This window comes from Squalius cephalus, assembly GCF_949319135.1.
Source record: "Squalius cephalus genome assembly, chromosome: 5".
NCBI lineage: Eukaryota > Metazoa > Chordata > Actinopteri > Cypriniformes > Leuciscidae > Squalius > Squalius cephalus.
In genome coordinates this window covers 47,530,235-47,662,698 of record NC_137126.1, presented here as the reverse complement: position 1 = coordinate 47,662,698, position 132,464 = coordinate 47,530,235, and the positions used below count along the sequence as shown (strand labels likewise).

At 39.1% G+C, this 132,464-nt stretch overlaps 5 protein-coding genes and 2 long non-coding RNA genes across 8 annotated transcripts; 4 read left to right on the top strand and 3 right to left on the bottom strand.

Annotated features, from left to right (window-relative positions):
* The first annotated feature begins 10,811 nt into the window (after positions 1 to 10,811).
* LOC307158861 (cystatin-A5-like) lies at positions 10,812 to 12,059 on the top strand. Its single transcript, XM_079871826.1, has 3 exons — positions 10,812 to 10,987; positions 11,244 to 11,345; positions 11,790 to 12,059. Exons 1-3 carry the CDS (start codon positions 10,907 to 10,909, stop codon positions 11,943 to 11,945), a joined length of 339 nt encoding a protein of 112 aa, XP_079727952.1. The 5' UTR covers positions 10,812 to 10,906; the 3' UTR covers positions 11,946 to 12,059.
* Positions 12,060 to 26,550: 14,491 nt separating this feature from the next.
* On the bottom strand, positions 26,551 to 28,777 carry cst14b.1 (cystatin 14b, tandem duplicate 1). Its single transcript, XM_079871827.1, has 3 exons — positions 28,354 to 28,777; positions 27,072 to 27,173; positions 26,551 to 26,982 (listed from the first exon to the last, which is right to left on the bottom strand). The coding sequence occupies exons 1-3, from the start codon at positions 28,429 to 28,431 to the stop codon at positions 26,857 to 26,859; spliced, it is 306 nt and encodes a 101-aa protein (XP_079727953.1). The 5' UTR covers positions 28,432 to 28,777; the 3' UTR covers positions 26,551 to 26,856.
* An 8-nt stretch (positions 28,778 to 28,785) lies between these two features.
* LOC307158859 (thiosulfate:glutathione sulfurtransferase) lies at positions 28,786 to 127,909 on the top strand. 2 transcript variants are annotated; one of them, XM_079871824.1, is made up of 4 exons: positions 28,786 to 29,583; positions 32,926 to 33,048; positions 33,146 to 33,308; positions 39,066 to 39,325. In XM_079871824.1, exons 1-4 carry the CDS (start codon positions 29,430 to 29,432, stop codon positions 39,118 to 39,120), a joined length of 495 nt encoding a protein of 164 aa, XP_079727950.1. In that variant the 5' UTR covers positions 28,786 to 29,429; the 3' UTR covers positions 39,121 to 39,325. The 2 variants fall into 2 exon arrangements, with proteins under 2 accessions (XP_079727950.1, XP_079727949.1); XM_079871823.1 differs by lacking the exon at positions 39,066 to 39,325 and adding an exon at positions 127,720 to 127,909 and having other exon boundaries at positions 29,255 to 29,583.
* On the top strand, positions 43,526 to 45,223 carry LOC307158863 (cystatin-B-like). The gene is made up of 3 exons (XM_079871828.1): positions 43,526 to 43,664; positions 44,602 to 44,703; positions 44,793 to 45,223. The coding sequence occupies exons 1-3, from the start codon at positions 43,587 to 43,589 to the stop codon at positions 44,916 to 44,918; spliced, it is 306 nt and encodes a 101-aa protein (XP_079727954.1). The 5' UTR covers positions 43,526 to 43,586; the 3' UTR covers positions 44,919 to 45,223.
* Positions 52,472 to 64,258, bottom strand: LOC307158860 (cystatin-B-like). The gene is made up of 4 exons (XM_079871825.1): positions 64,150 to 64,258; positions 53,558 to 53,653; positions 53,155 to 53,256; positions 52,472 to 52,717 (listed from the first exon to the last, which is right to left on the bottom strand). Exons 1-4 carry the CDS (start codon positions 64,192 to 64,194, stop codon positions 52,598 to 52,600), a joined length of 363 nt encoding a protein of 120 aa, XP_079727951.1. The 5' UTR covers positions 64,195 to 64,258; the 3' UTR covers positions 52,472 to 52,597.
* On the top strand, positions 109,834 to 111,399 carry LOC307158865. Its single transcript, XR_013821289.1, has 3 exons — positions 109,834 to 109,939; positions 110,599 to 110,700; positions 111,334 to 111,399. It is a non-coding gene; the product is annotated as an uncharacterized lncRNA (long non-coding RNA).
* LOC307159627 lies at positions 114,018 to 116,684 on the bottom strand. The gene is made up of 5 exons (XR_013821422.1): positions 116,608 to 116,684; positions 115,847 to 115,948; positions 115,058 to 115,161; positions 114,793 to 114,908; positions 114,018 to 114,176 (listed from the first exon to the last, which is right to left on the bottom strand). It is a non-coding gene; the product is annotated as an uncharacterized lncRNA (long non-coding RNA).
* Positions 127,910 to 132,464: the final 4,555 nt, after the last annotated feature.

Genomic DNA, 132,464 nt, shown 5'->3' with positions numbered 1-132,464 from the left:
ATTTCTGCTTGAGTCTTTAGAACCGTCCTGTAGCCTTTCCAGATTACCAAAGGAAAGGTCAGATGTTAGTAGTCTGCATGAGACTGGCTCCTGCCTACATGCATGCATATATATCACAGTCCACTGACACACAATGAAAGCCAGAGTGCTCACTTCCCACAACCTCGAGACTATTACTCTGGTGCCAGTACATGTATGTTAGCTCTTTAAAATGAACTATAGAGAAAGAACAACATACCAGATTTGTTCACTAACTTGTTTCAACAATCATTTAGCCTACCATGGTCATTTGCCAGCATTGACAACTGACAAGTTAAAAGCTGTCAATGATGTTTGCATTGCAATATTTGACTGTAGTTAAAATTGACGGTTGTTTTCGTCAGCTATGGCTTTTTAGATCCAGCATTCTGCCTGATTTGAAATTATAGCATTTATTTGAATTAATTATCGAGAGAGAGAGAGAGAGAGAGAGAGAGAGATGCATGTGTGAATTAGCCTATATCCGCCTGTGCACCGTATCTCTCTATAATAATAATAATATTTATAAAATAAACATTTAGGTTATTAACAATTTTTTTGACATCTTAACAGTTAAATTTTTGCAGTGCTAAACACATGCAACGGTTGATCAAACTGTCCTCCTCCGAAAAACGAGCCCATATGTCGTTTGTACATGCAGTGTATTACGACCTACAGTTACGTTTTAAAATTAAGCGCCCTCTTTAAACTCTTGTCAACTAGTCTCTCCCCTGTGAAGGCCTCCTTCCCTTCACCTCTGTACAGATAAAACATTGTCAAGATGATTCCGGTTCGCGTGGATGTGCGGAAGCGACAAGAAATTCTGTATTTTTTAAGGCCAGACAAGTAAATTGTTGAGGTCAATTTGTAAAGAAAGACAACACGCCTGCGCACATATATATTCAAACGCGCATACCTATAGACTAAATACATAATATGCATTTGTGCGCTGTCACCGTTTTTTACAGATTCGCGTTTTTGAAGTTTGTGCGGAGATGATAATGTTTCTCAAACTTTTTCAACGCTTGCATCTTGCAACCTATTTTCAAGGTTTGTGTTCTCGTGCTCCAAACACTGTTGTTGTGCAAATGAACAGGCAGGAGCGCATTAAGGGTTCCCTTTCAGTCGAGAACATCAGACGTAGTCGACGTCGACTGAATGGGATCACGCTAGGGAGCCTGTCATCTTCGAGCATGTTAGAACGAGCCAATGCGTGCATTGGCGCGCGTGAGTTGCATCACGCGCTCCGCCCCGCGAGGCGGGTATAAATACAGAAGCGGATGCACGCACCACCTGTCTTTCGCTTCGGAGCCGATCGTTCTTTATGTCGAAGTCTCTGAAGAGTGTTGTTATACTACAACGAGCGAGGGTGTCGGTGCTTCTTCAGGAAGTCTCTCCCTGGCTGGTGTTTCTACAGCACGAGCAGCGGTGGTCGCGAGCTCTCTGAGCTCTCAACTGCTGTTCTAACAGCATCACATTTTGTGTTTGTTGGTCTGACGGCCGGTTGAGGGTGAACAGAGTGATTGCTTCACTGGTACAGGCTGCACCAGGCTGTGATCATTCCCCTGTGTGCTCTAGCACTGGTGAGAGGTTTCTCACTTCCTGAAAGAGCAACACGGGTGCGTTTGCGTCTTTTTCAAGATGTCATTCCGCCCGTGCGTTTCTGGATGTGGTTGTTCCCTGTCCCCTTCTGACGGTCACAATTGCTGCATCACGTGTTTGGGTTTACAGCACGCTGAGGCAGCTTTTGTGGACGGTTCATGTTCCCATTGCGGGAATATGACTGTCTTGGGTGTTAAGATCGAGACTCGCCTTCGTCCGCGAAGGTGCAGTCACCATTACCACGCCCCACCCCAGGGTGCCGTGTGGGATGGGTGATCGGAGAACAGTGTTGGAGTTTCTTCCCAGTATCTATTCCCTGTGGGCTCCTCACTCCTCCGTCACACCGATGCCGTTGGAGCCCCCCGTTGAGAGCACTGGTCCCTCTATGGACTGACCAGATGTCTCACTCGAGGCTCCCCCAGGGGACAGGATGCCGATTGCAGCATCAGAGGGTGAGCTGACCTTTGGAGATGACGACTCGGCTGCGTTATCCCCTTTGAGGAGTGTAACATTGCCCGAGCCAGATCCTCAGTTGTCAGCTATGCTCAAACAGGCCGCCAAGGATGTCGGGCTCGAGTGGAACCCTCCAGCGTGTCCTGCTCAGTCTCGGTTGGATGATTGGTATCTCGGGGCAGGCCGTGCTGGTTCTCAGCCCACCGCCCCAGTGCCCTTCTTTCCCGAATTGCATGGAGAGATTACTAGTCAAGTCAAGTCAAGTCAAGTCAAGTCAAGTCAAGTTTATTTATATAGCGCTTTTCACAACATAGGTTGTATCAAAGCAGCTTCACAGTATTAAATTAAAACAATACATCAATGTTTGTTTCTAGTGGAACGTCCACGTTTAGTAATGCTGATCAATAGTATCGTTGATTGATTAATTAAATTAAATATCCCCAAATATCCCCAACTGAGCAAGCCAAAGGCAACAGTGGCAAGGAACCGAAAAACTCCATCAGGTGAAAAAAAAAACCTTGGGAGAACCCAGGCTCAGTTGGGGGCCAGTTCTCCTCTGGCGTTTATGAACTAGAGGTCGGATTTAACTGTAAGATTAAAAGTATTACATGAATGCCTGGCTGAAGAGATGCGTCTTTAATCTAGTTTTAAACTGGGAGAGCGAGTCTGAGCAACGAACAGTATCAGGAAGACTATTCCAGAGTTTTGGAGCTAAATGTGAAAATGCTCTCCCTCCTTTGGATGATCTGGATATCCTAGGTATGACCAAAAGCCTCGAATTTAGTGATCTTAAAGAGTGCGATGGATTATAGGGCGATAGAAGACCGGTTAAATAAACTGGAGCTAAGCCGTTTAGGGCTTTATAAGTCAGTAGCAATACTTTGTAATTAATACGGAACTTTATAGGTAACCAATGTAGTGATGATAAAATTGGTGTTATATGATCATATTTTCGTGATCTAGTAAGAACTCTAGCGGCGGCATTTTGGACTAACTGTAGCTTGTTTATTGAGGTTGCAGGACAACCAGAATGGTTGCATGAACTAACTTTTCTGCGTCAGAAACTGATAGCATGTTACGTAGCTTAGCAATGTTTCTAAGGTGGAAAAAGGCTGTTCTTGTAACATATGAAATATGATTTTCAAAAGACAGGTTGCAGTCTAATATAACACCCAGGTCTTTTACTGTAGAGGATAAAGTAACACTGTGAGAGGTTTTGTGGGTGGTTTTTTGAACCGATGATTAGTACCTTTGCGCAAAAATTGAGAAAAAAAAAGTAAAATTGCGCGTCATCCAATCTTTTATATCTTTAACACACTCTGTCAATTTGGATAATTTAGCGTTTTCATCTGGCTGTGATGAAATATAGAGCGTACTAGGTCATGGATGGCACGTTTTACTGCCAGAAGCGGCCTGGAGAGATTTTCCCCGGAGTGGAGCGGTCTGTCGCAGCTCACCTGTGCCCGGTGGCCGCTGTGTCCTGGACGGAAGATCCTCGTTTTCCCCCTTAGGCCTGTGAGCGCTCGTCTGTTCTTACGGACAGAGCGTACAGAGCCTGTGGGCAAGCCGCTTTCTCTTTGCATGCCTTGGCGTTGCTTCAGGTCTACCAGGCCAAAGCACTCATGGACATGCATGAGGGTAGTCTAGGCCGTGCGCTCACCAGTGAGCGTCACACCGCAACTGACTTGGCTCTTCGGAGCACAAGTGTTGCGGCCTGCGCGATCGGCCTAGCGATGTCCACCCTGGTGGTCCAGGAGAGCCATCGTTGGCTCGACCTGGTGGATTTAACGGATGTGGACAAGGTTTGGTTCCTGGACTCCCCAATTTCCCAGGTTGGGCTGTTCGGCAATCGGACACATCCTGCCCTGGTGGCCCGCTGCTGCCATCACCCCGCCGCCGGTGGCAGTCCCTCCGCCTGCTCACCGCCGAGGGCGTCCCCCTGCTGCCGCTTCCGCCCCCGCTGGCCTACAGCAGCAGCCTTCACCCAGGCCTCAGCGCAGAGCGAGCCGCAGGCAGGCCACCCAGCCTGTATCAGTCACTGCCAAGCCAGGTGGCAAGTGTAAGACTAAGCGTCCCTGATACAGGCCGCCTGGGGATGAGGGAACGAGCTCTTCAGATGGTTACCGTTCCACCGCTGGCTCTCCGGAGTCCAGCGGTACCCCAATTGTCACAAGAGCAAATTCCTCTGTTCCTGGGCCCCAAGAGGGTCAGACTGGCGGTGTGCAGTGAGCCTTATTACACAGCTACTGTGCAAAGTCAGGGAGAAAGAGGAGCAGGTCTTGCTAGTTGCCCCTTATTGGCCCAACCAGACCTGGTTCCCTGAACTCACACTCCTCTCGACAGCCCCTCCCTGGCCCATTTGTCTGAGAGAGGACCTCCTCTCTCAGGGACGGGGCACCATATGGCACCCGCGTCCAGATCTCTGGGGACTCCATGTCTGGTCCATGGACGGGACGCGGAGGTTCTAGGTGGTCTACCACAGTCAGTCGTAGACACCATCACTTCTGTGAGAGGACCCTCTACGAGGCATGCTTACGCCTTGAAGTGGAACCTATTCGTTGAATGGTGTTCTTCTCACCGAGAAGACCCCCGAAATTGCTCGATCCACGCCGTGCTCTCTTTCCTGCAAGGGGGGTGCAGGTGTCAGTCCTCACCATATTCAGTCATTTCCAGTCATTTGCTCATTCTAGGAGCTATAAAAACGTATGAGATATAACGTATCTATGAGATATCTATGGATAGATGAGATGGCCATTTTCATTCCTCATTCCCAACAGGACTGGTTTGCCTGGCTCGCTCCATTAAAACAAGAAATGTTTATTGACCCCATGTTTAAATACTCTTGTCGTTTAAACATATACATTAAGACAGGAACTGAGACATTTAGACTAAGATTAAGAGAAATATGCAGAGAAAGGCAGAATTTTGGGTGCAAGTTTTACGGACTGAGAGGAAGGCGGCAATTAGAAAAAGCTGTAGCCTATCTTCAATAGCAAGCTTTATTAATATATGAATTCCTATATACATGATTACATGCTGCCAGTATTGTTGTAAGCAGTTTAAAGGCCTCTTCACACCAAGGATGAGTCCACACTGCAGCTATTTAACATATAACGACACAGAGGAACAATATCGTTGGAATCACTCTGAGAAATGTTTTTTTTTTTTTTCAGCTGACGAACAATAAAAACCTTGACAGCCAGTCAGAATCTACTCAACTTTAAAAAGCTTAAAGGAGAACTCCGGTCAATTTTAACATTGAGCTCATTTTTTTGTACATTTGGAGTGCTGTCAATACAGAGAACAACGACAAAAATCGGTGTTGCCTACACCGAGTTATTCTATTTTTAAAATTTGCACCCTGTTGACTTCAATGGGGCAAGTACTAAACCTGCTTTTAGCCTCTTAACATCCTTGATGTGTCATTACAAGTGCACAGAAAATGTGAGTGATTCCTTCTGAGTGAACACGAGTGAGTCTGACTGCAGTAGATGTGAAAGAAATGTATAAAAATGATGTTATTTAAGCCAGCGCAAATACCTTTGTTTACATCCTGTTTTTCGGTTGAAGTCCAAAGTAGTCGATTGCAGAGTTCACACGCATAGGTTTAATACCTATGATCACGCGCGTGAACTCGGCAATTGACTACTTTGGACTTCAACCGAAAAACATAACATCATTTTTATACATTTCTTTCACATCTACTGCAGTCAGACTCACTCGTGTTCACTCAGAAGGAATCACTCACATTTTCTGTGCACTTGTAATGACACATCAAGGATGTTAAGAGGCTAAAAGCAGGTTTAGTACTTGCCCCATTGAAGTCAACAGGGTGCAAATTTTAAAAATAGAATAACTCGGTGTAGGCAACACCGATTTTTGTCGTTGTTCTCTGTATTGACAGCACTCCAAATGTACAAAAAAATGAGCTCAATGTTAAAATTGACCGGAGTTCTCCTTTAAGCACTTAATGGTAGACAACATAACCACAGCGCCCGTGTAGCCAATTTGGGCGTGCATGTCTCCCTCGCTATGAATCGGCTACCCCTCTGCGTTGTGTTGTGTTGAATAAAGACTGGAGTCAAATCTGCTGTTCAGTGGTTCTTTATCCAGAGGCATAATCTGCATAGGTTGGAAAATGCAGTAATAAATCGATGTATTTAATCAATATAATCAGCCTGCTCCTCACTCTGCTCAGACCTCCCGCGGACTGAAGCGAGTTCACAATATGCAGACAAACTAATTTTACAATAATAAAGTAATATAAAAAAATCAGATACAATATTGCTATATATAGAAAATGTCTTTTATAGAAAACCTCACATGCAATCAACAGTAAATTAATTTCAAAGAATTATATCAAAAATATCCATTGATAATGAGTTTGTATTGCATCACACTCTTATTCAAATCGATCTCATATAATGGACCTCTTCAATCACCCACATTTCCAGCATTTGATATAAACACATAACCAATTAAATTTCAAACACACATGAAAAATAAATAAAAACAGATCAAAGTGCATAACTATACCTGCATAAGTAGGAAAATGCAGTTATAGTGAGGGCCAGGCGGAGGCACTGATCATGTAAGTGTTCATTACTGAGGGTGCTCCTGTATTTGTTTTTCACCATATTCATGGTTGAAAAGGCAGACTCACAACAGTATGTTGAGGGAAACATGGTGAGAATTTGAAGGGCCATCTTCTGCAAGAAAGGGACACCTGCTGCAAGGACCATCTTAGTCCAGAAGGTGGTAGGGTCACAGAGAGACTCCTGCAGTGCAAGGTTTTCCTGAAGCTCAATTAGCTCTGATTGAAGAGAAGCAGTACTAGCCCATGGGCAGATTTTCAGGGCTTCAGTTGAAAATTCTGCGATGTTTTTGACAAGAAATGGATTTTCCATGCATAGTAAGACTTGTTTTCCCACAGGGAAATCTCCAGAGCGAGTTCGGAAATTTTCATTCAGCTTGTCCAGGAATTCAGCATGATTGTGATGATGATGTGTTCCTGCTGTTTGATTCAAAAGCTTTGGGAAGTGAAGCAGGTCCTGCTGTAAGTCACACTTGAACAGCTCCAGTTTCTTCTGAAAGGCACAGACAGCTGATGTGAGGCTACATACTGTGTTATTTTTGCCCTGGAGCTTCATGTTCAGATCATTGAGATGGGAGGTAATGTCAGATAGAAATGCAACAATTTCCATTTTTTTCTTCATTCTGCATAAATTCCATGAATTGTTTTGCTTTTGCACTCTTCTGATCCAACAGAAAGGTTTCCAACTCTTTCCGTAATGCCCAAAAGCGCTCCAGTACCTTGCCTTTACTAAGGTCTATATCTTTCAGGCCGACTTCTGCAAGTATCTTCCCAAAATCCTCACAGTTGTCTTTGGTACAACCCACTTCTTGATCACTTTTTTCAACCCGACTGGAGTTCTGGGAAACTGTAAAATCTTCAGCAGCCACAAAGGGTGATACATCAGCCAACTTGCAGTTTCTCTTCAAAGTCACAGGGTGATCAGAAAGATTCACTATCTTCATGGAGACATAAATGTCACCCCACATGGGTGTAACCACCCGACCAACCAGAATGTTTCGAAGAGTTTCTGACATTTTAGTGCTTGTCTGCGATCTGCTAACACACAGGAGCTCTTGAAGCTCCTCCCTCTTTGCCAGGAGCAGCAGCTCATTTGCATTTAAAGGGACACACAACAAACAATGCGTTTTTACAGACCCTCAAAAAGGGACATCTTTAACATGCTGTAAAAAATTATCTGTGGTGTATTTTGAGTTAACACTTTTACATACACACTCTGGGGACAACAGAGAGAGGCGTTATACCACCCCTTTAACATACAACGTCACACTGCATTCACTCAGTTAAAAGTCTTTACTCTGGTAAAACCATGTTAAGTGCTGTAGTTACTGTGCTTTAACTACAAATAGTAGACAGTAAAACAGTTACTGTGGTAAAAGCATGGTAAGTTACTGTGCTTTAACTACAAATACCACAGGACTACTGTGTTAAAACCATGGTATGTTTTGTGGTACTGTGCTTTACACAGATACCTACAAATACCACAGTTAAACTATGGTTACTTAGGTAAAACCATTGTGTTGTGTTACTGTGCTTTACAAATAGTAAGCTACACAGTGAAACTAATAAAAGCATGTAAAATCATGGTAAATGTTGTTACTGTGTTTTAACTACAAATACAACATTACAACTACAGTAACTGTGGTAAAAGCATGGTCAGTTTGGTGTTACTTTGCTTTAACTACAAAAGTACACAATAAAATACATCTACTGTGGTAAAGACATGGTAAGTATTGTGTTACTGTGCTTTAACAACAATAGTACACAATAAAACCACAGTTACTGTGGTAAAAAGCATTCCAAGTGTTGTGGTTACCGTGGTTATCTACAGTTACGGTGGAAGATGCATGGTATGGGATGCGGTTACTGTGCTTTTACTACACATGACATGGCGTAGCGACAGTTACTATGGTAAAACACAGTAAATGTGTGGACTTTTTACATGATTCCTTTCCCACTACAGGCGAATTTCAAATGAATATCACAATGAAAACTAACTGTATAACGCTGACGTCCGTTTGAATGATTTGAACGTCACACAGCTTGAAATACAAATAACGATTTGAAACACGACATAATTTCAGTCATAAACACGGGACTATACGAGACGGATGGAAACCCTACCTGTACGTGTGTTGAAGTCAACAAAAATCCATATCTTTTTATAGCAATAAACCACTTTGAATAGCTGGGAGAGTTTAACGTAAACTGGTAGCAGGTAGATAAAAAACCCACAATGCATTGAGGCAAAAGTTTATGTTGCATTTCTCCATATCTCCAGCTGCCGGTAGGGGCGCCAATTTAGGGAACGCTCTTATGTTTCGTATTTGAAGGTAGTGACAAATGACCTAAATGGTCGTATGGGTTGGAGGACTTGTTGGGAATCACAGTTTGACCTGGAATAATGGGAGGGGAATACTTTGGGTTCGGGCCAAAGTATTCCCAAAATACGCATAATCTTTACTCAGTTTAATATGATGTAAGTGTGAACTCATGAAGTCACTATTGGTAGCGCAGGGACGCAATGTGCAACAGTGACCTCCGAGATGACTCCAGCTTATGAAAAATGCACAGAGACAGGAACAGACTCCACAGGAGACGCAGCACAAGACCAGGGAGACTCGAACACAACCAGGAACAAAGCAAGGTAACACCAAATGATCTGACAAGTTCAGGTCAAATAGCACAGGCATTAAATAGCAGGGCTGATTAACCTCAGCTGGCGTTGAGTAGTTCATCAGCAGCAATCAACAGACACACACACACACACACTGAGAGAATGAGTTAGTAAACCCATGATTCAGCTAAAGATCTTGCACAGCTTGCATATCACACCTTATACATTCAGTTCATTCTCCACTCTTCTTCAAATGCAAGGTACAGGAGATTACACCTGTTGTTTGTGGGACTGTCACATAATTAAAGCCTTTTAGTCCAAAGTTGTCATTGAACTGAACAAAGGTTGGTCATGCCTTTGTGTCATCCCGTTTGGATTACTGTAATGTATTGTATCTGGGTGTGAGTCAGGCCTCTCTCTCTTGTTCAGAACTCCGCTGCTAGACTTTTAATGGGTACTGAGAAGAGAGAGCGTATTACTCCTGTGTTAATCAAACTACATTGGTTACCCATACGATACAGAATTCATTACAAAGTGTTGTTGTATGTTTTTAAGGCTCTGCATGGCTTAGCACCAGAGTATGCTACTGATTGAATAATCAGTTGCTGTAAATCCAGTAGATCTCTGCGCTCAAATGATCAATTGCTCCTGATGGTTCTGCGATCCCGTTTAAAATGTAAAGGAGATCGGGCGTTCCCTTGCAGCTCCTAGGCTCTGGAATGACCTTCCTCTGTCTGTAAAATCCTCTCCTTCATTGGGTGTTTTTCAGATTGCGCTTAAAACATATTTATTTTCTTTAGCATTTGAAAATGCTTTGTATGACATATGTTTGCATTGTTTTTATGTTTTTGGTTTTTATTTTCTCTTTTATATTTTTCTGTACAGAACTTGTGGTGTTAAAAGTGCTCTATAAATAAAGTTGAGTTGAGGAGAATTGAGTCAGATATTCCTTGTAAATTAAAACGCGAAGACTTTTTCACTTGTTAATTATTAGGAAAAATATTTTGATGTCTTGGATTAGTGATAAATAACCCTCTCAAAATGTTAGCATAAAATGATGCATTTTGTTCTGTATTTTTTATTTTTTGTTAGTTCAATTGTATTTTTCATTTATTTATACCTATTTATATTGTGTTGTCATACTTGATTTTGTTATTATTTATTGTTATTCATATAAAAATATATTTCTAAATATTTTTAAATATATTTTAAAAAAGAAAATATTTTGAGCAATGTTATTTACTCTAAATATTGTTAGTAAATTAATTTTAAAAATAATAGTAATAATTGTATTACTTTTTTAATGATCTGGTTGAAGATTGGGACAAAATGTTCCTAATTGTATTTAAAACAAAAACTTATTCACAAATAATTTAATACGTTGTGCAATAAATGTCAAAACGTATTGTTTTGTTTTTCTGAAAAGTGAAAAAAAACAACAACAAAAAACCCAGTTTTTCTTCGGAATATTACACAACACCCCAAAGTAAAACTCCGCCTATTCATTCATTCATTCTGATGTCATGAGATTTTGGCAGCATAAATAGTGGAACAGAATCAATCTGTGAGACAGACTGCCTGATAATACAGTTTATTTCATCCAGACTTTGATCACCAGCACAATGACTTCAGAAACGGCAACACTTGGAGGATGGAGCACAGTGAAGCCTGTCACTAAAGAGGTGAAGGAAATCTGCCTTAAGGTAGGAGACAGAAAATCACTAGTAAATGTTTTTGTTAAAACACAGCCTAGTAAAATGATCTATTTCGGTGCTGTGAAATGTGTTGGAGAAATATTAGTTGTTATTTTCAAAAGAACTGTTTTACTTTTCACTCAAAGTCACAAAACATTCTACATGAGTTTTCTGATATCTGAATGATAGATGTAACTCCCTAGAGACCTTTTTATAATAATAATAATAATATAGATTAATATAAAATGTGCATTTGTTTATTCAGGAGAAGACAGAGATCGAGAAGAAGGCTGCAATCAATTTTAAAGATTACATTCCTTTACTCTATAAGAGTCAGACTGTGAACGGAACAAACTATCTGGTCAAGGTAAATTAGTGTTTTGTTTTGATTTATAGATTTTTGAGTTTGATGTTTTCATCACTGAACTCTTCCAAGGCACAATTTGTATTTCCATTTAGCATTATCAACAAGCCAACTGTGGCAGTGTGTCCTAAAGGGTGCGATGTGTCCAGTAATTTGTCCATCCTCTCTGAAAGTTAAAATGCATCAAGTCACTGTATAAAGTTTCTCTGGATTTGTAGCCTATAAGAGAAAACTCTTCTCAACTTTGTAGCGTTGCTGGACATTCAAATCTAGTCGGCAACGGTCACTGTAGCAGAACTCCCAGAGATTTGTGTGCTGTCATGGAAAATGAATGCGTTTTGGTCGCTATCAATGTGAACAGAGTTTTACATGGAAGAGATCAATTATAAAATACATGTGGATTTCTCTCTCTCTCTCTCTCTCTCTCTCTCTCTCTCTCTCTCTCAGCTGGACGTCTGTCAAGAGAATGGCACACTAGAAGATAAGTGCGTTCATGCGATTATACATCAAGCTCTCCCCTGCAATGGAGGGAAACTGACTGTGACTGGAGTCCAGTACCCTAAAACCATCAGTGACCCTCTGGTCCCCTTTAAAAACTTCTAACCGCACGCAGAAAATAGTCTGATCTAATAACAGACACACAATGAGCTGCCATACTGTATAGAGGAACTATTGAAAACTGTTTCATTCCTCAATATTAAACTCAATATTCAAACCAAAATTGCCTGTGTCAGTGTGTTTATATGAACAACACCAAATTCACTTTACTTTACTAAAATTGTTTTATGCTGAAATAATACACAAAAAACTGTTTGTTTTAAAAATCCTCATTCCAAATCTTTAAAAACAAAAAGTAAAATAAAATAATGTAAAATGACATTAATTTTTACATTTTTAAGATTTAATAGGCATGACTTTTTAAAGGGGGAAAAAAAGAAATCTCTTTTTACAGTGAATCGTGAATGACGTTCATTTTTTATTTATTTTTATTTTAAGGCTGCATTGACTGTCTAAACGAATGTAATTTTAAACATTTCTCAGACTGATAAACAGATTATTAGATTAGACATATTAGATTGTATTATATGAACCGAAATCTTGTTCATCCCAACCTCACGTCATTCCAAACCTGTACAGATCTATATAATGACATTATATAAATCAGTGGTATAACCATAAAAATATGACGCTATTAAATTGAATTGAACGCTAATAAATTGAAGCTGGTTCGGGTGTTGGGGTTGAAGCTAAAGTTTGCAGGACAGTGGCCCTCCAGCAGCAGGATTGGACACCCCTTAAATATATGTCATATTTGTTCTGGAGGTGTCAGGGCTTCACCAGATCTCCACCCACTCGTTCACTCTTCCCTGATTACTGATTCACCTCACCTGCACCTCATCATCATCAGCTCCCTATATAACACCACTTCACCATCAGTTCACTGTCTAGTAAAGAAGAAACATTGGAAATAGGAGGAAGGATGTTATAATTTCAAGAATACGCATTGGCCATTGTTTATTAAATCAAAGTATGGTCAGGATTGGGAAACACCAGACTGGGTATTGTGACAAATGTGGTTCGGAAAATATGGAAACAGTAGAACATGTATTATTAAAATGTGAGGCTTATGCAAGAGAAAGATTTAAATTATTTTAAGCATTTAAAAGAAATGGAAATGGAAGTTTTTTCTATCCAAGCATTATTAGGTAATGGCCCAAATCAATTTAAAATATATGAAGAAGTATTTCATTTCTTAAAAGACACTCATTTAAGTAACAGGATTTAGGTCACTACTACCATAACGTTATCCACACTCCAATCCAGTAGGTGGCGGGAATGCACCATTTAAGTTTGGTTTGCAAACCATCATTAAACTTGATAAGAAGTAGTTCACTGTCTAGTCTCGTCTTTACCAAGACACGCAAGACTCACTCCCAAGACTTACCTGATCTACTTACCTGCAATACTCATCTTCAGTCTGTGTTCCTGTTTACCATCTGCCATCACCTCTGATCTCCTTCATCTTCCGTTCTCCAGCCTGGTCTACCTCCATCTGCAAAAGACATTCAGTTATTTCTCCAGCTAAGTTCTATATTCATTTCCACATTGCCATTATCAACTCAACTATAGGGGTAGACTGAGTACATTTGAGACACTTTTTGCGTTTTGATTTTTCACACAAAAATAGATACTGAAAAGAAGTGAATTGCCACATGACATTAGCCTGGTTCTCATAGGCGTTGATTTCGGGGGGGGACGCGTACCCACCAGATTTCGTCATGAGTCATTTTGTACCCACCACTTTTAACTTCCGTCCATATTAATTTGACTTTTGGTTCGATTTTTTTGACCGTTTTAAGTGGTTGTGAGGAGCAATATGAGAGAGAAATTTGGTAATCATTGTCTGACCCAACAAAAAAACATTATAATATTCATTTTATTTTATTTTCCGTGTTTGCATTTATGAGGGAAAAAACAACGTGTCAGTTCTCGGTTACGGACGTGAGCGCTCTGAAAGCGGCACTAAAAGACTGCTTTAAAACTTTCACAGAGACCTCAAACAGAACAGCTGCCTTTCTTTAAAGTGAATTTAGTTTTGTATTAATTATATCTTAATTTTAATCAATGTTTCATGAACCAATTGCCTGGATTTAATAAATAAGAAGTAAATATAGCAGAATCACGACATGGAGGCGCCGGCGAGTGAACTGGAGTTCGTCTCATAAATGAACCGAAACTCAGCGTATAATGCACATTCACATTCACAGCGTATTTAGACACATTTAGACGCATTCATAATCATTACTTTTATCAGTTCTTTGTGGCAAGCTTTATCTGTGCGGTTGTGCGCTTGAGTGCGGCTATATTACGTAAGCTCATTATCCTGTAGGCTATATAAGTAATTAAATTAATATAAAGGGGCGATTTGTCCACGAATGACTTAAATGAACAACTAGCCTACTACTCGACTAGGAAAAAAACTTTAGTCGGAAGCAGCCCTTATATTCCACATATTTTCGAACCAGACAACATGACATCTGGGTTGAGCGAGCGACCCTACGGAATGAACGAGCGGAGCGGAATATTCAGAAATGCGTTCTCCACTCACGAGCTCTGATCGGAAAACCCGAACCTCACTGTCTGCTGAACTTGCGCAGAAACATCAAAATATTACCAGCTTTTTAAAATGGTTTTTAAAACTAAACACTATTTTAGCACAAATTATGAGCTTATTGGCGATTTTTTTTTATAATTATTAACAAAATTAGAATATAGTAAAAGTAAAAGAATATAGGTTTTTTTTTTGTGAAAGTTTTGGGTGGGCCTGTTGAAAAGTGGGGCCGTGCCTGAGCTACAGGACATCGTCTTTCAAAACATAACCTGCGCGAAAGAGAGAAAAAAAATGAATGCGTCATTGTACCCAGCACTTCTGAAAATGCACTTCCGAATGCGTCTCTGTCCCCAGCACATTTCAAACCAAACTGACGCCCATGCTGGTTCTACCAGACTCTCGTACATTTCATTTGTACAGAGAGTCTGGCCTCTCTCCATTGACAAGCGTTAACTTCCTTGTAGGCGGGTACTCTGTTGAAGTTTAAAACTATTGGATCTGCCCAGAGTCACTCTGGATATGCCATAACCAATCGCTAACCTTTGGTCGTGACGTAACCCTACAACTCAAACTAGCGCACGACCTCAACGTCATCGTTCTCAGCCACTCCTTCTGTTCACTGATTGGACCGCCAAAAAAAAAATGATTGGAGAAAACAATATTTATTAATAATACTCAGTTTAAATATCACAAATATCACATTTTCATTTGCGTCCTATGCTGGCTAATTACGACGTTTAACCTGTTATCATAACACTGAACAACTAAACAGTGTGTTTCCTAATAGAGCTCTATCGGGGGTACAGTTGGTACACGTGTGTCTCAACTATCCCCCGCTGGCCACCTCGCACATTTCTCTAGATTTTGCAATTACCTTGCATGACACAATACCATGAAATATGCCAGTTTTTAGGGCACAGAATAACGTTTGTGGTGATACCAGTTACGTTTAACAGTCACATAAGAATAATAAGCTATTCATTGTGGAGAGTGCATGGTGAAGTGAACGTCATACCTTAGAAAAAAAACTTTTCCCGATTTCTTCGGATCAGAGATGCGTCCTTTGTTCAAATTTCCCACGATCAAAGAGGACACTAATACTCATGTGCACAGCAAAAATCACAACTTGTGCTTGCTGCGAACGCAAGTTATTTAAAGGTATAGTGGAGGATTTTTTTCTTCCGGGTGGATCATCTAGACTATTGGTCCTCCTAATTGTCAATCATTCTGGTGATATGTTTACGTAAGGCCGTCGTACGTGCTCGTCCCTTAGTTTTCGCTTTCTGCGCATGCGCACTTTCAGGTGTTTATGTGTGGTGGGCTAGAGCTACGGTTTCAGCCATTCATTGAAGCTCGCCGTTTCACCGGGTCCTTTGAAAATGTCTGAGGATCGCAAGAGAAAAAGTTTGTACGAACTGTATGAGAAGAAGAGAAAGGCGTCAGAAGAGAGAAACAAGATCAGAGTGTTTTTGGGAGATTGTTTCACACGATGGCGTGCGCTGAAAACACAGGTTGGGTTTCCCACTGATGCCTCAGTCGCGAAGTTTCTACTCGACAGGTAAAGTTTGGCATGCTATTTGGAGAAAAAGTGCAAATCTTCTTTTGGAAAGTAATCTTGTATATGCGATGCCGACAGCAACTTGTAAACAGAGCATGCACGAGGAGAACCTCGCACACGTTTAATAGGCGTTCCCTCTCGGGAGCAGGTAGAGTGTTGCGCATGTGCATTTTTTCAAAAAGTGGAGAGGGCGGTTCTTATCTAAAATTCTGAAAGATCCTCCACTATACATTTAAGGTGTCTCAACTGTGTCTATGTCTCAACTAGTCTGTACACAGTCTACCCTACATCTGATGGTTCTGTGCTTCTGTTCTAAATAAAACTACTGTTTATTCTACTTACCTGTCTGATTCATCTCTAAACCTGACAGGAGGATTAGGTAAGGACTGTATTTGTGCTGAACAGGAGGATTCGTATCCGCACTGGTGTGTCGACAAGAGAGATTAGAGACTGTCCTTGTCATTTGTACATGCAGCGTATTACGCCCTAAAGTTACGTTTTAAAATTAAGCGCCCTCTAGCAGTCTTATAAATAATGACAGTCTCGTTTATCGGGTGTGTCATCATCAAATGACATTTGACTGTCGCTACCATAGACTGTAAAAAATATGGACAAAGCGTCTGTGACGTCACCCATAGACTTTCTGAAGAACGGTTTTGAGGCCGTTTATGGGGGGTATGGGCGGCACCATCTTTGAAAATCTTATAGCAGAGCAACCCATTTTATGTATGATATTTCAATACAAATGTTCAAAAAGGATACAGAGGTGGTATGTGTTGTGTCAGATCATGGCAGAGACGTCAAATTTCAGGAATTCCACTTGGCGCAGCCTATGCTCGTTATCAGCTGTCAATCAAGCTCATACATTTTATATCTAAATACGATCTAAACTAACGAGTTAGAAAAAAATTCACCCCCCTCACAGTTGTCAGGCACTCGGAACCTATCGAAAAATACAATAAAAGTCCATGGGACCAACCTGTAAAAACATGAATTTATGCTGTGAAAACGGACATTTTAACATGGGGGTCTAAGGACATTTGCTCCCTTTTGGGACCTGCCCCTAGCGGATTTTCGATGTATTGCAGTTTTTCGCACTTCCGGGTAGGCTTCATTTTTCAGATTAGAATGTTGCCGCTTGGTCGCTACCAATTAAAAAATGCGATGGGCGGAAGGAGTTACCCTGAACATCTTAATCCAGGTGTGTTTTGTTTTATTTTATTTAAAGATCATTTTAATTTATTGTTGTGATTGTCGGCAATTCATGTGTAAGTAGCCTAAGTGTAGTTTGATGTTTTCTATACAAATTAGTTGCGAATGCCACTGAATGAATGTGATTTTACCACAGTAACTGTAACATTCGCTCGATCATGTGAGTAAAAGCCCAGTGCCCACAACGCTTACCATATTTTTATTAGTAACTAGTTTTACTGTGGAATTTGTAGTTGTTGTGGTTGTTAACCAGTTCTTCATTTTTATCTGTTGTCGTAATACTGTTGAAAAGTCATGCTTGTGCGCATACCCTGAGGGGTGCCATATTGTGTGGCTATTGAAGTTTAAAACAGTAAACAAGTAGCATTTTGCCAAAGCACTGTTTGTGTGTCTTTTTCTGAACATAACAGTAGTTAAATAAGAGTAACACAACAAAAATGCTTTTAACACTGTGGTTTTACAGTGGTATTTGTAGGTAAAACACAGTAGCAACATTTACCATGCTTTTACCACAGAAACTGTGGTTTCACTGTGTAGCTTACTATTTGTAAAGCACAGTAACACAACACTTACAATGGTTTAACCAGAGTAACCATAATTTTACTGTAGTTGAAACGGTAACATTAAGCACTTGTTAACAGTAACAACATGCACTTGCCATGGTTTTACCACAATAATCTCAGCACTTGCCATTTTTAAATGTACAGCATTAAATGTGCCTTGAACATTTTCTTAAGCATTGATCAACTTGTCTTCATTAAACCATATGAACAAATCATGTTCCTTCTTCTTTCTCTTTTTTTTCTTGTATTTTTTTCACAAATCTAATGTCTACTGTTTTGCTTATTCTGCCAGATCTAGTCATCAACAGGCCCATTTGTGTGTTTGGTGGCTGAGACAAAGTTGTCCCAGTATCCACTGTAGACTCAAGCTGCTGTTCATGTGATTGTTCCTTTTGAACCAGAGATTGGCTTCCTCCTGCAGATGCAGGGATGAACTGCTAATGACGGCGGTTGCGGCCTTGATGTGTCTCAATGACGAAAGATCGAGGAGTTGTACTCTCGCCTGTGACCACAGCAGCTGTTCCCCGGGTCTTTTGGTGGTCCAACTTCGTAAGCACGGCATCACCAGACCTCAATGATGGCAAGGGTCTAACTCCATGGTCTAACTCTTTTGCTTTTCCATGGAATCTTTTCCTCTTACATCATCCAGATTTGGCCATTGAGGCTGAAGATTTGTTTCAAGCATCGGAAAGTGTTGTTTTAATCTTCCTGATTCCGCACTTCCGCACTCACAAACTGACAACCATTGTCTGAAACAACTTCCTCAGGGCAGCCAAATCTAGCAAATAGTGCTCTCAGTTTCAACACTACTTCTGAGGTGTTGATCATTGGGCATGTGAAGGATTTCAAGAAATCGAGAAAAATAGTCTGACACAACAAGGTAAGTATGCTTGTTATACTCACACAGATCAATAGCTAGCCTTTTCCAAGGCCTGTCCGGAAAGGGAGTCGAGATGAGAGGCTCCTTTAGCTGTGTCTGCTTTATCTTAAGGCATGTCATACAGGATTGTACCTTTTATTTGATTTCAGAGGAGATGCCTGGCCACCACACAGATGTATTGGCCCACTCTCTACACTTTGTCAGACCTTGAAGTCCATCATGTATTCAGTTTAGAATATCTGCTCTCAAAACATCTGGAATCAACATTTGACTTCCTCTTGTCTCAGACAGCTCATTCTTGAAAGGGGAAAAACTGTCGAACTGCCACTGGATCCTTGTCTGCGTAAGTCGGCCATCCTGACTGGATATATTTCAGTACAGTTTGTAGGTTGTTGTCGGCCTTTGTAGCAGCCCTAATGGCTTCGAGTTTTGGTGGGCTTACGGGCATGCCTTCAGTAACAGCCGCAACGTAACACTCTACATCAGAGTGTATGTTGAGGTAATTTCCCCTGCATGCTAGTGGGCTTCATGATAAGGTATCAGTCTCCAGCAATGTTTTCCCTGGAGCATGTTCTGCAGTCAGTTTAAATCTCATAAGCCTCATAAGTAGTCTCTGACATCGCAACATCCTTCTCGTTCATAAGATGCACTAATGGTTTGTGATCTGTCACTAACTTAAAGTTTTCAAGGTCAATCAGATACTTTTTCAAATTTTTCACAAGCCCAGATGCTTGCCAGACATTCTTTCTCAATCTGGGCATATCTGGACTGTATAACACCACCTATGCCATAACTGCTAGCATCAGCTGGAACAGCGGTAGGTAGAGCCACATTGTAGAAATTCAAACCTGGAGAAGAAGAAAGATGTCTCTTATGCGCTGGAATGCCGCCTCCTGAGGACAGGCCCAAGTCCATTCGGTTGTTGACCTCAACAGTTCATACAGTGGTTTTCCTTCAGTAGAAAGATTAGGAATGTACTTGCCCAGGTAATTAAACATACCAAGTACACGTTTTAGCTCCTGAACATTACGAGAAGGTGAGAGCTCACGGACTGCTCTGACCTTCTCAGGATCGGGCCCTCACACCAATTTTATCGATCAAGTGACCAAGGAAGTGAAGTTGCTGTTGTCTCGGTAGACACTTTTCTCGGTTTAACTTCAACTCAGCAGACTCAGTTCTCTCGAATACCTTGGTAAGCCTTTGGTCATGCTGTGTTCCATGGTGTCTCCATACACCAATATATCGTCCGTATACACTGATACTCCTTCAAGCCCTTGTAGAGTTTCCGTCATCATTCGACAAAATATTTCTGGGGCACTGGAGATGCCAAAAGGAAGACGTTATACCTTTTGAATGGTGTTATGAACGTGGTAAGTTTGCTGCTTTCTGGATGTAATGGTATCTGCCAAAAGCCTGAGGCAGCATCCAAAGATGAGAAGACTGTTGCACCACTTAGCTTTGCAATTATCTCCTGATCTCTGCTGTTGGAAGAACATACCTTTCTCTTTTTACAGCTTCATTCAACTTTTTCAGATCTACGCAGATGCTTTCCTTGCCGTTCCCCTTTGGTACTGGCACCATGGGTGCACAGGAGCCTGTGGGGTCTGTCACTTGCTCAACGACCCCATTCTCTTCCATTGACAGGGCTCCAGACTAACTTTTCCACTGGTTGCACTGGTGCTACCAACTTTCTCAGTTGGTCGCACCAGCATATGATTTGGTCGCACCTTTTTTTTTTTTGCTACATGCCATGGGATTAATCAATGCATGCTGATGAATAGTGGTCTTAATCTGCATACCCTAGTTTTGCACTGATGTAAAAAGACTAACAGTGACACAAGACCTCATGTTAGCAAAATGTTTCAATCTTTTAACTCTCTCAAAAAAAAAAAAAAAAACGATTAAAAAGACATGTATGTTCTTTAATGTTTGATTATTTTTACTGTCTTCACATAGGGATGGGAATTGATAAGATTTTATCAATAATAATGCCACTGACGATTCTGATTATCGATCCGATTCTTTAACGATTCTCTTATCGCTTCTTGATAGCACTGTGTGGAAAAATGTAGTCATATGCTTTTCAAAAAAACAAGTGGTTTTATTTATTTTAAAGCTTAAGCTTGAGTAAGCAAACTGTACTTTTTATGTAATTTATGTAATAAATAGAACCTTATTGTAAAGTGTTACTGATTAGTTATACACCGATTCAGACGTCTCCTGAGTTCACTGTTGGAAAGATCAGTTGTTTTAACCATTCATTAAATGAATCGGTTCAAAGGAGTCATTCGTTCGCGAATTGGACGTGTCATGCGCGTTGTGTGATTATTCCAGCAGTTAGGACATGGACATCCAAGATTTCCGTCAACACAGAAAATATTTCATCACTGGATAGTTTTTTTCGTTTAATTACAGTGTTGTTTTATGTCAGCTTAATGCCCGGAACGCTTTTCAGAGAAGATAAGGCAAATTATTTAGCACAATTCACACCCAGCGGTAATTCAGGAAAAAAAATCTCCGAATGCTCTGCATGAAACTTTGGTCTTCCGACCACCGTGTCGATTTATTTTGATTAATATGTGCGAGGGAGAAGAGAGCAAGACAGCGCTTAGTTTGGAGACGGTGAAGTCTTGTTTACACTTTCGCCTGGCTCCGAAGAGAGAGAGAGAGAGAGAGAGAGAGAGAGTGCGCGCGCGCGACCGGGGCTCTCACTCTGCTCGTTCTTTCAGTTAAACATGCGCCCTGTCACAAGCGCGGCAGATCATCTACATTACTCACAAATACTCACAAACTCACGATCAAATAAGACTTTGGCGGGACAAAAATTCACTTTGGCGGGCGCTAAAACAAGATCAGTGCAGGAAAATTCATGCGTGAATTTAACCGAGTAGTACATGACCATGCACTCGCACAAATGCGACCACATAAAATTTTAACTCGGACAATCTCAAAAAATGGTCGCAGTCTGGAACCCTGATTGAGCCTTGTAGCTCCTCGTTTACCTTTTGCATGAGGCGCAGGGGAACTCTGCGTGCCGTATGCACCGCATATGGCTGAAAGTTTTCCTTCAGTTGGATTTTAATGAGTTCCGTCTTAAGAGTTCAATGTTCACCAAATGCATTGTGAACTTCCTCAATGCGTTTAACCAGTACCACTGAGGATGCAGTGGCTCGGCTTAGCAAATCATTCACATTTTGTCGATGGATGACATACACTGGGAATGTGTACACACTTCCTTTATATGTGGTAGGCCTACTGCCTAAAACTTTCCCATGCACTCTAATCCAGGCTCCAGGACTACACAGTGAAACATTTGACAGCTCCAGCATTCTCTTGGGATTTAACATACTGAATGTTTCTTCACACATGATGTTTGCATCTGCACTAGTATCAATTTTACATTTAACATGGTGTCATTCAAGTTGAAATTTGCACAGTCCACTGCTCATCATTTCTCTGTGAATTTAAAACTGCACCCAGGAAATATGGCGTTTGTGCAACAGTTTCAGTCACTTCTCTCACTGATTTGCTGTGTATCAAAATATCAAAATATATCAAAAGCCGATCTCGCATGGAGTGAGTTGTGGTTGAGGACCAGCAACTCATTTGACACTCATTTGATGCATGTTCAATTAGACATCGGTGAAAAACGGCATTAAGGGGCTGCTCACACAGAATGTGTTTTTCCCGTCCACTCTGCTACTTTTCCATTGTTTTTCTGTGTGAAAGCCATAGACTGTAAAAAATATGGACAAAGCGTCTGTGACGTCACCCATAGACTTTCTGAAGAACGGTTTTGAGGCCGTTTATGGGGGGCATGGGCGGCGCCATCTTGGAAAATCTTATAGCAGAGCAACCCATTTTATGTACGATATTTCAATACAAATTTTCAGAAAGGATACAGAGGTGGTATGATGTGTTGTGTCAGTTCATGACCGAGACGTCAAATTTCAGGAATTCCACTTGGCGCAGCCTATGCTCGTTATCAGCTGTCAATCAAGCTCATACATTTTATATTTAAATACGATCTAAACTAACGAGTTAGAGAAAAATTCACCCCCCTCACAGTTGTCAGGCACTCGGAACCTATCGAAAAATACAATAAAAGTCCATGGGACCAACCTGTAAAAACATGAATTTATGCTGTGAAAACGGACATTTTAACATGGGGGTCTATGGACATTTGCTCCCTTTTGGGACCTGCCCCTAGCGGATTTTCGACGTATTGCAGTTTTTCGCACTTCCGGGTAGGCTTCATTTTTCAGATTAGAACGTCAACGTTGCCGCCTGGTGAAAGCACTTTGTTTAACTGTTGCGTTCGCGTCTCGCGCATGGCGCAATGTTCTAAAAACACAGCGTTCAAGTTAAAATAAACTAAAATGCGCCTCGAGACCTTGCGTTTCTATGAAGGTAAAGGTAACTCGAGAGCGTGTATGTGAATTTGAGAACTTGTAGGCCTACAATAAATATTCGTACTTGTGCGCGAAAATGTACACTCACAGTTCCAATGTGAAAACCTGTAAAATAAAAATCAATAAGTAGTTATTTATTTATATAATACATATATTTATTTATTAAATAAAAATAAATGTTATTTTTTAAAATAAAAAATACAAATGCCATCCTTTCGTGGCTGTGCGATCGTCAAGCACTTCTGACACCATGTAATGATAATGAAAACACTTGTTTGAACAGAGTAGCCTACTTTATTGACTTCGTGAACCATGAACACACACACACACACACACACACACACACACACACACACACACACACACACACACACACACACACACACACACACACACACACACACACACACACACACACACACACACACACACACACACACACACACTCAATCTTAAAGGCATACACCCATTACAGCGGTTATTCCTGTTCTGCAGTAGCAATTCTTGAACCTTTTGTAACTTTAAAAAATGTTGTTATGGAGTTATTGGTATAATGGAATATTGGTTTAAAAAGTTAGAGAAGATTTTCACAAACTGATTTGGGCTGCGTTTCCCAAAAGCCTAAGTTGATCATAGAGACCATTGGTGGCAATTTTTCTACGAAATTTCTACGATGCTTTTTGGACACCAGCCCTGGTCAAACGCACACACTGCATAATAACCTTAATTTTATACAACACACAAATGAACAGGATGGAAATAAAAAGTATTTCCTAACACTCATAATTAATGCATTGTTAAATTGTGTGGTTAAATAAAGTGTGGTTATTCATGAGTTTCTGTTAGACACATGGCAGCTCATGTTCCTTTTTGTTTTATGCTTAATATGCATTTTATGGTTTCAAGCTGTGTGCCAGTTTTTTTGCCACAGTATTTTCTCTTAGAATTTGTGCAACTATAACACAAATATATTTACGCAAAGGTTTTAAAAAAATATTCATTATCTGAGACTTTCAAGAAATCATATTTTTCTTATCTTAGTCCCAAAGTACCAGGAATAACCATAGACATTTGAGGCAAACTCTAAAGGGAATGTAGTATAAATAATTTAAATCCCTTTGGCTTTAAAAAAAAAAAAAGTAATGTGATGTGTGACTAAGTGAGGTGAGGTAATTCATGTGATTAATCTTCATTCAGACATATGGCAGCTCCCGTGACTATGTTCCTGTTACTTTTATGCTTAAAGAGCATTTTATGGTTTCTATAAAGTAGCTGAATGCAAACTTTGCATAGATAAACAGTCAGAACGACAGAATGAGAGAGAACGAAATGAGAGAGAGCTGTATTGCAAAGATTTTGAATGTGATTATTATTTGAGACTAATATTCCAGCTGATATTTCAGGAAAAGACACACAAAACTATCCGTCTGTTTGCTTTGAAGAATCAAATAAAGAGTAATTAAATCTATTAATTAATTAAAACTAAATCAGATTTACACTCACCTAAAGGATTATTAGGAACACCATACTAATACTGTGTTTGACCCCCTTTTGCCTTCAGAACTGCCTTAATTCTACGTGCCATTGATTCAACAAGGTGCTGAAAGCATTCTTTAGAAATGTTGGCCCATATTGATAGGATAGCATCTTGCAGTTGATGGAGATTTGTGGGATGCACATCCAGGGCACGAAGCTCCCGTTCCACCACATCCCAAAGATGCTCTATTGGGTTGAGATCTGGTGACTGTGGGGGCCATTTTAGTACAGTGAACTCATTGTCATGTTCAAGAAACCAATTTGAAATGATTCGAGCTTTGTGACATGGTGCATTATCCTGCTGGAAGTAGCCATCAGAGGATGGGTACATGGTGGTCATAAAGGGATGGACATGGTCAGAAACAATGCTCAGGTAGGCCGTGGCATTTAAACGATGCCCAATTGGCACTAAGGGGCCTAAAGTGTGCCAAGAAAACATCCCCCACACCATTACACCACCACCACCAGCCTGCACAGTGGTAACAAGGCATGATGGATCCATGTTCTCATTCTGTTTACGCCAAATTCTGACTCTACCATCTGAATGTCTCAACAGAAATCGAGACTCATCAGACCAGGCAACATTTTTCCAGTCTTTAACTGTCCAATTTTGGTGAGCTTGTGCAAACTGTAGGCTTTTTTCCTATTTGTAGTGGAGATGAGTGGTACCCGGTGGGGTCTTCTGCTGTTGTAGCCCATCCGCCTCAAGGTTGTGCGTGTTGTGGCTTCACAAATGCTTTGCTGCATACCTCGGTTGTAACAAGTGGTTATTTCAGTCAAAGTTGCTCTTCTATCAGCTTGAATCAGTCGGCCCATTCTCCTCTGACCTCTAGCATCAACAAGGCATTTTCGCCCGCAGGACTGCCGCATACTGGATGTTTTTCCCTTTTCACACCATTCTTTGTAAACCCTAGAAATGGTTGTGCGTGAAAATCCCAGTAACTGAGCAGATTGTGAAATACTCAGACCGGCCCGTCTGGCACCAACTACCATGCCACGCTCAAAATTGCTTAAATCACCTTTCTTTCCCATTCTGACATTCAGTTTGGAGTTCAGGAGATTGTCTTGACCAGGTGATTGGTTGATTAGATAATTGCATTAAAGAGAAATTGAACAGGTGTTCCTAATAATCCTTTAGGTGAGTGTATATATTCAGACAAATTCACTGATGCATTACATGCAAACTGTTCGCTATTTAAAAAGCTTTTAACTTTTGCTCTCAGTGTCTCAAGACATATATATATATATATGTGTGTCTTGAGACACTGAGAGCAAAAGTTAAAAGCTTTTTAAATGGCGAACAGTTTCCATGTAATGCATCAGTGAATTTGACTGAGGATGAGAAACAGGATATGAGAAAAAGAGACATAACACACTCAAAACCTCCTCAGTTTGAAACAGTTTTTTCCTTTGTCTGAAGAGGTTAATGGTTGAGATTTTCAGGATGTTGATAACCAGTTTGCATATCAAAATCTAAAGAAACCTACATTACATGAACTGGTTTTAGTGGTCAGTTGGTTATGATTGGTTTGAACATTGTCATGTTGTTGTAGTTCATTTGCAAGTGCAGCTGTTCAGATTTAGTTATGATAATTGTTTTGTACAAATTTCCACCTTATCTTGAAACAGTTACTATATTTAACTGCAACAGCTCACTAGTTCTTAAATTGGTTATATTTTACTGCATACGCGATCAGATCTTAGAACAGATAACAGTTGGTTTCACATGCACTGTAAAACTTGTAGCCTATAAACTGAATTTGTAAGAATTTTCTTCAGCTAACATTTTAAAATTGTGTTCATGTAACCAGGTTAGTTTATTAATAGTAATTCATATTTGAGTTTAGTAATAATATTTAATGTAATTGCACTGTATGCTGGTGATGTTATTATTACATTCTTTTGGAGGTGTAAATGAAACAAAGACTTGAAATCTGAAATTTAATTTCCCTTTATTTTAGAAACAGCATCTTTTATAAAAAAAAAAAAAAACAGATCTGGAAAGATGACTATTCATGTACAATTATTTCACCTCGATACAACTTTTGTAAAAGTAGACAAAGATCATATAAAACACATCCAAATACAATAGGCACAGTATTGGGTTCATTTTAATGATGTACATTTGAATAAAAGTTTTGTAACAGCATTGAGTAGATCATATTTTAACCTATACAGTGTGGAAGTGTATAGTATGTGAAGAGAGGGAATGATACACTGATTGAGAAGATGCACTTGTGTTTAAAAGTATTCAATGGGATCCTGCTGAGATTTTGAGGTCTGAATCCCGTGCAGTTCTAGTTTTCCTCCGGCGTGAGGCAGTGATTTGTGAACCCTCAGATGAACGAAGTCTCCTCCTACATCCACCTGAAGAGGACGATAGGACACTTTAAATACACTTTCAGCACGTATCATTAACACAATAAGCAGGCTGGAACGTGGCACTACAAGTTTACCTTGATAAAATAGTTGGTCCCGGCCACAACCTGTGCGGTGTAAGATTTGGCAGTGAAAACGGTAAACTTCTTTCCAGCCTTATTTTCTGCAGAAGGCTTGACCTGAAGCAAAATATGCAGAAATCATATTTAATGCAAATGTGGTTCATCTAAATCTGGTCTGAAAATTTGCTTCATTTTTTTATAAAAAAAAAATATATATAATTTCCTGTTTTTTTCTCTTCTCTTCTGATCCAGACATGCTTGTGATATTCAATTCCCCCATTTATTATTATATATTCTTATGCTATTTATTAAAAAAAAAAAAAAAAAAAAGCAGTAAAAACCAACTGAAAAAGCCTCTTTCACACAGATGAATTACTGTGACACACCCATCTCATATCAACAGATTAGTAGTTCAATTGTATTTGGGTGTGATTATAGAGATTCTTATGAGTCTAGACTATGACATATAAAGTAATACATAGATTTTTGTTAACTTTGCACTATTTGCACTTTGTACTATTGTCACCTCATTTTTATAAAAAAATAATTTCTTGTTTTTTCCCCCTCTTTTGATCCATGAACATGCTCTTGACATGCTTGTGATATTCACTCTTACATTATATATTCTTATGCTACATTTGTTTAAAACAAAAAAGTAGTAAAAACCAACTGAAAAAGCCTCTTTCACACAGAGTATGAATTACCGTGACACACCCATCTCAAACCAATGGATTAGTAGTTTGTGTTCAGATGTGAATATAGAGATTCTCATGAGTTTAGACGATGACAAAGTAATACATTCATTTTTGTCAATTTTGAAGTGACGACAGAACAAAGTGCAAATAGTGCATTTTTATTAAAATATAATTTATTATTTTCCCCTTTTGATCCAGACATGCTCTTGACATGCTTGCGATATTCACATTTACATTATTATATATTCTTACATAAAAAAAGAAAAAAAGTAGTAAACTCTTTCACACAGAGTATATGATGAATTACAGTGACACATCCATCTCAAACCAACACCTACTGAAGATTAGTGATTCGTTCAGGTGCTGAAACAGTATTTATTGTGTTTGGGTGGGAATACAGAGATTCTCATGACTCTAAAGAGACTATCAGTATATAAAGTAATACATTCATTTTTGTTATGTTTTTTTTTTACATATAACAATAACGTACAAACTTCTGAATCCTAATAAATAGCTAATAATAACTAATAAATAAACATCACGTGCTTTCCCAGATCAGCTGACTTACGCCATCAAAACAAAAGTCAAAGCTCCAGTCTCACCTCATCACAGATCTTCTGCACCTCTGGAGTGGCTTTCTTCTCCTCGGAAGGCCCTCCAACAACCGTTTTGGTGGCCATTGCAACAATGTGTCGTTGATCGGTGTCGAGATGTTAAAAAGTGCGTTTAGACAGTCCAATCACTGACACTGCTACAGTATTTATGCTGCTTAGATCATATGACTATGAGCAATCATCACCAGAATATACCATGTGTTCAGAAGAGGCGGGGGGAGGATAAAAAAACAAACAATTTTAACAAATGCGGCTAAACAGTAATAATATATGATTAAATCATATACAAAGCTAATATGGTTAGTTTTTAAAGTTAAATAGATTTATGATTTATAATATTGGATCTCTCATGTTTCTTTCCTCTTTTCTTTTTAGTTTAATCTGAGGCAGGACGACTGGATGAGTACAAAACTGAGCAGGAAAAAACAATTGGGGGCGGGACTTAGTGGCCCTGGCGTTTTCTCTGATTCTAAAGTCTAATGGTATTTACAACTTTTACCATTTTAATTACACACTGTATTTTTTCCCGTTTGACTGCTATCAAAGTTACTTAGCGCAATTATTAAAGAGTAAAATATCGTCCAGACCATTGCAGAAGTAGAAATATAAGCGACAGAGTCACGTGGTATTGTGTTTCAATTCTCATCGCTTTTTTGAATGGACCGACCACAGTCGATATTGATTAGCCTACTACATAAGGATTTGTTTTATTTGCATTTAAAGGAATGGTTTTGAACAAGTTTCATTGTTATATCAGATATTGCTCATTTGAATTACTATGTTTAAACGATTATAGTGAAACATCTCCAGTAAATCACAAAACGCCCACATATTTAAAGTATTTAAATAGAGTAAGCTCTTTTTTTAGCCACTGAGCGCCACCTGGAGGAAAGCATGCTTCATGTTGCACAATAAACGCTTTCAGTGACACTCAGATCCGTGTAATCGCCTGTCATACGATGATACATGGTCAATCCAATAGGGTGCTTTAGATCTGCGCTTTTTAGACTCAATTTTATCTGTACATAAGAGCACGTATCGATCTTCTCTTAGATAAGATAGACATGAATACAGTAATGCGCGTGAGTTCAGGTGTGCGCGCTCTCGTGGCGCTCCTGCTCCTGTCTGTCTCAGCAGAAAATACAGATCAATGTGAAAGCGGAGCTGATAACTGCGATAAATGGACTGAAACATCTCACAACCAACCTCTAAATACAGGTAAAGTAGCCTATTTAGTTTTCTCTGTATCCGAGTCAATGACAAAATACTAATTATGAAAATGTCTGAGAAATGTTTAGTTTAACTAAACATAAAGTCAACTTAAACTTAAAGTCAGTCTAGTTTAGTTTGTAATCACTGGCCTGTATCCGAAACAATATCCTTTAGTGATTGAGCGTAACATCATACACAGTAGCCTAAAGCATGCGAGTTTGCACGTAGGGTCAATGACTCGTCATGGGTCAGTAATGGTGTAGTGAACAATCTTTGCAATAATAGGCTATGTCTTGATCTATGCTGCCAACATTAGAAAAAGTCATGCTTTGGTAATAATAATAATTGTGATATAACTAGAAATTATGACATAAAAAGTAACGATTATTAAGTCAAATTATGACATAAAACGCGACTTTCCAATTATTTGTATCTCATAACCTTTTAAATGTCGTAATTATAATTTACCAATGTATGATTTTTCTTTTCTTAAAAGGCAAGAAAAGGGCTTCCATAGGTATCTTTATAAGGTCAGTGATTAAAGGGACACTATGCAAGTCTGAGTGTTTTTTCTCTACGAGCTCCCCCTAGTGTCTGGTAGTATAATGCTTTCAAACACTCTGTCGTAAAAACGAACTGTTGTCCCTCCCCCCTTGCCACGAGCAACCCAGCTGATCAGCTGTCAACCTAGCTGAGCAGAGGAACCGGCTATTTCAAAACCAGTTATGTCTACCGAGGCAAGTAAAGCAATACTTTCTTTCCAACTGATGGCGATTTTTTTATTTATTGTGTTGTCATGCATACTAGTATTTTTACCGGGAACGAACGATATGAACGAGGCGAACTACTGCTTTCGTGTTTGTTTGTTTGTTTGTTTGTTTTTGGGAGAATGGGCATGAGCATAAAAAAATATATATATATCGGAGGCTAATATTTGTATAAAGTTATATTAGCAAGGTCTATAAGTTCATCTGGTAGAATGATGGTTTACCTTTGCTTGTCTAAGAAAACATCAGAACGTTTTTTCTAGCTCGATCATGATGTGCAACATTTTGCGCGTCTGATATTGCCTACTATCAGACGCGTTGACTTAGTGACATAAAATAAAAGTGTAAGTTACACAAATAAAACCGACAGAGGAACGGCCAAACAACTAAGTTACAGAAATCAAACGTGTTTGCTATGACAATGCTAACATCAAAGTTATAGTATCTAGCGTACTAGTAAGCCCCTAACAGACAGCGATCATAATAAAAACCTTTACAGACAATAGCAAACATCCTGAGGTCGCAATTACTTGAAATTTAAATATTAAACACAGTTTATTCCAAAGATACTTAACTTACAAGTGCAACAGCAGGATCAGCATCCGTTTTGCAGGCTTCTGTTTCTCTCAGTTCTCACCATTCTGAAAAAGCCGGTCCGATATATTTACTCGAGTCTGACTTCTTGCTCGGTCAGTCTCCCGTTTCCTCTTTCGTTGGTCCTCCGACAAAGATTTCCTAGCTTTCTGCTTCTTTTTTACAGGCTCAGCCTCAGCCATAACTCAATCTATCGTTGCCCTTTGCTTATAGCTAGCCCGCCGGTGCTTGAATAGGGGCGTGTACGTGTGCAGTGCCGTCAAGCAATTCGTTACATCGCGAGACCTGATATCACGCGATACTTCCTGACACCGACCCGCGTCCCAAAGTTGCAAGTGAGTTTTTTCCGCACTCGGGCACCAGGGGGGTGCGAAACCACCACCATTCAACCCGAAATACGTAATATAACCATTCCACTGACTCCGAAGCTGTTCAGTTAAGGTTAAAAAGTTACCTAGAGCACCTTTAAATCATGTTGCATTAAATATAGGCTGCATTATAGTTTGCATATTAAAGTTCATCCACTTTTCTAGGTACCTGTAAGATGTATATATATATATATATATATATATATATACAAATGCTCTGAAGTTTATACAAACACTTTAAACTATTTCAGCTGGTACATACATATTGATGGCAATATGCAAGTAATAACATGGCAATTAAAAAATGCATAAATGTTTAATTATCATGAACAATGTCTAAAAATAATAATGTTCTTTATTCCAATCTAGACGTGTTCTGGCAGGTTTGTGATATTCATATAACAACTATATCCTATTAATATGCTATGTTTATTTTTGATGAAAACAAATTGGTTGTAAAAACAAACTTAACAAGCCTGTTCCCCAGTGAGTATATTGGTTTAGTTTGATGAGTTACTGTGACACACGTGAAGATAACGGATTCAAGTCACTGAATCAGCATTTGTTGTGGGTGGACTTCCATGAGTCTACACACATTTCGATAACTGCACAGTTTATCAGGTCCGAGGGCAAAATAAGGAATTTAAGAATTGGCTCTTGGAAGACTGGGGAGAGTCACAAAATATTCATTTAAATATAAGAAAAAAAAAGTAAACAAACTTAATTTTAAAATTAAAACTATAGGTGGCCCAACCCTCTTACCAGCATTGTCATTTACATCCCTTCTCTTTAATGGTTTAAATTAGCTGAATACATTTTTTTTCCAGGACATTATTTAACACATTTACACTCATGATGGCCTGAATGATAACCATCACCACTAGAATCAAGTTTAGGATGTAAATAAAGTGGTCCTATAAAGTATTTAGAGACGACATACACTGCCTTTCAAAAGTTTTGGGTTCAGCAAGAGATTTCACTTTAATACTTTTTAAAGAAACTAATACCTTTATTCAGCAAGAAAGCATTAAATTGATGAAAAAATTGATTAAAATATTTATATTTCAAATAAATGCTGTTCTTTTGAATTTTCTATTCATCAATGATTTTATTTAATCACAGTTTAATATTAAAATGTGTTTTCAACACTGATAATAATCATATATGTTTCTTGATCATCAAATCATCATATTAGAATAATTTCTGAAGGATCATGTGACACTGAAGACTGGAGTAATGATGCTGAAAATTCAGCTTTGATCACAGGAATAAATCAAATAGAAAATACATTGCAATAATTATTTCATAATATTACTGTTTTTATTGCGTTTTGGATCAAATAAATGCAGGTTTGGTGAGCAGAAGAGGATTCTTTCAAAAAAACAAAAACAAAAAGGTACAAATCCCCAAAAAACATTTATTAGGTTTGAAATAGATATAGTTTTGGCAAGTCACTTGAACACTTAGAGCTGCTGTAGTTCATATATCTGGATTTATCCATAACCAAAATGTCAGATATCCAGTGATGAGTGTGGAATGACTGTATCGTATACAATAGATCAGACTCGATATGAATGATCAGCAGTAGATTGTCGATACTCATCCGTTGTGTGTTTCAGATGGTGTGGTGACGTACGAGCAGCTGAAGCTCATGATGTCCACTGGCAGCGTCCAGCTCGTCGATGTACGCGAGCCGGATGAGCTGGAAGCAGGTTTTATTCCAGGAGCCTCCAACGTTCCTTGTAAGTCACACAGTTCAGCTCTGCACACACACACACACACACACACACACACACACACACACACACTTTATGAGTGACAGTACTTTTGTTGATGTAGTGGGAGAGGTGGAGCAGGCCCTCAGACTGAGCCCGGATCAGTTCAGAGAGCGCTACGGCGTCACAAAGCCTCACAGAGAAGACTCAGACTTCGTGCTGTACTGTATGAGAGGGATCCGCAGCCTCACTGCGCTGGAGACCGCAAGAACTCTGGGATACACAAAGTACATGCGCACACACACACACACACACACACACACATACGTTTCCTTAGCTATCTAAATGGGGACATTCCATAGACGTAATGGTTCTTACTATACAAACTGTATATTACATTCCTTTACACTAAACCTACCCAACTTTCTGCATTTAAAAAAAAAAAAACTTTAATTACTTTATTTTTTTACACCAGATTTACAAATGAGGACGTCTCTAAAGGGAGGTTTTAGGAGATTTTGGTCACCTCTGTGTACAAATTTGTCCCCAAATATAGTTAAGTAGGCACACACACACTTTTTAAACTTGGAACAGTTTGTTGAACCTTTGGACAAAAAACAAACAAAAAACAAACCTAAAACAAACTAAAAAATAGTTTGCAAATATGAAAAGGATGCAACATTTGACAAAGCCAAAATTACTAATAAAAACGATTTTAGTTTTATTCCTCTTTCCTAAACCTAACAAAAAGAAAATACAACACACCAACCTAACTGTCTTGGGAGAAACAACTTTTTGAAACTTTTAATCAATTTCGATTCACCAAACACTGGCGACCCCTGCTGGTCAGAACAGTGTAAATGCAGCGAAAACTCAACATCTTTTAGGCTACAAAACAATTGCAGATGTTTTATTGAAGGTAATATATTAGATGCAATAATCATCATATACTATTAAATATGAAGTGTCCTTATAATATGTGTCACTTTATTGAATTGTAGGCCTTGTTTTATGGAGTTGGTTAATCAGACCAATAAGAGACCTTTAACTACAAAAAGTTCACAGAGATCCTTGAAATTTCAAAACATTTCGAAACAGAATGATGTAACGAAAGCCTCGTTTACTGAAATCATGTGACATTGGCAGTTTGATACACACTCTGAGTCACTTGTTCAAAGCAAATGATTCTCAAAGGTTTTGAAGCTTCACAAAGCACGTTTCAAAAGTGCCCCTCACTAAAATACACAAAAAAGTCCTTACTTTCCAAATCTTCAATATATACAATATATTTACAAAACTATATAAACAGCCAAGTGAACAAATTGAGAGGGCTATCTGAAATCAGTGTCAGAAAACAGGCAAAAGTCCAAATACACCAAACACAAACAATCAGTGGCCACTCACCAAATGAAGAAGTCTTTCACACAGAGTATATGATGAATTACCGTGACTTCCATCTCAAACCAACACCTACTGAAGATTAGTGATACTATGACATGTATAGTAATACATACATTTTTATTAACTTTGCATTATGTACTATGTACATAAATCTATCTTACACATTTACCCAAATTATTATACACCTGTTTAACCGAAGTAAATTTGGGTGGGTTTCTCCTTCCCCATACAATGTCACTTACGGCCCTGACGAGAACGTCGGTCTCCTCGGCTGTGAACCGCTCCTGGCAAATCCGCCGTTATAATAGCAATCCGCCATGGAACAAGCGCGCCTGCTCTTAAAGGGAATGTGAGATGACGCTCTGATTGGTTTATTTCACGTTACGCCCAAACCACACCTATGAGTAATGAAGCTACTTCAGACCAACACATTTTAGATTTGCGTCGAGTCATTTATCCCGCCGGTATAATAGCAACAGCGCCCGAGACCCGCCCACAAAGTTACTTGCGTTTCGCACTTGATACTTGAGTTTCAGATCGTTAAAATAGGACCCAGAGTATATGATGAATTACCGTGACACATCCATCTCAAACCAACACCTACTGAAGATTAGTGATTCGTTCAGGTGCTGAATCAGTATTTATTGTGTTTGGGTGGGAATACAGAGATTCTCATGAGTCTAGAGACTATGAGTACATAAAGTAATACATTCATTTTTGTTAACTTTGCACTATTGTCACTGTATATCAGGTTTAGGCAAAACTGAGAGTTTAATAATTGTCTCTTTGCAGACTATCTATTAAATTAAAGCATTCTTCCAAAATACATCACACAATGCAAGTTAATTTAATGAATTATATCAATTAAATATTAAGGTGGTTGACTGTTTATAGTTATATATTATTTTTTATTTATTTTAATATTTTATTTACATATAACAATAACGTACAAACTTCTGAATCCTAATAAAAAGCTAATAATAACTAATAAATAAACATCACATGCTTTCACACATCAGCTGACTTACGCCATCAAAACTAAAGTCAAAGCTCCAGTCTCACCTCATCACAGATCTTCTGCACCTCTGGAGTGGCTTTCTTCTCCTCGGAAGGCCCTCCAACAACCGTTCTGGTGGCCATTGCAATAATGTGTCGTTGATCGGTGTCGAGATGTTAAAAAGTGCGTTTTTATACAGTCCAAATTCGCAAAAAATGACTGACACTGCAGCAGTATTTATGCTGCTTAGATCATATGACTATGAGCCATCATCAATGTTAGACTACAAAACAATTGCAGATGTTTTATTGAAGGTAATATATTAGATGCAATAATCATCATATACTATTAAATATGAAGTGTCCTTATAATATGTGTAATTTTATTGAATTTTAGGCCTTGTTTTATGGAGTTGGTTAATCAGACCAATAAGAGACATTTAACTACAAGAAGTTCACAGAGATCATTGAAATTTCAAAACATTTCGAAACAGAATGATGTAACAAACCCTTGTTTACTGAAATCATGTGACATTGGCAGTTTGATACACACTCTGAGTCACTGGTTCAAAGCAAATGAGTCGCAAAGATTTTGAAGCTTCACAAAGCACGTTTCAGAAGTGCCCCTCACTAAAATAGACAAAAATGGGTCTTTACTTTCCAAATCTTCAATATTTACAATAGATTTACAAAACTGTATAAAAAGCGTGAGCAAATTGAGAGGACGATCTGAAATCAGTGTCAGAAAACAGGCAAAAGTCCAAACACACACAACCAGTATCTACTCACAGTCTCTACAACTCTCTTAACACAAACTCTGCCTCTAATCCAACTCTCTCTGCTCAGAACACAAGCTGTCTCTACAGGAAGTGATGACGTGCTTTTTAAAGTACTGTGCACCAATCAGGACACAGCATCAATCAGCCTGCAGGAGCCAATCAGACAACGTTACAACAAAGATAACAAAACACATAAACAAACCAACACTCATGATATAGTGAGGATATGGATCTCACACTTGAGGTGTAAAAGAACACCTGCATTTTGCAATTGCTGCTGATATTCGCATTTTTCTGCAGTTGCTGATATTTACGTGACCAAAAAGTAAGATGAAATTCTGATGCTTGTAATGTAAATCAATGAGATCCCAGTACAGCAGACTACTTACATAAAATGCATATAAATATCAGTCGTCACTCTATATCTGCCAGTAATATGTCTTAGTAAGATGATATTTAAATGCTTAGTTTTATGATCAAAGCTCTGTAGTTATAAAACACATAATTCAATTCAATGCAATACAAAGATGACTAAGAGATGAACAAATAAACCTTCCTCAAAAGCCTGATGATCATATTTGAGACTGAAAGCCCGTCTAAAAGTCCAATGGTGGTTTCCAATAATACGGGTGAAGGTTACTGCGTTCTACTGTCTTTCCTTTGCACAACACAACAAGATTAAATTAAATACGTTTTCTCATATGTATTACCTCGTTATTTCATCTGACTCCATAAATAAAAAAGTTTAAATGATATCTGAGCATCATTAAATGTGAGCGAATGTTTGATTATTCTTTTTGACTCTTTACTTATATTTTACCCCGTTCATATTAGGAAGCTATGTCGCTTTTAAAGTCCTCACGTTTAACGCAGGTCTCACGATCACAATCTCGTCAGCTTCGGTCACTAAACAGAGGTAATTGGCTATGTACCTGAGACGGTCGCATTCACGCTTACACAATCAGAGATACTTTTGTATAGCCCCCATGGTTTTTGCATACACTTGAATTTAAAGTAACGTTTACTTCAGTAGAGGTATGGCCACTACTACAGATATAAGTCGACCAACTTTACTTCTCTTATAAATGCTTTGGATTGGCCATGCTGTGATTTCTCATGTACACTTATCTAAAGTAACATTAAATTAAAACAGTGGTACGACAAACCCAAATTTAGGTTGGTTAAACAGCATTTGCTGCCCTAAACGGAAATTCCCTTCTTGTCTTTGCAAAACCAAGTACACTTGAATTACTGCCAAATATTAGTCATCACTAATCTGACGCATTTGAGGTAACATACAAGTCCGTTTAATCTACTTGGGAAAATAATCAGAATAAAATCAAATGTTTACAATTTATTGACCAGGTAATAAAACAATAATTCCAAATCCAATTCATAGAATAAAATCATTGGTCAATCATGTATAATAACAACAATTCAGAAATCGAGGAATTGTAGAAATATTTACCTGGCAACGACAACTACACACAGCGATCGTGTGGGAAGTCTCCTCGAACCTTTCGCCAATTTTCCTTATAAACCCAGATAATTCACTATGCTTACCAAATGGTGGTGTCTGTCTTTATAATTAGATTTTGGTCCCCTATTGAGGGGTTCACAACTGTGGGATCAGAATTTGTGGTTGAATGGGTTCTTGATAGCGGTGGAAGAGAATACTTATTTACTTACAGGAGGTAGTTTGAATGGAGGAGCTGGGGGAGGGCAAGGGGAACACAATATTAACTTCTTGGAGCTTTGTATTATGGCTGGGAGAATGAGACCATTTTACCAGGCGCACTGAGACATTTTAAATGATACCAAACATGTATAATTGTTATTGTACATATTTAACATTGCATAGGTTTTTAGTGAGTTTTAAGTGAGGAGGAGAAGAGGGGGAGATGATGAGACTGTGAAAGTGAGGTGTGAGCTGCACTGTGCGGATGTTGCTGTTACATATGCAAGAGAGAGTTCAAATGTTAATTCTCAGGACAGCCTTTTGTTTTCTCAAGGGTTAGTCCAGACTCACTGGCACCCGCCTTACATGACTCACATTTGAACTTGATTTTTCTGATAAATGATGAATGGATAATCAAGTAAACCTAAACTGCTACAGTGCAGTAATTGTTCACCTTCAAATATTACTAACAATATCAAAGTTATTCTTATGTTTACTTTATAAAAATCAAAGATTTCACAGCAAAAAGACCTTGTGAACCATGAGCTGAACTTTTGTACAATTATACAACTTTTTACTTTCTAAAAAGTGTAACTATCAATCAGACAACAGAAGGCATAGTAGATCGAGTACAGCAGGTTTTTCAGCAAATTTTTGATCATGTTGATATGATATTATATTTTGCAAATCAGATATGATATTATTGGGTAAATTCAAGAGTTTCCCTCAATGATTTGGTGTCCTTCATATGTCAACATTTATTTTTCCTTTGCTTTCTTTTATTTCTTTTCTTTTTATAGGTAGTAGCATCAGTTATATGACTGTTTTTTTCCATGTATAAATGGTGGTTGTATGAATATAATGCAGTTTAACAATTTTATATAAGTTTATTTTTCTTCAATTGATCATTGAAAACCTGGCTATATCAGGGAATAAAAAAAAAAAAAAAAAATCAGGCCTGGAAATGAATAAAATCAAATGAGTCATTGTAATACTGTATTTATTTAGCATATTCTTTGCTCTAAATGATTTAAATTTAAATCTAAAAATCTCGATAAATATTGCTATTAAATGATTTTTTATGATTTAAATCCTCATCCGGTAATCACAAAAACCTAAGCAAGACAAGATCATTCAGTGAATTCATCCTCACTCACTCACAAACGACCGTGTCTCTGTTTGTCTCTCAGGGCCCGTCATTACGCTGGAGGATTCATCGAGTGGATTCAGCGAGAAGGTCTGTGAGAAGAAAGAGTCAAGCATGACACTTGACAACAGAGGAATGAAGCTTATTTCAGCTCCATCAGGGACCTACAAGACTATGACAATGAATTTATACGGCACTTGACTGTTAAAGTGACAACACAGACCAAAAATGTATTCATCAAATCTCACAGATGTGTCTAATATATATTTTGCAAAGACTCAATAAATTTTGCATTGTTTATGATACACTTTGTTTGTTTTTATGCCATATGATTCCGTTCTCATCCTAGGGCGTCATATACTGACGCTTTTGACATTTCGTCTACATCCAACGCACATGGCACCCTTTAGCGTCAATATGAGACGCAGATAGATATGGGCCAGAAAGCGCCTCCTAGCGGTCTAACCCTAACCCTACCCCAGACCTAAACCTACCCATAACCGAACAAAGCTCTGTGCGTGTCATATTGACGCTAAAGGGTGCCATGTGCGTTCGATGTTGACGAAATGTCAAAAGCGTCAGTCAGTATATGACGCCCTAGGATGAGAATGCGTTGGATTTTGTCACTATAAATGGACCCAGCGACACATTAGATGATTTGTTGCTCATGATGATTTGTTGCTCCCAACTAACTGAAACAAACACTCAATTACACTATAAATTTATGATTGAGCACTGACCACATTGATGATGGTTGAAGAGTGTAATAATAGGGATTTTCTAAATAAGATAATGTGAAATTCAGTATGCTGTTTCTTAGCAAGAGCTTACATGAACTTTGTGGTTTGCAACCAATAAAAAAAAAAAAAATCACCTAATTTCAATCATTTAAAGGGGTGATGACCTGAGAAATCAAAAGTTCCTTGAGCTTTTGACATATAAGAGATCATCATACTATAATAATATCCTGTAAGTTTCAGAACTGAAAACTACCTTGTTAGTCCAATAAAAGCTTTTACTAGGGGGGACGTGTCAATGAGGGACCCTGGGTTTGTTAATGAGGCTAACTGCAGATGGGAAAAAACTGTTTTTGTGGCGAGAGGTTTTGGTCCTGATGGACCGCAGCCTCCTGCCAGAGGGGAGAGTCTGAAACAGTTTATGTCCGGGGTGGGAGGGGTCAGCTGCAATCTTTCCAACCACCCCAATAGCAAACAGAAAGTTTAAACATTTTGAAATTTAATATCAGGTCTGTCTCTGATTTATAATTTGCATCATCGATTTGTGACTGTAGCCATTCATATGTATATTACAGTATTTTCCCAAGAGTTGGCAGAGTGTTGTAGCGTATGCTATGTGTGTCTCTGTTAGACTGTCATCATGGGATGAGCATTACCATCCTGTGTGTGGAGCTATCTGGATCTGTTAGTGTGAAGATGGACAATAGTACGGTGGCCGAGAGAGCTCAACGCGCTGCAAATGAAGAAAACACATGCAAACAGAAAAAAACGCATGCAAACAGAAAAAAAACACATGCAAATAGAAAAAAAAAACACCAGCGAATAAGAAAACATCTTCATCAGTTTTACAACTCACGTGCGTCCCAATACTCACAACACAACCAAATACGGAAACGCGCTGCAATTACAGAAACGCGCTGCAAAAGTTCACAACAAAACCAAATACAGAAACGCGCTGCAAATAGGACAGAACACAACGGAAATGTTTCCGGGGAACCCAATAAGTGACGGACGGACGGACGGCTCGCGAGCTTTACCAGAGAGACGCGGGCTCTGGCTTTACCTATGCCCTACTCTCTTAAAAGGGCAGACGGCAGAGCCCTTGAATTGGGCACTTTGGAGGAAGCGGGGCACTTGTGTGCCATTATGTTGATGAAGGGAGCAACGAAAGACAACGTAATTTCCTCATTATTTTCACCTGGGATGTTCCCATGACAACGCAGCGCGTGTCCATCAGCTGAATGTTCTTACCAGAAATATAGTATTAATGCTGTTAACATAACTGTTGCAAATAAATATACATTTTATACAACAAAGTTTTTAAAATATGTGTTATATATTTGTGTGAGTGTCTCAACTTTAAAACTTGCCGTCTCATATTTGGACCTATAGCTACATTCTAACATTTCTTATGAAACTTATTATAACATAACATGACAAAATGTGTTCAATGTAACTGATGTATAGATTAATGTCTTTTCCTCGTTATTTTTCTCTATCTTTTTTTATTTATTTATTTATTTTAGTCTTCAGCTCATTGTTCTTTTTAGTATTCTTATGACATTGAACATATCGCAAATACATTTTGTATATTGTATACAAAGTTGTATGTCATAAACGTGTCATCTTTGTATGTTTTGCAAAAAAAATAAAATAATAATAATAAAAGTAGACAGCTGTAAGCTGTAAGCACGTCCTAGCCGTCCGTCCGTCACTTATTGGGTTCCCCGGAAACATTTCCGTTGTGTTCTGTTCTATTTGCAGCGCGTTTCTGTATTTGGTTTTGTTGTGAACTTTTGCAGCGCGTTTCTGTAATTGCAGCGCGTTTCCGTATTTGGTTCTGTTGTGAGTATTGGGACGCACGTGAGTTGTAAAACTGATGAAGATGTTTTCTTATTCGCTGGTGGGTTTTTTTCTATTTGCATGGGTTTTTTTCTGTTTGCATGCGTTTTTTTCTGTTTGCATGTGTTTTCTTCATTTGCAGCGCGTTGAGCTCTCTCGGCCACCGTACAATAGATCTTTAGTGAAGTGACACTTTTGGACTGAGCGAATGTTTGACTATTCTTTTTAAACCTTTTACTGAAAATAAAGTCCGTTAGAATAAAATCAAATGTTTACAATTTTAAATGTATCATGCCAATTTCATAATCATTTCAAAGATAATAGATACAAAACATCAAATGCTCTGTAATAAAGAGAGAAGATGCGAACCTTGACATTAGGAAAAACATGATGCTGAGGCTCTCTGCCACTCTCAGCATCACAGGCCAATTTAAGCTACAAATCGCCCTGAGCCTCTTGTTGCATTTCTTTACATAGCCAGACCAAGGCAGAAAACTCTTTTCAAATGTAAACATGAGTTCACAGTGGGAATTTACATGAATCACCATCCCAGACTTACTGGGGGCAGAGGTTGATTTACATGGAAACATTTGCTAACAATGGGAATTTGCATTGAGTTTACACCTTTTGAGAGCAGGAGACCATTTGCCTGGAAGACACACCCTCCTCTATGTGCGAACTATCTCTAAACTCTTAAATACCTTATTACCTTTTGGTTTACTTCTTTGGGAAATGAACCAGTCGCACTGAAACATTTCAAATGATACCAAACATGTGTAATACTGTATGATAATTATTCACAATAAACCATATAGATTCTTGGGTGAATTTTGGTGATCTCAACATGAGGGAGAAGGGATGGGGGAAGAGGGAAAGACATTTTTACTCATATTTTTATTTCTTTTAACAGTAGTGAAACTCTCTGAGAGAACAAAGGAAATTAACATTTGAAGTCACTATTGTGCACTATCGAGACTTATTATATATATATATTGTTCACTACATTTGGACATTTTTGTAATTTTATTTATTAAATGTGTAGAATACTTTCCAAACCGTTACATATAGTATTCTAAATGTTACATATAGTATTCTAAATGTTACATATAGTATTCTAAATTCAGACGTTCTTGATTCAGACGTTCATTTTATATATATATATAAAATAAACATATTAGAATAACTTCTAAAATGGAGTGAACACTGGGAAAGAAAAACCCAGAGTGGACTCAGAGCGGAGAGATTACAGAACGCTTAGAGTGCAGAGAGGAATGTGCTTTCGCTCCACTCCATTCAAACTGAAATTAAGACATTTATCACACTATTTGAGAAATGTAAGCATATTTACTGCCTTAAAATGATGAAAAGTGAATTTAAGAGATAAGGACAGGCGGGAACCCTGCAATTGACGGAAATCCGTCGTAGCGACGGAGAACTTTCCTGTGTATGTGACGTCGTGCCATGAAGCAAGTCGTGATTCTCGCAAGATTTGGCGGGGCGCCACCTCTCAAACTTGCATTGCTGGTTTTGCACTGGTATACAAATTAATTGCTTTTAATAATTATGCTAAGTAACTTTGATAGCAGTCAAACAGGAAAATTACAGTGTGTAATTAAAATGGTAAAAGTTGTAAATAGCCTACCATTGGACTTGACCTTTTCTTGAAAAAGAAAAGAGGATAGAAACATGAGAGATCCAACATTATAAATCATAAATCTATTTAATTTGAAAAACTAACCATATTAGCTGCCTGTATGATTTAATTATATATCATATTACTGTTTTAGCCGCATTTGATAAAATAGTTTTTTTTAATCCTCCCCCCGCCTCTTCTGAACACATGGTATATTCTGGTGATGATTGCTCATAATCATATGATCTAAGCAGCATAAATACTGTTGCAGTGTCAGTGATTTCTGCCAATTTGGACAGTCCGAAAAAGCACTTTTTAACATCTCGACACCGATCAACAACACATTATTGCAATGGCCACCAGTGCGGTTGTTGGAGGGCCTTCCGAGATGCATAAAGCCACTTCAGAGGTGCAGAAGATCTGTGATGAGGTGAGACTGGAGCTTTGACTTTTGCTTTGATGGCGTAAGTCAGCTGATGTGGGAAAGCATGTGATGTATATTTATTAGTTATTATTAGCTTTTTATTAGGATTCAGAAGTGTGTACGTTATTGTTAAAAAAAAATATATATCAAAAAAATATATATCAAATAAAATATAACTATAAACAGTCAAACACCTTAATATTTAATTTATATATTTCATAATATTATATTAAATTAACTTGCATTGTGTGATGTATTTTGGAAGAATGCTTTAATTTAATAGCTAGTCTGCAAAGAGACAATTATTAAACTCTCAATTTTGCCTAAACCTGATATACAGTGACAATAGTGCAAAGTTAACAAAAATGAATGTATTACTTTATATACTCATAGTCTCTAGAGTCATGTGAATCTCTGTATTCCCACCCAAACACAATAAATACTGATTCAGCACCTGAACGAATCACTAATCTTCAGTAGGTGTTGGTTTGAGATGGATGTGTCACGGTGAAAGAGTTTACTACTTTTTATTTTATTTTATGTAGCATAAGAATATATAATAATGTAAGAGTGAATATCACAAGCATGTCAAGAGCATGTCTGGATCAAAATAATAAATTATATTTTTCTATAAAAATTCACTATTTACACTTTGTTCTCGTCTCTTCAAAGTTGACAAAAATGTATGTATTACTTTGTCATCTTCTAAACTCTCTAAACATCTCTATATTCACATCTGAACCCAAACTACTAATCCATTGGTTTGAGATGGGTGTGTCACGGTAATTCATCATACACTCTGTGTGAAAGAGGTTTTCAGTTGTTTTTTATATATATATATATAAATGTAGCATAAGAATCTCTATATTCCCAGCAAATTTTCTGACCAGATTTAGATGAACCAGATTTGCATTAAATATGAATTCTGCATATTTTGCCTCAGGTCAAGCCTGCTGCAGAAAATAAGGCTGGAAAGAAGTTTACCGTTTTCACTGCCAAATATTACATCACACAGGTTGTGGCCGGGACCAACTATTTTATCAAGGTAAACTTGTTGTGCCATGTTCCAGCCTGCTTATTGTGTTAATGATACGTGCTGAAAGTGTATTTAAAGTGTCCTATCGTCCTCTTCAGGTGGATGTAGGAGGAGACTTCGTTCATCTGAAGGTTTTCAAGTCACTGCCTCACGCTGGAGGAAAACTAGAACTGGACGGGATTCAGACCTCAAAATCTCAGAAGGATCCGATTGAATGCTTTTAAACACACTGAACAAGTAATGCATCTTCTCTATCAGTGTATCATTCCCTCTCTCACATACTATACACTTCCATACTGTATAGGTTAAAATATGTGATCCACTCAATGCTGTTTCAAAACTTTTATTCAAATGTACATCATTAAAATGAACCTAATACTGTGTCTATTGTATTTGGATGAGTTTTATATGATCTTTGTTATGAGTTGTATAGAGGTGAAATAATTGCACATGAATATGAGTCATCATTCCAGATCGGTTTCTATAAAAGATGCTGTTTCTAAAATAAAGGGAAATTACATTTCACAGTTCAAGTCTTTGATTCATTTACATCTCCAAAAGAATGTCCCAGTAATAATATCACCATGCATACAAGTACACAAACTGTTTTTGTTATTGCTAAACTCTAAAATATGAATTACTTTTAAACTAACCTAGGCTGCGTTTCCAGATAACGATGGATCTTAGCACTTACGAGGATTTTGTGCGTTTCACAAAAATGCACTTAGCACGATCGTTCGCAGCTGTGCTTTAGAGCTTAAGAGTCGCTGTCCATTTGTCAAGTGCTGAAATGTCACCTTGTAGAATGGCTTGTAATTGCAGCACACGCTTGCAATTTTAAATGTTTAACCTAACTGTTTTCACCTGATGTGCATTTTCCACGAAGCCAATAATCTATAAAAGCACAAACCTACGAGTGGAGACACCAGCAAAATGGATGAACCAAAAAAAAAAAAAAAGAAAGAAAAAAACAAAACAAAACAAAAAAACCTTTTTTTTTTTTTTAAAAAAAAGAAGAGATTAAGGTAATTTTAGAGGAGGTGGAGCTATACAAACATATTATTATTATTTTCACTTACAGGTTTAAGGGAAGTCATACAAATAAACAAAAACAAAAAATCTGGGAGGATTTTGCTAGAAAACTGACTGTGACTTGGGGCATTAAAAGATCAGGGAAGGAGGTCAGGAAGAAGTGGGAGGACTTTGCCAGCTTTGCTAAAAGGAAAAGGGCTCTGCAGAGGACAACATTTAATAAAACAGGTGGTGGGACCAGTGATGGCCAACCAAGAAATGCCCAATACATGGCTAGTTTTCGTGCATGTCATTGACAGGTTTTTTTTTTTTGTTCATTCCTATTTTTCCCAGTCTTTGAAGCATATTACATCTTTTATTTATTTTTTTGTTCATTCCTTTATTTTGATTAAAATTATTAGATTAAATTATTTTATATTTTTTTGTTTTGTTTTCTGCCTTTTTATTTTATTTATACATTAATTTAACCAAAAATAATGTAATCTGCTGGTTGTCCTGCAGGTGACATCATAACTCTGTCTTCTTACGATGCACTTGGGGATTTACGATTACTCCAGAGCACTCGTAGATCTACACTCAAAAAAATAATCTGTTGAACGAACTTAATTAAATTAAGGAAAGGTTTTCCACGAAATTGAATTACATTTTCCCAACAAAATAGAATTAGTTTGAAATAATTTGTTGTAATCTTGTTGTATGAATTAAAATTAATTTAGTTATTCCTGCTAGATAAAGTTTTGTCAGGTTAACTATACATTTAGTTTTTGTCCAGCCTTAAATAACCAACATTATAATTTAGTTAATTTGACTCTATACGGTCAATTCTAATGATATACAGTACTAGCATTCAATTTGAATTATTACTTGTGCAGGTCTGTGAGCGAGGTTTACTCAGTGTATACTGAGTGCCCACAGCCTGAACACGAGGTTTAATGCACATACAGCGTAATACTGAGCCCACAGCCTAAACACAGTCGCCACTCTTCTGCATAATGGTAACCACAAAATTCAAAAACATTACAGAAAGTCCTCTAAGTTTCTAACATAACTGAACATTAAACACTAACATTAACTAACAACATCTTTCCATTTACTGAAAAACACATAAAATAACACTTTTTCCCTAAATTGACCCTCTTAATGCAGTCCCTTGCAAAGCATGCTGGGAACTACAGATCCACTGCCCAGTTAGATGTCAACAACAATGATTCATGTAGTTTTCACACAAATGAATTAGGTTGATTGAACACAATTAAATTAAGTTGTGACAATATTAAACAATCGTGTTACTTGTGCTTATTGTAATTAATTATTTTAACAAGAGGCCAAAATTCTTTTTTTGAGTGACATCCGGTTAAGACAAACGAAAAATATTCATGTTGACTCAATTAAAAAAAATTTGGTAAACCAAATTTTTTAAAAATTACATTGATTACATTTAATGAAATTAAGCTGGAATCATTTCTATGAAGGGTTGTGTTGTATATGCTCATTTTAATTAATGAAATTGAACAAAGAGCTAAAATCATTTTTTTGAGTGTACGATGATTTTTAAGTGCTACTTAAGTTACGATGCTTTTGGGAAACAGACCGTAATATTAAGATCACTGTGTGAGCGTTCCCTAATGCTGCTGCTGCTGTCCTCTGACTCTGCTATTTCATGGTGCTCATGAAATGTCAGAGGACTCCCTGAACAGAGCCATACCACCAAATTTCAATTCAGGAACATCAACTTGTTTGCAATCTATTCAATAAAAATTCTTAAATTATTTTTATTGTCTGTGTGTTCTTGACTTAACCCTCTGGGGTCCTTCGTTTAACAGTCACACTTGGGACCTTCGGGTCCAAATGGACCCGGAGGGCGGAATTAATATATATATAAAAAAAATCATAATATTTTTTTTTTTACTTGTTTTTTATAATATTTTTTCTTTTCTTTTTTGGTGTTTTGAGATAATTTTATGATTTATAATTAATATTTATGCAATAATTATGACCCATTTTTTCCCATTGAATATAATAGAATTTTTTTTTATATATATAATTTTTATTTTATTTTTATTAAAGCTGTATTTCATTTTAGAGTCAAGCCTAGGCCTCATGAAAGCAATTTTTGAAATGAGATGGGCGCCAACTGGTGGACACACTGAGCATTTTTATCACGCAATAGCACATTTTTACCACTAGTGGATTTACAGCTCTCTGTAGAAAGGCTTGCGAATCTAGTGATTTTTGCCTGAACAGATTTAGTCTGTTTTGCACTCTTGATGTTTTAGAGATTCACCCCTTCACTGTTGAGTCCTTTTTTCTGCATCCTGGCTGATTTGTAGATTGTATGCACAAAAAAAACTCTGTGTTTTCATATTTTTGACAATTTCCCATTCATTTCCTATGGGGGTCATTTTTGACCAAAGAGCAGAAGTGTGATGACCACTTAGCATGCTTGGATCATGACCTCAATATTTTTTGTGTGTTCACATACCTAATACCATAAAAGTCACCTAGTTTCGTAACATTCCGATGAAGCTGTGATTTTTAAAAATTCGAAACAGATTTTTGTAATATGAATTTATTAGTGTGTATGTGTATAAAAGTGTGTTTGTGTGTGTGGATGTGTCTGTTTTGCACTCTTGATGTTTTAGAGATTCACCCCTTCACTGTTGAGTCCTTTTTTCTGCATCCTGGCTGATTTGTAGATTGTATGCACAAAAAAAACTCTGTGTTTTCATATTTTTGACAATTTCCCATTCATTTCCTATGGGGGTCATTTTTGACCAAAGAGCAGAAGTGTGACGACAACTTAGCATGCATGGATCATGACCTCAATATTTTTTGTGTGTTCGCATACCTAATACCATAAAAGTCACCTAGTTTCGTAACATTCCGATGAAGCTGTGATTTTTAAAAATTCAAAACAGATTTTTGTAATCTGAATTTATTAGTGTGTATGTGTATAAAAGTGTGTTTGTGTGTGTGTGTGTGTGTGTGTGTGTGTGTGGATGTGTCTGTTTTGCACTCTTGATGTTTTATAGATTCACCCCTTCACTGTTGTGTGCTTTTTTTCTGGATCGTGGCTGATTTGTAGATTGTACGCACAAAAAAACTCTGTATTGTCACATTTTTGCCAATTTCCCATTCATTTCCTATGGCGGGTCCATTTGGACCCGAAGGTCCTGAGTGTGACTATTTTTTTTACAACCACTTAGACTATTCAAATCCTGTCCCCAATTTTTTTGGGTGTTCATATACCAAGTACCAACAAAGTCACCAAATTTCGGACCATTCCGATTAAGCTATGATTTTTGACATTTTTTTATTTAAATGCTTCGGGTCCGTTTGGACCCGAAGGACCCCAGAGGGATGGACCTGACAGAACTAACACAACTTTGTGATGCTGCTTGCGAATGTTCGTTAGAACGCTGCAGTGCGAGCTATTTTAAGCGGCCGCTCTCTGCTGACTCATAACAAAAGGTGTAATTTTTTTAATAGTAGCAAGATGCAACGTGCTAAGTCAGTGATTCTCAGAAATCGGAAGGTCTCCTTAATGATGTGCCCCATGCTCCATTCTTTAGTGCCTTTGGTTTGATCTATCCTGGGCTGCGTTTCCCAAAAGCATCGTAAGCCTAAGTTGATCGTAAAAACGATCGTACGACTGATCTTAATATTATGGTCTGATTCCCAAAAGCATCGTAGCTTAAGTAGCACTTGAAAATCTTCGTAGATCTACGAGTGCTCTGGAGTAATCGTACATCCCCAAGTGCATCGTAAGAAGACAGATTTATGAGGACACCTGCAGGACAACCGGCAGATTACATCTTTAACTTTATTCAAATGCAATGTGATTATAATAAGGTTTTGATTGTACTTTATTGTACACTTTATTACTCTTTTTTGTTGTTGTTGTTGGTTAAATTAATGTATAAATAAAATAATTAAAAAGGTCAGAAAACAAAACAAAAAAAATAGAAATAATTTAATCTAATAATTTTAATCAAAATTAAATGAATGAACAAAAAAAAAGAAATCCTTTAAATCTGTTAAAAATTACATTTTTGTTTCGCTCTATCTCCTCTAAAAGGACATATCATCTTTTTGAAAGGTATTTATTTATTTTTTTTAGCCATTTTGTCAGTGCCTCCGCCTGTAGGTGCTTTATATAGACTTGTCTTGTTTGCTAATCCACAACATATGCCAATTATTAGGTTAAACGTTCAGAATACGATTCCATATAAGGTTATATTTCAGCACTTCGCGAATGGACAGCGACTCTTAAGTAGCACTAAAGCACAGCTGCGAACGATCGTGCTAAGTGCATTTTTGTGAAACGCACGTGAAATGAACACGAACGTTCGTAAAGTCGCTCGCAGAAAATCCTCGTAAGTGCTAAGATCCATCGCTATCGGGAAACTCAGCCCTGGACAGAGATTTGTGGAAACACCAGACTACTCATTAATCTACTAGAAATAATGATTTCAGAATAATGCAGAATAATTCAAATATAACATTTTATTTGTCAGGTAAAAATGTATCATGCCAATTACACAAGTAAATGATTAAAAGCCAATTCAGAAATAATAAATACATGACATCAATTACTCAAAGATGACTATAAGAGTAAGCAATGCATTCCTGACAGAGACACACAGTGGTGTGTGAGTGTGTTCCTAGTATAAGACTCTGGAGAACACTGACACAGCACTGCAAGGGGTTTTTCCTGGTTACAGGTTCCCAAAGACTGCTCTGCCACTTACCCTTAAATACCCAGACCAGAACAAAAGGCTTGTACAAATATTTTTTAGAGTTGTTTTGGGTCAATTCATGTACTTCAGGGGGTAACAAATGGTTTCGGGGGAGAGGAGAGAATTATCAGATATCTTGAAGAGACATCACCCAAAGAGGAGAACAGGATTCTCCTAAGTTTTCAATCTTTCTCATAATACCAATGACTGCAATGAAATTAAGACCATTTTACCAATCGCACTGAGACACTTAAAATGATACCAAACATGAAAAGGAAAAACAAAATATTCACAAGATACACCATATGTGATATATAGACATTCTCAGTGAACTTTGGTGACTTGAATCAGGGGGAAAGGAAGGGAGGAGGGAGAGGGGGATGCATATATAAGGAAGGAGAAAAGTTTGGACAAGACAATGTCCTGTGCTCCTTCTTTGCGATATTCTGTCCAGGGTACATTTTATTGCTTTATTGCAGGGTGAGTTTTATCTCAGCTTTTTTCTTAGTAGGAAAATCAAGCTTTACACCAGAAAAATAATATCCATAATGCAATGCCATGATTTAAACACTAGATGCCTGTATGGCTCTTTAATAAATAGGTTATGGATGTATATAGCTCTAGTCTTGCTTCGAGTTTTACCTGTCATATTACAAGTGAATATTAAAGGGGTCATATAATGCCATTTGTACATTGTACAAGCTAATATGATTCTTTAGGGTCTAAATTAAATTGTAATATACTTTAATTAAAAATTCTCATTAGTATTGTAATAAAACACTAATTTTACCTGGTCAAAAACCCCTCCCCTCTGTTCTGTGTACTCCGTTTGTAACACAATAACACAGTAATAATAACACGTTGTTCATTATAAACGTGGGATTATGAATTATATTGAGAACGTCGTACATAGAAAACATGCCGTAATGTACCCTGAGTGTAAACAGACGCATTCATTGTGAAGAGTGCACCAAGCGATTTGCAAAGATTAATATAAATATTAATATAAAGGTTAATAAAACGTTACACTCACTTCTTCTTCTGGAGGTGCAGGGTACTGATCCTTTTTTCAGGAGCTTAGCAAAACCAGCTTCATACTGAACCTCGTTTGTAAAGCAGTCTGGTGTGTGAAATGATTCACGCAAACATGAAAGCATTGCTGTTGATCGTGGGGAATATTCCCTTCGAAAACAAGCTCAGCCACTGCGTCTTCAGCGGTTCGGATTTAGGAACATCAAAATGATGCTGTGTTCCTTATTACACCCAAGAACAGAACACCACAATCTCTTAGACACCATTCTGACAGTGCTCCTGTCCGCGCGGACTATGATTGACAGCTCGCTCACGAGCGAGAGCGGGTCTGTGTTGAAACACTGCTGTCAATCAACAATCATGGGAGGGGCTTGATTTCAGAGAGGGTAAAACATATAAGGAGATTAAAAAAAAAAAAACACTGGATGGATTTTTATCATTTTATGATGGTTGTGTACAGGCACTGCCAACACACATTTCAGTACAATCAACTTGTAAAAGTGCATGTACCATTATATGACCCCTTTAATGAATGCAAATGCATATTTTTAACAGTTTTTTACAAAGACTAAAATCTGTTAAAAATATGACAACTAGCATGGTTACCCCCTTCCGTCAAAATCCAAAGATGAGGGATTTGCATTCAAATCTATCGGATGACCCTCTACGGTGTCAAGCGACAAAGATTATTTTTTAGAGTGATATTGAGAAATGTTTTTCAGTGCAGTCTTAAAATAAATAAAAAAATCATTCACACTTTACAAATATTTATTTATAAAAAAGTCCTTCAGACAGTCAATTAAATCTAACAATTTGAAAAATTTGTCATTTTACATTCTTTTATTTTACATCTTGTTTTTAAAGATTTGGGATGAGGATTTTTAAAAATGTTATTTCAGCATAAAACATTTTTAGTAAAGTGAAGTAAATTTGGTGTTGTTCACATCTTCACATAAACACACAGGCACTGAGGGTTTGAATATTGAGTTTAATATTGAGGAATGAAACAGTTTTCAATAGTTCCTCTATACAGTATGGCAGCTCATTTTGTGTCTGTTTTTATATCAGACAGAATATTTTCTGCATGCGGTTAGAAGTGTTCAGAAGGGGACCAGAGGGTCACTGAGGGCTTTAGGGTACCGGGCTTCGAGCACAGTCAGTTTGCTTTGAATATCTTGAAATATCATTGCATGAATGTACATATCTTTTCCAACATACACCTGAGAGAGAGAGAGAGAGAGAGAGAGAGAGAGAGAGAAATCCACATGGATTTATATGTGATCTCTTCCATGTAAAACTCTGTTCACATTGATAGCAACCAAAACGCATTCATTTTCCATGACAGCAAGCAAATTCCCTCAAATTCTGCCAAACAGTGACCGTTGCCGTCTAGATTTGAGTGTCCAACAACACTGCAAAGAGTTGAGAAGAGTTTTCTCTTATAGGCAACAAATGCATTTTAACTTATCTTACCTTACCTTGATGCATTTTAACTTATCAGAGAGGATGGAAAAATTACTGGACACTTCACATCCGTTTAGGACACACTGCCACAGTTGGCTTGTTGAAATTAGAAACATACAAATTGTGCCTTGGAAGAGTTTCAGTGATGAAAACATCAAGCTCAAAATCCATGAAAAACAAAACACTCATTTACCTTGACCACATAGTTTGTTCCCTTCTCAACCTGAAGCCTAAAGCTTATTGGAATGTTAACAGGAAAATTGGTTCCAACCGCCTTCTCTATGTCTGGCTTCATCTGAATAAACAAACACACATTTTATATATTAATCTATATTATTATTATATATATAAAAAAGTTTATTAGTCTCTAGGTCTAGTTACGTCTATCAATCAGATATCAGAAAACTCATGTGAAATTCTTTGTGATTTTGAGTTAAAAGTAAAACAGTTCTTTTAAAAATTACAACAAATAATTTCCCTAAGACATTTTACAGCATCAAGATAGATCATTTTACAGGCAGTGAAATGTTATTTTATTACGCTTTTGCGCAAACAAAAACCTGATTTTAATATATGAGTGATTTTCTGTCTCCTACCTCAAGGCAGATCTTCTTCATATGATCAGTGACAGGCGCCTCTGTGGTCCATCCTCCAGTTCCTGATGTTGCTGCAGTCGTGCAGGTGATCAAAGCCTGGATGAAATAAACTGTATTATCAGGCAGTCTGTCTCACAGATTGATTCTGTTCCAGTATTTATGCTGCCAAAGAGACTGAATGAATAGGTGGAGTTTCACTTTGGGGTGTTGGGGTGGCCGTGGCAGAACGACACTCTCCGTGTGATAAACACCCTGGCCTGTAGCCAAACCCTCAGCCTGTAAACAGACCTTTCATTTCCCCGGGCCAATGGCTCCTAGAATGAGTGTCCACTAATATCGGCTGAGGGGCCACGTATAAAGCGCATGCAGTAACAGAGGTCTGGGCGTCCTCTGACTGCATTGGCATCTATTGCCTCGAGTTGCTTACAGTTTCCTCGCTTTGAGGCACCGCTGCTCAGCGAGCATGTACTGGTCTGAAAAGACAACATTGCGACTGTTGAGCTACATGTTGCAACTCGCCCGCCACCTCCTCTTTGGAGTCAGAAGCTTCTAAGGTCACTCATTCCACTTATTACTGCTGGCCTGCTCAATCGTGCCGCTGACAAGCCTCATGACAGCCCCTGGCCTAGAGAAACTGGCCAGCTGTTTGGAACCACTCGTCCCTCCGCCAGTTGTTTCTTCTCCGTCTGAGTGGATATCCCTCGACACAGAAAAAACCCTGGGGCCCCCACAGAAATATGTTCCCCAGTGAGCCTTCTTGCACTATGGTGCTAAAATCAGGAAGAGATGGAGCAGGTCTTGCTAGTTGCCCCTTATTAGCCCAACCAACCTCTTCTCTCGACAGCCTTCCTGACTCCTTCCTCTGAGTACATTCTCGGGGATGGGGGCATGATGGCACCCGCATCTAGACCTTGGAGAGTTCCAGGTCTGGTTCTAAAAAGAACGGGACGCGGAGGTTCTGGTTACTACCGCAAGAATTTTTATGCCATAGAGACCATCACTTCTGTGAGAGCACCCTCTCAAAAAGAGGCTCGCTCCCCTTTAGAAGTGGAACCAATTCATTGAATTGAGTCTTCTCTCCATGAGGAGATCCCGAAGGTGTTCGATCACTTCAGTGCTTCCTTTCTGCTAACGGTTGGAGTGTAGGCTGTCTCCTCCACCTCAAATTGTTGTGACCTCTGTATTGACGCACATCATGATGCAGTGGATACAAATCCGTGGGAAGTGTGACTTGATCGTCAGGTTCCTGAGGCGAGCAAGGAGACTGAATAACCGCCTTGCGTCCCCTCTTTACCCTCTTGGGACTTATCTCTGGTGCTACTGCACTGCAGAGACAAATTCTGTTTTTAAAGAAACAGTTATCCTGCTTGTTTGGTCTCTATCTAGAGGGTAGGGACCTACCCGCATTTTCAGGCAACGAATCGTGCCTGGAGTTCAGGCCGGCTAACTCATGACACCTGAGACACCGGCCTGGATATGTGCCCAAGGTTCCTACCTCTCCTACGGGACCAGGTGGAAGAAGCCAGGCCTATCACTCATATGCACTGGTGGAACCTGTGTTAGGCTGGGTCCATATGTTGTGATCCCCACTGTTATAGGCCGGAGTCATGACAGTCCATATGACATTCCATATGTTGTACTGCCGGTCATGCGCTCAGTCCATATGTGTATTCTCCACATGTCACCTCCCTTTGGGCAGGATGTGGTTTCCACAGCGTCCCTTCCTTCCATTGATATGGTACGCTTTCCCAATGGTCCTGTGGAACAGCAGTTGACTTCCCTGGCCTAAGCCTTGCCCTTCTCCGCCTAAAAATTGCAGGGGTCAGGAGGCTTTCGTCCAGGCACTGGAAGGTGGCAGCTCTAGTGGCGCTTTCCATAATAGATCCCATTCAGTCGACGTCGACTACGTCACTACGTCGAACGTGAACGACTGAAAGGGAACGTCTCAGTTGCCTGAAGGAGGGAACGGAGACGGAGTCCCTTAGCCAATATAGCTGGACCACTGCTGACTCCGAGTTACTCTCGGCTCCTCAGCGAAAAGCAACTAGTGTGTGTATCCACTTCCGTATTTATACCCGCGCCGAGGGGGCGGAGTGTGTGATGCGAATCACGCACGGCAATTACATTGGCTCGTTCAATAATACTCAAAGATGACAGGCTCCCTAGCGTGATCCGATTCAGTCGACTACGGCCTCGTTTACACTGTCAGTGAAGTCAAGTCAAGTCAAGTCATCTTCATTTATATAGCGCTTTTAACAATGTAGATTGTTTCAAAGCAGCTTTACAGAGATAAGCGTATAATTTAAGGTAACAGAGATTGTTTCGGCTTTACAGCAGAGTTAAGTTATTTCCATCTAAAGTTAGTTTTGATTGATTTGCTTCCGTCGCAATGATCATTTGTTATTAAATTAGGGGCCGCTAAGACGACACCATTCCCTCTACACAGACTTTAAACGCGAACCTGTGAGAAACACTGATGGCGTTCACATGAGCATTTAGAATGGGTTCTATAGTTATGTGCGTTTGAATATATGCAGGTTTGGAATTCCCTACAAGCCAAGCCTAAACAAAGTACTTGTCTTTCCCTATAAATTTTGATAAAGAATTTTATTTTATTTTGTTGCTTTGGGGTAGGAACGCGAAACGGATTTTCCCGACAACGCCTTATCTGTAGAGTGGTAGTGGGATCCTCCATAGGGAGAGACTAGTTGGCACTTCAGCACTGCGTTGTCATCGGTCCAGGCGAAGGTCCTTCGTCAGATCTGGATACGGCCTGGATCCGGCAGGCTGCAGGAAAACCTCGGGATAAACACAGACACTAAAATTAGCGTAGATGCCATTCTTCTCATGATGTAACGAGTACATCAGGATTTTTGGGAAGTGTTCCCGGTTCCGGCTGACCTAATCTATGCAGCCTAACATTAAATTATAGAAGTCTATAATGTATTATGTGAAAGCTAGGTCAAAGAGATGTGTCTTTAATCTGGCTTTGAACTGACAGAGTGTGTCTGCTTCCCGGACAATGGTAGGAAGACTGTTCCAGAGTTTTGGTGCTAAATAGGAAAAGGATCTACCGCCAGCAGTCGATTTTGATATTCTAGGTATTATCAACTGGCCGGAATTTTGAGATCGCAATAGACGTGACGGACTATAATGCGTTAAGAGCTCGCTCAAGTACTGCGGAGCTAAACCATTTAGTGCTTTGTAAGTGATCAGCAATATTTTAAAATTGATGCGATGTTTAATAGGGAGCCAATGCAGTTTTGACAGAACCGGGCTAATATGGTCATACTTCCTGGTTCTGGTAAGAACTCGAGCTGCTGCGTTTTGAACCAGCTGTAATTTGTTTATTAAGCGTGCAGGACAACCACCCAGTAGAGCATTACAATAATCTAGCCTTGAGGTCATGAACGCATGAACTAATTGTTCCGCATTTGTCAATGAGAGCATATGGCGTAATTTAGATATATTTTTAAGATGGAAAAATGCAGTTTTACAGATACTAGACACGTGACTTTCAAATGAAAGATTGGTATCAAAGAGCACACCCAGGTTCCTAACCGACGACGAAGACTTAACAGAGCAGCCATCGAGTGTTAGACAGTATTCTAGATTATTACGTGAGGAAGTTTTTTGTCCAATAATTAGAAACTCTGTTTTTTCAGAATTTAGAAGTAGGAAATTACAAGTCATCCAATTTTTTATATCCGCTATGCATTCCGTTAATTTTGTGAATTGATAAGTTTCGTTAGGTTTTGAAGAAATATAGAGCTGAGTATCATCGGCATAACAGTGAAAGCTAATGCCATGTTTCCTAATGATATCTCCTAAGGGTAGCATGTACAGAGTGAACAGCAACGGTCCTAGTACTGAGCCTTGTGGTACGCCATACTGAACTTGTGATCGATGAGACATCTCATCATTTACTGCTACAAACTGATAACGGTCAGATAAGTATGATTTAAACCATGCTAGTGCAATTCCCGTAATGCCAACATAATGTTCTAATCTATTTAAAAGAACGTTGTGGTCAATGGTGTCAAACGCAGCACTAAGATCGAGTAACACTAATAGAGAGATACAACCACGATCGGATGATAAGAGCAAATCATTTGTGACTCTAACGAGAGCTGTCTCGGTACTATGGTACGGTCTAAATCCTGACTGGAAATCCTCGCAGATATCATTTCTTTCAAGAAAGGAACACAGTTGTGAGGATACTGCCTTTTCTAATATCTTTGACAGAAAAGGTAGATTCGAGATCGGCCTGTAAGTGACTAATTCTGTAGGATCAAGTTGCGTTTTTTTAACAAGCGGTTTAATCATAGCCAGCTTAAAGTTTTTTGGTACGTATCCTAGAGACAAAGACGAATTAATGATATTAAGAAGAGGATCTATGACCTCTGGAAGTATTTCTTTCAGTAGCTTAGTCGGTATAGGGTCTAACATACATGTTGTAGATTTAGATGATTTAATGAGTTTAGTAAATTCTTCCTCTCCTATAGCAACGAATGAATCAAATTTTTCCTCAGGGAGACTACAATGCACTGCCTGATGCGATACTGTAGTAGACGGTTGCATAGTTATAATTTTGTCCCTGATATTATCAATCTTATAATTGAAGAAGTTCATAAAGTCATTACTGCTGTGTTGCTTGGAAACTTCTGGGCTTGAAGCTTTATCTTTCGTTAGTTTAGCCACCGTTTCAAATAAATACCTAGGATTATGTTTATTTTCTTCTAATAGGGTTGAAAAATAAGCAGATCTAGCAGCTTTTAAAGCCTCTCTGTAAGCAATAGAGCTCTCCTTCCATGAAATGCGAAATACCTCTAGTTTTGTTTTCTTCCAGTTGCGCTCCATTTTTCTAGCTGCTCTCTTAAGGGCCCGAGTGTGCTCGTTGTACCACGGCGTTGGACTATTTTCTTTAATCTTCTTTAAGTGCAACGGAGCAACTGTGTCTAAAGTGCTGGAAAAGAGAGAGTTAAACGTTTCTGTTGTAATATCTAGTTCTTCTAAGCTATCTGAGATGCTGAGATGATGAAACTGATTAGGAAGATTATTAATAAAGCAATCTTTAGTAGCAGAAGTGATAGGTCTCACATATTTGAAACACGGAGTCGGCTTTGCAGCCTTGGCTAAATGCAAATTACACGAGACTAGGTAATGATCTGAGATGTCATCGCTCTGCTGCAGAATTTCAACGGCATCAACATCTATTCCGTGTGATCATATTAGATCACTAGAGTATGATTACGACGATGAGTAGGTCCTGACACGTGTTGTCTAACTCCAATTGAATTTACAATGTCTTTAAATGCCAATCCCAATGCATCTTTTTCATTATCGATGTGTATATTAAAATCACCAACAATTAGTACTTTATCTGCAGTCAATATTAATTCTGATAGAAAGTCCGCAAATTCTTTGATAAAGTCTGTATGGTGCCCTGGTGGCCTGTATACAGTAGCCAGCACAAATCTCAAACGTGATTTATCGTTTACACTATATATTTTTACATTAAGCACCAATGCTTCAAAAGAATTATATTTAAAACTTGATTTCTTAGTGGTTTTGAAACTATTACTATAAATTACAGCAACACCACCCCCTTTGCGTTTCGGACGAGGCTCATGTTTATAACAGTAATCTTGCGGGGTTGATTCATTTAAAGTAATGTAATCGTTTGGTTTTAGCCAGGTTTCTGTCAAACACAGCACATCTAGGTTATTATCTGAAATCATATCGTTAACAACGAGTGCTTTTGAAGTAAGCGATCGAATATTCAGCAACCCAAGCTTTAGCATTTGCTCATCTGTAATATAGCTGTTTTTTATTTGTTGAACATCAATTAAATTTTTAACCTTAGATGGGTTTAAACGTTTTTTGGATTTCCAAATTCGGGGAACAGACACAGTCTCTATATGATGATAGCTAGGTGAAAGAGGCTCTATGTGATAGGATTTATCTGACCTTGGTGACGCGAGGCCGCTAGCAGACGGTCGGTTTAGCCAGTCTGTCTGCTTCCTGACCTGAGCCCCAGATTGTCATGTTTGAGCTCTAAGACTATGAGCCATATTACTAGAGAGAAGAGCAGCACCATCCCAGGAGGGATGAATACCATCTCTTTTCAACAGGTCAGGTTTGCCCCAAATTCTATATTATTAAGCGGACACCACCTAGACAGCCAACCGTTAAGCGAACATAATCTACTAACTATCTCATCACTCCTGCGAACAGGAAGGGGGCCAGAGCAAATTACAGTCCTTGACATCGTACTTGCAAGTTCACACACCTCTTTAATATTAATTTTGGTGATCTCCGACTGGCGGAGTCGAACATCATTAGTGCCGACATGAATAATGATCTTAGAGAATTTACGATTAGCATTAGCCAGCACTTTTAAATTTGCTTTGATGTCAGGCGCTCTGGCTCCCGGCAAACATGTGACTATGGTGGTTGGTGTCTCTATTTTCACGTTCCGTGTGATAGAATCGCCAATAACTAGGGCACAATCATTCTCAGTGGGTGTTTCACTGAGCGGGGCAAATCGATTTGTTATGGTAATCGGAACGGAAGAGTGGTTTTTAGATCCGCGACTAGAGCGATCCCTCACTGTCACCCATTTGCCCGGCTGCGCAGGCTCTACTTCAGCCGGAACCACGCCATGTAAAGAGTTCTCTATTCTATGCGCATCCAAAACATCTAAAGCACTAGCACTCTTACTATCCTCAATTAAAGTTTGGAGTGAAATGTGACCCAATTCCGATTTTTTGCTCATATGTGATACAGATCGGATGTATTCTATGACAGTGTAAACAGGACAAAAACGCATGCATTCGGATATTTCGAGATCGGTTTCAGGCCTCATTCATATGTGGAAATAAATCAGATATAAATCAGATATGTGCCAATGCGACTGTAATGTAAACAGGCAGATCGGATTTTCTGAGGCATTAGGCAACTTCTTCGCAGTTTAATTACGAGAGAAATCCCGACGCGCTTCTGCAAAGGGACCATCCGAAACTTTGTGTCGTCGTAGGAGAGGAATGTGGACAAACGTTGACACAACATATCAAAGGTTGGGGGCTTGCTCATCCTAAAATTTCGGACCCACTGCTTAAAGCCCGCCACAATACGCTCCCACCAGTCCTGAGATATGCACAGGCTGCACTGATTACTGCTGATTAAATTAACAGGACACTTCACCTAACCTTATTTTATTTAATTTTTATTTGATAGACTCGATTTAGTCTTTAAAGGTGCATTGCGCAAGTCTCTGAGTTTTTGCAGAACTATGCCCCCTCTGGCGGCAAGCGAAACTGCAACCAGAAGTGTGCACGCTCACGGACAAAAGTTTTCTTTTTTTTAACTTACGTGGAGTTTGCGTTGGTGTTTGAAATGAACTACAAGCCGGTCTCTTAGAATCCATCTTCTACGGAGAATGGCGGCGAATACACAAACCTGCCAGACATAGCCAGGTGAGCGTGCCGTGAACGCGCATGACGTCATGCCCAGTCTAAAATTCCGGCCCGAATCCCTCTTATTTATTTTACTTTACAGGATTATAGAGACAATCTCAGTGATCAGAGAAGGGCTCATTCAGCCCATCAGGCAATTGTTTAAGCATGTATGGGTTAGAAAATGGGTAATTTTAACATGAAAAGTTGCTTAATGCACCTTTAACGCAAAATAATAATAATAAATAAATAAAACATTTTATTTTGAAATTTGGCATTTTATTATTTTGATTAGGGTTACACACACTGACCCTGTTAAGCTGAATAGTTGAACTAAATGACATTTGAATAGCACTATAACATCATAAAAATAAAAAATAAAAGATAATCTTTTATGCCTAAGATTGTGTGTGCAAAGAATCTATTATTATATGCAAACAAAGGAGGTCATAATTTAGCAAATTGTTTGGAATAGCACAGCAACACAATCATAAGACATTCATTTCAGCTGCTCATGACAGCTGAAAAAGAAAGGCAGGCCAAAAAGGCAAGAATGCTGAAAGTAAGGGTACGATTGATCTGGCACTGATCGTTATCAGCCGATAGGAGTTAAAGCAAAAAAAAATCTTTTGACTGAAACATTTTCCTCGACCAAACCCCATTCCACAGCCTGTCACACACCCAGTTTAAGAGCAGTTTTTTCTTCTTCTTGTAATTAGGAGTATAGTGAGTACATGCTTTGCCTTCACAAATGAAATACTCAAAAAACATTTGCATTTAAAGAAAGCACTTTTCGTCCTCCTCCGCCTCATAATCATGGTGATGCTTGGCGAACTTCACATACACTCTCAGAAAAAAAGGTACAAAAGCTGTCACTGTGGCTGTACCTTTTCAAAAGGTTCACCTTTGTACCTAAAGAGTGCATTTTAGTCCCTCAAAGGTACATATTGGTACCAAAAGTGTACATATTAGTACCTAAATGGTACATATTAGAACCCTTTTGAAGGGTACTGTCCCAGTGACACCTTTTGTACCTTTTTTTCTGAGAGTGTATATTGCAGAGCTAGCATCAATCGTATTTTGCATTTGTCCATCTGTGCAAGATAATTTAACCCTTTAAACATGCATGATGTTTCAGATAGTATGGCAAGTGTAAACACATGAAACGGATTTGGGTCAAAATTGAAAGAACGTGTAAACGGACGGTCAAAAAAATCGGATATAGGCAACAAATCAGAATTGGGCATCAAGACCTGCAGTGTAAACTAGGCCTACGTCTCCGTTCCCTCCTTCAGGGAACGAGGGTTGCATACGCAACCGAGACGTTCACCCAAAAATGCAAACTCTGTCATCATTCACTCACCCGTTTAAAACCAGTACGACTTATTTTCTTCTGTGGAACAGGGAACCAGTTAAACCAATATTGGTGCCCCTTGACTCATACTGTACAGTATGTCCAAAAAACGTCTCGGTTACGTATGTAACCCTCGTTCCCTGAGTGGGAACGGAGACGTTACGTCAGTGACGACGAAATGGGGGTTTCGCATAGAAAGCCTATCCTCTTCGAGATATAGAAAACAAGCCAATGGCATTGGAAATGCCTTGGGTCTGCGAGATTTGCATGCGTAACTCCGCCCTACCTCGTGGGTATATAAGGAAGTACGCCGGCATAGCGCAGTTATGTTTTCACGTTGAGGAGCCGAGACTGAACTCAGGCGTTACCAGTGGTACAGCGGAAGTGGCAGGGAGACGTAACGTCTCCGTTCCCAGTCAGGGAACGAGGGTTACATACATAACCGAGACGTTCCCTTTCGTGGTCACTGCGAGTTACGTCAGTGACGACGAAATGGGGGTTCCCAGTATAATCACGCCACCTCGGCTGTCTTCCAGTGCCCTGCGTGAGTCTGAGGCCCCGTTTACACGTACATGGTTATTTTGAAAAACGGAGACATTTCCCTTCGTTTGCGCCCTTCGTTTACACGCAAACGGAGGATTCGCCAATGAAACCGATTCTTTCTAAAAACTCCGGCCAGAGTGGAGATTTTGAAAATCTTCGTTTGCACGTTTGCATGTAAACAGAGAAAACCGGAGTTTTAGGTAGCGACGTCACAGAATGTGACTATTTTCGGGATTCTGATTGGCTAAGGTGGGCTTGAGCTTCTCGTTACACTGTCACCTACAGGTTTGGCATGCTCTTGACAGCATATACACAGGTTCGTGTGCACAATGTTATTTTTGAAAACGAAGAGGGGTGAAATGTCCGTTTATGAAAATAGCCACCTACGTGTAAACGTAGCCTGAGATACCTGTCGTGAGACTGGCACTGACGAAGGGCTCCTACTTAACACAAGAATACCAAGGTACACTGGGAAGCATATCTCAGCGGAAATATGCAATCAGTGCCAACCCGAAGGGGGTGGACTTACAGAATACACATATGACCCGGAGGGGCTGTATATGGAGAATCTCTGGGGTATCCAGCCGCAGGTGGAATATTTCAACCCCAGGGGTGGCAAGGTGGCTTGCCAAGGGAAAGACACATGCTCAGAGAGGCCTCCAGTGGAAATACACATGTGGGGGTCGCCCAGAGGGGGAACCATGCACATGGAGGCACCTAGCCAAACGCGAAAGCTGACAGTGACATAACTCTGGCGTTGACGTCAACAGTGCTGGAGGAAACCCAGGGCTTATTAGGCTCGCCTGAGGAATATATCGCATGTATCCCATCCGTGGAGAGGAATGGCGAGCAAGTGAAGACACCTGAGCAGAATCTAGAGCAAAAAATTGTCAATCAGTTTAATTTTAATCATGGTTTAGTCTCATGGATCATGAATTTTTTAATAGACAGGCAACAGAGAGGGTTAGGATTAATGGGGTTTTATCGGACATAGTAAATATTTCTAGGGGTAAACCACAAGGATGTGTGCTCTCTCCTATTTTGTATATATATATACAAAATAGGAGAGAGCACACATCCTTGTGGTTTACCCCTAGAAATATTTACTAATATAATATACAAATGATTGTCAGAGTTTACAAATTAACAAATAATTTCCCCAACACATTTTACACCATCAAAATAAATCATTTTACAATGCTGTGTTTTAACAAAAACTGCATTACTGCATCTCCTACCTCAGTGACAGGTTCCTCTGGGGTAAATCCTCCAAGGTTTGACATTGTTGCAGTGTGCTGGTGATCAAAGCCTGGATGAAATAAATTGTATTATCAGGCAGTCTGTCTCACAGATTGATTCTGATACACTATTTATGCTGCCAAAGGGACTGAATGAATAGGCGGAGTTTCACTTTGGGGTGTTGTGTAATATTCAGTTCATGTGAAAAACTGCTACGAATGGAATGAATGGAACTAAAAATATTAGTGCACACTCCTCAAATTGTAACTTGTTTAATGGATTATTTAAATGTAATATGTAATATTCAGTTTTGTAATATAATTAATCGTCTGAGCTGTTTTACCTGATTGATTACAGGCATTCAGATAAATAAGGACACAACAGAGCAAGCAACGAGTGAATAACATATGCCAGTTTAGGATAATACAGTTTTTTACTATTTGATGTTTTTAGCTTTTTTTTTTTTTTTTTCATTTGTTAGGCTTCAAATTTAATTTGAATAGTTTGATTAGTTGTTATTACAGTATTGCAGTCTGTCAACTACAACAATGCCTGAAATAAACAACACAAATGTATCTGTGGCCTAATAAAATGTATATACGCTAGTCTGGTGAGTATTCTGTGTCATTTCTAATTTCTTGGTTATTTTATATATAGCCGGTGTTTCCCAGCCTCCACAGTCCCAGCTCAAGTTCCCTTTATAAACACCAAACTTCACGTTTTCATGATTTCTCATATTATACTGCATATCATGTAGAATTAGATTAAAGGTACAGTTCACCCAAAAATGAAAACTCTGTCATCATTTACTCACCCGTTCAAAACCAGTACGACTTCCTTTCTTCTGTGGAGCACAGAAGATGTTCTGAAGACCATTGGGAACCAGTAGAACAAAAAATGGTGCCCCTTGACTTACATTGTACAGTATGTACAAAAAACTTAATTTACATTTTTTATGTACAAAAAACATATTGACACTTAAAAAAAAAATGTTTCACAGAGGAATGAGTCACACAACTTTGAAACAACATGAGGGTGACAGAATTTTTTTTTTTTAATGAACTATCCCTTTAAAATGGATCTTTATGTATTTAGTTAGCAAAATACAGGCAAGTCTTTACTCATCAAGGCTGCATTTATTTGATCCAAAATACAGCAAAAACATTAATATTGTGAAATATTTTTACAATTTAAAATAACTGTTTTCTATTTGAATATGGGCTATTGTAAAATGTAATTTATTCCTGTGTGAATTTTCAGCATCATCAAGTCTTCAAAGAATTTATGAATAAAAATGTAAAGCAAACTTTAAAAAAAGAATCAGTATCTTCTGTCATACAGAGCATGAATGTATGGAGTAAGAAAAGAAAAAAAGCTTATTTTTTTTTTCTGTACAGAACAGATACAGTGTGTGTGCTAATCATTTGATAATGTGTTGTTGCTTAAATGTCATTATCAAATACAAATCTGGTTTGCATGATCTCTCTGTCAACAGTTTACGCCAGTCTTTGTTTACCTCCAGTATTTGTGCTAAGCTAGGCTGGCGGTGGGTGTGTCGGACAGAGTTACGGCACGCACGGAGATGAAAACGATATGTATGGACTTATCTAACTCTGGGGGATACAGTGAATAAGCTATTTTTTTTTTTGAATATGATATTTATTGACATCTGAGGTTCCATAAAGACCCTTTAACATCATGGAACCTTTCTATTCCAAAAATTTTAACGGTGGAAAAATGTTCTTTCGAATTTTAAAATGTTCTTCGCTCTAAGAAAAAAAAAAGGTTATTTTAAGAACCGTTTACAGAAAAGTTATTTGAGGAAGCAAAAATGGTTCTTCTATTCTATCACTGTAAAAAAAAAAAAAAAAAAACGTTTGGAAGCTTTATGTTTAAGAGTACAAGATATTATAATTTGAGAAACGTTTCAGATGCTTCAGAAATTATTCTAATAAGATGATTTGCTGATCAAGAAACATTTATTATTATTATCAATGTTGAAAACTTTTTTTTTTTTTTGAAATTTTTTTTTTCAGGATTCTTTGATAAATAGAAAGTTCAAAAGAACTGCATTTATCTGAAATCGTTGGGGAAAAGTAGTTTTTACTGAAAAAGCTTGTTTTGAAAGCAGAGTTCTTCTCAAAGCTGTGAGTGTTTGAGTCTCACCGTCATAATAATGTGCGGGAAAGACACTCTGAACCTTATAGCTCCATTTAATTTCATTGTCATCACTTCATTTTGTAGAAATTGCTAACACACAGATGACTATGTTCTTGTTAATGTAGAATACATAATCAATGTAAAAATGAAACAAACCGGCACAGTATTATCAGTGTGAATCATGGATGGTGATTTTTGTTTTATTTCCAGACCATTATTAGTATATTCTGGCACGTTTGATTGTGTGTGCAGGGCCCTTATGTGGGCTCACACACTGCAGTACTGTAACCTGTGATGACAACTGTGAGTTACTACGTTCTGCAGACATGCGATAGAGTTCTGATGTTCCAGCAAACAGTTGTGACAATTAAACACACAGTTTAGAGAATATTACGACTGTTTCAAAAAATGTGCCAAAAGCAATTGAGAAAACTGTAATAGTTTGGGGGAAAACAGCATTTTTTTAATGTTTTTTTTTTTAAAGGTTTTTTTTTTGACCGTCCGTTTACACGTTCTTTCAATTTTGACCCATATCCGATTCATGTGTTTACACTTGCCATACTATCTGAAACATCACGCATGTTTTTATGTTCAATTTTGATAATTTGCCCTTTAGTAGGTGTAACAGGTACAGAAAGTGTACTGTTAAATGTATGTATAATTTATTAGAATTCTCACAAAATTGTTCGTTTACATGTACCTGATATGACTGTCTAAGTGAAATGAGTAACTTTCCCTTTAATTGATGTGATGTCATGAGTCAATATAATTTCCTGTTCTATCCCCTCCTCTTCCTCTTTGCATTGGTAACGCACTGAGAGGTGAGGTTATTTTGGGCTCCTGATAATCTTCTTTAATCCTAATTTTAATTGTTGTTTTTATGCCTATATTTTCACTCTAATTTATGTATATAATATTATTTTATCTATCTGTGTGGTTATTTTTGTCATTTCACCCCGATTGAGTTATATTTTTGCATCTGTGCCTAAATGTGAAACGAGAGCACATGTGACAACTGTACATCACATTTGTTTTATAGAGCTAAAGAGAGCGAATTTCACTAAGAGGCTGATTACATGTGTTTGTATATCAGGTATGTTTATTGTTCTGTGATTTATTCCTCTTTGCATTGGTAACGCACTGAGAGAGCTAAAGAGAGCGAATTTCACTAAGAGGCTGATTACATGTGTTTGTATATCAGGAATAAAAGATCGGTGAAACTGCGAATGCTGTCTAGTTCTTCTCATATCAACCTAAACACAACGCAGACAACAGACCAGTTACACTTGGTGCCGTGACCCGGATGTCTGTGGCACGCAGTGGTGGTCTAACCGAGCAAACACGCAGTGGTGAGTCCTTCTACGATGCCGAGATTGAGTCTGCTGGGAACGCAGATGATGGGCAGAATGAGGCTGAGGAACTCTCACATGCAGACTCTGTGTCAGACATTTCCAATGTTGCTACGTGTGGTGATGTCCGCACTTCATCATGGGTGCATTCTCAGTTGTCAAATCAAGAGGAGCCAAATGCACAAGTTGCCTTGTCAGTGACTGATGATAATACTGTGGCTGTGGCTGGTGCTATCCACTCTCCTCAAACTCCTGTTTCTGCCAGTGAACCCTTTAGGCAAGATCCTGTAGCTGATTTAGATACAGATGATCGTTACACTACCAGGCTTGGTAGAGTAATTAGGCCTGTTCGTAGGCTGATTGAGTCAATGGTTCAACTTGAAACCTTACTTGGTATGGAGTCTGTATCTCCTGTTATTCATGTTTAGATCTTTTTTTTTTTTTTTTTTTTTTTTTCAATGATGAGGCAGTTTTATTCAAATACAAAAGTTAAAATCATCAATACATTAACAAGGGCTCAATATTCACATATCAAAAAGAAAAAAACAAACACTTTACAAAACTTCAAAATTAAGAAATAATAAATACACTAATACAAATACACAAGAAAGCTTAATTAGGAGGGAGATGGCCTGCTGTGACCCTCAATTCACACAACACACTTAATATCCACAGACACCCACTCTGTTGAAGTCAAGTCACTCAAGCACAGCACTCAATGTGAACCCCTTAAACAGCAGCTAAACCCCTCCTCGATACACTTCCTTCGTCAAAAGCCAGCCCCCAAAATAAAGAAATCTAAATTACAATTTGAAGAAAACCAAGAGACAAATCAAAATGAAACAAACATGCCACGGTCGGCCGCACACACACTCAGAGCAGAACAAGTCAGCGAGGAAACAGCCACGCACTCGCACACTGCGGCGAGCAATCGTCCCGGCTCGCTGTTATGCAAGTTCAAGTTCGCTCCAACGAAAAGACGACAAAACTGCTCAGGCAAGACAGCAGTGCGTTACGTCAACAGACGCGCATCTCTTCCCGCAATATAGAGGTGAAACCCTTGCTCTCGTCACTCAAATCGGAAACGTTCTCAGCGCAGCACTATACGTGTTCGCTGGCCTCAACATGCCGCCGGTTGCTCGTCAAAGAACTCAAAGCCCGGGGCAGCCTGTGCACGGCCGCACAGAGCCGAGACAGCACTTCCTACTCACTATCAAAAATTGAGAGAAGTGTTGTCAGAGATGGAGGAGAAAAACATAATCAGCAAGTCTGTCAGTGAATATGCGTCACCCTTGGTGATGGTTTGGAAAAAAGACGGTAATCTGAGGGTCTGCACTGATTTTCGTTGGCTGAATGCTAAAACCTTCAAGGACGCCCATCCTCTGCCCCATCAAGCTGACTGTCTCGCAGCCTTGGGTGGTAATGCCCTTTTCAGCACCATGGACTTAACTTCAGGATTTTACAACATACCACTCCATGAGTCTGACCGAAGATACACTGCCTTCACCACACCAATGGGCTTGTATGAATATAATCGTCTCCCTCAAGGTCTTTGCAATAGCCCAGCTTCCTTCATGCGCATGATGCTCAGCATTTTTGGAGACCTTAACTTTTCCAGTCTGCTCTGTTATCTGGACGACTTGTTGGTCTTTGCTCCTTCTGAAGAGGAGGCATTGAAGCGGCTGGAGATCGTGTTTTCTCGATTGAGAACTAGCAACCTGAAGCTAGCACCTAAAAAATGTCACTTTCTGAGAAAATCTGTAAAGTTCCTGGGCCATGTGATAGATGGTACTGGTGTTTCAGTTGATGAGGAGAAAGTTAAAGTCATCTCTGCTTTTCAGAAGGAGGACTTAATGAAGGAAAACAAAATCACACCTTCACAAAAAAAGATCAGATCGTTTCTCGGCATGGTCCTGTACTACCAATCATTCATTCCAAGTTGCTCACGCATTGCCAGACCCTTATTCAACTTAACAGCTGGCCAGAAACGCTCAGTGAAAGCTGCTGGTAGTCACAAGAAAGCAGGAATTTTTCGGGAGTTGACACCCCAGGACTGGACCCCTGACTGTGATGTAGCGTTTGAAGAGCTAAAACGGGCCCTGGTTGACAGTGTGGTGCTGGCTCATCCTGATTTTGAGCGTCCCTTTCTTCTCTGTACTGACGCCTCATTGGATGGCGTAGGAGCAGTCCTCTCTCAGATCCCTCCTGGTGAAGACAAAGCAAGACCTATAGCGTTTGCTAGCAAAGCTTTGAGCCGCAGCCAGACTAAATATCCTGCACACAGACTGGAATTCTTAGCTCTGAAGTGGGCGGTGTGCGACAAGTTCAGTCACTGGCTTAAGGGCCATGAGTTTACTGTGTGGACGGATAATAATCCGCTGACATACATTATGACCAAGCCGAAGTTGGATGCATGTGAGCAGCGCTGGGTCTCGAAACTTGCTCCATATTCTTTTGAGATCAAATACGTTCCTGGAAAACTCAATGTTGTGGCGGATGCGCTCAGTAGGAATCCATTTGTCAGGCCGGTGAGTCAGCGGCTTTTGTCCGAGCCTTATTCTGAACTGTTGCGACAAGTACACTGTGTAGAGGATGGAAATGTGCAAGAGGTGTTCCGTCTTACTTGCCAACCGCAAACATTAGGGACAGGATCACTTGATGCTGGGCTGGATACATCAATGTCTGCTGATGACGTGTCTTCCATTTTGTCCTCCTGTGGTGAATGGGAAACAGGAACTGAATGTAGAGCAACATCATTTACTGAACATCTGAACTCATTAATAAGTGGAGACGAGGAAGTGTTTCATTCTCTTTCACTGATAGACATACAAGATCACCAGCACAAAGACCCTGTCATTGCTAGAGTGTCTTATTATGTCGGCAGGAAACGCAGACCATCAAGACGTGAACGTGCCAATGATAACCAGTGTGTGCTGAGAATTCTGAAGCAGTGGGACAAACTTTGTTTGCTTAATGGAATCCTGTACAGAGCTATTAAAGACCCGCTCACCAAGCACAAAAAGTTCCAACTCGTTTTACCTGACTCCTTGAAGTCTGAGGCACTTTCGGGTGTACACGACCTGGCTGGTCATCAAGGGCAGCCCCGCACTCTGTCTTTGACCCGTCAGAGGTTTTTCTGGCTTGACATGGAGCATGATGTGCGGGATTATGTGAAAAAGTGTCCCAGGTGTGTCCTCAGCAAAACTCCAGAGCCTGCAGCGAGAGCCACTTTGGAGAGTATTAAGACCACAGCCCCACTGGAGCTCGTTTGCATCGACTTCTGGTCTGCTGAAGATCGGAACAACAAATCTGTGGATGTTTTAGTGGTCACAGATCACTTCACAAAGCTGGCGCATGCATTCCCGTGTCAAGACCAGACAGCAAAAAGAGTTGCGAAGAAACTCTGGGACAGCTTCTTCTGCGTCTATGGATTTCCACAACGCATCCATTCTGATCAGGGAGCTACCTTTGAGAGTGAGTTGATTGCTGAGCTACTTGAACTGGCTGGAGTAGACAAGTCGAGAACCACTCCGTACCACCCAATGGGGAATGGCGGTACTGAACGTTTTAACAGGACATTAGGTAATATGCTGAGGTCTCTTCCACCTAGGCCTAAGCAGAAGTGGCCACAGTTGATACAGACCATGACATTTGTGTACAACTGCACAGCACATGAAACAACAGGTTTTGCCCCTTTTTACCTAATGTTCGGAAGGGTACCAAGGCTGCCAGTCGACCTCATGTTCCGTAGTGTCCTGCAAGACAAGGCAATCTGTGACTATGACAAATATGTCAAATCTCTTGCCAGCGATCTCCAGTCTGCCATGACGTTAGCACAGAAAAACACTGTTGTGGAACAAAAACACCAGTCCAGCCAGTACAACAAGAGATCTAAAGGCCTACCTCTAGCCGTTGGTGATCAAGTGCTTGTGGCTAACAAAGGCTGTAGAGGAAAACGAAAACTCGCTGACAAATGGGAGCCAGTCATGTACACTGTTGTTGCCTCAAAACCTTCCATACATGTCTATAAGATCCGTGACAGAGCTGGTAATGAGAGAATAGTGCATCGGAATCTTCTTCTTCAAGTGAACTTCCTTCCTCTGCTTGAACCAGAAATGGCTAGTACTGATCGTGAGGTTGCTGACGTACTTGCCTGTAGTGTACCTTCACGGATGTCTGTGGCACGCAGTGGTGGTCTAACCGAGCAAACACGCAGTGGTGAGTCCTTCTACGATGCCGAGATTGAGTCTGCTGGGAACGCAGATGATGGGCAGAATGAGGCTGAGGAACTCTCACATGCAGACTCTGTGTCAGACATTTCCAATGTTGCTACGTGTGGTGATGTCCGCACTTCATCATGGGTGCATTCTCAGTTGTCAAATCAAGAGGAGCCAAATGCACAAGTTGCCTTGTCAGTGACTGATGATAATACTGTGGCTGTGGCTGGTGCTATCCACTCTCCTCAAACTCCTGTTTCTGCCAGTGAACCCTTTAGGCAAGATCCTGTAGCTGATTTAGATACAGATGATCGTTACACTACCAGGCTTGGTAGAGTAATTAGGCCTGTTCGTAGGCTGATTGAGTCAATGGTTCAACTTGAAACCTTACTTGGTATGGAGTCTGTATCTCCTGTTATTCATGTTTAGATCTTTTTTTTTTTTCCTCTTCTTTCTTCTCATCGCTGTCTCTACTTGGAGTCAAGCCTTGTGTTTTCTAATGCCTATTGGTTCTGTTTGAGTACCTGGTCTGAGATTTTTCAAAGTGTAATGGGCACTTTGGTAATGCGTACAAAATGTGTAGAAGTTTGGCCAACTTTCTTCATATTTGTATCCCTTTCATTTGGGTAGCTTTTTACGCTGTGTCTTCACTGTTTTTTTAAGTGTGGACCAAGTAATTCTAGTGACCAGTGTTTTGTTGTTATACTCTGGAAATTTTGTGTAAATTCTGAGGGGTGAGTGTAACAGGTACAGAAAGTGTACTGTTAAATGTATGTATAGTTTATTAGAATTCTCACAAAATTGTTCGTTTACATGTACCTGATATGACTGTCTAAGTGAAATGAGTAACTTTCCCTTTAATTGATGTGATGTCATGAGTCAATATAATTTCCTGTTCTATCCCCTCCTCTTCCTCTTTGCATTGGTAACGCACTGAGAGGTGAGGTTATTTTGGGCTCCTGATAATCTTCTTTAATCCTAATTTTAATTGTTGTTTTTATGCCTATATTTTCACTCTAATTTATGTATATAATATTATTTTATCTATCTGTGTGGTTATTTTTGTCATTTCACCCCGATTGAGTTATATTTTTGCATCTGTGCCTAAATGTGAAACGAGAGCACATGTGACAACTGTACATCACATTTGTTTTATAGAGCTAAAGAGAGCGAATTTCACTAAGAGGCTGATTACATGTGTTTGTATATCAGGTATGTTTATTGTTCTGTGATTTATTCCTCTTTGCATTGGTAACGCACTGAGAGAGCTAAAGAGAGCGAATTTCACTAAGAGGCTGATTACATGTGTTTGTATATCAGGAATAAAAGATCGGTGAAACTGCGAATGCTGTCTAGTTCTTCTCATATCAACCTAAACACAACGCAGACAACAGACCAGTTACATAGGCCTATTACCAAAGTGAATGAATACATCTTATATATAGGTTTTCTCGTTTTTCCAGAAAAACAAAAAAAAAAACATTTTGACATATATCTCACAAACTATGCATTTTGTGTGGGCTGCGCTTCAGTGAAGTTTCATCAGATATACAGTTAGATATTATCAGCCGTGACACTGTACAGTATGTCAACAGGCAAAGATACTGAGATACTGAAAACAGCCGCAGGAATTCTCATCAATCAACATAATCACAGGCTTACAATATATAAAAAAAATAATAATAAAAAATAAAATTTGGGACTTTATGTTTTAGGAACATTTTGTCCCAATGTGATAACATTTTAACATTTAATAACATTTTTAAGTTAAACACATTACAACTGCAGCAAACACTGCCTGAGACATAGTAAAGGGGGAACAATGAATAATAACAAAATCAAGTATGACAACACAATATAAATAGATATAAACAAATGAAAAATACAATTGAACCAACATAAAATGTACAGGAAAAAAAACGCATGTTTGTTTGGCATCCTTTTGAGAGGGTGACTTACCATTAATCCAAGACATCAACCTTTTTTCCTAATATTTAAAACGTGAAAACAATGTTGCTTTTGAGCCTGAAGTAATTCGTTTATGTAATAAATGTAGTTGATTGTAATTTTTTTAAAACTATTTTATCCTTTTTTTTATCCTTCTATCTTTCTTGCTTATTTTTTATTTTTTTTTATTTTGTGTAGTTTTGAGCATTTGAATGTATGTGTTAAGTGTTATATGTGAGGCACCATGGCAGTTTAAACTAATTGCCCCATGGGGATTAATAAAGCTCTAAACTAAACAAACTAATATGTGGCATAAATTAAATTGATTACATGAAATTAATTAAATCGAAAAATTAAATACAATTTTAACTAAATAGTTTAAATTTGCTAGACCCCATTTGGGAAATACAGATGTGCATAATAGATCAAGGTTAATATGTGGCACAAATTAAATTGATTAAATTAAATAAATAGAAAAATTAAATAAAATTAAATAGTTTACATTTGCTAGATCCCATTAGGAAGATACAGATGCATAAGTGTGTTTGTTTATATTTAATATTTCATTTTCTAAATATTTGTTCTACTTATTTCAGCATACTTTAACAAATGTCTGCACGTAAAAAACACACAGGATAACGTTTTTTATTTATTCATAAATCAATCCATCCCTCCCTCACACTCACTCAACCACCCACTCAACCTCTCTCTCACACACTCTCTCACATTCTTTCACACTCTCTCACAAACAAACATGGCATTTACTTTCAAATCTTGTTCATCATCAGCACAGTATGACAAAAATGTTTCCATGTCCTCTTTGACACTGAAATCTAAATAAAAAGTCATCCTTTGCTTCAGAGAATCCACCCTCCGGCTCCAGCACCTTCCTGCGGGCATTTTGTTGTTGATCATTGTTCATCTGCAGAAAAGCTCTGTCCCCTCCCCACAGAATAAGTCTCTGTGACTGTGTACTCAGTACCACTCTGTAAGAAGGTCTCTCACAATGATTGGCTGTTGCACCTGGTGAAGTAAATATACTGTATAGCCTATATTGGCACAAAATAATTAAACTATTTATCCAGCATGCATGAAACTGCTTGATGTATGACCACTAAAATAATTTACCTTATCAGTGTCCTCTTCAACCACAACTCTTTTGCTGAGCGACAGTTTGGTGGTGGTGGAGGATTTTGACACTGCTTTTGTCCAATACCAGCAGCCATATCACCCTGTAGCCCAAGACTGGTTGCCCAATGAAGCTAAGCAGGGCTGAGCCTGGTTAGTACCTGGATGGGAGACTCCTGAGAAAAAAACAGGTTGCTGCTGGAAGAGGTGTTAGTGAGGCCAGCAGGGGGTGCTCACCCTGTGGTCTGTGTGGGTCCTAATGCCCCAGTGTAGTGACGGGGACACTATACTGCCAAAAGAGCACCGTCCTTCGGATGAGACGTTAAACCGAGGTCCTGACTCTCTGTGGTCATTAAAAATCCCAGGATGTCCTTCGAAAAAGAGTAGGGGTGTAACCCCGGCATCCTGGCCAAATTTGCCCCTTGGCCCCTGTCCATCATGGCCTCCTAATCATCCCCATATACTGATTGGCTTCATCACTGTCTCCTCTCCACCAGTAAGCTGGTGTGTGGTGGGCGTTCTGGCGCAATATGGCTGCCGTCGCATCATCCAAGTGGATGCTGCACATTGGTGGTGGTTGAGGAGATTCCCCCATCTATGTAAAGCGCTTTGAGGTCTCAGAAAAAGCGCTATATAAATGTAACGAATTATTATTATTATTATTATTATAGTATGCAAATCTCTGTCCACGCCTTTGGAAAATATGTAAATGTATGCACTCTATTTATATAAAAACCTTTTTAGTGTCACTTTTTTAACAGTGGCTAAATGCAGCCACGATACTGAAATTTTATCTGTAGAGTCTGTCATACCCTTATAGACAAAACCTCTCCATCAGCTGAATGCACCACCACTGGCGAATCAATGGCACCTCCTCCTAAAAACACACGCGGCGACATGTTCCGCTACTCAATGTCAGTGTTTTGCGACAATGTCACATGCCAACATCCACCGGATGTGCCACTAAGCATATAAATTGTGCCATTGGCTTCTGTGCATCAGATGCCATGTCACTTCATGTTAATAATGCTACTGAAGTTGATACAAGTTGGTGATGATAATAAAGTAGTCAATATTTGAAGTGGATCAAAACCTTTCATCAAAAAGAAATTTTGAACAATACCCGGTCTTGTCTTAGGACAACTTTGATTAACATTTTTGATCCACTTCAAGTGTTGACTACTGTAAATATAACTTCTAAATCAAGGAGGTATCTATCAAAGGTGGCAAAAGTAGACACATTATTCAGTACAGATACTTGTATAGAAAAGAATCTGGTCATGGTAAATTAGTGTTTTGTTTTGATTTATGGATTTTTAGCTTGATGTTTTCATCACTGAACTATTCCAAGGCATTATTTGTATTTCCAATATCAACACGCCAACTGTGGCAGTGTGTCTCTGAAAGTTAAAATGCATCTAGTCACTGTATAAAATATATAAATATAAAGTTTCTCTGCATTTGTAGCCTATAAGAGAAAACTCTTCTCAACTTTGTAGTGTCGCTGGATACTCAAAAAATCGAGTCTACAGAACTAGCTGGAAATGTGCTTGCTGTGTCATGGAAAATTAATGCGTTTAGGTCACTATCAATACGCTGCATTAATCCATGTGGATCTCTCTCTCTCTCTCTCTCTCTCTCTCTGATATTATAACAGACACACAATTAGCTAAATAATAAACACAAAATAAACACCTCATTCCAAATCATTAAAACAAAAAGTAAAATAAAATAATGTAAAATGACATTCATTTTTCAAATTGTATGATTTAACTGACAGTCTGCGGGACTTTTTAAAGGGAACAAATCTTCTTTTTTTACAGTAAACCGTGAAGGTTGCACTGACTGTCTAAACGCATGTAATTTTAAAGTTTCTAGTATGCCTAGTAAGCCCTTGATTAGCTGGTTCGGGTATTTATTGGGGCTGAAGTTAAACTTTGCAGGACAGTGGCTCTCCAGGAGCAGGATTGGACACACGCGATATGTCATATATCTGTTCTGGAGAATTATGTAAGGACTGTAAATTTGTAATTTGTGCTGAACAGGAGGATTCATGTCAAGTCAAGTCAAGTCAAGTCATCTTCATTTATATAGCGCTTTTAACAATGTAGATTGTTTCAAAGCAGCTTTACAGAGATAAGCGTATAATTTAAGGTAACAGAGATTGTTTCGGCTTTACAGCAGAGTTAAGTTATTTCCATCTAAAGTTAGTTTTGATTGATTTGCTTCCGTCGCAATGATCATTTGTTATTAAACTAGATGTACCGCATCGCGGTACAAAATATGACCGCCGCTCAGGCCTGCACTGGCTTTCCACAAAAATAAATGACGTGGAGTAATTTGGCTGTATTGTGTGTTTATGTATATACCTAAAAAAAGTAATAGTATGTGCATGTCTGTCTGTGTGTGTGTGTGTGTGTTTGTGTATGTGTGTGTCTGTGTGTGTGTGTGTGTGTGTCTGTGCGTGTATGTATGTGTGCGTACATGTGTGCGCGTGTGTGTTTGTGTGTGTGTGTGTCTGTGCATGTGGATTTGTATGTGTCTGTATGGGTTTGTGTCTGTGCGTGTGGATGTCAGTGTGTGTGCATGCTTGCGTTTGTTTGTATTCCTGCATGTGTGTGTGTGACAGTATCATCCTAAACCAGCAACCCTTCGCTCAACAGCACCATCTACAGGCCGATGAGTGTACAGTCACTAAATGTGCACATAAATGAATTTATTTTATACCCCCCCATGGATGAAATTCTACAAAACTTAGCAGAGGATACCCCCAGAGGATGTCAAGTTAATCATACACATGAAATATGGTGCAGTTCTGAACATCTCCACTGAAGATAGGGGCGATAAAAGCAGAATAATATTGCATTTTCATTTTTTATGTGAGGGGCGCAAATCACAAATGAGTGATTATGGGCTAGGTTGATGTGGGCCCTTAAGAGCAACATACCATAAAAATTTCTTCATCCTCGGTGCCACGGTTCAGGTAGTTATTTAGGAAAAACTGCATTTTTTTGGGTTTGGGGGGGGGGGGGTGGCCCCCGGGGACCAAACGAAATTTTTCCGTAGAAGTCTAGTGGGGCTACATGCCCACCAAATTTCATGTTCCCCGGTGTTTCGGTGTCCCTGGTATCGTTGACGAAAAATTTACGGGGGCCTCAGCGCAGGGGGGGGAAGTGGCCCCCGGGGACCAAACGAAATTTTTCCGTAAAAGTCTAGTAGACCAACATACCATAAAAATTTCTTCATCCTCGGTGCCACGGTTCAGGTAGTTATTTAGGAAAAAATGCATTTTTTTGGGTTTGGGGGGGCCCAGCGCGGGGGGGGAGTGGCCCCCGGGGACCAAACGAAATTTTTCCGTAGAAGTGTAGTGGGGCTACATGCCCACCAAATTTCATGTTCCCCGGTGCTTCGGTGTCCCTGGTATCGTTGACGAAAAATTTACGGGGGCCCCAGCGCGGGGGGGGGAAGTGGCCCCCGGGGACCAAACGAAATTTTTCCGTAAAAGTCTAGTAGACCAACATACCATAAAAAATTCTTCATCCTCGGTGCCACGGTTCAGGTAGTTATTTAGGAAAAAATGCATTTTTTTGGGTTTGGGGGGGCCCAGCGCGGGGGGGGAGTGGCCCCCGGGGACCAAACAAAATTTTTCCGTAGAAGTGTAGTGGGGCTACATGCCCACCAAATTTCATGTTCCCCGGTGCTTCGGTGTCCCTGGTATCGTTGACGAAAAATTTACGGGGGCCCCAGCGCGGGGGGGGAAGTGGCCCCCGGGGACCAAACGAAATTTTTCCGTAAAAGTCTAGTAGACCAACATACCATAAAAAATTCTTCATCCTCGGTGCCACGGTTCAGGTAGTTATTTAGGAAAAACTGCATTTTTTTGGTACGGGGGCCCCAGCGCGGGGGGGGGGGGGGGAGTGGCCCCCGGGGACCAAACGAAATTTTTCCGTAAAAGTCTAGTAGACCAACATACCATAAAAATTTCTTCATCCTCGGTGCCACGGTTCAGGTAGTTATTTAGGAAACCTGCATTTTTTTGGGTTTGGGGGGGCCCAGCGCGGGGGGGGAGTGGCCCCCGGGGACCAAATGAAATTTTTCCGTAGAAGTCTAGTGGGGCTACATGCCCACCAAATTTCATGTTCCCCGGTGCTTCGGTGTCCCTGGTATCGTTGACGAAAAATTTACGGGGGCCCCAGCGCGGGGGGGGGGGGAAGTGGCCCCCGGGGACCAAACGAAATTTTTCCGTAAAAGTCTAGTAGACCAACATACCATAAAAAATTCTTCATCCTCGGTGCCACGGTTCAGGTAGTTATTTAGGAAAAACTGCATTTTTTTGGTACGGGGCCCCAGCGCGGGGGGGGAGTGGCCCCCGGGGACCAAACGAAAATTTTCCGTAAAAGTCTAGTAGACCAACATACCATAAAAATTTCTTCATTCTCGGTGCCACGGTTCAGGTAGTTATTTAGGAAACCTGCATTTTTTTGGGATTGGGGGGACCAGCGCGGGGGGGGAGTGGCCCCCGGGGACCAAATGAAATTTTTCCGTAGAAGTCTAGTGGGGCTACATGCCCACCAAATTTCATGTTCCCCGGTGCTTCGGTGTCCCTGGTATCGTTGACGAAATATTTACGGGGGCCCCAGCGCGGGGGGAGAAGTGGCCCCCGGGGACCAAACAAAATTTTTCCGTAAAAGTCTAGTAGACCAACATACCATAAAAATGTCTTCATCCTCGGTGCCACGGTTCAGGTAGTTATTTAGGAAAAACTGCATTTTTTGGGGTTTGGGGGGGCCCAGCACGGGGGGGGAGTGGCCCCCGGGTACCAAACGAAATTTTTCCTTAGAAGTCTAGTGGGGCTACATGCCCACCAAATTTCATGTTCCCCGGTGCTTCGGTGTCCCTGGTATCGTTGACGAAAAATTTACGGGGGCCCCAGCACGGGGGGGAAGTGGCCCCCGGGGACCAAACGAAATTTTTCCGTAAAAGTCTAGTAGACCAACATACCATAAAAATTTCTTCATCCTCGGTGCCACGGTTCAGGTAGTTATTTAGGAAAAACTGCATTTTTTGGGGTTTGGGGGGGCCCAGCGCAGGGGGGGAGTGGCCCCCGGGGACCAAACGAAATTTTTCCTTAGAAGTCTAGTGGGGCTACATGCCCACTAAATTTCATGTTCCCCGGTGCTTCGGTGTCCCTGGTATCGTTGACGAAAAATTTACGGGGGCCCCAGCGCGGGGGGGGAAGTGGCCCCCGGGGACCAAACAAAATTTTTCCGTAAAAGTCTAGTAGACCAACATACCATAAAAATTTCTTCATCCTCGGTGCCACGGTTCAGGTAGTTATTTAGGAAAAACTGCATTTTTTTGGGTTTGGGGGGGCCCAGCGCGGGGGGGGAGTGGCCCCCGGGGACCAAACGAAATTTTTCCGTAGAAGTCTAGTGGGGCTACATGCCCACCAAATTTCATGTTCCCCGGTGCTTCGGTGTCCCTGGTATCGTTGACGAAAAATTTACGGGGGCCCCAGCACGGGGGGGGAAGTGGCCCCCGGGGACCAAACAAAATTTTTCCGTAAAAGTCTAGTAGACCAACATACCATAAAAATTTCTTCATCCTCGGTGCCACGGTTCAGATAGTTATTTAGGAAAAACTGCATTTTTTTGGGTTTGGGGGGGCCCAGCGCGGGGGGGGGGAGTGGCCCCCGGGGACCAAACGAAATTTTTCCTTAGAAGTCTAGTGGGGCTACATGCCCACCAAATTTCATGTTCCCCGGTGCTTCGGTGTCCCTGGTATCGTTGACGAAAAATTCAGTAAGGTGACGGAAAAAAAAAAAAAAAAAAACTTTGACAATCCCTATATGACCGCTTTCGCTAGCTACGCTAGCGGCGGTCATAATTAGGGGCCGCTAAGACGACACCATTCCCTCTACACAGACTTTAAACGCGAACCTGTGAGAAACACTGATGGCGTTCACATGAGCATTTAGAATGGGTTCTATAGTTATGTGCGTTTGAATATATGCAGGTTTGGAATTTCCTACAAGCCAAGCCTAAACAAAGTACTTGTCTTTCCCTATAAATTTTGATAAAGAATTTTATTTTATTTTGTTGCTTTGGGGTAGGAACGCGAAACGGATTTTCCCGACAACGCCTTATCTGTAGAGTGGTAGTGGGATCCTCCATAGGGAGAGACTAGTTGGCACTTCAGCACTGCGTTGTCATCGGTCCAGGCGAAGGTCCTTCGTCAGATCTGGATACGGCCTGGATCTGGCAGGCTGCAGGAAAACCTCGGGATAAACACAGACACTAAAATTAGCGTAGATGCCATTCTTCTCATGATGTAACGAGTACATCAGGATTTTTGGGAAGTGTTCCCGGTTCCGGCTGACCTAATCTATGCAGCCTAACATTAAATTATAGAAGTCTATAATGTATTATGTGAAAGCTAGGTCAAAGAGATGTGTCTTTAATCTGGCTTTGAACTGACAGAGTGTGTCTGCTTCCCGGACAATGGTAGGAAGACTGTTCCAGAGTTTTGGTGCTAAATAGGAAAAGGATCTACCGCCAGCAGTCGATTTTGATATTCTAGGTATTATCAACTGGCCGGAATTTTGAGATCGCAATAGACGTGACGGACTATAATGCGTTAAGAGCTCGCTCAAGTACTGCGGAGCTAAACCATTTAGTGCTTTGTAAGTGATCAGCAATATTTTAAAATTGATGCGATGTTTAATGGGGAGCCAATGCAGTTTTGACAGAACCGGGCTAATATGGTCATACTTCCTGGTTCTGGTAAGAACTCGAGCTGCTGCGTTTTGAACCAGCTGTAATTTGTTTATTAAGCGTGCAGGACAACCACCCAGTAGAGCATTGCAATAATCTAGCTTTGAGGTCATGAACGCATTAACTAATTGTTCCGCATTTGTCAATGAGAGCATATGGCGTAATTTAGATATATTTTTAAGATGGAAAAATGCAGTTTTACAGATACTAGACACGTGACTTTCAAATGAAAGATTGGTATCAAAGAGCACACCCAGGTTCCTAACCGACGACGAAGACTTAACAGAGCAGCCATCGAGTGTTAGACAGTATTCTAGATTATTACGTGAGGAAGTTTTTTGTCCAATAATTAGAAACTCTGTTTTTTCAGAATTTAGAAGTAGGAAATTACAAGTCATCCAATTTTTTATATCCGCTATGCATTCCGTTAATTTTGTGAATTGATAAGTTTCGTTAGGTTTTGAAGAAATATAGAGCTGAGTATCATCGGCATAACAGTGAAAGCTAATGCCATGTTTCCTAATGATATCTCCTAAGGGTAGCATGTACAGAGTGAACAGCAACGGTCCTAGTACTGAGCCTTGTGGTACGCCATACTGAACTTGTGATCGATGAGACATCTCATCATTTACTGCTACAAACTGATAATGGTCAGATAAGTATGATTTAAACCATGCTAGTGCAATTCCCGTAATGCCAACATAATGTTCTAATCTATTTAAAAGAACGTTGTGGTCAATGGTGTCAAACGCAGCACTAAGATCGAGTAACACTAATAGAGAGATACAACCACGATCGGATGATAAGAGCAAATCATTTGTGACTCTAACGAGAGCTGTCTCGGTACTATGGTATGGTCTAAATCCTGACTGGAAATCCTCGCAGATATCATTTCTTTCAAGAAAGGAACACAGTTGTGAGGATACTGCCTTTTCTAATATCTTTGACAGAAAAGGTAGATTCGAGATCGGCCTGTAATTGACTAATTCTGTAGGATCAAGTTGCGTTTTTTTAACAAGCGGTTTAATCATAGCCAGCTTAAAGTTTTTTGGTACGTATCCTAGAGACAAAGACGAATTAATGATATTAAGAAGAGGATCTATGACCTCTGGAAGTATTTCTTTCAGTAGCTTAGTCGGTATAGGGTCTAACATACATGTTGTAGATTTAGATGATTTAATGAGTTTAGTAAATTCTTCCTCTCCTATAGCAACGAATGAATCAAATTTTTCCTCAGGGAGACTACAATGCACTGCCTGATGCGATACTGTAGTAGACGGTTGCATAGTTATAATTTTGTCCCTGATATTATCAATCTTATAAGTGAAGAAGTTCATAAAGTCATTACTGCTGTGTTGCTTGGAAACTTCTGGGCTTGAAGCTTTATTTTTCGTTAGTTTAGCCACCGTTTCAAATAAATACCTAGGATTATGTTTATTTTCTTCTAATAGGGTTGAAAAATAAGCAGATCTAGCAGCTTTTAAAGCCTCTCTGTAAGCAATAGAGCTCTCCTTCCATGAAATGCGAAATACCTCTAGTTTTGTTTTCTTCCAGTTGCGCTCCATTTTTCTAGCTGCTCTCTTAAGGGCCCGAGTGTGCTCGTTGTACCACGGCGTTGGACTATTTTCTTTAATCTTCTTTAAGCGCAACGGAGCAACTGTGTCTAAAGTGCTGGAAAAGAGAGAGTTAAACGTTTCTGTTGTAATATCTAGTTCTTCTAAGCTATCTGAGATGCTGAGATGATGAAACTGATTAGGAAGATTATTAATAAAGCAATCTTTAGTAGCAGAAGTGATAGGTCTCACATATTTGAAACACGGAGTCGGCTTTGCAGCCTTGGCTAAATGCAAATTACACGAGACTAGGTAATGATCTGAGATGTCATCGCTCTGCTGCAGAATTTCAACGGCATCAACATCTATTCCGTGTGATAATATTAGATCTAGAGTATGATTACGACGATGAGTAGGTCCTGACACGTGTTGTCTAACTCCAATTGAATTTACAATGTCTTTAAATGCCAATGTAGCGCTTTCAACCCTTTCCTACATGGTTAGATAATGGAGCGCTTTGAGTTCGTATGAATAAACTTTGTTTTATCAACTATTGTGAGCTATGTGTGCCTATTTACTCACTTCAACTTATTCTGTGTAACTGTGTTTGTTACTTAACTCCTTGGGTCCCTTCAACTTTAAAATAAAAATCACATAAACAATTATGAATTAGAATTTTAGAATTTACCTTCTGTTAATAAAGTAATTGTTTTACCAAAAATAAATAAGTCTCAATGTATATTTATATCCCTTTTTTTTTTACCTCAAATAATAATAAATTGAAAACACTCAAGTATACTGTAAGTTAAATAACAATTTACTGAAAAAATGTAAAAGGATCAAGTTTCAGGATTTGTTCAAAATGTAAAATAAAATAACAGTTAGGCCTATGTAAATAAGCAATTGGAATTTCAACAATTCACAGAGATTAATCAAAAAAATAAATCAAATACACATTTCACATATTCACATTTTTGTAAATAGTTATTTGTTTCCCTCTTTTTAGGTATACTTCAAACTTGAGTCCCCAAACTCTCACTCAAATTCAAAATACTCTTTAACCAAATACTAAGCCGGCAATATGAGCTCACACTTAACCTTCAATCGGTAAGTCTTTCATTGTCACGTTGCAGGCCTGTTTGATGCTGGGGTACGTTGTGGTCAACAAATCAACAAAAGACCGCTTCACTCAACAATGAGCAACAAACAAAAAAAAATACCTTAATATCCCCAATCAGAAGAGCGTGTTTCACCTCACGACGTTAGATGTCCGTCAACCCCACGATCGCGGCGATTTCCTTATAAGGCCACAGGCATTCCGAGCACTCACTTTAACTCAAGTCATCTGGACTCATCCTCATCTGAAACTGCCACGAATCCTCATGCTGACGACTCGCCAACCGTCTCTGTAGTATAAGTTTCTGTTCTCGTTTTGATAACACACTAACTACATTAACTATTGAAACACGTTATAGCATTAGTTATACTATATATTTTGTGAAACAATATCACACCAGATGAGCGCACGCTCTTCTCTCTCGTGCTCTCCCGATTCTTCCTCGTTCAACTTTGCCCTCAATTCTTCCCGCCCCCTTCACCTTAATCTAGAGCATTGATTGGACACCCAACATGGACAAGTGAATTCGATTGGATAAACAATAGAAATATCAAAATACAAAAATAATAAAAATCAACTTAATTAACATAGAACTTATTCACAAACATATACATTTATAAAATGCACATGAAATATAAATATGTATAAAAAAAAACTTGTAAATTATTACACTGGGTTACACCAATCCCAATGCATCTTTTTCATTATCGATGTGTATATTAAAATCACCAACAATTAGTACTTTATCTGCAGTCAATATTAATTCTGATAGAAAGTCCGCAAATTCTTTGATAAAGTCTGTATGGTGCCCTGGTGGCCTGTATACAGTAGCCAGCACAAATCTCAAACGTGATTTATCGTTTACACTATATATTTTTACATTAAGCACCAATGCTTCAAAAGAATTATATTTAAAACTTGATTTCTTAGTGGTTTTGAAACTATTACTATAAATTACAGCAACACCACCCCCTTTGCGTTTCGGACGAGGCTCATGTTTATAACAGTAATCTTGCGGGGTTGATTCATTTAAAGTAATGTAATCGTTTGGTTTTAGCCAGGTTTCTGTCAAACACAGCACATCTAGGTTATTATCTGAAATCATATCGTTAACAACGAGTGCTTTTGAAGTAAGCGATCGAATATTCAGCAACCCAAGCTTTAGCATTTGCTCATCTGTAATATAGCTGTTTTTTATTTGTTGAACATCAATTAAATTTTTAACCTTAGATGGGTTTAAACGTTTTTTGGATTTCCAAATTCGGGGAACAGACACAGTCTCTATATGATGATAGCTAGGTGAAAGAGGCTCTATGTGATAGGATTTATCTGACCTTGGTGACGCGAGGCCGCTAGCAGACGGTCGGTTTAGCCAGTCTGTCTGCTTCCTGACCTGAGCCCCAGATTGTCATGTTTGAGCTCTAAGACTATGAGCCATATTACTAGAGAGAAGAGCAGCACCATCCCAGGAGGGATGAATACCATCTCTTTTCAACAGGTCAGGTTTGCCCCAAAAACTTTTCCAATTGTCTATGAATTCTATATTATTCATATCCGCACAGGTGTGTCGACAAGAACACGAGACTCAACCAGAGTTTGAAGTTACTGTTGATTCATGGAAATTTCAAAGAATAAAAAGAAGTATTAGATACATGCCTTTATCACACATCTGCGTTCGAAAAGCAGAAGGTTCAAATAGTACGAATGGAACTGAAAACCCCCCCCACAAATTATCCAGTTTGATCGAATATTTCAAAAGGTTATGAAGGTTATGAATATTCAAAGTTAAGCATTAACTGAAGCAGTTCACATTTTAAAACAATACAGTATAGGCTATGTAGGAATATAGGCTAATAAATCGTCTGAGCTGTTTTGCCTAATTGATTACAGCATTTTACCAGGTGGCTAATTCGTATGAATTCGTACGACCTCATTTTTGCTAAATCGTACATATTTTACGAGTTGCCCAATTCTTTTCGATTCATACGAATGACCTACGCCTGACCCGCCCATATAGACCAACGCTACTTTTGCGTCATCGAAGGGTAACGCCCCTTTTTGGGGGAAAACAAACAGATTCCCCTGAGAACAAAACTCGCTCGCTCAAGACCTGCAAAGTTTCTTGATAGCAAAAATCGCACAAACATACACTCTCTTTGGACTATTCAGACATCTACCACTATCTCGTGGAATCACCAAGTAAGTAGCCTATTTTTTTTTTTTGTCATTAACACACTCACAGTATGACAAACTAGACGATGAGGCCATGTCAAGAGGAGTCGGTGGTTTAACTGGATCATATTTCACTTGATTTAAGCTATTGACATAGTTTTGTTGTCGACTAGCTATAACTTATAGTAGAAAGACGACAACAAAACTGTCAATAGCTTAAATCAAGTGAAATATGGTCCGAGTAAACCACCGACTCCTCTTGACATGGCCTCATCGTCTAGTTTGTCATACTGTGAGTGTGTTAAATGACAAAAAAATAGGCTAACGTTACTTACTTGGTGATTCCACGAGATAGTGGTAGATGTCAGAATAGTCCATATTTGGCCACTGCGTGGGGTCATTAATCCAGTTTTCGACCATTTCAAAGGGACACCTCTGTAACTCCCTATCAAGTAGCTTCTTTAAATACCGCTCATACTTATAAATATAAAGATAATTATTATTATATTATTTATAAATAAATAAAGAGCGAGTTCTGTTCTCAGGGGAATACGTTTGTCTTCCCCCAAAAAGGGGCGTTGCCCTTCGATGACGCAAAAGTAGCGTTGGTCTATCCTATCCATATGGGGTTTAGACAAATCGTGCGAATTCGTTCTACCTAGCCACCTTTTACTTACTCGTACGAATTCGGCATTGAGATCAATAAGGACTCAAAAGAGCAAAAAACCAATGCCAGTTTAGACTATTATTTAGACTAATAATTAGACTAAGTTTCCTTTGCAGCGCTATGTAGCCTACGCAGCAGTTTGCCGCGAGTCCTCAAAGGAGCAGCAGGTAAGTGATCTTGGGCGGAGTGATTTGCTCGCAGCAGCTGAGAAGCCCCGTGGTGAGGAGCAGAGAGTTCGCTCAGAGTTGGAGTAAATCACTTCGCAAAAGTAGCGGGGCTTCGTCTTCTGAGAATATAGTTCTGTATATGGTTAGAAGATGGCTGTGTCTAATGTGACCTTGTTATTTGTACACGCTGTGACTATACAAATCCCAACATGTAAATAGGAAAATGGTGGCATTATTTTGTCACTTATCGGGAGCAGTATGCTAGCTGGAGCCGTTTACCTCCAGTCTTTGTGCTAAGCTAGGCTAGCGGTGGGTGCGTCAGACAGTTACGGCACGCACGGAGATGAAAAGGGACTGAATTATGGACTGATCTAACTCTGGGGGATACGGTGAATAAGCTAAAGTGCCAAAAAGTCAGCGTGTTCCTTCAACATGCAAATAAGGCGCAGACTAGAATCAAAAAGTAAATTTTATTGCTTAAAATCAACTTTGTTGATGGGCACTATGTGTCAACACCTGTTCTCACAGTGGAGTAATAACTTCTTTTAATAAATCTGTTTGAGATCGAATTAATGTTAGATGTTTTGCTTTAAATTAAGGACATGACACCTGAGACCTATTTCTCTCTTTTTTCCCCCTTTTTCTTTATTTCCAGATACAATAGGCTCGTTCTTACATAGTAGAGCACGTTCGCACATGCGCACTCTTCAAAAACGACGCTTTAAATCTCTTGACAAACTAAAAGACGTAAAAGACATTAGGTTGTAGGCTACTGAATGTCCGCTTGCTTATTTGCTGTGATATTCTGTAATGCAGAAGAATATGGAGGTGAGAGATACTATGGCAAGCCGTTTTAACATTTAATCATTTAAACCGACTAGTCTCTATTTTCATGCTACTAGTAGGCTACTTATTTTTTAGATACTAGTATCTATTTTTTAGATACCTATTCTTTAGATACTAGTGCTTATTCATTAGCTACTAGTGCTTATTCTTTAGGTACTAGTACTTAGATACTAGTACTTATTCCAATAGTGAGTAACTATTATTTTGTTACAAGTAACACATTTTTTTTTTTTTTGCCATTGACTTCTATGGGGATCTGTCATTCAGATATCAACTATTCAGTATGAGGCGCCACGTAGGATTTAAATCAAACTTCGCTTATCAATACATACATAACACATGTGCATATACACCTATAAATTACTCGCATATACATGTATACTATTGGATGTTCAAAATACATATATGAAATACACGTGCACACTAATATGAAATCCATACCAATACATATTTTGTTAATAATGAATGCATATACACTTGTGAATAACTTGCATATACATATAAACTTGACGCACGCATACACCTAGGCTATAAACACTCGCATATACATATAAACTTCCATGCATATACACCTATAAATACTCGCACATACATATAAACTTCCATGCATATACACCTATAAACACTCGCACATACATATAAACTTCCATGCATATACACCTATAAACACTCGCACATACATATAAACTTCCATGCATATACACCTATAAACACTCGCATATACATATAAACTTCCATGCATATACACCTATAAACACTCGCATATACATATAAACTTCCATACATATACACAGGGGTGCAAACACATGTATGGTCAAAAAAGAGAGAGGTAATCGAAGCCCTCGTCCCGCGGCAAATATCCAGATACTACATTGCCACCATCCCCAACCCACCCCTATAGGCACATAGAGTCAAATGAAATTTAGAAAAACTATCTTGCATTTCTTCTTCTTGCTTTACTGCTACTTCCTGAAAACAATTTCACCTGATGATTTGAATAGCTCTTTTTGTAAAGAATTAATAATTCTAGGATGATTGGGGTAATTGTGTAGGGTAGGCCTAGTCTAGTGCATCTGCATAGAAACTAATAAACAAAATACATATAAATACAATAAAACACAAATACACGAGAAATAAAGCAGTGCTTTATGTTTTTCAGGTAAATTAACTGTATTAAGTATTAATACAGTTTATCTTTTGACAAAACGTGATTTTTCTCTTTCTCTTTTGTTGTTTGATTAACTTTGGTGACACAAACAGCTGCAGGTATATTGGGTGCTGTCCCTTTAAGACGAATGCACGTATCTAATACCGGTAATGACACGCATCCGTTTTATTTTGACTGCGTTTACGGGGAAACTCGTTGAGACGGACACTGGCTTATTTTTTCGTGCACATGTCTGTTCAAACACAAATAGATAAGAAAGAAAAGGGAATTCGGTGTTCACGAACTTCACGTGCTGTCTGCGACTGCGTGGCCCTGTGCGCCGACAGACCACCTACATTTGGATGTTAAACATAATATATATAGCCTGATACAGCAAAGACAACGTCGGCAGTATTGACGGCAAAATAGGCAACATAATATTACGTTCTGTAGGCCTATTGACAGGGGCAATATTTGAAAATCGATAATTAGGCCTATTTTTTAAATTACAATTATATATGCATTTGTCAAAACCGAGAGACTTTCAAGCATCAAAATGTAAGGTAACACTTTATATTACGACCCGCAAACAACTGCGTAAGTAAACCGAAACTACGGTGTACGTTTCTGTAATTATAGTGTACTTCCGTGTAGGTATAAGGGAACAATATGTTAAGTTTTGGGTAATAAAGGGGTAACAAGCAGATATACAACCCGCAAAGAACTTCGTAAGTAAACCGAAATTACGGTGTACGTTTCTGTAATTATAGTGTACCTCCGTGTAGGTATAAGCGAACAATATGTTAAGTTTTGGGTAATAAAGGGGTACAACCAGATATACAAGCAAATTATTTATAATGTAATTATTTTAAAACTAACAGGTACCTATTCTGTTAATATATTCCAGGCAAAAATTGTACGTCTGTTGTATATAAAAGTTTTTATCACATTTCTGGAAAAATATGTTCTTGTGCAATGTAGTTACAGGGTAATTTTGACATCTGTGGGTTGTAAATTAAACTTTTTGGCAATGCTATTTATTGGCTTTTCTTACTAAACTACTTAACGTTAAGCCAAAAAAATTTGTTTTTGCTATGATTTTAATTTAAAACGTACCATGTAGTACTTAGTACTTACCTTATCACATTGTATTGCAATGACAAAAATGTCAGGGCAAATATACTGTGTAATTAAAAGTTTTTTTGTTTTGTTTTTTTAATAAGAGTACCTTTCTCTGTAATTACTGTGCAAATAGTGTTGTTTCGTATTGTTACATAGTAAGTAGTGTTTGTTACCCGTTTCAACCGTGTATTTACAGGGTAAGTGTAACTCCTGCGGGCTGTAAATTAATGTGCAGGTGCTTGTTACCCCCTTGTTCTGTGTAGTTACAGGGTAAGTGTAACTCCTGCGGGCTGTAAATTAAAGTGGCGCTTGTTACCCCCTTGTTCTGTGTAGTTACAGGGTAAGTGTAACTCCTGCGGGCTGTAAATTAAAGTGGCGCTTGTTACCCCCTTGTTCTGTGTAGTTACAGGGTAAGTGCAGTAAATATACAATAAAGGATCCAATTTAATTTCTGACTTTTATTTTACAAAAAAAATTTCAAAACACTTTTTCATCTTAATAAAACATTATCTTTTCTACAGTATACTCAAACAACAAAGTAACACATTATACCCCCCCCCCCCTCCCTCCCCCTTTATTTGCGTCCCTTGCTTTTCTTCTTCTTTCTTTTCTTGCTCTTCTTTTTCTTAACTTCCACTGGGGACTCTGAAGTTGAGGAGTTGATGGAGTCCCATTGGTCTTGCTGCACTGCAAAAATATGAATATATATACATGCTCTTAGCAAGCTACACCTTCAATTTTAAGTTGTCGAACAATCCTCCACTCTAAACATTTTGTGCCACCTGATATTACTGTAGTAACTGTAATTTTGAAGAAAACACATTTTGGTGAAGTTTGAGTCAGATCATGGGGGGTTGTGATATTTTATAGTGATAATGACTGTAGTGCAGCAGAAAATGTTTTTTTTTAAAAGGCATAGTTGTTCTGACTGCAAAAAAAAAAAAAAAAAAAAAAAAAAAAATAGCATGAAACACAAACCTGAGGGCTGTGGCAATAGTTCAATAGTTCGGATTGAGCTGATCAACAAACGGACAGGGAACTACGTCATCACGTTGAAAGGTCACGCCTGCGCCGGCAATACTATTTGAACTACTATTCATATTCATCAGAATGTTATTCATACTATTCATATTCATATTCATATTCATATTCACTGAATACTATTTCTATATATATAATCGCAAACAATACTATTTGAATTATCCTCCTACGTACGGTCGCATTGTAAACAGTGGGGCGGTACTTCGTTCGGCCGGCGCAGGCGTGACCTTTAACGTGATGACGTAGTTCCCTGTCCGTTTGTTGATCAGCTCAATCCGAACTATTGAAGGTAAAAAGTCTATAAATTATATATATATTTTTTTTTTAAATGACCTATCGTTTCGCTAGATAACAACCTCTTCTTCAGCTGTGATCGCGTACAGCCCGTTTAAACACTTAAAAGACTTCTGAAACTGCATTGATTTGGACTTAACGATGGTGACCAATGAAGTCCGTTGTAAATTTTCATTTTGGGGTGAACTAATCCTTTAACAAGTGCATTTATAATGTACAGTACCAGTGATGTTTAGTTCTTCAATTTGATGTTTTAAAAAATAGGAAAGTGGTCACAAGTAAGCCCTGGAGTAGGGCAGGAGTAAAATTTAAACGTCTAACCTTTCTTTCTTTCTTTCTTTCTTTCAAAGATAAGATTATCACTCTTAAAGCAGAGATCACCTTGCTCAAAGATGAGTGTGATTTTTTGAAAATGGAAATTGAAAAGATGAAGTCTGCTGTCCCATCTGCAATGACACAAAGATATGCTGTTCCTATAGTGCCACAGCCCTCATGTTTGTGTTTCATGCTTTTTTGTTTTTTTTGTTGCTGTCAGAACAAATATGCCTTTTTTAAAAACATTTTCTGCTGCACTACAGTCATTATCACTATAAAATATCACAACCCCCCCATGATCTGCCTCAAACTTCACCAAAATGTGTTTTCTTCAAAATTAAAGTTACTACAGTAATATCAGGTGGCACAAAATGTTTAGGGTGGAGGATTGTTCCACAACTTAAAATTGAAGGTGTAGGCTAGCTTGCTAAGAGCATGTATATATATTCATATTTTTGCAGTGCAGCAAGACCAATGGGACTCCATCAACTCCTCAACTTCAGAGTCCCCTGTGGAAGTTAAGAAAAAGAAGAGCAAGAAAAGAAAGAAGAAGAAAAGCAAGAGAAGCAAATAAAGGGGGAGGGAGGGGGGGGGGGGGTATAATGTGTTACTTTGTTGTTTGAGTATACTGTAGAAAAGATAATGTTTTATTAAGATGAAAAAGTGTTTTGAAATGTTTTTGTAAAATAAAAGTCAGAAATTAAATTGGATCCTTTATTGTATATTTACTGCACTTACCCTGTAACTACACAAAACAAGGGGGTAACAAGCGCCACTTTAATTTACAGCCCGCAGGAGTTACACTTACCCTGTAACTACACAGAACAAGGGGGTAACAAGCGCCACTTTAATTTACAGCCCGCAGGAGTTACACTTACCCTGTAACTACACAGAACAAGGGGGTAACAAGCGCCACTTTAATTTACAGCCCGCAGGAGTTACACTTACCCTGTAAATACACAGTTGAAACGGGTAACAAACACTACTTACTATGTAACAATACGAAACAACACTATTTGCACAGTAGAGAAAGGTAGGCTACTCTTATAAAAAAATTAAAAAAAAACTTTTAATTACACAGTATATTTGCCCTGACATTTAAGTGTCATTGCAATACAATGTGATAAGGTAAGTACTAAGTACTACATGGTACGTTCTAAATTAAAGTCATAGCAGAAACAAATTTTTTTTGGCTAAACGTTAAGTAGTTTAGTAAGAAAAGCCAATAAATAGCATTTATAAAATTGCTGTTTTGAAATATGAAATCAGCTGTTTATAAAATTGTTTCAGATTAAATTTTATCATACTGTGCTTACATACAGCCATATATATATATATATATATATATATATATATATATATATATATACATATATATATATTTAATTTACAACCCACAGATGTCAAAATTACCCTGTAACTACATTGCACAAGAACATATTTTTCCAGAAATGTGATAAAAACTTTTATATACAACAGACGTACAATTTTTGCCTGGAATATATTAACAGAATAGGTACCTGTTAGTTTTAAAATAATTACATTATAAATAATTTGCTTGTATATCTGGTTGTACCCCTTTATTACCCAAAACTTAACATATTGTTCGCTTATACCTACACGGAGGTACACTATAATTACAGAAACGTACACCGTAATTTCGGTTTACTTACGAAGTTCTTTGCAGGTTGTATATCTGCTTGTTACCCCTTTATTACCCAAAACTTAACATATTGTTCCCTTATACCTACACGGAAGTACACTATAATTACAGAAACGTACACCGTAGTTTCGGTTTACTTACGCAGTTGTTTGCGGGTCGTAATATAAAGTGTTACCAAATGTAATTTATTAATATGTATTTGCGCCTTCTATTTTGTCTGAAAACTTCCAACACTCTTGCGTGTCGCGTGAAAAATAGGCGTCGGTTGCGGTTCTATTTCTAGCACGCGGTTTCGGCGCGGCTCGAGAAGTGTGTGTGTCACGCAGGCATTGTGCTCTAACACAAGCTCTACCAGTTAACATGAGAGCCGACATAAAAACGGACACTCCACGCCACGCAGAGAGAAATGTGATGCAGCAGTGGCAGATCCAGAGTGAGACAGAAACACTAGTGGTGCACGCTTGCGCACATACTGCTGGTTTGGCGCGCAGTGTTCTGATTCGCTAATTTCCTATTTACTTGTTGGTGGACGCAATCCAGAATTACTGTTGGTTAAATTATAATCAGACCCTCTCAACCCCCCCCCCCCCTCCCCCTCCTAAAAAAAAAACTCTTCGGATCTGCACGATTCACACAAGTCACCCAAACTGACGTGAAAAAAGCGGGAGGCGCCGAAAAGCGCGCTGTTTGCACCCCTGTATACACCTATAAACACTCGCATACATATAAACTCGATGCGCGCATACACATCCATAAAACACTCGCGCATACATATAAAATAAAACGTGGATGTATGCTTTGTGTATATGTATATGCGAGTGATTCATATGTGGATGTGCGTGAACTTTTCAGTGTAAAAGGAATAGTTTGGTTTCCAATTTGAAATGAAATAAGCATAAACGAGAAAACGGCCCCTATTCGTTTTTTTTCGTAAAAAAAAAAGCCTAAAGCCTCTTACGTTGTTGAATATTTCAAACAAGAATTCGACATTTGCTCGCAATGTTTTTCTTACAAAAAAAACTCATCATTTTGCAGGACAATTGTCTATTACAGTATACAACACAGATAGAAGGGTGCCAATAATTCTGTGGTGATATACAACATGCTTTAAGAAAAGTTTATTTCCATCACACTGTAAAGTGTTTTTAGATATTACATATAGATTACATATACCAAAGATTTTACATATAAACTGGGTCAGCATATACTGTTAATTACAGTTAGTACCATGGGAAGTATAGGGGTGCTGATGTGACCCCTGGAGTGGAGCCCATGAAGAAATATGGTTGGGGATAAAAGTTCACACAAACAAAACCAAAAAACTGTGGTGTTTAGCCTATAGGCATACATATTACGTGTGTTTGTTTTTATTTATGCAGTATTATAAAATACCCATATTATAACAAATAAATAGCCTATATTTGGAAATTGCCCTTTAAAATGAATTAGGCTCAGTTTGTGGTTCACAATTATTTGATTAAAAACAATAAAACAAAGACAAAGTCACTTAGATTAAACACTTTTTATAGATTTTTTTGTTAACAGAAGTTATTTCTAGCACCTTTAATTGCCTTCGCTATCGTCCTGTCAATCATCTGTCTCATTCTCGCGGGTCGCGGATATGATTACAGTTTCAGTAAAAATGTATTTCACCATCATCGGTACCCATCCTCAGCCGATTGGCATTACAGTATTTGCAATCACCATCCCGTTTCAAAACGGAGCGTCTAAAAGAAAAGTTCTGACTGCTGAGTCCTGGTCTATGAGCCTCTCCCGCTCGGCGCTGTCAAGCGCAGCTTCACCACACACAGCTAAATAAAACAGGCTGATGGCAGACTAATAATTAATATCTCTGATGTAAAGATTTCTGTGAAACGCGTAAAGTTGCACAGAAGAAAGCCCAATAGGACCTGCCCTGTACAGTTTAAGAATCTGTAGCCATAGTAGAGGACTTTTATTTTGTTGAACAGACCCGAGCGACAACTGATGACGTCACATGCTCAGACTTGCTTGACCAATCGGCGGAAGGGGGCGTGTCAGGCCGCCCACATGTGGAAAACGAATTTTGAAGTAATTTATTAGTTTTTTGCCTGTGAACTAAAAAACGAAAAATCAAGCCGAAATCTCGTTTTTTTCGTTTTTTTCGTTTTTTTTTACGAAAAAACGAATAAAGGGGCCGTTTTCTCGTTTATGCTTATTTCATTTCAAAATGACACAAATGACTTTTACACTGAATTTGAAATGCCTTCCGGTTACACTGAAATGCCTTCCGTTTGCACTGAAAAGTTCACGCACATACACATATGAAATTACTCGCATATACATATATACACAAAGCACACATCCACGTTATGTATGCGCGAGTGATTTATGGATGTGTATGCGCGCATCGAGTTTATATGTATGTGCGAGTGTTTATAAATGTGTATATGCATGGAAGTTTATATGTATATGCGAGTGTTTATAGGTGTATATGCATGGAAGTTTATATGCGAGTGTTTATAGGTGTATATGCATAGAAGTTTATATGTAGACTATATGCGAGTGTTTATAGGTGTATATGCATGGAAGTTTATATGTATGTGCGAGTGTTTATAGGTTTATATGCATGGAAGTTTATGCGAGTATTTATAGGTGTATATGCGTGCGTCAAGTTTATATGTATATGCAAGTTATTCACAAGTGTATATGCATTCATGACTAGCATAATATGTATTGGTATGGATTTCATATTAGTGTGCACGTGTATTTCATATATGTATTTTGAACATCCAATAGTATACATGTATATGCAAGTAATTTATAGGTGTATATGCACGTGTGTTATGTATGTATTGATAAGCGAAGTTTGATTTAAATCCTACGTGGCGCCTCATAATTCAGTTCTGACTAGTATGTATTCCAATTGTGACTAGTACATATATATTAGATACTAGTAGGCTACCTATTAAATAGCTACTAGTACTTATTCAATAGATACTACTTATTCATTAGATACTAGTACCTATTAATTAGATACTAGTACTTATTAATTAGCTACTAGTACTTATTCAATAGATACTAGTACCTATTTATTAGATACTAGTATGTATTCCAAATGTTACTAGTAAGATTTTTAATTGAACTCTCCAGTGGCCGTTCTGACTAGTCATAACATAAGACGAGTAAAAAAGCTGTTGTGACTAGTAAAATAAAAAATCTTACTAGTGAATTTTTAATGGAATAGATACTAGTATCTAAAAAAATAAGTACTAGTAGCATGAAAATAGAGACTAGTCGGTTTAAATGATTAAATGTTAAAACGGCTTGCCATAATCACGGGCTACTACAACAACACTTCTAACTCTGAGAGAGTCAACCACCTGTTGCACAAGCATGCCCTCTAGTGGTCATAGACACAATAACCTTATACTTCACATTTGCCTCAAGATAAAGATTTATTGAGTCCACGTCATGCAAACAAGAAACTCTGCTTCTAACCACAGGTCAAGGCTGTCGTTTCAACCACACTACTTTGCGATGCTATTTGCGAATGTCGGTTAGAATTATGTTTTCGGGAAACACGAACTCGTGGAACTAACTTGCGACCATAGTTGGATAACAATGCTTTCGGGAAACGCACCCCAGGTGGATGGCTGTGTCCGTGAGATCCACGTAAACCCGGGCGTGTGAGGCATTGGGTCCCGAATGAAAGTGGGATACCCAGAATAAAATATCAAATATATTCAATTATCTAAATTAATCAACAACCAATGTTTATGATTAACAGTAAAGCAAGTGTACACTCTTAACCCGAATTAGTTGACTTTACTCGCAAATCGCGAGGAAACCCGTTGCCTTATACCACTTTAGTTCTCTTACGAGAGGTCTCTCGTATTGCGTAAGGTTAGCTTACGCATCGGGAAAGTCTTCTTTCTTCGAGATCTGAAGCCAAAAAATTATCCTTAATTTTGTATACATTGTCAATGCAGTGCAGCAGCCGACAGACCTAGGCATGCTGTATAAGCGTGCTCATTGGCTGCTCGGCGGCAACTGCTTAAGCCTATCGGTGAGCGCTCTGAACGCGGCAACCAATGAGGGCGCTTCGCGCCCTCCGCACCCTTCTAACCGACAGAATGGGTGTGGCCAGCGTGTATATATTCAGCGCTCATAGGCTAAAATTCTGATTTTCTTGTCTTCAGCGACGCTCTTCGCATCGCTGGATCTTGAGAGCCGCCGCCGTTGAAACCAGCGACCAGCAAGCTTAGGACAGCGCCTGAAGAAGCCGGCCGTCTTCGCCGCCTTCAGCCATCCGTGCCTGCTACGCTATCCGGCGACATATCCTTTACATTATTACTGTTTCTGTGTGTACTCTAAAAGAGCACGAGGCGTTTTTGTAAAAACGCCTCGTTTTTGCGGCTCGTGCCGCGCCCCGCTCAGCAACGGAGACCGCCACCTCTCTGCGCTCTCCACCTGGGCCGCGGGCACGCCGCCACCGCACTCTCCGAGTGCGAAGAGCTTTCAATGTCGACCCTGCGGGCTCGACTTGAAGCTTTCGACCAAGCTGTCGCTCCGCCTGTCCCTGCCGGGCCGCGCAATAAGAAGCGCCGCTCGCAGCGACCACCGGAGACTGTTGTGACTGAGGAGCTCGCCGGAACCTCTCCCTCAAGCTCTCTCTCGCCCTCTCCCTCCCGGCCGCTCAACCGCCGGCTCTGCCCGCGCCGCCGCCGCGTCAGGAGATGAGGCGAATGTGATAGATACCCGTACTCTCCCTCTGTTCGAGCCGTGCAACTACGCCGCTCACAAGGGATGGCAGAAGCGGACGGTCTCGGAGCGAGTTTCCTCTCCCTCTGTTCGAGCCGCGCAAACTGAGCCGCTCACGAGGGATGGCAGGAGCGGACGGTCTCGGAGCGAGTTTCCTCTCCCTCTGTTCGAGCCGCGCAAACTGCGCCGCTCACAAGGGATGGCAGGAGCTGACGGTCTTGGAGCTCTCTTTACGTTACAAGAAAGCTACTCCGTCCTCGCGCGTCACTCACCGGTGAAAGGGGACGAGCGTTTTCGTCCCGCCGTGGCCTGGACTATAACCTCCATTCTCACACATTTCTCAGTCCCCTCTTAAGTTCAGGCGACTGGAATTGTTCCTATTGCAGTATACGAGCCTGTTATAAATACACGCTCGCCTGCAAGCAAACGCCGTCACAAGACATGATGACGCTAACCGAGTACTAATGTATTCTCCCCTGTGGCTCAGTGGCGGAATCCTAGACTGTCAAGCTAGAGACCGGGGTTCGATCCCCGCTCTCGCGGCAGTTAAAGTTTATGCTGTTCGCTTCTCCGAGCTCGCGGCCAGTTTTTCTTACATACAGAAAACAAGCCCGCTCTCTCCCTCGTTGGGCCGCGCAGATTGCGCCGTTCAAGGGATGACAAAGCGGACGGTCACGAGCAGCGTTCAGCGTGCGCGCCTCACTCGCCGGCGAAAAGAGAAGAGAGTGTGTTAGTCTCGCTACGGCTGGACAACCGCCAATCCTCACACATTTCTCAGTCCCCTCTTAAGTTCAGGCGACTGGAAATATTACTATTGCAGTAAACGAGCCTGTTTTAAACACACGCACGCCTGCAAACAAACGCCGACGCGACACATGAGGTCGCTTTTTATATGCTCGCGCTAACTGAAAGCTTATGTGTTTTCTCCTGTGGCTCAGTGGCAGAATCATACGCTTTCATGCGAGAGATCCGCGTTCGATCCCAGCTCTCGGGGAAGATAAAAATTTATGCTGCTTGCTTCTCCGAGCTCGCGGCCAGTCTTTCTTACTTACAGAAAGCGAACCCGCCTCTCGCACCACAGCTTCTCAGGGTGCTCGAGTATTTTTGAGCGTCTAAACACGAGAGAAGAAAAGACGGTTAAATCCCGCAGCCCTGCGGCTGGACCACCGTCGAAGCTTAACGCTGTCAGTCCCCGTTGCCACGGCTACTGCAGCTGTTTACCCCGCAGTCAACGAGCCGGTATCTACCCGCTCGCCTGCGCGCATCCGCCGTTCTCACGGCAACCCAGAAAAATTTCAAAAGAGCATATGTCTGGTTGCACGGCTGACGCCGTATGTGTTTCTAGTACAGTGAATGTGCCCACGTTCTGTGCTCACCCCTGTACACAAGCACTATACATCCCGTGTCTCTCACAGAGCCCACTCTCATGAAGCAGGCAAAAGCCGCTTTAGTGTTAAAAGTAGGTCACGTGTCCACTTCTCCGTGCCCACACCTACTCACTGCCCGCTCTGTCACACGGCCTCGCACGACCGGTCATGTTTTAAATGTAAGTCCTGTGCCCGCCCTCGAGCGCTCACACATACTAACTACATTTTCGCCCCGACGCCGACATCGCGCGTCGCGCCTCACACTATATGTTCCCCGTCCAAAGCCACCGGGACACTGTGTGTAAAACGGCCAGCTATCGCTACGTGCGATCCGCCGTATCTAACCACCAAGAGCGCGCGCGCCGCGCCCGCCCCTGAATGTAAGTCCTGTGCCCGCCCTCGAGCGCTCACACATACTAACGAACATTTTCGCCCCCGACGCCGCCATCGCGCGTCGCGCCTCACACTTTATGTTCCCCGTCTAAAGCCACCGGGACACTGTGTGTAAAACGGCCAGCTATCGCTGCGTGCGATCCGCCGTATCTAAGCACCAAGAGCGCGCGCGCCGCGCCCGCCCCTCCGTTTCGAGCTCTCGAGCCCGCGATGCGCGGCGATCGGAGCCCGGAGGCCATTCTGCCCCTGGCTGCACACGCAAAAGCGTGGGAAACTATTCCAGGCGCATCAGAACGGGTGCTAAGCACAGTAAAACAGGGCTATACTCTGCAGTTCGCTCGCCGCCCTCCGCGCTTTCAAGCACGTATCGAGACCAGAGTGAATGGGGAAGTAGCACATCTACTTCGAGCAGAAATAGCTACACTTCTGTGCAAAAGGGCTATAGAACCGGTTTCCCCTTCCATGAGCGAGTCGGGCTTTTACAGCCGTTATTTCCTCGTTCCCAAGAAGGACGGAGCTCTCAGACCAATTTTGGATCTGAGACGTTTGAACAAGGCTCTTATGAGAAGACCGTTCAAAATGCTCACAACCAGACAAATTCTCGCGCAAATTCGCCCGAGGGACTGGTTTATATCTCTCGATCTAAAAGACGCGTGCTTTTCAGATCCTGATAATACCCCGTCACAGGCCATTCTTGAGATTCGCCTTCGACGGTCAGGTATATCAGTACACGGCCCGCCTGTCGACACAGCGCGCGCGCGCTGCATTCGACGCCTGGCCGCGTCCCTCCGGCCGGGCAGCACCGTACCTCTCAAAACATTTCAGAGGTTACTAGGTTGTATGGCCTCAGCCGCAGCAGTGCTTCGGCTGGGTCTTTTACGAATGCGCCCGCTACAACGCTGGCTGAATGCCCGAGTGCCTCACAGAGCATGGGCTTCCGGCGGTATCCGCATCAGAGTGACTCAGAGCTGCGCTTCAGCTCTGAAGCCCTGGTTAGCGGCCGACTGGTACCAGCGGGGAGTGACAATGGGAGCTATCTCACACCGCAAAGTTATCTCGACGGACGCTTCCACCTCAGGCTGGGGCGCTCTGTTCGAGGGCAAACCGGCTTTTGGCCTGTGGTCAGACCGGGAAAAATGCCTCCACATAAACTGTTTGGAGATGATAGCGGTCGAGAACGCGCTCAGGCGCTTCCTCCCATTCATACGGGATCACCATGTGCTAGTCCGCTCGGACAACACGTCCGTGGTATCCTATGTGAACCGACAGGGCGGTGTCAGATCCAGGAATCTGTGCAGGCTGACAGAACGCCTTCTCGTGTGGGCTTACCGCTCGCTGCGCTCGCTGAGAGCCGCGCACGTGCCGGGCCACCTGAATGTCGGTCCAGACAGACTGTCCAGGGACAACATTCCCCCGGGAGAATGGTCTCTGCACCCCCAGACAGTCCAGTTTCTCTGGCGCCTATTCGGCAGAGCGGAAATCGACCTCTTTGCGTCGAAAGACAATGCTCAATGCCCGAAGTTTTATTCGAAGAGCGAGGACGCGCTGTCCCAGACATGGCCCAGCCTCCCGCTGTATGCTTTTCCTCCGATCTCCCTGTTGCCACAGGTCATTTCGAGGATCAGAGAAACGCACCACTCAGTGCTGCTTATAGCCCCGCGATGGGAAAACCAAACTTGGTACCCAGAGCTAGTGAGGCTGTCGCACTCACCCCCATGGCCGATCCCGGTGAGAAAGGATCTCCTCTCCCAAGCCGGTGGATCGATCCGGCATCCCCATCCAGAGCGCTGGTCGCTGCATGCATGGGTGATCAACGGATACCCGTTGACCTGTCAGAAGGGGTCGTGAACACGATCACACAGTCTAGAGCCCCCTCCACGAGACGGCTCTACGCGTCTAAATGGTCGGTGTTTTCTAAATGGTGCGCTACTAAAAACTTGGATCCGCGCGCATGCGGGGTCCCGCGGGTGCTCTCCTTCTTACAAGAGCTGTTGGAAAAGGGCAGATCCCCTTCCACGCTCAAAGTATATGTGGCCGCTATTGCAGCGTTCGCTGAGACGACGCGCGGCCGGGCAATGGGAAGGAATGAGCTCATTATCCGCTTCCTCAGAGGAGCTAGACGGATGAATCCCCCGCGGCCCCCCTCGGTTCCCTCGTGGGATCTGTCCTTGGTCCTAGCGGCCCTAGAGGCTTTTCCCTTTGAACCGCTTGAATCCGCGGATCTAAAGTATCTGTCGCTTAAAACCGTTTTTCTGATAGCTCTGTCTTCAGTCAAACGAGTGGGTGATTTGCACGCGCTATCTGTTAGCCCTGCATGTCTTGAGTTCGGGCCGAATGACTCGAAAGTCATTCTCAGACCGAGACACGGTTACATCCCCAAAGCGATTGGAACCCCGTTTAGGGCACAAGTTATGTCCCTCTCGGCTCTGCCAGCATCCGACAGTGGGGACAGTGATAACCTCCTATGCCCTCCGGGCGCTGAGAGTTTACATCACGCGCTCCGCCGCTTTCAGGCGTTCAGAGCAGCTCTTTGTTTCCTTCGGCGGACGCACCAAGGGTCTTGCCGCCTCGAAACAGAGCTTGTCCAGGTGGATAGTGGACGCGATAGCAGCAGCTTATGCCTCCAGACACCTGCAGTGCCCTCTGGGCATCAGAGCCCACTCCACTAGAGGCATGGCCTCGTCGTGGGCCTGGTCCAGCGGAATTTCTAATCACGGTATTTGTATGGCGGCGGGCTGGGCCTCCCCATCAACATTCGTGAGGTTTTATAACCTGGAAGTTCCTGCCCTACAGGCAAAAAGACTGTCAGCATAAGTGACATGTATGCTCTGCCCATTTCTCGTGTGCAGACTACGTTCATATGCTGGCGCTATTCTGGTACTATACTCAGGGTGAAGTGTTTGACTCAGACCGGCTGATCCGCTCTGTTTCCTATTTCCCGTTACGCGCTGTTGTCGGTGCTGGCCCGCGCTGCTGGCCGCCCGTATTATTCTCTGTCGCGCGGGAATTTTTCCCTTCATGTGAGACCGACTATGTCGTTTTTCTCCTACCCTTATGAGTGCTTATGTACTGTATGGGCTCGCTCTGCCGGCCCTACTGTTTGTACTGTTATATGTTTATAGACCGGCCGCGCCGCTCTATTTCATATGCTGCATGAAGTGCCTGTACTGCGCTGGCCCGTCTCTCCGACCGGCCACATTTCCCAGCAGAGTGTTTTCCCCGGTTTCCCTGGGATTCATGGGCTGGATGCTCGGCGCACACGGCGTTGACAAAGGGTTCCCGATGCGTAAGCTAACCTTACGCAATACGAGAGACCTCTCGTAAGAGAACGTACTCGGTTACTAATGTAACCTCGGTTCTCTCTAGAAGAGGGAACGAGTATTGCGTAACCTGCCGTGTCGCGCCACGAGCTTTTGCGCTTCAGACTGCGAAAACCAGAATTTTAGCCTATGAGCGCTGAATATATACACGCTGGCCACACCCATTCTGACGGTTAGAAGGGTGCGGAGGGCGCGAAGCGCCCTCATTGGTTGCCGCGTTCAGAGCGCTCACCGATAGGCTTAAGCAGTTGCCGCCGAGCAGCCAATGAGCACGCTTATACAGCCTGCCTAGGTCTGTCGGCTGCTGCACTGCGTTGACAATGTATACAAAATTAAGGATAATTTTTTGGCTTCAGATCTCGAAGAAAGAAGACTTTCCCGATGCGTAAGCTAACCTTACGCAATACTTGTTCCCTCTTCTAGAGAGAACCGAGGTTACATTAGTAACCGAGTACGTTTTTACACAAGCAGAAACTAAACATGTTGAGTTGTATTAACATGGAACCCTCACCTTTTACATAGCTGAAACTAAACATGTTGAGTTGTATTAGCATATAACCCTAACCTTTTACACAAGCTGAAACTAAACATGTTATGTTGTATTTACATGGTTTAGGATAATAGGTTTACCATTCTGTACCCTACATGCATTGCAAGCGTTACCATTGTTGAGATTCAAATACAATTCTGTTGGATTTCTTGCTCTAAAATCACAGAAAAAGTCTAGTGCTACTGATTTTACTGACTTACAAACTCTATTGATAACAACAACAATAGAGAGTTATAATCAGGCTTTATGCTATAACTATTGTGCCATTTAAAATCACAGTTAAAGCAGCCAGAGAAAATATAATGTTTAAATATCAAAGGCAAGAGCCCAACTAAAGCCAACACCTTTCACCATCATGGTGACTACAAATGAACCAATAAATAATCAACATCTAAACCTCTGTTGATTCTCAACAAGATCTTTTGTAGACGTCTGACAGAAGTAAAGTCAGTCACTAAACAGACATAAAAAAAAAAAAAGTCATACATTTGTGAGAAAAACAAAACAAAAAAACATTCAAAGGGAGTGGACTAACGTTAACTATGAGCAGACATGAGAAAATCTAGCAAAGAAACGAATGAGTCGACAAATCAAAGGAAAAAATATAGAGGTGTGCGAGCAGTTACAATTTTTTCTTCTTCTGTGTGTTTCTAAAAATTATGTTTTATTAACAAGGTTCGGGAGGAGCAGGTGCAGATAATTAACCCAATTAGCACAAGTAGAGATCAATCAGTAATCAACTCAGGACAAGATAATAACAGCAGAACCCATCTCTGTTCCTTGACAGTTTATCAGCATCCCACCTCCACCCCATCTCCTCACTTCTAGTTCCATCTCTTCACTGCATCTACTCTTACCAACGGGGGGAGTACTCTGGGTTCGGGCAGAAATTCCGAGCTCGGAGCCCTCCACTCGGACAGCACGCCAAATACGCATAACCTTTACCTAATAATTATGTAGAAGTGAACTCATGAAAAGGGAAAAAACATTAACGTGCAACAAGCATGCTGCGCGCTGCCTGTTTAAGGAGTGCTGAAAATCAATAACTCATTATTAAAGTAATTTTGGCTTCATACTTTTGGTATAAAGTTGAATATTTTCAACAAGGAAGTTGCAGGCTGTGTTTGGATAATTACGCATCTTATTTAGCGGCGGTAAATTAAACGCAATTATCACGTAAGGACAATATCCTTTCTTTCATTCATCAGCCCTGATTTATAAAAATAAGTCCATTCCAAGTTCTCTTTCTGTGGGGAATTGAGAGAGAGAGAGAGTAACTGATCAGTACTTTACAGAACATTGATCTATTGATGGTGTATGGTATTTTTGGGGTAAAAGAAGAGTGCAGAAAAGTTTTCATGGTCATTCTTTATTGTATATTGTTGGTGTATGACACTGTAATTTACTTTTATTTATTTATTTATTTATTTTACTTTATATCCAAAAGAACTAAGTAATTACACTCCAAATTCAAATCTAACTGTCTGCTCTGTTTCTCACCACAACCCGCTACCTCCTTTACAATCTCTAAATCTTCTGATAAAATCTGCTCCAACAGCAGTTAATTTAATGTCAATCTCTTTTAGACACGTGTTACATAACTCGACACCCTCTGAACAAGGTCAGACTGGCGAGTTTGAGTCCGTGAGATGAGATCCATGTAACCCGGGGTGTGTGAATCTGTGCAGCATTGGGTCCCAATGAAAGTGGGAAGTGGGATACCCAGAATAATCAAATATCGAAGTTAATCAATAACCAATAAGGTTAATCAGTAAGGTTTATTATTAGTTTCTAATTAGAAACACAATCTAAATGTAATAATCATTCGAATTTGGAGTCTGATTAAGCACGAAGCTAAAATAAAAGTGAAACTAAATTCTGAAAAATTAAGTGAACTTCTCCAGAGCGCTGATTCCGTTGTTGGACTGACGGGTGGCCCTTACAATGTTTTATGGTTATACCTGGCCACACATTTGCACTTCAGAGCTAAACGCTTCTCTTTTGCAGGGGAAATAAAAAATACAACATCATGTTAAATATTTTGTGTAAGTATTTGTGTTTTTATTTTTAATTTTTAAATGCTCCTCCTTTCATGAAGACAGTCTGAAGAAGAGAAATCGTATGGGTTTGGAATGACCTGAGATTGAGATGACCAAGATTTCAGTTCATATAATAGTGTAAAAATACAGTCTGAATGAGAAATTCTTTCAATTTACATTAATTTAGACAATGCAGTATATATATATATTTTAAATTAAAAAAACATTCACACTTTACTTAAAGGGATTTGTCCTTTTAAAAGTCATTCCGACAGTCAATTAAATCTTACAATTTGAAAAATGAATGTCATTTTACTTTTTGTTTTGAGGTAAATGAGGATATTTGAAAAATGTTTTTTCATGTTTATTTCAGCATAAAACATTTTTAGTGAAGTAAATTTGGTGTCTTTCACATCTCCATATAAACACACTGACACAGGCACTGAGGGTTTGAATATTGAGTTTAATATTAAGGAATGAAACAGTTTTCAATAGTTCCTCGGTATGGCAGATTATTGTGTGTCTGTTATTAGATCAGACAGACTGTGTGCGGTTAGAAGTGTTCAGAAAAGGGACCAGAGGGTCAGTCATGGTTTTAGGGTACTGGACTCCCTTCACAGTCAGTTTCCCTTCCAGATCTTGAAATATCATCGCATGAACGCAATCATCTATTGCGTCGGCCACCTGAGAGAGAGACAGACAGAGAAATCCACATGGATTTATAATTGATCTCTTCCATATAAAACTCTTTTTTTACATTGATAGTGACCTAAACACATTGATTTTCCATGACAGCAAGCTAATGTCCTCAAATTCTGCTACAGTGACCATTGTAGACTAGATTTGAGTGTCCAGCAACGCTACAAAGTTGAGAAGAGTTTTGTCTTATAGGCTACAAATGCAGAGCAACTTTATGTGCATTTTAACTTTCAGAGAGGATGAAAAAATTACTGGATACATCACATCTACAGTGCCACAGTTGCCACACTGCCACAGTTGGCTTGTTGATATTGGAAACAAACATCAAGCTCAAAATCCATGAACAACAAAAAACACTCATTTACCTTGACCACATAGTTTTTTCCCTTCTCATCCTGAAGCCTAAAGCTTATTGGAATGAAAACAGGAAAACTGATTCCAGGCCCAGCCGCCTTCTCTATGTCTGGCTGTACCTGAATAAATAAACACACATTTTATATATAAGCAAGTCCATGCATATATATCCAAGTCCATATATATATATATATATATATATATATATATATATATATATATATATATATATATATATATATATATATATATATATATATATATATCGTTTTTTTTTGTTTTAAATATTAATCTAAATAATAAAAGAAAAACAGTTATTTTAAAAATAATAACAAATAATTATCCCAACACATTTTACAGCATCAGAATAGATCATTTTACTAGACTGTGTTTTAACAAAAACTGCATTACATGAGTGATTTTCTGTCTCCTACCTCAAGGCAGTAACACACCACCTCTCCACTGGCATACGCCTCTGTGCTCCATCCTCCGTCTCCAAGTTCTGCCTTTTCTGAAGTCATTGTGCTGGTGATCAAAGTCTGGATGAAATCAAATGTATTATTTGGCAGTCTGTCTCACCGATTGATTCTGATCCACTATTTATGCTTCCAAAACCGCATGACAGTCGTCATTGGAATTCCATGTGATCACATCAAAGAGACTGAATGAATAGGTGGAGTTTCACTTTGGGGTGTTGTGTAATATTTAGTTCCTGTGAAAAACTGTTCCAGTGGGTGGGGTATAATATTCATGATATTTCCCATATTGTGAGAATACACAATATGAGAATCCTTCATATAAATCCAGAATATATATCCTCGAGAGACAACGTGCAAACAAATGGAACTGAAAATATTAGTGTACGCTCCTAAATCATAACTTGTTTAATGGATTATTTAAATGTAATATGTATTATTCAGTTTTGTAATATGATAAATTATCACATTGCAATAATTCACCAAATGCATAGTTTATTATAAATCGTCTGAGCTGTTTTACCTGATTGATTACAGGCATTCAGAGAAATAAGGACTCAACAGAGCAAACAATGAGTGAATAACCTATGCCAGTTTAGGCTAATACCGTTTTTTACTCTTTGATCGAATGGGGAAAAGTAGCTATTTAGCTTGTTTGAAGCAGAGCTCCTCTCAAAGCTGTGAGTGTTTGGAGTCTCACCATCATGATGCGCAGGAAAGACACACTGAACCTTATAGCTCCATTTAATTTCATTGTCATCACTTCATTTTGTAGAAAGTTTTGTTGTGAATGTGACAGGTTGAGAGTCTCTAATATTTGTTTAGGGTCATTAGAGCTCAAATGGGAAGACATGTTGCCCACTGTCGTTGAGCAGCGTCTTGACATTGAGCACAATGTTAAATTTTATGGCAAGCCGTTTTAACATTTAATCCTTTAAACCTACTAGTATCTATTTTCATGCTACTAGCCAACACAGTCTCACCCCCAAACGTCACATACTGACGCGTCTTGACCAAACGGCAATATACGACGAAAAGGGTACCCCTAAAACGTCCGTATGTGACTATTCGGGTTATGGGTAGGTTTAGGTATGCGTTAGGGTACCGCTAAGAGGCGCTGCTGGTGCGCTTATGTCTTCGTCTCATATGGACGTTTTAGGGGTACCCTTTTCGTCCAACCCTGTATCACATGAAATACGTTCTGAGGAAACTATTTTGCAAATCGCAATTACGTTACATGCCAACATATAAGCAGTGCTATTACGTTGGTCCTTAACCTAATATAGCCAATCTATTGCAGTGCTATTACGTTTGTCCTGAACATAATACATCCAAAGCAGGTTTCTTTTCACACGTAGCAGCTATGCTGTTCATTTTGTTTAAATTATTTACTCCCTTTTTCTCATTGGGCTACAAAATATTATCTATGCCAGGGCGAGTCAAATGGCGGCACCCAGATCATTTTTATCTGGCCTTTTGATGTTTAAAACCCCTCGCAATCTGATATCAAAGTCCCCGCAAAGGTTTAGCGCGTTCAGCGGTGAATTTAACAACGCAAGTGATCATTCAGCGGTGAGTTTAACAACGCAGCGGTGAATTTAACAAAACTCAACTGCTGGTAAAACGGCATTCAGAGGTGAGTTTGCCCTAAGCAACCCTCAACTGCAGGCAAAACGACATTCAAAGGTGAGTTTAACAACGCTCTAAGATGCTTGCAAGTAATTGCAGTTTTAGCGTTTTCTTGTCATAGGTAGGACACTGCTTTAAGAAGCTGGATAACGTATTTTTATCGGAGGTTTAATTAAAAACTGTTGAGTCAGGACAATAAGTTGTGTTTAGAAACTTTAGATTTATGACGATAAATGATAGAAGAAATGATAAAAAATATAGCTTTCTGCACATTTGGTGCAGAAAGCTATATTTTTATAATTTCTTCTATCATTTTTCGAGAAGATAAGCTGTTTAATTAGCATTTATTCACGAGATCATATGTATTTTTATATATATTTTTTAATGTTATTATTTCGGTCTTATTGCCAGGGAAGATGGATTGCTTTGCTGTTTATTGATATTTTTAAAATTATATTTTATCAGTAGGAAATCGCGCTGAAGAAGTCTCGTTCCGAACACATCGCGATATGTGGCATCAGTTCACGTGTGTCAGATGTTGGTAAGTAAATACCTAAATACGCTGTCCTAATAATGTGTGATATAATGTCTTTTCTGTTTTTTGATATTAATCTGCCATTATGCCATCTCCACGGAGACTTTGCGTTTCATTGCTTTATAATTTAAAACAGGGTGATTAACACTGCCTGTCACGTGACGTGCCATAGGCCTAGATATTCATATCAGATTAAAAATAGTACAATTAGTTCCAAAGTTGTATTTGTAGTAGAAGCACAGTAAAAACAACACTTACCATGCTTTTACCACAGTAACATTAGTTTTACTGTGATAAGTGTTGTAAAAAGACAGTAATCACAAAACTTGCCATGCTTTTACCACACTATTTGTAGTTTTAATGTGGTACTTATTGTAAATGCACAGTGACCACAACACTTACCATGCTTTTACCACAGTAACCATAGTTTTACTGTGATTGGTTTAGTAAAGGACAGTAATCACAAAACTTACCATGCTTTTACCTCAGTATTGATTGATAGTTTTAAAGTGATATTTGTTGTAAATGCATATTAACCACAACACTTGCCATGTTTGTAAGGCTTTATAATGTAACATCCAATATTTGTAAGGTATATCAGTACTTTTTCTATTAAATAATCCTATATATTATACATAATGATATTTTCTTTTCTCTTTTTTCAGCTGAAAAGACCAAAAGGGCCTTTCGGACTCAGTCAGCCCATTATTGTTTGAGGAGAAGTAAACGGAGGAGACGGACAGCTGCAAAGGCAAATATTCGCAATGGTATGTATGTGTTGGTTTTAACCCTAAATCAAACATTTTATCAAGCATTTGTTGTTTCTTAAAACTTTTCTCACAAAACCCATAGCCCAGTCAGTACAAACATAGACTGAAAGTCTTGATAATTCACAAGATTTAACAAGTTGTCAAATTTGTACGATACTCGTACATATTTGTACACTCGTACACAATCCTGCAGCTTTTACTCCTAGTGCTGTCATTGGCTACTGCCTCAATTCGTGTACGGAATTATCGCGATATTTGTAAATCAGTTGCGCCCCTTCTTGGAAAGTAGTCGCACTGTAATATAAACAGATAGTTTATATTAATTGCAAATTGGTCCCCGTCTGTTTATGTTCCAGTGATACATGATGTCTCTCCACACCTCATAACCTACCTCTGTTTGCAAGAGTGGAAAAGCTTATCTGACTTGTCACATGACATCAGATACTCGATTATTTTGTCATAATCAGATCAGTTACACTGCTGATAACTGTCCCGTTTGCATGTAAATCATTTTCATATAATTATTGCTTGCTATTAAAGACATACTTTTATTCATTGAAATGCCCACATATCAGTGAACTTAATACATAAAAATGCTTTTAACATTTAATTATGCAACACTCTTCACAGAAAAATATCCCGCAGTTATGGATAAACTCACAACGTCATCATCAAGTCCTGTGCTGGGCACATTGGTCAACAAGTGTCCTCCAGCGTATTCGATCCGTGGCCAAGTTCTCCACATCTTCCCATGGGACACTGACATTCTTCAGGTCTTCGTGAAACATCTGTCTCCGTGTCTTCCTTGGTCTTCACTGTCTCCTGCATTCTCCTGGCGGTGTCCAGTGTCCACTTCATCACTGTGTTTGGGTGTTGTTGTTTGGGCATGCGTAGGATGTGTCCAGCGAGGTGCACCCTTTGCTCTGTCTCAGTTTCTGAAAGTCTTCATGTGAAGTCCCACTCCTCCTCGTGATCTCTTTGATATATGCAGAACCAATATTGAAAATAGTGATTTATCTTTTTCCATATTGTTAAAGCATTTTGTTTTCTCTTTTAGCTTCATAAACTGTACTTGATTTCTGCCTAATGCCTTTATAAAAAAGGGTCAGTGCTCATCAGGTGTTTTGCTAAAGGACATATTCATTGCATAGTTACAATAAAAGTGACCAATAATCACAAGGATGTAGAATGAAAGTTGAGAATGGAAAAATGTTGTGCTTATGTTTTTGCCTATTTGTTCTTGAAAGCGAAGAAACAAATGTATGTTCACATATCAAAGTTGAATCTCATCTCTTGGTTTGTAAATATATAACTTCATCATAGCAATTTTTTAACGTTAATTTATGTGTCACTATAATCGATTGTATCTGGATATTTAATTAACTGATTTTTTTTTATACTGTTGTGCAGTAGTTTTGGCGCTACATTTGTCTTTAAACAGTTTGACATTAAATATTGGAATAAGCTTTCAAAATGGTGTCCATTCATTGTGCTTTTGTTACATTTATTTGAATATAATTGATATACCTTTAATATACTATACATACACTGTAAATGTTAGAAGCACTTTAGTACATGTAATTATTTTTAATTAAAATACTGCAAAACTACCCTGCTGTAGGCCATTGCTTAGAAAAAAAGTTTCTCTTTCAAATGTATTTATGCATCAGTCTAAGCAAATTTGTGTCATTGATCATGTGAACTCGTTTTTGGATGGTAACCACACAAAGGAGTCTTTTGTTTTTAAATATGAGTTTTATAATTTAATTAGAAGGAATGCATGTTTAACAGCCTAAATATAAAATATTTAAGGTATCTATCCATAGACAGGTATCTATCCCTGCAGCCGGAACCAGAAGAGATCTGTCATCGTTTACCATAAATGGGCATGTAAGTGTGACGCATCTGTTCAGCTGGGTTTGTATTGGCTGTGACTTTATCGCAGAGCTCGCTGTGATTGGACAATCGTTTAACCCATATAAAACGGCGCTTCATATTACAAAGTATGTTTTGGTGTTATTATTACATTAGTTATACATTAAGCTAACTATAAAGTGTCTCTATGTTGTGAGAAATTACTCCTTTACCGAGATCCTAACCCTAACCCTAAGCATGTCTGCACATTTCAATGAACTACAGTACAATGCATCCTGCTCCACTGATAGAATGACAGAGATATGTGGGTAATGTAGTTTAAAACGTTTAGTAATAAAACAATAAATGTTAAATAAATAATATATTTAATGGACAACTGGATATCTAAATTTGTTCATTGAGCAAACCTTTATGACATATATCAGGGACAGGCTGAAATTTGATATTTTACTGTGAGCACTTTAAAAATAACCTTTATGCCAGCTTTCCATATATGTCTGAAAACTGTGGCCAACATTATTTATTAAACATAGCATAAGCAGTTGTCCAGCCAATTTTCTCTTTGATACATAACCGGACTTTGAGTTACAGCCATTTGAAATGTGCATTTGTTTGCTCTTCTGGGGGGCCATTGCTGGGGTCCTGGGGGTGGAAGGACAGTATAATCTACACATACTATTACTATTACACAAGGATAATGCACCATTCAGTAAAACAACAAAAAAACAGTGCCAACATTTCCTTTTCACCCCCTCTTGCTGCTTATATCCCTGACATCAGTGATATATAGAGTATACTATATAGAGTACTAGAATGATCAACATGGATTATCTTCAATTAAGCTTTAAGTATTTATAGCAAGATAGCCCACTGCAGCCTCTTGTTATTCACATAGCTTCCTTTTATTTCACTGCAAACTGGCATACATGCAAGTATGTGCAACTTTTGTTGCATTGTTGTCCCATATATCATTAACCAGATCTAAATTTTTATGTCCCAAGAAAAAGAATCATGGTCATTAATTATATGTAATTATTTATATGTTATTAATTATATGTAGTTATTTTTAAAGAAATAAGAAATTAAAATTTCTCAAATAAAAATTTCTATTTACTGTACCAAACACCACTTTCAAAACACAATAGTCACCATACTTTATTAAACAACACTTTATTGGAGAACAAAGCATAAAGTTGATAAAGTAGCATAAAGACAAATGAGATTCAAGATAAATAAAAATGTGTCTTCAAAAATACATTAACATCATATGAATCCATTCACAGCTGCTGAAGCCACAAAACGAGTGCCAGATAATCATATTCAGTCACCTACAGAAAACAGATTTGATATTGTGTTGGAAAATAATGATTCATTAGAAGAACACGATAAAGACATACAGGGAAGAGCAAGAAACCAGTTTAGCTGTGATAAACTGGTTTCTTGCTCTTCCCTGTATGTCTCTATCGTGTTCTTCTTCCTCGTCTTAACAGTTTGTTCAGTTGAAGAACAGAAGATGTGATCACTGATGTGGTGTAGCTTTTTCTCAACCAGAAGAAGAAGTCTCAACATCCCATTGTCAGGCGTTCTCCAGTCCTGGTCTGAAAGTAAAACAAAAAACAGAAACCAAGTTGTTTAATGGACAGTCAGGTCAGCTTATGTTCTGCTTTATTTAAAGCAGTGATGGTTTACTCTGGCCCTCAGCGTCCACTGTCCTGCACATTTAGCTCCGACCTCAAACCCTCCTGCCTATTGTCTAGAAGTAAACCTGAAGACTTTGGTTAAAATTTTCAGATGTGCTTGATTAGGTTTGGAGGTTAACTCTTAGCTAACCTCAAAAAGTAGAATGCAAAGGGCCAGAGTTGCCTGTTCCTTACATAAATTTACAAAGCAGCAGTCAGTACATTATATAATATACACATTGAAGTATATATATATATATATATATATTGCAGCACATAATATAAGCTAAGTACTGAACAAAAACAGTTTTACCCATATCAACAGCAACATATTTTAAAAGATCTTTTAGAAAGGCATGGTCTCTTTTGAGCCTTTACCAGTGATGCTTGATTTCTTTCCAGACAACATACTCTTCTGTCAATTGTTTCAAGAGCTTCACTTGGTCAAAAACCAAGTGATAACCTGTTCAATGTAAAATTGTCAACATCAAATTATGTACTACATATTACAGCATTGTTTCAATACAAGACATACCAATGGACTCGCACACTTTTCTGTCGTCTTTGGGCACCAGATGTTCCTTCCTCACCCGAAACAAAGGACTTATTCGATTAGCTTGCGTTGATATAAGGACTGGTCTTCCTTCTCGGCTGTAAAACAAGAAAGTCTCGACTTACTCTATGTGCAATTACTGTTGTTCTTGAAACACAAATTAAGACAGTTATAAATAAGTTAATTTACCATATGATTAGGGAGAGAACATTTGATGAGTAAATACTGATATATTAAGAAACTTCACCTGGGAAGGGCTGATCACGGCAAGATTCGCTGCGACTCACTAGTAGCTCTTGTGAGGGTTGAGTTTGATATTGGTAGAGCTTTAAAAAAAAGGACTAAGTAATCCTGCAAAACAGAAAGGAAGGTAATTTTAATATATTACTTGCAAATATGTTTTCTGTGAAGAGTGTTGCATAATTAAATGTTAAAAGCATTTTTATGTATTAAGTTCACTGATATGTGGGCATTTCTATGAATAAAAGTATGTCTTTAATAGCAAGCAATAATCATATGAAAATGATTTACATGCAAACGGGACAGTTATCAGCAGTGTAACTGATCTGATTATGACAAAATAATCGAGTATCTGATGTCATGTGACAAGTCAGATAAGCTTTTCCACTCTTGCAAACAGAGGTAGGTTATGAGGTGTGGAGAGACATCATGTATCACTGGAACATAAACAGACGGGGACCAATTTGCAATTAATATAAACTATCTGTTTATATTACAGTGCGACTACTTTCCAAGAAGGGGCGCAACTGATTTACAAATATCGCGATAAATATGTACAGGAATTGAGGCAGTAGTCAATGACAGCACTAGGAGTAAAAGCTGCAGGATTGTGTACGAGTGTACAAATATGTACGAGTATCGTACAAATTTGACAACTTGTTAAATCTTGTGAATTATCAAGACTTTCAGTCTATGTTTGTACTGACTGGGCTATGGGTTTTGTGAGAAAAGTTTTAAGAAACAACAAATGCTTGATAAAATGTTTGATTTAGGGTTAAAACCAACACGTACATACCATTGCGAATATTTGCCTTTGCAGCTGTCCGTCTCCTCCGTTTACTTCTCCTCAAACAATAATGGGCTGACTGAGTCCGAAAGGCCCTTTTGGTCTTTTCAGCTGAAAAAAGAGAAAAGAAAATATCATTATGTATAATATATAGGATTATTTAATGGAAAAAGTACTGATATACCTTACAAATATTGGATGTTACATTATAAAGCCTTACAAACATGGCAAGTGTTGTGGTTAATATGCATTTACAACAAATATCACTTTAAAACTATCAATCAATACTGAGGTAAAAGCATGGTAAGTTTTGTGATTACTGTCCTTTACTAAACCAATCACAGTAAAACTATGGTTACTGTGGTAAAAGCATGGTAAGTGTTGTGGTTACTGTGCATTTACAATAAGTACCACATTAAAACTACAAATAGTGTGGTAAAAGCATGGCAAGTTTTGTGATTACTGTCTTTTTACTACACTTATCACAGTAAAACTAATGTTACTGTGGTAAAAGCATGGTAAGTGTTGTTTTTACTGTGCTTCTACTACAAATACAACTTTGGAACTAATTGTACTATTTTTAATCTGATATGAATATCTAGGCCTATAGCACGTCACGTGACAGGCAGTGTTAATCACCCTGTTTTAAATTAGAAAGCAATGAAACGCAAAGTCTCCGTGGAGATGGCATAATGGCAGATTAATATCAAAAACCAGAAAAGACATTATATCACACATTATTAGGACAGCGTATTTAGGTATTTACTTACCAACATCTGACACACGTGAACTGATGCCACATATCGCGATGTGTTCGGAACGAGACTTCTTCAGCGCGATTTCCTACTGATAAAATATAATTTTAAAAATATCAATAAACAGCAAAGCAATCCATCTTCCCTGGCAATAAGACCGAAATAATAACATTAATATATATATATATATATAAATACATATGATCTCGTGAATAAATGCTAATTAAACAGCTTCTCTTCTCGAAAAATGATAGAAGAAATTATAAATGCACCAAATGTCATTTATCGTCATAAATCTAAAGTTTCTAAACACAACTTATTGTCCTGACTCAACAGTTTTTAATCAAACCTCCGATAAAAATACGTTATCCAGCTTCTTAAAGCAGTGTCCTACCTATGACAAGAAAACGCTAAAACTGCAATTACTTGCAAGCATCTTAGAGCGTTGTTAAACTCACCTTTGAATGTCGTTTTGCCTGCAGTTGAGGGTTGCTTAGGGCAAACTCACCTCTGAATGCCGTTTTACCAGCAGTTGAGTGTTGTTAAATTCACCGCTGCGTTGTTAAACTCACCGCTGAATGATCACGTGCGTTGTTAAATTCACCGCTGAACGCGCTAAACCTTTGCGGGGACTTTGATATCAGATTGCGAGGGGTTTTAAACATCAAAAGGCCAGATAAAAATGATCTGGGTGCCGCCATTTGACTCGCCCTGGCATAGATAATATTTTGTAGCCCAATGAGAAAAAGGGAGTAAATAATTTAAACAAAATGAACAGCATAGCTGCTACGTGTGAAAAGAAACCTGCTTTGGATGTATTATGTTCAGGACAAACGTAATAGCACTGCAATAGATTGGCTATATTAGGTTAAGGACCAACGTAATAGCACTGCTTATATTAGGTTAAGGACCAACGTAATAGCACTGCTTATATGTTGGCATGTAACGTAATTGCGATTTGCAAAATAGTTTCCTCAGAACGTATTTCATGTGATACAGGGTTGTTTTCGTCGTATATTGCCGTTTGGTCAAGACGCGTCAGTATGTGACGTTTTGGGGTGAGACCGGGCTGTACTAGCAGTTATTTTTTAGATTTTTTTAGACTATATATTCCATTAAGTACTAGTGCTTATGCTTTAGGTAGCCTACTAGTGCCTATTCTTTAGATACTAGTACCTTTTTAAAAGATACTAGTGCTTATTCACTATAGATTATAGTGCCTAATAAATTGGTACTAGAACGTATTTATTATACTAGTACTTATTCATTAGTTACTACTTATTATTAGATAGAACCCCCACTTATTTCAGTAGTCACTAGTAACTATTCTTTTGTGTCAAGTAACTTTTTTTTTTTTTTTTGCCATTGACTTCTATGGGGATCTGTCATTCAGATATCAATTATTCAGTTCTGACTAGTATGTATTCCAATTGTGACTAGTAGGGGAGAGCGGGACACAACCTAACACATTTTGGTTTTGGCTCAATTATTAAAAAAATAATTAAGTTAGATTAATTTTTTTTTTTTTTAACACAAGCAACATACACTGTAAAAAGTGAATAGTTGGATCAACTAAAAAAAAATTACTTCAATTGGTAACACCTAAAGAAATTAAGTTTTCTCAACTTAAATGATCACGTTTTATCGAGAAAAATCTGATAATTTAAGTTGATCCAACTGTTCACTTTTTACAGTGTACACATCTCTGCTACAAATAACCACTTAAAGGTTTTTTTCTTTTCTTTTTTTCTAGGACCTACCACTTTGGCAAGTTACTTGGGTTTATTAATCACAATTTATCTTTGGCGGTGTGGTTCCTTATGGGGATTCTTGCACCATAATTAATGACATACAAAGCTTTAGAATCCCCCTAAATGATGGTTCCATGTCTCAGTGCGATTGGTAAAATGGTCTTAATTTCATTGCAGTCATTGGTATTATGAGAAAGATTGAAAACTTAGGAGAATCCTGTTCTCCTCTCTGGGTGATGTCTCTTCAAGATATCTGATAATTCTCTCCTCTCCCCCGAAACCAGGTGTTACCCCCTGAGGTACATGAATTGACCCAAAACAACTCTAAAAAATATTGGTATAACCATATTGTTCTGGTCTGGGTATTTAAGGGTAAGTGGCAGAGCAGTCTTTGGGAACCTGAAAACCCCCATGCAGTGCAGTGTGTCAGTGTTCTCCAGAGTCTTACACTAGGAACACACTCACACACCACTGCGTGTCTCTGTCAGGAATGCATTTCTTACTCTTGGAGTAATATTTGAGCAACTGATTTAATGTATTTATTATTTCTGAATTGGCTTTTAATCATTTCTTTGTGTAATTGGCATGATACAATTTTTACCTGACAAATAAAATGTTATATGATTTAGTCTGGACTCTCCTGAAATCATTATGACCAGTAGATCATGAGGAGGCTGGTGCTACCGCAGATCTGTCTCCAGGATAGGTCAAACTAAAGGCGCATATGAACGGAGCAGTAGGCACGTCATCTGAAGACCTTTTGATTTCTGTCTATCACTGACTTGGCAAGTTGTACGGAAGTGGCTAAATAAACTACACTTTTTTGTATGAGTGAGCAGTAGGCAACCGACTTAAGAGGTATTAGCAAACCCTGCACCCTCTGACCAAGATCAGACTGGCGAGGCTGTGTCCGTGAGATCCACGAAAAAATGGGCGTATGACTCTGTGCGGCATCGGGTCCCTTAATGAATGAATAATTGAAATTCACTAGTTGACACTTGCATACAATTAGAGGGAGTAAAGTTGAATGCGTATTTGGCGTGCTGTCCGGGGGGAGGGCTCCAAGCTCGGAGTTCGGCCCGATCCCAGAGTACCAGAGTACAAAATGTTCCTATGACAAAAAGTCCCAAATTGTATAAAAAAACCCCAAAAAACTGTAAAACTGCTCAGAGACTTCATGGTGGCTGTTTTCAGATCTCAGTATCTTTTTATCAGTATCTCAATATCTCAGTATCAAGCTATCTTTTTCTTGGGAGTTGCATTTGCTGGTTGTCTATAGTAAAACCAGACCCAAAGCATGCACATCTACAGCAAAACAATGTTTTGCTCAACAAGGGAAATAATAAAAATCCGAAAAAAGTCGGCACACCACGGCTCCAAAAAATGTAAAAAATGTAATAGTAGACTCTCACACAGATGGTAACGTTTCGAGCACCTAGGCTCTTCGTCAGACACTATAGACTGGTTGTCTGGTGTCACGCCTGGTGGATTTCTAACTGTTTCAGAACTGTTTCTGGAGAAACTTCACTGAAGCGCAGCCACACAAATTGCATACATTGTGAAATATATATGTCAAAGCGTTTTTTTTTTTGTTATCCTGGAAAAACGAGAAAACCTGTGGATGAACTTCATGACATAGTATCTCATCACACTTTACATTTCATGTCCAATTTAAGATAGAAATTACATTTCATATTTTTATGGTTATACCTGTCCACACATTTGCACTTCCTTGGGCAGAGCAGAGCTAAACGCTTCTCTTTTGCAGGGGAAATTAAGAAATACAATATCATGTGAAATACTTTCTGTTGGTATTTGTGGGTTTTGCTTATTTCATTTTCAAAATGCTGCTCTGGTGAACAATAATGAAGAAGAGAGATCATACAGGTTTGGAATGATGTAAGGTTGAGATGAACAAGATTACAGTTCCGTTTGCGCTCTGGAGACGCGTTCGACCTTTCCACTATCAAATTCCGTCATGTAGGCCTAAATGGAGAATCTGCCATGGCGCGAACGCAACTGGCATTTAAAGGGAATGGGAGATGAGACTCTGATTGGTTTAATGCACGTAAATCCCAAAACACACCCATTACTCATTAAGAGAATAGGGACAACCCTTTTAGACCATGCGCCGGGAGCGCCGACCATTTTTCCCGCCATTAAACTAGCAAAAGTGGATTCGGACACGCGCTTAGATCGTTAAAATAGGGCCCCTAGACTGTGTGTTCAAAAGCACAACGCTTACCTCTAACTAGCCAACTCAATGTCGAGAAGATCCTCCTGAACCTTCTTCACTGAAGCAGAGCTCTTATTTTTAAAGCTTTATGCTCTTATGGTAGAGTTAAAACACTGAAGCACAGATTGACCGGAGTTTTGGATGGACGTTTCAGGAGAGGAACGGGAGAAGGTTTGGACTCTCTGTTACGCCTGCCTGTTTGCCCCTGCTGGCTCTGCTGCGTATTGCAGACGGTAGTTGGGCAACAGGTGTATTCAATCCCTAATTAACTCACCATACGTGTTAGTATAAAGACCTGTGACTTGGAGTAGGAGCTCTCACTTATCTCACTTGTCTCTCACGTTATTCCTTTTGGTATCTTTGCTTTCCCATATTTATTTTTAGTGCCAGATATTGTTCATTTAGTAACCACACGCGTGTGTTTTTCCCCTAGACGTTGGATTTCTTTTGATTGTTTAATACTTATTTTGCTTGATTTGACAATAAATTGGTTTATTGTTAAAGCATTTGTTGTTTGCCTCTTTTATGTTGCGGTATATGAGCCAGCCGTAACACTCTCTCTATGCAATAGGACAAGAGTGATTCAACTAAAGATCTTCCACATCTTACATATCACACCTAATAAATTCAGTTCATTCTCCACTCTTCTTCAAATGTAAGAAACAGGAGATTACACCTGTTGTTTATAATGGGACTGTCACATATTAAAGCCTCTTGGTCCAAAGTTGTCGTTAAATTGAGTCACATATTCCTTGTAAATTAATTTCCAATTAATGTACCAGACGACTTTTTAACTTGTTAACTATTTGGACAAATATTTTGATGTCTTGGATCTAAAAGGTTGCCATAAAATTATGCGTTTTTTTCTACACATTTTCTATTTGTTCAATTGTATTTTTCACTTAATCATATCTACTTATATTGTGCTGTCTTACTTGATTTTGTTATTATTTCTCCCCCCCCCCCCCCTTGTCTCAGGCAGTGTTTTCTGTGTTGCAATGTGTTGAATAAAACAAAATATTATTTAAAAAAAATAAAATATTTTTGATCATTGCATTGTGAATGTTATTTAATCTATAAAGTATTTCTATGTTGTTAGTAAATTAATAAATTGTTTATTATTTAAACTGTTTTAAGGATCTGCTTGAAGGGACATAAAAAGTCCAAATTGTATAAAAAAAATCCTGTAAATCCTGTGATTATGTGGATTCAGAACTGCTCATGAGACTTAATTCATGGTGGCTGTTTTCAGATCTCAGTATCTTTTTATCAGTATCTCAATATCTTTTTCTTGGGAGTTGCATTTGCTGGTTGTCTATAGTAAAACCAGACCCAAAGCATGCACATCTACAGCAAAACAATGTTTTGCTCAACAAGGGAAATAATAAAAAGCAGAAAAAAGTCAGCACACCACGGCTCCAAAAAATATCAAAAATGTAATAGTAGACTCTCACACAGATGGTAACGTTTCGAGCACCTAGGCTCTTCGTCAGACACTATAGACTGGTTGTCTGGTGTCACGCCTGGTGGATTTCTAACTGTTTCAGAACTGTTTCTGGAGAAACTTCACTGAAGCGAAGCCCACACAAATTGCGAAATTGTGAAATATATATGTCAAAGCGTTTTTGTTCTGTTCTCCTGGAAAACCGAGAAAACCTGTGGATGAACTTCATGACATAGTATCTACATTTTGATGTATATTTGAATATAATATTACTAAATAGTGAATTGTTTAGTAATATTATGGTAAATTATCAAAATCTTCAGTCCTAATCTCAAGTGATCATCAAAAAATGATGTTTTTTCCTTTTTTTTCAAACTAGTACAGTTTTTCTCAGTTGCTTTGGCACATTTCTCTTCTTATTCTCTAAACTGTAAGTTCGATTGTCACAACTATTTGCTGGAACATCAGAACTCTATTGCGTGTCTGCAGAACGTAGTAACTCACCCAAAAGTTGTCATTACAGGTTACAGGACTGCAGTGTGTGAGGCCACGTAAGGGTCAGAATATAATATAGTCTGGAAATAAAACGTAACTGCAAAAGTATCATATCATGTTGTGTATATATCATTTGTAATGTTTATTGTTGAAAATACATAATTTTTCATTCTATTTCTATGAATGCTGTGTGTTCACACTGATAATACTGTGCCAGTTTGTTTAATTTTTACATTGATTATTTATTCTACAGTAACAACAACAAAGTCATCAGTGTGTAAACAATTTCTACAAAATGAAGTGATGACACAGAAATTAAATGGAGTTATAAGGTTCAGAGTGTCTTTCCCGCACATCATTATGACGGTGAGACTCAAACACTTTGAGAAAAACTTTCAAAACAAGTTTTTCCAGTAAAAATCTACTTTTCCCCAACGATTTCTATTTCAGATAAATGCTGTTCTTTTGAACTTTATATTCATCAAAGAATCCTGAAAAACTTTTCAACATTGATAATAATAATGTTTCTTGAGCATCAAATCATCATATTAGAATGATTTCTGAAGGATCATGTGACACTGAAGACTGGAGTAATGATGCTGAAAATTCAGCTTTGATCACAGGAATAAATTACACTTTAAAATATATTGACATAGAAAACATTTAATATAAAGTGTATTGGATCAAATAAATGCACACACACACACACACACACACACACACACACACACACACACACATGCACACCCACCCACACATATATTATATCAATATATTTATGTGTGTGTGTGTGAGAGAGAGGGGGGGTTATAATAATTATTAATAATAGTTATAATAAAGATTCTGAAGTAAACTGTTAAACATTGCTAGGTAATTTGCCAATACAATAAGGAAAAATATTATGCTTTTGTGGGTCCATTTTAAAAGGATAGTTAATTAAAAATAACAATTCTGTCACCATCGTGTTGTTTCAAAATTGTGTGACTCATTCTTCTGTGGAACATGTTTTGAAAAATGTGTCAGTTGTGTTTTAAGTCAATCAGCACCAATATCAGTTCTACTGGTTCCCAATGTTCTTCAGGATATCTTATTTTGTGTTCCACTGAAGTAAAGAAGTCATACTGGTTTCAAACGGGTGAGTAAATGATGACAGAGTTTTCAGTTTTGGGTGAACTGTACCTTTAATCTGTTCTTGGAGAGTGATTCCCAGGGAGGTGTATATGTTGCTTTATATGTGACAGATCCAAGTAAATGTACATTTACTTGTGCGACTTTAATGATAATTCTACATGATATCCATATATAATGTGAGAAAACAGGAAACCGTGAGGTTTGCCGTTTATAAAGGGAACTTGAGCCTTCAGCACCGGCTGTACAAAATAACCAAGACATTAGGAATAACACAGAAGACTCACACCAGGCTAGCTTATATACATTTTATGGCCACAGAGACATTTGTAGGTTTATTTCAGACATTGTTGCAGTATTGTAATAACCTGTAATAACAACTAATCAAACTTTCCAAATAAATTTTAAAGCTTCACAAATGAAATAAAAAGCTAAAGACATCAAAGAGTAAAAAACTGTATTAGCCTAAACTGGCATATGTTATTCACTCATTGTTTGCTCTGTTGTGTCCTTATATTTATCTGAAAGCCTGAAATAAATCAGTTTATCACAGGAACTGAATATTGCACAACACACTAAAGTGAAACTCCTCCTATTTATTCAGTCCCTTTGATGTGATTATATGGAATTACAATGACGACTGATGTCATGCGATTCTGGCAGCATAAATAGTGGATCAGAATCAATCTGTGAGACAAACTGCCTGATAATACAGTTTATTTCATCCAGACTTTGATCACCAGCACAATGACTACACCGAAGCCAGAATTTGGAGCATTTACCCCAGAGGCGCTTGTCACTGAAGAGGTGGAGAAGATCTGCCTTGAGGTAGGAGACAGAAAATCACTCATGTAATGCAGTTTTTGTTAAAAAACTGTTTTGTTAAGCCTAGTAAAAAAAAATATTTTGGTGACATGATAGATGTAACTCCCTATAGAGACTAATAAACTCAATCTTTTTTAAATAATAATAATATGGATTAAAAAAAGAAAATCTGCATTTGTTTATTTAGATGCGGCCAATCATAGAGAAGATGAACCCTTTTAAGGGTTACATTCCTTTAACCTTTAGGAGTCAGATTGTGAACGGAACAAACTATCTGGTCAAGGTAAGTGAGTGAGGTTTTTGTTGTTGTTTGTTTGTTTGTTTGTATTTATGGGTTTTGAGCTTATAATTTCATACCTGAAACTCCAAGGCACAATTTGTATGTTTCTAATTTCATCAAGCCGACTGTGGCAGTGTGTCCTAAACGGGTGCGAAGTGTCCAGTATTTTTTTCCTCTCTGAAAGTTAAAATGCATCAAGTCACTCTATAAAGTTTCTCTGCATTTGTAGCCAATAAGAGAAACATTTTCTCAACTTTGTAGCGTTGCTGGACACTCAGATCTCTGCAACGGTCACTGTAGCAGAACTCATAGAAATATGTTTGCTGTGTCATGGAAAATTAATGAGTGTTTAGCTCGCTATCAATGTGAAAAGAGTTTTACATGGAAGATAAATCCATGTGGATTTCTCTCTCTCGCTCTCTCTCTCTCTCTCTCTCTCTCTCTCTCTCTCTCTCTCTCTCTCAGGTGTACGTCGATGTAAATACGTGCGTTCATGCGATGATATATCAAGCTACCAATGGAGGGAAACCGACTGTGACTGGAGACCAGTACCCTAAAACCGCCAGTGACCCTCTGATCCCCTTTGTGAACACTGTCTAACCGCATGCAGAAAATAGTCTGTCTAACATAATAACAGACACACAATGAGCTGCCATACTGTAGAGGAACTATTGAAAACTGTTTCATTCCTCAATATTAAACTCAATATTCAAACCCTCAGTGCCCGTGTCAGTGTGTTTATATGAAGAACAATGTTTCTAACAATGTTTATTGCTGAAACAATAAATATTAAAGCATAAACATAGATGCTTTGTTAACACGTATTCCTACTGTAATTCATGATTAATTCAGGTAGTTATAAAGCATTTAGTAGTGGTCAGTTAACTATTTTTGTGAGCTCATCTAAAGTGAGGACTTTATGCCTTGTAAAGCGTTTACAAAGGAGATTTAAAGGCTGTTATTTTCTGAACAGAAAAGGGAAACAAACACATTACAGACTGATACAGAATATAGAAATATTGAGGATGTACGAATGTACATTTAAATAGTTTATTAATCATTTACTCACACTTTCTAAGTGATCTTATGAACCACTGACAACTCTTAAATAACTGCTTTGTAAATAATGCAATACTTCATTTATAAATGATTGATCATTAATAAAGTATGAAAATACAATTATTAAACACATATATGCTTATAGATCAAGAATAAAGCATTTATAGCTGTATTTATAAACTGCTTATTAATGTCTTTTCATGCTTTATAAATGACGAATTAACTGTTTACTAATGCTGAACTAATGATTAATAGCGTGTAGTTATTATAAAGTGTTACCAATATGATACTGTCGAATCAATCAAAGTGGCCTGACACATCTTTAGTTATTCTCTCAAAGTGTATTTTGTGTCTCTGTACGTGTCATTCCTAAAAAAAAAACAACTACAAAAACAATAATATTACAATACTAATGCATTATTAATATTCAAGGTACTCATTTGATCAAATCATGAATTCCCTGGGAATTGCACGAGCTTGCCTTTGCTCTACTGTTTGAGCAACACAAACACTATTATACACTATTATCCAAAAAGCGTAAATCTGTCATCTAAAGCGATTTCAAAAGAAATGAGAGTTTATTTTATTTCAGTTTTATTTCAACACGTAACCAGTTGTTCCAGTTAAACAGTTTATGTTCACAGTTGGTTTATGTATCTGATGGTCAGGTAAGTATGAATCAGTGCCTTTGAATTACCATATACATTTATGCGTTTGATAAACACTTTTGCTCAGTGACTTGCATTATTAATATTCAGGGAAGTCTATAGCCTACATATTAGAAATTCCAGTCCATGAATTTGCTGGGAATTGAACCCATGACCTTGCCTTTACTGTTTGAGCATCAGGAACTCTACACTATTCACCAAAATGTGTAAATCTGTAATATAAATTGCCACACGTTGTTGGGTGCATTTTGACATAAAAGTGTAACTTTCTGAATAACGAGGATGTATTGAACAGATTATATGAACTTTATTATTCTAATATAGAATTTGAGTGCTGAGGTGACATAAACACGGGCCGTCGCTTAAGTTGGGATGCCTTCAATAACTAAAAATGCACAAAGCATGAGTTGACACTGTAAAGGACAGATCAGATATTTGTCATATTTTATATGAATCATTGTTTGTAGGGAATAACTGAAAGCAGTGGTCTTTCACATGCCATGTTGCTGTTTATGCCTTCTTCTGCCATCTTAGCTGCACATGCAAAGGGGTAAAAATATTGAATTTACATGTCAGTCACAGTGTCTTCCCAGCAAGCAATAGCCGTCATTTCACCGTCTCGGTTAAATATAGACCCGATATAGTCCGGCTATGTGTAACCCACTTCTAGCCAAAATAACATTGAATCTGGTTACATGTATGGCAGCTCATTGTGTGTCTGTTATTCGATCAGACAGTGTAAGTGGCCACTGGAGGCCGCTAGAGGCAATGCATTCACAGTCAGGTCATTCATGTGACTAGATTTGAGGAGCATGAGCTGGAGCAGACAAATTATCACTTATGGATATTTATAGGGCCTTAAGAGAGTTTCCATCTATGATTTGGTGTCCTATTTTTAATTTGCTTTCTTGCATTTTCTATTTGTTTTGTTTTATAGGTAATGGCATCAGTTATATGACTGTTCTTTTTTCATGTATAAATGGTTTAATGAATATAATGCATTTGAACAATTATTACTTGAAATGTCAGGCCTGGAAATTAATACAATCATGAGTCATTGTAATATCTATAGTCAATTATGCTTTGCTCTTAATTATTTAATTGGCTAGAAAATGCTCTTTAAATATTGCTATTAAATGATTTTTTATGATTTAAATCAAGACAAGATCATTCAGTGAATTCATCCTCACTCACTCACAGATGACAAAAGTCAGGCATCCGTGTCTCTGTTTGTCTCTCAGGGCCCGTCATTACGCTGGAGGATTCATCGAGTGGATTCAGCGGGAAGGTCTGTGAGCAGAAAGAGTCGAGCATGAAACTTGACAACAGAGGAATGAAGCTTATTTCAGCTCCGTCAAGGACCTACAAGACTATGACAATGAATTTATACGGCACTTGACTGTTAAAGTGACAACACAGACCAAAAATTTATTCATCTCACAGATGTGTCTAATATATATATTTTGCAAAGACTCAATAAATATTGCATTGTTTATGATACACTTTGTTTGTTTTTATGCCATATGATTTTGTCACTCTAAATGGATCCAGCGACACATTAGATGATTTGTTGCTCATGTATGTTTTCCCAACTAACTGAAACAAACACTCTGAAATAGACAATTACACTATAAATTCATGATTGAGCATTGACCACACTGATGATGGTTGAAGAGTATTAATAACAGGGATATACAAAATAAGTGCTGTTACTTTACAAGAGCTTACATGAACTTTGTGGTCTGCAGCCAATTAAAATTCATAAAAAAAATCATAAACTAATTGCAATCATTTAAAATGAATATGCATGTGATATGTTGTGAGATTTGGTGACAATTTACTTTTATTTTAGATTTTTAATGATTTGGAGTGAGAAATATTTATGTTCAGTTATTTCAGCATAGAAAATCATTTTTTTATATACAAGTGAAGTGAATTTGGTGTTGTCCACATCTCCATATAAACACACGGACTCAGACACTGCACACTGAGGGTTTGAATATTGAGTTTAATGAAACTCAATAGTTCCTCTATACAGTATGGCAGCTCATTGTGTGTCTCAGACAGAATATTTTCTGCATGCGGTTAGAAGTGTTCAGAGAGGACCAGAGGCTCACTGAGGGTTTTAGGGAACTGGACTTTATTCACAGCCAATGTCACTTTAGAATAATGGTCCGTCATTAATAAGTAACTATGCAGGAAGTAATGCAGGTAGTACATAACACTTCAACTACTACTATTAACTAATATGGAAACAAGTGTAGGATGGTGAAGAATGTAGTGTATAATATGAGACCCCCCTGTGTAATTCTGTATCACCTAGAAGAATCTTTATTTTGTTATCTTTAATTGAAATCTTATCCCAGATGTTTTTATGTTTATATACGGTATAGAATGTTTTATACTGTAAAAATGTTTCAAATTTATTAATTTAGGCATATAACCTCTACTCATAGACAGTACTGATAGGTACGAGTGAACAGCTAAGGGTCGTGGATGAGAGGCGCATGCGCATTTGCTGTAATGTGTTACCATGTGCCTGCGTGAGCAACGGCATCTCATAATTTCAAATACATGCATAAACTGTTGTATGAGGTGAAGGAGTAAGGTATAAGTTAAATATGCTGTTACAGCGGTGAATCGCTCAATATAGTGTTAATCAGATCAATCTGTAACTCTATGTGAGAAGGTATCTTTGATATTGATGCATGTTTTTAAGACAAAACAGAAATGTGCTCGTTAATGTCTATATTGTGAAGAGGAAATATTAAAGTAAATCGAGATGATAGGCGCATGCGCATTTGTTGTAATGTGTTACATGTGCCTGCGTGAGCAACGCCATCTCATGTGCTGTTCATGTTGTGTAATTTCAGTTTTAGTGTCAGACAGTAAAAGAACCTTGATTTCAACACGCGCTGGAGTTAGTGTTATTCCTCGAGTGTGTTACACAAGCTTAACTAATCAGTAAGTAATATCAAATTTAGGAGATAGTTCCTTACTTAATGAGATTAGCCTCATTAATAGCTAGCCTATTTACTAACTGACAAATTATAAAGAACATTAACGTGTCTGAGACGTAATCAGTCATCATTTTTACTCTGAATATAGTCATAAAATGCATCACTAATTAATTGAGTAATCAGTGATGCATTTTATGACCACGTTGAGAGTAAAAAAAGACAATTGCTTTGTCTCAGACACTTAATGTTGTGATCAATTAATTAGTAATTATTTATAATTTGTCAATTTAATTACCTATTAGTTCTAAATAATGCCAATCTCATTAAGTAATTATTGATTACCTAATAAGGAACTATGTTAGTTCTAAATTTGATATTACTTACTGATTAGTTAAAGCTCCAGTCTGTAACTTTTTTGGGTTAAAAATTATCCAAAAAGTAGAATCTATGATTGCGAATGACAGTATCCACACCAGCTGATTGACAGACAGTCACATTCTCCTCAAAACATTGGATTCATCCACGCAGTGCCGTGCCGAGGCACAACTCACGTAAAGTTGATAATTCCGCGAATAACTGTAATTGCAGATTTCGAACAGAGATGGCGACAAAGGGGAAAAACTGCAGACTGCAGCTTTAAGCTTGTTTCCATATTAGTTAATAGTAGTAGCTGAAGTGTTAAAGGTCCCGTTCTTCGTGATCCCATGTTTCAAACTTTAGTTAGTGTGTAATGTTGCTGTTAGAGTATAAATAATATCTTTAAAATTATAATGCTCAAAGTTCAATGCCAAGCGAGATATTTTATTTAACAGAAGTCGCCTACATCGAACGGCCGGTTTGGACTATCTACTTTCTTCTTTAATGATGCCACTAGAACAGTTTTTTGACTAACCTCCGCCCACAGGAATACACAAAAAAAGGGTCTTGTTGCGCTCCCACGGAGAAGAGGAAGAGTTGCGTTTGTAGAGTGTGTTTGTCGCCATGTCGTGGAGACGCTGTTATTTTCATCCCGGAGTCCAAGTCTACTCGATCCTCTTCATCAATGTTCTCCGGGTCTGATTTCAGCTCAAATTGATAGGGTAATATTAAAGACATGTTTACAATAACACTGAGCACATGCATCTCCACGTTATGGTAAGAGGCGTGACCTTTCCGGGCAACGTGCGCTAAGCTGCTGTCGAATCACAACACAGGAACCGCTGGCACAATCAGAACTCGTTACGTATTTCTGAAGGAGGTAAATTGCGTGAAAAATACAGTTTTTTTACACGCGAAACATGAACACATGTTATATTGCACACTGTATACACAATCAAAGCTTCAAAAACACACGAAAAACGGGACCTTTAATGTATACTTGTAACGATCACCAGCTGGAGTGCCCTTGAGAGCCACCAGAGGGCACTCCACACCAGACTATCATGTTTCACTCACAAACTACATCTCCCATAATTCTCTGCCTGGACTCATCAGCACTCATTATCACATTCACCTGTGTTTCATTATCTTGTTTAGTTCACCCCATATAAGCCTGGTTCACCCCATCACTCACTGCGAAGTCTTGTTTTAGAGCCCCGTTTACAAGTACATGGCTATTTTGAAAAACGGAGACATTTCCCTTCGCTTGTGCCCTTCGTTTACACGCAAACGGAGAATTCGCCTCTGAAACCGATTCTTTCTAAATACTCCGGCCAGAGTGGAGATTTTGGAAGACTTCGTTTGCACGTTTGCATGTAAACTGAGAAAAGTTTTAGGCAGTGACGTCACAGAATGTGACTATTTTCGGGATTCTGATTGGCTGACGTGGGCTTGAGCTTTTCGTTACACTGCCACCTACAAGTTTGGCATGCTCTTGACAGCATATACACGGGTTCGTGTGCACGATGTTATTTTTGAAAACGAAGAGGGGTGAAATGTCCGTTTATGAAAATAGCCATCCACGTGTAAACGTAGCCTTAGTGTCACACTGCAATTCTGAGCATTCTCCCGGTTTTCATGTCTCTTGGTTTTGGATTTCTTGCCCTGTTCCCTGGATTACTCTTTTTGCCTCTGACCCCTGCCTGTTTTGTGTGTTTGCTTGTACGGACTGCCTGCCTGTGTTTGACCTTGCCTGTTCTTTGGATTAATAAAATCTGCATTTGGATTCTCCACCTTCGTGTCTTGGAGCAGTTCGTAACAATACTATTCATTAGTCCTGCATTGCTTCCTGCATAGTTACTTATTAATGACGGACCATTATTCTACAGTGTTATTAACGAAAGTTATCATGAGATATGCAATGTTGTATCCAGATGTTTGACTATTGATTGTAAGTATCATGATGAGTTTGTATGTGAAGATATTTAAAGACATTGGTGTTTGTGGTCCCTTATTTTATGTAACATTGAACAAAAGTCTAAGGAATAGGTGATACCAATTCCAAATCCATAAAAAAACACTAATTTACCTTGACCACATAGAGTGTTCCTCCATAAAGCTTCTGAGAAGCAAAGCTTATAGGAGTGTAAACATCAAAATCAGTTCCAGACAGCTTCTCTATGTCTGACTTCACCTGAATAAATAGACAAACAAATTATATTATTCTATATTATTAGTTAAAAAAAGACAGCAGAAAACACATAAAATGAATTGGCTTTAAGTGAAAAGTACCAACTCTCTCTCATTTTTGCTTAATTTGGAGATAAGCTTTTCTTTCCTTTTTAATAATATATGCTCCCTGCTGCCCCTTTACAAGAAGGGGACGTAACACTAACTAAACAAGTCTTTAAAGGAGAACTCCGGTCAATTTTAACATTGAGCTAATTTTTCTGTACATTTGGAGTGCTGTCAATACAGAGAACAACGACAAAAATCTGTGTTGCCTACACCGTGTTATTCTATTTTTAAAATTTGCACCCTGTTGACTTCAATGGGGCAAGTTTTAAACCTGCTTTTAGCCTCTTAACATCCTTGATGTGTCATTACAAGTGCACAGAAAATGTGAGTGATTCCTTCAGAGTGAACACGAGTGAATCTGACTGCAGTAG

What these genes read in the sequence shown, in the direction of transcription:
- LOC307158861 (XM_079871826.1), top strand. Translation starts at nt 10,907, where the DNA reads ATGACTTCAGAAACGGCAACACTTGGAGGATGGAGCACAGTGAAGCCT. An exon ending in TGAAGGAAATCTGCCTTAAG is followed by an intron (nt 10,988 to 11,243) that starts GTAGGAGACAGA and finishes TTGTTTATTCAG; the next exon opens with GAGAAGACAGAGATCGAGAA. An exon ending in GAACAAACTATCTGGTCAAG is followed by an intron (nt 11,346 to 11,789) that starts GTAAATTAGTGT and finishes TCTCTCTCTCAG; the next exon opens with CTGGACGTCTGTCAAGAGAA.
- cst14b.1 (XM_079871827.1), bottom strand. Translation starts at nt 28,431, where the DNA reads ATGGCCACCAAAACGGTTGTTGGAGGGCCTTCCGAGGAGAAGAAAGCC. An exon ending in TGCAGAAGATCTGTGATGAG is followed by an intron (nt 27,174 to 28,353) that starts GTGAGACTGGAG and finishes ATTTTGCTTCAG; the next exon opens with GTCAAGCCTTCTGCAGAAAA. An exon ending in GGACCAACTATTTTATCAAG is followed by an intron (nt 26,983 to 27,071) that starts GTAAACTTGTAG and finishes CGTCCTCTTCAG; the next exon opens with GTGGATGTAGGAGGAGACTT.
- LOC307158859 (XM_079871823.1), top strand. Translation starts at nt 29,430, where the DNA reads ATGAATACAGTAATGCGCGTGAGTTCAGGTGTGCGCGCTCTCGTGGCG. An exon ending in CAACCAACCTCTAAATACAG is followed by an intron (nt 29,584 to 32,925) that starts GTAAAGTAGCCT and finishes TGTGTGTTTCAG; the next exon opens with ATGGTGTGGTGACGTACGAG. An exon ending in AGGAGCCTCCAACGTTCCTT is followed by an intron (nt 33,049 to 33,145) that starts GTAAGTCACACA and finishes TTGTTGATGTAG; the next exon opens with TGGGAGAGGTGGAGCAGGCC.
- LOC307158863 (XM_079871828.1), top strand. Translation starts at nt 43,587, where the DNA reads ATGGCCACCAGTGCGGTTGTTGGAGGGCCTTCCGAGATGCATAAAGCC. An exon ending in TGCAGAAGATCTGTGATGAG is followed by an intron (nt 43,665 to 44,601) that starts GTGAGACTGGAG and finishes ATTTTGCCTCAG; the next exon opens with GTCAAGCCTGCTGCAGAAAA. An exon ending in GGACCAACTATTTTATCAAG is followed by an intron (nt 44,704 to 44,792) that starts GTAAACTTGTTG and finishes CGTCCTCTTCAG; the next exon opens with GTGGATGTAGGAGGAGACTT.
- LOC307158860 (XM_079871825.1), bottom strand. Translation starts at nt 64,194, where the DNA reads ATGTCAAACCTTGGAGGATTTACCCCAGAGGAACCTGTCACTGAG. An exon ending in CAGAGGAACCTGTCACTGAG is followed by an intron (nt 53,654 to 64,149) that starts GTAGGAGATGCA and finishes TATTTCATCCAG; the next exon opens with GCTTTGATCACCTGCACGAC. An exon ending in GAACAAACTATGTGGTCAAG is followed by an intron (nt 52,718 to 53,154) that starts GTAAATGAGTGT and finishes TCTCTCTCTCAG; the next exon opens with GTGTATGTTGGAAAAGATAT.